Below are 144179 nucleotides of genomic sequence, written 5' to 3'. Positions count from 1 at the left end.
ACTGATTTTACAGTTGCTGACTGGAAATAAACAAATAAAAATTGAGATTTTCCTCACATATCAATAGTCTTAGTTTATGGGATAAGCCATCAGAAAGCCAGAATGTCTCCTGGGCAAAGGCATGGTTCAGGGACAGGTGGTGTCTGGTCTCCTGTTCTGTGGCACATGGGATGTGCCGTCTGTCTCTCCAGTGGCATGGTCATGATTCTTTTGCTGTGCTTCTGATCGAATTCAAAATCAGATATTTGCTATCTGAGAAAATCTTCTTGAAAAAAAAAATTACTTTTATCTCTTGGGCTTCATTTAATCCCAGGCCTCAGGAGGCAAAGGCAGCCCCGGATCTCTGTGAGTTCTAGGCCAGCCTGGTCTCTATAGCAAGTTCTAAGCCAGCCAGGCCTGTTTAGTGAGAGTCAGCCCCTGTCTCAAAACAAGACATACTTTTTGCTTTTACATTGCTGGGTTAAAAAACAAAACAAAACAAAACAAAAACCTTTTTTTATTGCTGAAGAATTATTCACTTAGAAATAGTAAATGAGTATTTTTCATAGACCAGGACCTGTGTTAGGAAACAAAATGAATCCAGCCCAGACTGGTCCTAGAGGAGCTTAAGTAGAGGCCTCCTCCACTCTGTGCAGTAATGGAGGCTCATGGGCCGACCAGGAGCTGGCAGGACTTTCCCTGGGTAGGCCTATGGAGAGGAGTTAGGTCATAGCATGCTCTTGGAAGGGCTGTTGGAGCCCTGGCCTCTTCCTTTTCCCCACCACACGAAGGTAGGGACAGGCATCTTCCACGGAATACTTGTGTCCTGATGTGTGATTGTACTTCAACAGGCTCAGAACAACTGGACCAACCAACCGTGGATTTAAACAAAATAAACCTTTCGTCCCCTGAATTGATTCGTCTCGGGAATTTGTTCCAGTAGCAAAAGATGACTAACACATCTGGCCTACATTGTTCTCCATCGTTATTTTATTATTTATTTACTTACTTATCTACTTACTTCACAGTGCTGGGGGAGTAGGAGTGGGGGGATGGGGGGGTCAGAAACATACCTTACACTTACCAGGCAAGCACTCTAATGTGGATCTATAGCCTTGTTCTTTAATTATCACTATTTTAAAATAAAAGTTTTTTATTCCATTATAGATGCAAGACATGCTTATCCAGAAAATGCAGAGGGAGAGGGACAGATGGCTAAGTGGTTAGAGCACTTGCTGCTCTTGCAGAGGACCAGAGTTCAGTTCCCAGCAGCCATATAGGGTAACTCACAACTGCCTATAACTCCAACTCCAAGGGAGCAACACCTTCCTCTGCCAGGGGGGTGGGGTGTGTGTGTGTGTGTGTGTGTGTGTGTGTGTGTGTGTGTGTCTTCATGTATGTTTGCACACACACGTAGACACACACATACAGATAAACAAAAAATAAAATGTAGACTTAAAAAAAAAGGTCCAAAGGTATTTTAAAACAGGGTGTTTAGGTTTGGTTTGATTTGGTTTGATCTGTCTGTCTGTCTGGTTTTTGTTTGTTTGTTTTTGTTTATTTTAAGACAGGGTCTTACCATGTAGCACTGTCTGGCCTGAAATTCAGTAATTAGACCAGACTGGCCTCAAATTCACTTAGATCTGCCCACCTTTGCTTTTAAAGACCTTTTAAAGTCTAAGGAAAATTCAAAGTTCTCTTTTGTTTTTGTGTAACTATTACATTTTAAATTTCTAAAATAAATAACATTTGCCACCACAAAATTTCAGCTCTCGGCCTGCCATAAAATGAACCTGGTTGCACTAGGATGCATTAATATCACACACCAGACACTGCCCTCCCTCTGTCCGTCCCTCCCTCCCTCCCTCCCTCCCTCCATCCGCAGTCCGTCAACAATGGTTAGGATGCCTGTGAACGTGCTTTGGGACTGCCGGATACTTAGGAAAGAAAACAGTGTTCCACGTTCAAAGGAGAGCCAGCTGCGTTTCCTGCGCCATACCAGCTTTACAACCCCTTCTCATTCTTAGCTGTAATTAATTAACTGGAAAGATTTTTATGAGAGTTAATTGACAATGCAAACACTGTTCTCTGATTTAAAAAGGAAAAAAAAAAGTCTGTCTTGTTATTCCTCCTATTGCTATATTTTTTTAATTACAACTTTTTCAAAGAAGCTATCGGGATTGATCAAATTTACATTATGTGCCGACTGTAAAACGCAGTGATGTAAACATTCTCAAGAGTCATCTTACAGCCTACAAATGAATTCTGAAGAGTCTTTGACGAAATCCAAATGCCAATCCCGCAAGATGGCATCGCTAAAACTTCTTTAGGAGGAGCTGGAGCCGCGAGGAGGAATTGGTGTGGCTGCGCACGCTGCGCACAGAGCGTTTCCTGGCTGCCGTCTCAAGCTCGTCTTTATTAGGCTTTTCATAACGTTATTGTGATGGGGAAAGGGACCCTGGTTAATGATCTCTGTGCCTGTTGTTTTGCCCGTGTCTTTCAGAAAGCCCTTTCAAGGTTGTTCTTTGGAATCTGGCTTCATGCATGCAGTCCAAGCAAAAGGCGGGCCATCAGCTAATCAATCCGAGTCAGTGTCCATTGTCGGCTCCCCAGTAACCCTCTGCGCTCATACTGATAATTTCAGCTCTCAGGAGGCTGAGGCCAGAGGCCAGCCTGGACTACACAGCAAGATCTTGTTGGGACGTGGGGAGGAGTCTCGAGTGCTAATTCTAATTTTGACTCTGTCCCTTTGTATCATCGTGTTTCTTGGCAGTCCACTTACACTAAAAAAGCTATCAATTGCTCATCTGCATAATGAAATAATAACTTCCCTAACTACCCCTCAGTTACTGTGGGGAACAAACAGGACAATACAAGCCACAAGTACTTCGCAAATTCTAAAACCCTATGCAACTATTAACCGTCATTTATTGTGGTAAAACAGAATGTAAAAATCTGTTTTCATGTCTTTAGGAACAGGGGTAGGAAATACTACCAACACTGTAACGCAGCCATCTCCAAGACTCCATCTTCCTAGACTGAAAGTCTCCACCCACTGAGCGATTCCACCGGGTTCCTCCTTCCCTCAGCCCCAACGCACCTCCATCCCACCATCTATAACCATGATTTGACCACTCTAGGTATTTTTGCTTTTTTTTTTTCTACTTCACATAGCATAACAACATCACAGTCCATCCTTGTTGAAGGATGTGTTAACATTTCCTCATTTTTATTTTTAATTTTAGGGGACACCAGGTCTTGCTATGTTGTCCAAAATGGCCTCAAATACAGGACTTAAGCAATTCTCCTGCCTCATCCTCTAGAATATCTAGGACAGCAGGTAGACGTAAAGACTCTCTCTCCAGCACCGTGTCTATCTGCATGCAATGAGATATTTTTCCTTTTTAAGAGTTGCTGTGATCATGGTATCTCTTCACAGCAATAGACCTTAACTAAGACAGAAGTTGGTACCAGGGACTGGGGGGAATTGCTGTGATAGGCCTGACCATGTTTTTGTTTAGAATAATATAGACTTTGGGAGTTTGGGTTAGGAAAGCAGTGGAATACTTTAAGTGCTACTTAATGGGCCCTCCTAGTAAGAATATGGAAGACAGTGGTGCTGAGTGTGATTTGATCTGTGGGGGCCTGGATCAAGATGTTTCAGAGAAGAATGTTAGTACTCGGCCTAGAGACCGATCTTGTGATATTTTGGTGAAAAATATCTTTTTTTTTTTTTTGCCCTTATCCAAAGAGTCTGCCTGAGGCTAAACTGAAAAGTTTTGGATTAATTCCGTTTGTAGAATAAATCTCAAAACAGCCTAGTTTAGACTCTGTTGTATGGTTATTAGTGTTAACTCTAATTAAGATTTATAACGAAAAGGAGCAAGCTGAGCAAGGAAAAATACACAATTTACAGATTGAGAAAAGGGGCACCAGGAAGTGGACTAGAGCTAAATCCTGTGTTCAAGGAGATAAACAGATTAAGAAATGGAATAGAGGGAGAGGTGGCCTCAGGGCAAGATCCCACCCAGCTAAATTTCCAACTTGTGAAAAGGAACTGAAGAAAAGCTTAGAGCCAAGAGTGGTGGTGCACGCCTTTAATTCCAGCACTCAGAAGGCAGAGGCAGGCAGATCTCTGAGTTCGAGGCCAGCCTGGTCTACAGAGCAAGTTCCAGGACTGCTTAGGCAGTGAAGGAAACCATCGAAAACAGAAAGTTGGTGAAGAAGTAATTGAACAAGGAGGCCATGTTCCAGCCCCAGCATACAGCAGAACTTGGCAGCTTTGGCCACATGGTTCTGGCTTTAGAGACAAGAAATGACTAAGGAAAGCCCCTAAGGCCAGGCATGTGTCAGGGGTGTCCCTGAATGGAGGCCCAGAGAGGCCATTGTGTAAAGCTGTGAAGGTGAAGCCTGGATTGCCTTGGAGACCTCAATATGTTGGAGATGCTGAGGAGAGCTGCTAACAGGGAGTGGAAACCAGCCCAAGAAAAAGAAGCTGAAAGGAGGTGGAGATCTGAAGCGTCTCGATGTCAGATGTGGAGATGCAGACGTTGGAGTTTGCCCAGCTGGTTTTCAGTCTCGCTTTGGTCCAATATTGTCCTCACTATGCCCCTTTTTCTACGTTTTGGAATGGTAATGTATATCCTGTGCCATTATATGTTGGAAGTATGTGATCTGCTTTTTTATTTTGATTTTACAAGGAGTAATAGTTAAGAGATTGCATGAATCTCAGAAGAGACTTTTACTTTACACTTTTAAGTTTGAGACTATAATAGACTATGGGAACTTTTGAAGTTGGGCCGAATGCATTTTTGCGTTACGATATGGCTACAAGCCTTTGGGGGCCAGGGAGTAGAATGTGGTAGTTTGAAAGGAATTGACCCCAAAGGGAGTGGCACTATTAGGAGGTGTGGCCTTGTTGGGACAGATGTATTATTGGAGGAAGTCTGTCGTTGTGGGGGTGGGCTTTGAGGTCTCATGTATGCTCAAGCTACATCCAATGAAACAGACCACTTCCTGTTGCCTGCAAGCCAAGATGTAGGACACTCGGCTACTTCTCCAGCACCATGTCTGCCTGCATGCCACCATGTTGCACCATGACAATAATGGACTAAACCTCTGAAAATGTAAGCCAGCTCATTGAAATGTTTTTCCTTTATAAGAGTTGCCATGGTCATGGTTTCTCTTCACAGTGATAGAAACCCTAACTAAGACAGCAGGTGAATGACTGTAAGACTGAAAATTATTTCCCAGAAGCCCACATTTATGTGTCCATTCATCTGTCAATGGACATTTGAGTTGTTTTTACCTCTAAGTGACTGTGAACAACGTGGTGACGACTGATGGGCTCAAATGCTGCTCAGGTAGCTGCCTGGGATTCTTTGGTTGGGTAATTCCATGCTGAGCATTTTGAAGAACTACCATGTTGTTTGCCACAGCAGCCAAACCAGGTTTCTAATTTCTCCCTTTGCTTGCCAACCCTTATTATTTATTATCTTTATTTTTGGTTTTCTCATAGCTATCCTTGCCGGTAAGGTTGTACCTCATCGTGGTTTGACTTGGGTTTCCACGGTGATTGGTGATACGGAGCATCTTTTCACCTGCTTGCGGGACATTTGTCTTCAGAGAAACATCTACTTAGTCATTTGCCCTTTTTAAAATTCGGTTGCTTTTTCCCATTGTTGTTAAAGGTGTTTATACATTCTGGAGAGTCATCCTTTACCACATACATGACTTGCAAGGATTTTTCTCTCATTTCATGAGTTACCAATTTTTTAAAATTTTTATTCATGGAATAGGTCCTATTAAAAAGATATGTTCAAACCTTTACCTTGACTATTTAGGAACTGAGAATCCTTCGACAAACAGACCTTATCTATATAAAAACTATACCACGGTTAAAAAACCCAATGAAGGGCTGGAGAGTTCTTGCTGCTCTAGCAGAGGACCAGGGTTCAGTTCTCAGCACCCACATCAGGTAGTTTACTACTGTCTGCCTGCAACTCCAACTCCAGTCAATTCTATGCTGTGTGCTGGCTACCTCCAGCTCCCCACCAGACACCACACACACACACACACACACACACACACACACACACACACGCACACGCACACGCACACGCACACGCACACGCACACGTGCACACGCGCACACGCGCGCACACACACACACACACACACACACAACCTTTGGAAATCACAAGAATTTTTCACTGGCAACTTTTTGTTTGTTTGTTTATTTTTTATTTATTTATTTATTTACTTTTAAACAGTTTTATTGAGGTAGGATGACATAAAAAATGAGAATATCTTTAAAACAAATAACTTGGCAAATTTTGACACGTCGACACATTTGTGAGACATCATCTTAGCCAATATAGTAGACATTGCTGTGGTAACCTTGTGTCCTTCTCTAGTCCTTCCTCACCCCACTCCATCTTCTGCTGACTCCCACACTCCACTATTGAATTTTGAGGGACTTCTGGATAGAAGTCTCTTTTTTTTTTTTTTTAAATGCCAAATGCTGTTTATTGAAGGAGGGAAGAGGTATTAAATACAGGCTTACAGCAAGCACAATGGGAGAACCCTGGAGGGCAGAAGTTCGCTACCGATGTTTTACAATCTTGCAACTAAGCTGTTAACACCCACTATGCAGGATACACAGACAAGGAACTTCCCTTAAGCATTCAGGAGGGTGGAACCCGGCAGGGAATTAGCATAGGGAGGATATCAAGGTCAAGGTCAGCAAGCAAGGCGACAGTTACTCACTGGCAATTTCTTCTTCTTTAATTTTGATATTAATATTAAATTCAAACTAATGTTAAATATATTTCAAACTTCCTCAATTCACAACTTGTCTCAGTAAGATAGAGTCATGCAATGAGTACTGATTACTTGGTTAATGACAGACTGCCTAGGCAGAGGTGGTCCCTCAAGATCATATCACCCAGTGATGTCATAGCCATTTAAATCTGTGTAAATACATTCAAGGATGTTGACATAATGCTGAAATTGCCTAGCAACACATTTCTCAGAACTTATTCCTGTCATTAAGCAATGCCTAACTACACTTAGTTTATTAGCAAACTGGAAAGTGTATTTTTTGACTTACATAATAATTAGATAGATTAACAGATTTGACAACAGAAAACTAAAGCTGTAGATGCCTGTGGGGAAAATATAATAATGCTTTTTTGGAAATATCATTTCTTGATCATGCTTCACCATTCACAAAGGAAAGCCAACAGGCCATATCATAGCAGAGAAAAAACACCCTCTGCAGAAGCCAACAGCTAAACTTCACGGGAAGAAATGATGTTGAAAATGCATACAGAGTGCCGAGGAGCCTTTCACCGTTCTTCCGTTTTATTGATAGGTTTGACTCTGTGGTGGTATTCTAATTGTACTGAAATGTGATTTTGATTGTATGTTAATAAATAAAGTTACCTGGGGGTCAGAGCTATTAGAGTCATAGCAAGAGTGTGGCGGTGGTGGCATACGCCTTTAATCCCATAGATCTCTGTGTGTTCAGGGATGCAGCCAGCATTGGAGACATATGCCTTTAAGACCTGGGGGGCTGTACATACAGACAGTGACGAGGCAGTCACGTGTTTGGGTTTACAACCAATGAGAAGGCAGAACAAAATACTATAAAAAGACAGACAGACAGGATATAGCTCTCTTTCGGGAAGCTGGGACACCGCAGGAGGAAGGGTAAGATTTTAGCTCTGAGCTCTGACCTCTTGGCTTTCTCTTTTACATTGGTTCTGTGTTTCTTATTTAATAAGACTGTTGGTTACATCTACATGACTCTGTATTAGACACTGGGATCAGGAAGGAGCAAGCCCAGTCTGGCCTTCAAGAAGCTCTCACTCTGCCTGGAGAGATGGTTCAGTGGTTAGAAGCACTAGCTGCTCTTTCAGAGGACCTGGGTTCAATTCCCAGCACCCAATGGCAGCTCAATACTGTCTGTATTCTGGGGGATCCAACACTCTCACACAGACAGACATGCAGGCAAAACACCAATGCATATAGAAAAAAAATACACAAATAAATTTTTAAAAAAGCTCTCACTCTGATGGAAAAAAAAGGATCAAGGAAAGAGGCAATTATAGTACAATAAGACAAAGAACTAGCTCTGAGGAGTGTTTACATCCTGGGTAATTCACAGCTAATTGCTGTGAGGCATACTTCAGGACTACCACGCCAATGGCTGACATGTAACGGCTTGTGAAACCCATTACCAATATAAAACTTTACAAAATGTGCACTGCATTTTACATTCCCGGGGCCCTTTCAGTACTAAGAGACAAGGTGCAGACGCCTGGCATTTTGTGTGTGTGTGTGTGTGTGTGTGTGTGTGTGTGTGTGTGTGTGTGTGTGTGTCAGAGACAGAGAGAGACAGAGAGAGGAGAGAGAGAGATAGAGAGAGGAGAGAGACAGAGACAGGGTTTTTTGTTTTGTTTTGTTTTGGTTTTGTTTTGGTTTTTTGAGACAGGGTTTCTCTGTGTAGCTTTGTGCCTTTCCTAGAACTCACTCTGTAGCCCAGGCTGGCCTCAAACTCACAGAGATCCACCTGGCTCTGCCTCCCGAGTGCTGGGACTAAAGGCGTGTGCTACCACTGCCCAGCCTCAGACAGGGTTTTTTAAATTTGCTTTCATTATAAAAGTAATATATTATTCTTGTTGAAAAAGCACATACAGAACTACTGTTAACAGTCTGTAGTAGTCTATTTCATCTAAGATGCTATTAAGATACATTCTAAATTGAAAGGTACTAAAAAGTCAAGAAAAGAAAAAAAAAAAACTCCTGGATTTCAGTAAGCATTTGAGCTCTCAGGTCTATGTGAATGGAGAACAATGACATCAAAGTACGCCTAGGCAAACTGAACAGAGAAGTCGGCAAGAAACCTGGATTGCATAATTAAAAGGGGATGACATTTGTTTCCACACCCATGTTTTGTACTCCAAGTTAATATCTACATAGAAGAACTAAGGGATGACTACTCCCAAAGACCTGGCCCTTAGAAGATCCTGTCTATCTTCCAAAGTCATGCTTCCTACCTTAGGAATGGGTTAAAGAACGTGATCCTCGCCTTCTCAAAGATTTATTCTGTGTTACTCAAGTGAAACTTGCCCTGAGAGAAGATAAATCTCTGGTTTCTGAAACATCAGTCAATATGAATATACTGGTCCCATGCAGGCTGAACAGACATGAAGGAGAACGTGGCTTCCTTATAGTCATTGCCTTATATTTATTTTCTGTGCTAAAATCCAAAGGGTCTTACAAGATGAAAAATGTTAAGACACAACCTGCCCAACTCTCAGGTCACGTTGTCTCAGGAATATTAAGAATAGCATGATACACAGGAAGACGTGTGTGGAGAACCCTGGGTTCGCCTGTTATGGCTTCTGTTCTCTTGCTAATTAAATGCATAATTTTAAGTAAATCATTTCACCTCTCTACACCTCTGTCTTTTGTCTCTAATTACCCTATTGAACACCAGCTATTAGGAAGATCAAAAGAAAGTGTACAGATGGAAGCGCTTCAAAAATGTGGCAGATTTGTATTATAAGGTATTATTAATACTTACATTTATTATTTGTCTGCAATGTACTCAGGCAAGAGGGATCCTTGCTCCAAGCCTTGAGCTTAAGAAGGACCTTCATATCAAAATACACATGCTCGTAAATTTATTAAGTATCTGTCAACATGTCCCTAGATGTGGCTTCAAGGCTGACAATAGTATTGGCATTCCTTGGAGTGATTAAAAAATTATAACACATTCTGGATCATCTTTATTAAATACACATCAAATACGACTTCAAAATCAGTGTCCACTGGCATAGGCTATTCCATTTAAAATGTCACTTGAGTTGTTACATTTAATTTGAACAAGATAATGAGCATCACCAGGAGTGTTAAATGAACTAGCAGAGAACCCTGGAATAGATAAAGAACTGTGGTCTATAGCAGAAGATGCCCTTTGGCTCTTTGTTTTGTTTTTTGCTTTGGTTTGGGTTTCTTTGTAGACTTGGCTGCCCTGGAACTCGCTCTGTAGACCAGGCTGGCCTTGAACTCAGAGATCTGCCTGCCTCTGCCTCGCAGGGTGGGGTTAAAGGCATGGGCCACCATTGCCCCGCCAAGATGTTTTTCTAAACAGCTATTTTAATTTTTTTCATTTTTATTATTTTTAATTATGTGTATGTGTGTATGTGCACATGAGTGCAGGTACCCTTGTGCAGGAGGCTAGAAACCATGGATTCTCCTGGATCTAGAGTTATTACTATTGTGAGCTGCCTGCCTGGGAACCAAACTCGGGTCCTCTGGAAGAGCACGATACACACCTGACCACTGAGCCGTCCCTCTCTCCCCTAGAAAACACTTTTGCTCTGGTGTCAACCACAGTTACTTGGTATGGTCTTTTGCTTGTTTTTCTAGTAGTGCTAGAAAAGGCTCAGGATCGGCTGGAAGAGCAGCACACGCCCTTGCCCACAGTATTCCGGAGGCTAAAGCAGGGTTGGGAGCCAGCCTGGGCTCAGGGGGAAGCCCTCTCTCAAAAACAAAACAAAGCGACAACAAGCCTTATAGAAGACACAGATATGTTTGGCTAGTTTACTTTTTAAATAATTTGGAGTGTATGTCTGAAATCTTTAAACAATGTTTTTCTTGGAGAAAAAAATACAAATGTGGAATATGCAACAAAAATGAGATTCTAGTGAGAGAAAATTGGAATGAGGAGACAAAACCACAGTATGATTAAAAAGAAATTCATGTGCAAATCTGCGTCTATTTTTAAATATGCCTATTTTCTATACATTCTAGACAGCAGTCTGGCCTCCTTCAAATGAGATTTGAATGAAATGAACCACAGAGTGTTCTTTTGGTTTTTCATTACTATATATTATCATCAAAAAAATTGAAACAAAAAATTCAATACTTCATGGATACACATTGCTTTAGGGGCTGGCAAAAAATATCAATGAAAGTAATAGAATTTATATTATAAATATTCATAAAATTTTCTATGATAATTATCATTATTTTACCTTCTTTAAAATGTGTAAACATTGTATGTGGAATTGATGGCTCACTTTCAAGTGTAAGTATTGATTAGAAATTGTATTGACATTGCCAGGTGCTGCTGCCTTAGCAGAATAAAATTCCTCCAATTTCATTGAAATTCATTTAAAATTAACATCTAATACTAAAGATTATTGTTTGACATGAAAACACCATTAAGGTAGAGATCCTTCTTGTTCAACATGCATATTAATATACTCATGAACAGAATTATATGCTCTCTAGAATGTACTTTAAAATAATCGGAAAGAATTGGGGAATAGAAATTTAAAAAAAGATTGATCAATAGTTTATTGTTATTGAGCTTAAATGAAGGGTACTTGGAAGACCTTTTAAAATATTTGAGTGTGCGTGCGTGTGTGTGTGTGTGTGTGTGTGTGTGTGTGTGTGTGTGTGTGTGTGTGTATGGGTGTGCTTGCCCATGTGTGCTCATGTAGAGCCTTTTGGTCAAGTCACATATCTTCTTCAAGCTCTCTCCACAGACTCTCACTAACTCCGGACTCACTGATTGGCTAGCCTGGCTGGACGGCCTACCCCTAGGACCTGCCAGTCTCGCTAGTCCTACACCACCAGTATTGGGGGTACAGAAGCACGCTGCCGTGCCCAGTTGTTGTTTGGGGGTTTTGGCTTTGGTTTTTTTTTTTTTGACACAGGATCTCTCTATATAGCCTTGGGCAGCTTGGAACTTGCTATGTAGACCCGGATGGCCTTGACCTCACAGAGATCTGCCCGCCTCTGCCTTCCAAAGAGCTGAGAGTAAAGAACAGCTTCCGAGCCCAGCTTTTATCCATGTGCTGAAGATTTGAACTTGGGTCTTCATGCTCACACAGCCAGCACTTACCTGATGAGCCATCCCCCAGTCCAGGAAGATCTTTTTTTTCTTTCTTTTTTTTTTTTTTGGTTTTGGTTTTGGGTTTTTGAGGCAGGGTTTCTCTGTGTAGTTTTGGTGCCTGTCCTGGAACTCACTTTGTAGACCAGGCTGGCCTCGAACTCACGGACATCCGCCTGCCTTTGCCTCCCGAGTGCTGGGATCAAAGACGTGTGCCACCACCGGCCACCTGGCGCTTTTATTCTTATAAGCATGGGAAGTCCCAGGAAATGAAGGCGTCCGGAGGTTAGAACCTGAGACTCATACCCACCATTGAAAAAGGACTGGCAAATTGGAATTCCAGAAGCTGCCAGGTGGCGGTGGCACACGCCTTTAATTGCAGCGATTGGAGGCAGAGGCAGGAGGGAGGATCTCTGTGAGTTCCAGGCTAGCCTGATCTATGGAGCTAGTTCCAGGACAGCCAAGGCCGCACAAAGAAACCCTGTCTCAAAAACGGGAGAGAGAGAGAGAGAGAGAGAGAAAGAGAGAGAGAGAGAGAGAGAGAGAGAGAGAGAGAGAGAGAGAGAGAGAGAGAGAGAATGAATGAGAGAATTCCAGAAGCAGTAAATTATGGGAAATTTGAGGGAAAAACAAATGAAAGAGGAGGGTTATTTAGTGAGGTTATTTATACAGACTCACCTCAGTCCTGGCTTTCTAGGGCCTTAAGAGAGGGAGGAAAAATCCTAAGCATCAGAGGAGCAGGAAGTCGGCTGTGAGACCAAAAAAAAAAAAAAGATGTGTCGTCTAGCTATAACAGGGAAGCTGCACCCCGTGAAACCTCCACAATATGGCCGCCTAAGCAAGAGCGGCACCATGACTCTACCAGCTGACATGCCAGCTTGAACGGGGGGAAATCTCTCTCTCTCTCTTTTTTTTTTTTTGGTTTTTCGAGACAGGGTTTCTCTGCGTAGCTTTGCGCCTTTCCTGGAACTCAGTCTGTAGACCAGGCTGGCCTCGAACTCACAGAGATCCACCTGGCTCTGCCTCCCGAGTGCTGGGATTAAAGGCATGAGACACCACCACCCGGCTAAGAAGGTCCATTAATGATTTCTGGGAGAGGGACAATTGGTCTTTCCCAGAGATGAACTCCCTAATGTAGACAGCCCTAAAAATATCTGCATACGAGCGCCACTAAATGGACCCAGCAGGTTACACACACACACACACACACACACACACACACACACACACACAGCAATAATAAAGAAAAAGAGGCCATAGCTCAAAATAATCCTCGTGCCAAAGCTGCATGTTTTCAGGAGGCGTAGTCTGATCTCCTTCGAGACTGTAAGTATACTGGCTCTCTTTTGTCTGTTTTGCTATTATTATCAACACAGCGCAAATTATGTGAAAATATGGATGGCAATTACATAACCATTTTGTTGAAAAACAGGAAAATGCCATGTTTCGTATAATGAATACAAAGGGTTTTGTTTGGCTTTGAGACAAGGTCTTTCTACACAGCCCTGGCTGTCCTGGGACTCACCATGTAGACCAGGCTAGCCTTGAACTCAGAGATCTGCCTGCCTCTGCCTCCCAAGAGCTGGGATCAAGAGCATGAGCCAGCAAGCCTGGTCTGGTTTCTGTTTGTTTGTTTTGTTTTTGGTTTTGGTTTTTTGAGACTGTGTGTTGCTATGCAGCTCTGGCTAACCAAGAATTCACTCTGTAGACCAGGCTCACTTCAAACCTTTGGTGAGACTCAATGGAGTCAATTCATAGAACCATCACGATGCCTTGAAGTACTTGGTCAACTACACCACAGATGTTCCTGATAGAGAGAGAGAGAGAGAGAGAGAGAGAGAGAGAGAGAGAGAGAGAGAGAGAGAGAGAGAGAGCTCTATGGAAAACCCCAGCATTGGCTAGACAGAGTGATCCCTGCCTATAATTCCAAAACAAAAAACAAAACAAAAAAAAACTACAAAATCTTAAAATTGAAAAAACAGGTTGGTTTTTGTTTGTGTGTGTGTTTGTGTGTGTGTGTGTGTTTGTGTGTGTTTGTGTGTTAAACAACCTTTCTACATGTAGAGGCCAGCCTGGACTATGTAGTCCCTGTCAAAAAGAAAAAAGAAAAAGAAACAGTGTATATTGGGGGTGGCGGCGTGGGGGCAGGTTAGGCATATAGCCAGTGTCACAGAACTTGCCTGGGATGGCTGAGGTCCTGGGTTTTATCCCCAGCACCACAGAAACAATTCTGTAAAGAAGTGAGGGAAAACGTATAAACCTCAGACTTGCAAAAGCATTATATTTTCTAAAAAATGTATTGTCTTTTTAGTGGTGTGTGTGTGTGTGTGTGTGTGTGTGTGTGTGTGTGTGTGTGTGTGTGTGTGTGTATCCATACATGCTCACACATATACCACAGAGCACATGTGGAAATCAGAGAGTCAGGAGTCAGGTTTCTCCTTCCACCAAATGGGTCCCAGGAATCAAACTCAGGTCATCAGTGAAACTGGACAAAGTCTTTTACTGACTGAGTCATCTTGCTGGCCTGAAACTACTCTGTAAAGCTTTCTTTCAAGTTAAGAGAGTGAGTGGGAGGTCTTGGTGAGTGACAGGGACCAGAAAAAGATGTACTTGTGGAACACGAGCAGGGACAGCATCCCATCCCTCAGCTCTGGTCCGAAAGCCCTGACAAGGAAGCAACAAGGACCTGGCTGGGAATGAGCGAGGAGGGGAAGGAGCCTCAGAGCAGCCACGGGTCATGCAGGAAGGAACATAAGATGTTACCTCACTGGCTTGCTTTTTCCTGGCTCAGATTTGAAATAATCCTAAAGAATCAGAAGCCTGGGGGAGAGGTTACAAGGGTGGGCTCTCACTTTGGAAACTTCTTCCCTCGATGTGTTTTCAAAATCTCACCAGTAGACAGAGTGGACCTTTCGGCTAGCCTGCCTGCACTGGGCTGAGTGCTCTCCTTGAACATTTCCAGTAATATTCAACTTCCTTTTGCATGCTGGTAAAACATTTTGAATTTCGGGCAGGGGAGACGGCTCAGTGAGTAAGAGCACTAGCTGCTCTTCTAAGAGGACCAAGATTCAGTGCTCAGCACCCACACGGAGACTCACAGCCATCCTCGATTCCAGTTATCAGACATCTAAAGCCTCTTCTGACTTCTGAGGGCACCAGGCACACAGGCGGTGCACATGCATATTTTCAGGCAAAAAAATTTACATACATCAAATAAATATATAAATCTAAGAATATTTTTAATATTTTGAGTGCTATGTGTGCAGAAATGCAAACCAGGGGGAACAGTCCTTGGGTGTTATTATGTTTACCTAATAATTGAGCCCTTTCCTGGAATGTATAAATCTCTGCTTTAGACTGGAAAAATAAATTAAAGAGAAAGCACATTCCCCAAATGAAGGTCAGATGAACCCTTTGTAACCAGGAGTGAGGTTTCACGGTAAGTGTGCTGGGCACCTGGTATTTAGTCCATAAAGGCCAATAAGGAGCACTTCTAAGCCTGAACTATTGTAACGGACATGTTTATGTAATAATTGTGTCCTTATTCTGTGAGCAGTAAACAGCACAAAAAGTGTGAGCGTCTAGTCTACAAGGCTACCTAAGCAGGAGCTGAACAAGGATGACACCTATAGACAGGCTAAGATCATGGGGGAGATCTCACAGGGCCTCAACCCAGACAAACAAGTAGAAGCCCACATATATATTCCACATATGTGCCTGTGTGCGTGTGTGTACATATGTATTCTATGTATGTATGTGTGTGTGACAATTAAAGAAAGAGAAGCCATGAGTTTGAGAGAGAATAGGGTGGTGGGGTCACATAGGAAGGTTCAGAGGTAAGAAAGGGAAAGGGGGAAACAATGTAATTATATTTTAATTTCAAAAAACAATGTTTTTTTTTTTTGTTTTTGTTTTTTTTTTTTTCTGGGCTGGAGAGATGACTCAGTGGTTAAGAGCACTGTCTGGTCTTCCAGAGGTCCCTAGTTCAATTCCTAGCAACCACATGGTGGCTCACAACCATCTATAATGAGATCTGGTGCCCTCTTCTGGTGTGAAAGTACACATGCAGGCAGAACACTGTATATATAATATGAATGTATTATATACATATATAATATAATATTATAATAAATATAATATAATATATTATATATATGTGTATGTATGTATGTATGTATTTCAAGACAGGGTTTCTCTGGCTGCCCTGGAACTTTCTATGTAGACCAGGCTTAAACTCAGAGCTCTGCCTGCCTCTGCCACCCGAGTGCTGAGATTAAAGGTGTATGCCACCACCACCTGGCAAAAATAGGTATTTTTAGAAAGCATGAGCAATGAGTATCTTTATAGTCTAGGGACAGGAACGGTGTTAGGACACGAAGGGCAGAAATGGTCATAGAGCACACTAAGGTCTTAGCAGTTTTGATTCTGTTCTCACTGCTTTCAAAGTCTCAGCAGATAAAACGGGATACAAAACCTCTTCCCCATCTCTCTGTAGACCTCATTTCTAACTGCCTTCTAGGCGAACACGGAGTTCTCGGGCTGAACAACACTTCCACGTGTGTGTACTACTCTGTCTCTTAGCCCCCATTAAGAAGGCAACAGACACCCAGGAATTTCCCCTTTCCTTTACAGTGTTCCTACCCGGGCTGGGCCCTATGTTCCGCACCACAGAACCAAAGGAACCAGGGGGGAGTCCCTAGACGCTGGAACGTAGTGAGGAGAGGGAAAGGGGAGTCAGCAGAGTAAACGTGTCCTTAAGCCTGACAATAGTCAACTGCCAGGAAGGGCTGACGATCGAACACCCCTAGGGTTGTGTCCTTGGAGTATGACATGGAGTCACCCCTCCAGCAAAGAGAAGCCTAGGCTCTTCCCCCAGATGTCTGCCAGGCTGCTCTGTAATCCCAGAATTAGGGAGGCTGAGGCTGGAGGGTTAGGGATACATATTGAAGCCTTGTTTAAAAATAAATAAATACAATTTTAGTAAATAAAAATAAATAAAAAAGCAAGCAAGCACCCTGGGGGTTTCGCAGGCCTTTAATCCCAGCATTTGGGAGGCAGAGGCAGGGTAATTAATGTCAGAGTTCAAGGCCCACCTGATTCTGGTCTACAGAGCAAGTTCTAAGACAGGGCTATACAGAGAAACCCTGTCTCAAAAAAGCCAAAATAAATAAATAAACAGATAAATAAGTTAAGTGAAAAATAAATATATTAGCCACGACGAATAGGAATTAAGCCCTTGCTGGAAAAAGCCTTCTTGGTAGAGGGCGAAATAAACTTGGCAGAAATTGGTGAGTCATTAGAGGGTCTGAGAAAGAGGAACCTCCTCCAGGAGAAGGGAGAAGCCAAAAGGGGTGAGCAGAGCGGTCACGACCGAGTTTCAGTCAGATCCTCTATTGGCTCTGCTTTGGGGGTCATCCCTTTCATGTTGTAAAAATTTATTTAAAGGCTTATTTATTGTATTGACGTGTGTGTGTGTGTGTGTGTGTGTGTGTGTGTATGTGTGTGTGTGTGCTGATGCCTATATGTATTTATGTGGATCATATGTGTGCCAGAGTCCCTGGAGGCCAGAAGAGGGCATCAGACACCCTGGAACCAGAGGTACAGGTGGTTGTAAACCGCTATCCGGGTGCCGGAAATCCAACCGAGGTCCTTAGCAAGAGCAGTAAGTGCTTTTAACTGTGAGATAGCTCTTCAGCCTGTCCCTTTCCATTCTTGAGTGGTTTCTTTTTCCTGCCACAGCTTCCAACTTGGCTCCAGCAAAGACCAGGCTAATAAAAATAACAGGCCCTTCTGGATTTGGCAAGTCTCCGTCTTCCGAGCCTGCCCCGTTCTCTTCCTAACATTAAACTTAGTTTCAAAGCTGGGCATGGTGACACATGTCTTTAAACCTAGCACATGGGAGGCAGAAACAGACAGATCTCTGGGAGTTCAAGGCCAGCCTATTCTATATTTCAAGTTCCAGGCCAGCCAGAGTTACATGGTAAGACCCTATCTCAAACAAAAACAAACAACAAAACCAAAGAAAAAAAGCAAGCGAACAAATAGCCTTAGTTTTATTTTTACTGATTTTTTTTTGCAGTTTTGTTTGTCTGTTCATTTTGTTTCATATTGATTTTGTTCATATTGATTTACAAAGAAATAACCAAGAGCTACGAAGGTTCAAGAAAGCCACAGACGATAATAGCTACGCTGGGCTGGGGATATTTCTCAGTTGGTGAGCATCCCTGGTTCGGTCCTAAGCACCACACAGACTGGGCACACTGGAACTCACCTGTAATCTTAGCTCTGGGAAGCTGAAGCGGGAAGACCAGCAGCTCATTGTCACTGTCAGTTGCAGAGTGAATTCAAAGGCAGTCTGGGTTACATGGAACCCTGTCTCAAAAAAAAAAAAATTAAATTAAAAAGAAGGTACAGTCCCAGTATTGTGGAACTATCGCCACCATTTTCAATCAGAACCATACTTTGTGATGAATATGAATATCTTCTTTTTACTAAAATGGAAACTTCCTCAGAGAAGTGCCACACGAGGTCGGACGACCAATGAGCGACACCAGCGACAGTGAAAGCCAGGTCTGTCTGACTTCAAGACCCATGTTTTCCTACTTCATTTTACCGTCCAAGTCATCTATATCACAGAATACTCATGCTTCCATGGGCAGCTCAGGGTCCACTCCTATAGGCAGGAGCCAAGTGGGAAGAGACAACACTAAGAAGAAATAAGATGCTCAATAAAAGTGATCCAACGCAAGACATCAAAGAGAAGACGTGAGCGGTTGCAGTCAAGAGATGCCTGTGGGTCCTAGCAGGAGAGCCTGGAAGGGGGCTCTTTAGTCGGGATACCACACACATCCCCCACTCTGCTGTTCAGCCTACTCTGGTTGGTAGACAAGCCACCCTGGCCCTACCCACTTCTCCAGAGGATCCTTGCCTAAACACTAATAACAAGCCATCTTTTAAAACAAAGATAGGCTCAATTTCACGTTAGGCATTCATTACCATAAGTCACATAAGAAAGTTGATCTGTATCAGGAGAGGAACATCCTGGGATGAGGCTTGGCTCTCTAAATGAGGTTTGTAATGACTGGAGAGCTCTGGCTCCCTCTTGTTAGGACAAGATAGTTTCCGGGTAGTATCCTACTCACTCCCAAATCACATGCTTCTGTGCTAAAAGCAGTCCACCTTGATGAGTATCTCTGTTTATGTTCTAGCTAAGGGGTTTTAATGCAGGCTATTAGAACACGGGAGGTGTTTAATCTGTCCATCTGTTTGCTCTCAGAAGTCTGGCTCCCTTCATTTGTGGTCCTAGGTAAGTAGGAGCTTAAAGAGTTTCCCCTATACACAAAAGATCAGTTCCCTAATTGTTGATTTCTATAATTTTTTAGTGTGTGTGTGTGTGTGTGTGTGTGTGTGTGTCTGTGTCTGTGTGTGTGTGTGTGGTCTTGAAATGGGGTTGTGGAAGTTATCAGGATGAACTGAGTTTCCCTGCTGCTTGTAGTATAGGTTGCTGCCTTTTCTCAGTTCTTACCTTCATCTTCTTCTCTGCCCCCACTGCTCCTCTGAATTTTCAGGAGGAGCCTTGAAAGAAAAGAACTGTGTCACACTGAGCGGCCAGTCACACAAAGTAGGCAGCAGTAGCTAGACTGTAGGGTGACAGAAAAGATTGGCTCAAGGCACATGGGAGGGAGCTGTGGCTGAAGGAATACTCAGGCACCCCTTCAACCCAATATCCTTTAAATGGCCGGGGATAGAGAGAAATTCATTTTCTGATGATATAAAGTGTACAGCTCTTTATGGTTAAAATAAAGAATGTATTACACTCACTGAATAGAGTAATATTGCCATTGCTTTGGAATAGTCTCTCATTTCACACTTTTTCTATCATTGGAATAGCAATAGTTACTCACCAAGCAGGGAGGCCATTTACAGTCACAAAATCTTACATGGCTCAGTGGTTAAGAGCACTGGCTGCTCTTGCAGAGGACACAGGTTCAATTCCCAGTACCACATGGCTGCTTGCACCTAGTTGTAACTCTGGGTCCAGGGGATCTGATGCCCTCTTCTGACATCTGCAGGTACCAGGCATTCACATGGTACACACTCACAGGTAAAACACTCATACACATAAAATAATATAGACATACATACATATGTTTTGCTAGTTTTCATATCATAAAAACAGTTCTACGGGGCTGGAGAAATGGCTTAGAGGTTAAGAGCACTGGCTGCCCTTCCAGAGGTCCTGAGTTCAATTCCCAGTAACTACATGGTGGCTCACAACCATCTATAGTGAGATCTGGGACCCTCTTCTGGTGCACAGACATACATTCAGGCAGAACACTATTCAAAATAAAGAAATTAAAAAAAAAAAGTTCTAACTTTTTCAAAGCTCTTATTCTTTCTTGATTTTAGAGAATTTATGAGCTGGACAACCTCTCGCAAGACATTTCCACAGCTTTCAAATGCAGAAAATAACCAGGTGAGGTACACACCTGTAATTCCAGCATTTGGGAGTGGAGGCAGAAGCATTAGGAGCTCCAGGCCAGTCTAGGCTACTTAAGACCCTGTCCCCAAAGACAGAGAGATGGGGCCAGGAAGATGACTCAGCCAGTGTCATGGCCACTGTCCTATTGCTGTGAAGAGACACCATGACCAAGGATACCCTTATGAAAGAAAGCGTGTAATTGGGGCTTGCTCACAGTTTCAGAGGGTTAGTTCATTCTCAGCATGGTGGGGCATGAAGGCAGGCATTGGAGCAGGCTGAGAGCTACATCCCTATTCATAGGCAGAGAGAGAGACTCTGGGTTTGGCATGGGCTTATTTTATCCTCAAAGCCCACCCACAGTGACACACAAAGCCCCCGCGCCCCCCCCCACACACACTTCCTCCAACAAGGCCACACCTCTTAATCCCTTCTAAAGGGAAAATTCCACTCCCTGGTAACTAAGCACTCAATGGTGTGACCCTGTGTGGCCATTCTCTCGAAAACATGAGATCCTGAGTTCAATCTCCAGAACCCAGAGTGGAGGGACAGAGCCAGATTCCCAACATTATCCTCTGACTTCCACATGTTTGCTGACAAGCAAGCACATGCATGCAGTGCATGTACACACAGACACACACACACACAATGCACACATCATACACACACACATATACAATACACACAACACACACATACACCATACTCACACACCCCATACACACACATACCACCACACACACACATACAACATACACACACCATACACATAACTCACACATACACCATACACACAACACACACACACACCACTAATAATAAATTAAATAAATGCAAAAAAAATGGCAGGAAATAACCCACCCACCCCCCAAAAGTATTTGAACTTTGTAGTAACGTTCCCAACCTGGACGCTATCAGGGCCATTTCTCTCACCTGACCTCCCTGAGGAGTGAACACACCTGGTCCATCCCAAGGAGAACCCCGCACCATTTTATTGGTACGAGCTGACAAACACCTGGATTTAAACTGAATCTTGGAGTCAGAGTCTCCAATTCTAAAACAAAATCTTGGGGCTCCTCTCAGGTGAGCCAGAAGAGACTGAAGATAAGGCCAAGACTCAAGTGGAGTGGTCCCAGCAGCCAAGCTGTACGGAAGTCTACCTACCCTTTCTCAGGCCAGAATGACACTGGCTAGCCAGAGCCATAGGACCGGGAGCAGGGAGGGGCAAGAAGAGGAGGCCATCTTGCCTCGCCAGCTCCTGTCTAGATTTGGTGTGTGTGTGTGTGTGTGTGTGTGTGTGTGTGTGTGTGTGTGTGTGTGTGTCTTGTTCCTAAGGGTAGGAAACCAAAGCACAGACAATGAGAGATGCCTTTCGACATTCCACTCCCTCAGTCTAGGAAATTGTCCCCAAAGGCTCTGACCAGATGTGCCATTAGCTTTTGTCAACTGGACACACTCCAGACGTATCTGGGAAAAGGGAACCTTAACTGAGGTTTCTCCATCCAACTGACCGCAAGAAAGTCTGAGACATTTTCTTGTGGGAGTACACAGCCAACAGTAGGTGATGCCACCCGAGGCAGGTGGACCTGGGCTGTGTAAGAAAGCCTGCCATGGGATCAAGCCAGTAATCAGCGTCCCTCCATGACCTCTGCTTCCGCTCCGGCCTCCAGGTTCCTGCCCTGACTTCCTTCAATGGTGGACAGTGACTGGGTTGTGAAAGCCAAATAAAGCCTTTCTTTCCCAAGTTGCTTTTGGTCATGATGTCTTTTTTTGTTTTGTTTTGTTTTTCAAGACAGGGTTTCTCTGTGTAGCTTTGCGCCTTTTCCTGGAACTCACTCTGTAGACCAGGCTGGCCTCGAACTCACAGAGATCCACCTGCCTCTGCCTCCCGAGTGCCAGGATTAAAGGTGTGCACTACCACGGTCATGATGTCTTTATCACAGCAACAGAAAGTGACTAGCATACCAGACTAGCACCTTTTTATTTTTCTAGTAAGAGCGTAGACGAGTGGCTGAGGTTTGGATGAATGTTTTCTGTCTCATGTGCTTTAGCAGAAATGTTGAGAGTCACACCAACCTTCCTAGGCTTCATTATTTTTAACAACTGAATTTGACTAAGTCCTCATCACAGAGGACTGTCCAGCTAAGAGAGATTAACAGCCCCCTCGGTGCTCACCACTGGTTCTCACTGTGTCTTCCCGGGACCAAAGATCTTCGCAGTTAAGCCATCCCTCTGAAGATACTCTACAATGGATCATTATGGCGTCTAACGGGTCATTAATCAACTTAACTTCAAGGCTATCCTACACCCTGGGACACATCCTCACTCTCTGGGTCTGTTTCCCATTTGAAATTACATCTAATCACAGTGTCCAAAATCTGTCAGCAGAGAAAAATACTTTCAAAAGTCCAAATAAAACTACAGCGGGGCCGGGGCCGGGGGTGGGGGGTTGAGGGGGGATGGCTGAGAATTGAACAACATAAAAGCCTTTCCCACTGGTAAATTCCCAGGAAAAGTCAATCCAGAGTGAATTCCTCATCTATTGTAAGCCGAACTCACTTGAAAGGCATACGCCTCTCCTTGTTTGCTTTTCCAGTCCCATCAGATAGCTCACCCTCAAACGTCTGTGGGTGCGCCGTCCTGCAGGGGCCCCTGAGTCTTCTTCCATCCTCACAGCATTCCCGTTACTTTCACAATTAATCTGCCCAGATCTCATGTCTTGTAGAAGCAGAAACAGTCTCTACAATAATAGCGGGATGCTGTTCTAGAACTCATGGAAGAGCCTCGTAACGTTACCCATCAAAGACGATGGCCACCCTTAGCATTCTATGGGGAAAGGGAATATCACATGGGGCAAGGAAGAAAAAGATGTCTCCCTACCTCCTTACAGGGTGCCTGTGTGTCATTTGAAATTCAGTTTGCGTTTCTCACCATGGGGTTAACACGTGATGCTATCTATACATTCAGTAAGGCCCTAGCTGACTTCCTGTATTAGTTATTTTTCTCATTGTGACAAACTACATCACAAAAGCAACTCTAAGGACGGGTTTATTCTGACTTGTGGCTTAAGAAGGGTGTGCTGGCTAGTTCTTTTAGCACTTTGACCACAAACTAGATGCCTCTGAGAGGAGGCAGCCTCAGTGGAAAAAAAAACGCCTCCATTAAGATCAGCGGCAGGCAAGCTTGTAGGGCATTTTCTTAACTAGGGATTGATGGGGGAGGGCCCAGCCCATGGTGGGTGGTGCCACCCCTGGCCTAGTGGTCCTGGGTTCTGTAAGAAAGCAGGTTGAACAAGACTTGAAGAGCAAGCCTGTAAGCAGCACCCCTCCACGGCCTCTGCACTAGCTCCTGACTCAGAGTTCCTGTCCTATTCGAATTCTGCCCTGACTTCCTTCAGTGATTCACCATCAGGAAATGTAAGGGACATAAGCCCTTTCCTCCCCAAGTTGCTTTTGGTCATGGTGTTTTGCCGCAGCAATAGAAACTTGACTAAGACCAAGGGAGACAGCCAAAGAGCCCTCGGAGGAATAGAGAGGTGGGGTCACATTGGTCAGTCACACTGCAGTCCGCAGTCAGGAAAAAGAAAATGGACGGAAAGAGGGGCGGGGTGATAAAACCGCAGAGCCCAATCCCATTCATCCCTTTCCTACAAAGAGGCCCCATCTCCTAAAGTTTCCATAACCTCTCAAAACATCACCACCACTTGAGAACCAAATGTTTAAACACATCATCTGTGGGATATATTTCACTTTTTTTTCCCTGGCCACCACAGGCTTAAGCCATCTCATAATGCAAATACATTCATTTCAATTTTTAAGTTCTTACATAGGCTTTTAAAGAAATTAATTACATTTTATTTATTTATTTACTTTGTGTGTATGTATGTACCTGTGTGTGTGTGTGTGACAGTGCACATGTGGAGGTCAGAGAACTTGTAGGAGTTGGTTTTTTCCTTGTACCATGTGAGTCCTGGGGATTGAATCAGGTCCTCAGCCTGAAGGTCATCTCACTGGTCCCATGCCTTTTAACAGTCCCTACACTTCAAAAATCCAAAGTCCAAGTCTCCTCTGACATTCAAGGTAATCTCTTAGCTGTGTGCCCCTTTAAAAGAAAATGAGCCAGCTGGCGGTGACGCACGACTTTAATCCCAGCACTTGGGAGGCAGAGCCAGGCGGATCTCTGTGAGTTCGAGGCCAGCCTGGTCTACAGAGTAAGATCCAGGACAGGCACCAAAACTACACAGAGAAACACTGTCTGGAAAAAAGAAAAAGAAAGAAAGAAAATGAAAAAAAATTATATTATTCTAATATACAATGACACAGAGTAATCATTTCCATTCCAAAAGGGAGGAACAGGGGCACAGCAAGTTAAGATGAGACCAAAGCAAGATAGAAATCCAGCAAGGAAAACACCAAATCGTATAGCTCTGTGTCTGGTCCAGAGCCTAACACGGAGTCAGTCCCCAGGGCCCCAATGGCCTTGCACATCCCCACCACTCCAGATCCGCTGCCTCCAGCACATGTGAACACTCAAGGCTGCTTGCTCTGCCCCAAGCTTTCCTTGGCAGATGTCCCACAGTCCCAGCACCTCTAATATCCTGGGGCCACTTCTGAAACTTAGATTTCCCATCCCCGTTCTATGTACTGGCCTCTAGGGGAATGCAAGCCCCACCACACATTGCCTGGCCTCGGTGGCTTTCCGGAATGCTGGCAGGAGTCTCCATGATCCCCTCACTTGTGCATACTTAATGCACCGTGTAAACGATGCTGCCAAGTTCTGTTGCTGCAGGCTTGAGATGCAGCTGACCCTCTTGGACCACAGCTGGAGTGGTTTCTCTGTACCTTGGTGGCTGAATCCAAGAAGACACTTCCATAGTTGGCCATTTGGGATCAGCAACTCCTTTCATCGGTATTCTCAGTTCAAGGCCCCTCTTTTCAAGTAGACTTGTATTTTCACAAGCTAGAGCCGTTCTCTGTAGGTAGAGTCTTGCCTTCAGTACATTTAGCCTTCTGTCGCAGTGAAGAGCACTAGCTTTCTCTATGATGGTGTTATCCTTCAATAATGTCTGCTTTTGCATCCACCTTGTCTGAAACTTTATTTACTTTTATTGTTTTTACACATAAACACACATACACAGAGAGAGGGGGGGGGCTTGTTTTTGCCAGCTTGACACAAGCCAAAGGAATCTTAATTGAGAAAATGCATCCATCCACAAGACTGGTCTGTAGACAAGTCTATGAAGTACTTTCTTGATTAAGGATTGATGTGGGAGGGCCCAGCCCATTGTGGGTGGTGCCATCCCTGGGCAGGTGGTCTTTGATGGTCTAAGAAAGCAGGCTGAGCAAGCCATGAGGAGCAAGCCAGTAAGCAGCACTCCTCCATGGCCTCTGCACCAGCTCCTGCCTCCAGGTTCCTGCCTTGAGTTCCCACCCTGACTTCCCTTGATAATGGACAATGATGTGGAAGTTTATGCTAAAATAAACCCTTCCCTCCCGCAAATGGCTTTTGTTCATGGTATTTTATCTCTGCAATAGACATTCCAAGACACACACACAGAGACTTGCATGGGATAGTAGATGTGTGGAGGTCACAGGACGACAACTTGCTGTTGTCATTTTTCTCTTTTATCATGTGGGTTCTGGGGACTGAATTCAGGTCGTGGGCCTTACCCGAAGCACTCCATCATAGGTCTTTGTCTGCAACTTTAAATCTCCTGACTTCTTCCCCAAACTGCAGGATTCTCTTATCTTTCTGCTCTCTGTCTTTCTTCCGTAGACCTGGATAAGAGCAGGAGCAATAACCATGGCACTGCCTGAATGTTATCCTACCTTTAGTTTTTCTCCACCAAACAAACCAGTCCATTGCTTTTTAAATTTTTGTTTGTTTGTTTGTTTTTGTTTTGAGACAGGGCCTCTCTATTTAGCCCTGAAAATCCTGGAACTCACTGTACAGTTGAGGCCGGCCTTGAACTCTCAGAGATCCACATGCCTCTGCCTCCCAAGTGCTCAGATTAAAAGGTTGTGCCACCACACCTGGCTTTAGTCCTTTACTTTTGAATCCAGCCTCACTCAAAATTTCAGAACATGAGCAGAACACTGAAAGATTTTTTGCCAGAATGTAATATGACGTCTTCTAACCCAGTTCCCAACAGAGTCCTTATTGCCTCCCCCCCAAACCTCATGAGCTACATCTCTCCTGTTTCCATTCTTCTAGAGCAGTGGTTCTCAACGCTCCTAACACTACGACCCTTTAATACAGTTCCTCATGTTGTAGTAGCCCCCAACCATAAAATTATTTTCGTTGCTACTTCATAACTCTAATTTTCCTCCTATTATGAATTGTAATGTAAATATCTGTGTTTTCTGAGGGTCTTAGGTGACCCCTGCGAAAGGGTCAGTTGACCCAAAGAGGTCAAGACCCACAGGTTGAGAAACACATTTCTAGGCATTCTGTCTTCCAAATTCCCACCCGAGTGGCCCATTAAGCTCTGCTTGCAGCCTTCCAGGACGTCACTAGCCCACAGCTCCAAACTCTTCTATATTCCTCCCTCAGAACAGTTGCAAAGGCTTAAAATCCATAGTGAGCTTTATCACCGGAACTCCCGCTCCTGGTACTGCTTCTCTATGTTAGTTTCTTTCTTCACAAAGCCAAGACTATCTCTCATGCTTGCCTAGCATGCACAAAGTTCTGTGTTCAAGTCTTCAACACAATTTAAAAAGAAGGAGAAGAAGGAGAAGGAGGAGGAGGAGAAGGAGAAGAAGAAGAAGAAGAAGAAGAAGAAGAAGAAGAAGAAAGAGAGAGAGAGAGAGGGAGGAAGAAAGAAAGAAAGAAAGAAAGAAAGAAAGAAAGAAAGAAAGAAAGAAAGAAAGAAAGAAAGAAAGAAAGAAAGAAAGAAAAAGAAAAGCAACGTGAGGAGGCTGAAGACACAGTTACGGGTGTGCTTGCTTCTCCTTCAGACAACTGGAGTTGGGTTGTTGTCGCCTGTAGCATCAGCCCCTGGGGACCCAACACCCTCTTTTTGCCTTCACAGGCACCTACACTGAACATATCCACATAAATAAAAACATTTTTGAAGAAGAAAAGCAAGCAGGGTGTGGTGGTGCACACCTTTAATCTCAGCACCCAGGAGGCAGAGGCAGGCAGCTATCTGTGAATCAGGCAGGTAGGTATCTGTGAACTCAAGGCCAGCCTGGTCTACATAGTGAATTCTAAGCCAGGTAGAGTTACACAGTGAGACTCTGTTCCATCACCCCCTGCCCCCCCAAAAAAAAATCAAAGTAAGGAAGAGTTATTTGTTTCTTTGTTATATTCTAACCCCAGTTTCCACTCCCTCTTCTGTTCCCAGATCCTCCTACCTGCCTACCCTTGTGATTCCATGCCTTCTCTCTCTCTCTCTCTCTCTCTCTCTCTCTCTCTCTCTCTCTCTCTCTCTTGGAAACAAACAAAAAGCAGAAGCAGAATTAAACAAAACAAATAGAGGGAAAAAAACAAAGAAAAAGCATATGCAGTACACACACACATATACACTCGCGCGCGCGCGCACACACACACACACACACACACACACACACACACACACACACACACACTATAAAAGCACAAAAAAAAAAACCAGAAACCATAGAGTAGAAGCCAATGACCAGTAAAGCAAAAAACACCTAGGCAAAGCATTATGAGACAAAAATTCTCCAAAAATATCACTGAGTTTGTTTCCAGTTGGCTGTCTTCTGTTGGGCATGGGGCCCGACCTTAAGTGTGGTTTGTGTACCCAGTGAGTAAGGAGGTTTGTTTGGCCCATCCATCATGGTGGGGAAGGCATGGTTCTGCCCTCAGAGAGAAGCTAGCAGGCCAGGCTGTAGATCTTCAAGGCCCACACCTACTGACCCACTTCTTCCATCCAGACCCCCATCTTAAAGGCTCTAAAACCTTTCAAAACGGCACTTCCCGCTGGAGACCAAGCGTTTAACCATTTCACATTCAAACCATTGCACTTTTAATACAACATCTTCCTTCTTCTCCTCCCTAGCCCCCAGCTCCAAACGCTTCCATATTCCTCCCTCAAAACAGTGGCAAGCTGGGCGGTGGTAGCACATGCCTTTAATTCCAGCACTTGGGAGGCAGAGGCAGGCGGGTCTTTGTAAGTTCGAGGCCAGCCTGGTCTACAGAGCGAGATCCAGGAAAGGCACAAAGCTACACAGAGAAACCCTGTCTCGAAAAACAAAACAAAAAAAAAAAAAAAAAAAAAGTGGCAAAGGCCCCAGAGCAACAGTCAGTAACCACCCCACTTCTGATACTATTCTATATTAGCTACTTTTCATGGCTCTGACAAAAATACCCGACAAAGACTTTAAAATAGCTTCCGTTCTTCTTCTAAAGGCCTCCATCTCTTTATCCGTTTCATTCCATAGGAAGATCAAGAGCCCGTCTGATTGGTCTGAGGGCAATTCCCTCTCCTTTGCCAGAGATCAAGAACTGTCACGAAGACAGTGGTGGACGTGAGGGTTTCGTCTGGTAGCATTTCAATGTCCAGCTCATTCTCTAGCCTCCCTTTTTCCCCTTGGAATCCTCTTCATATCCTGAATGCTTATTTCCCTTTTCCCTTTCAGCCTGGTGTTTCCGGCCTAGAAACACAATGTTGAACTTATTCTGGTTTCTGCCCAATGACATGACTTCTCCCATATTTGAATCCAGCACTCCACATTTACAGTAGTCAACTCTACAATCTATGCTTACAGTCTGACCGCTGACTTTTCCGGGATGTGCCCATTTCCAGAAAGAACTGGAGACTTTTTCAACTGCAGGGCACAGCTGCTGCCACGGTTTCTTTTTCTAGACGTCTGTGTGAACCCTGCTTCCAAGGCCTCCTTTCCGACAGTGTGTCCTGAATCTGGTTACCATTTCAAAAGGCCATAATCACAGGAACACAGTCCGGGGTGGGGTTAGGGGGTAGGGAGTAGGGGGTAGGGGTGGGGGCTGACATGTCCATGTTCGAGATGAATGTCTTAGCTCACGAAGACACATGCTTATCTCCAAACAGCCTTCTTCTGTTAGTTGTTAGAACCTTGTGTGCATTCGTTTCTGTCTCTTTTCTTCTCCTGTCGCATTTTTTTTCTATCATTTTCTCCTCTCGATGAGGCTGAGTTAGTGTTTTGTTGTGGTGGTATCTTGAAGAGGCAGGATCTTGCTCTGTAGCCTTGGCTTGCCTAGAACTGGATATACAGACCCAGGTGGCTTCCAAATCAAAGATCCTCCTGTCTCTGCCTCCTGAGTGCTGCTGGGCCTAAAGTCATGCGCCCTCTCGCTAGGATGAGTATGCAGGTTTTAGCCTGCTACTTAAGTGGGTCCAATTCTCCCTCTAACACAAATAAACCTCCAACTGCTACCCCCTCCCTCCCCCCCACCCCCCTCTTCCCCCCCCAGCCCTAATTGATTCTTGACCTTGACCTGTCCCCAGCAGTGCATCCTTCATCTCCAGGTCCAGGTATTGCTTGAGTGGAGAGACCCTTTACAGGATTCTCCTCTCGTCAGTTTCAACCTGTGTCAGTCAGTTCACGCCTATAGCCGGACTAAGCTGCCCTGCCTCTTTCTTTTGGGTGTTTCTTGAACCTTAAAAAAAGTTCTCGTAACATTTGTTTTCTAGGCACATTTCCTTACAAGAGGAAATGCCTGTTCCCCTATGCCCCTCCACAGAAATGGACCTTCACATGGGCCAACCATGGACTGGACTTCTACTGTGCATTTAGGCACCGGTTTAAGCATAGACGCTTTGTTTTTATAGACACTGATTTATTTAGTCCTGGTGATGAGCCTACACAATGAGAACCATTATCATAACTCCCCACCCCCATTTTGTAGATGTAGAAACAAACCCAGAGAGGCCAAGGTATTTGCCCAAGGTCATCCAGCCAGTGGCTGCACTTCCTGTGGCCTTCTCCCTCACAGCTCCTTATGCCTCTGTAGCCTCCCAGGCCCTCCACAGGACAACTTCCACACAGTACTTTGGACTAGTCTTCTCAACACTGAGCAATTGGGTTCTCCCTTTTAAAAGCAAAATATAAAGATGTATAAATATGGACCACCATCCACCCTAAATCTTGAATATAGTTCATTTCTTCTACTGGGTTGGCTCCGTTATTCTATGGGGAAGGGGAGTAAAGTTACTCTGCAATTCTTTAACGATGACCTCTAGTGTAAGTATCGCTGGATGGAGGTCACCAGGCTTTTCCATGTAGACATACACTTCAGGCCTTAGTTCATTTTCGCTACCTGATAAAGTATTATCTGAGCATGTGCTAAAGAATGACTTTCTGGAGTCTAGCGAGATAAGTCATTCATACTCCAACACGGGTATCTTAAACAGAGCTGGTTATTCCTGTAGGGGAACTATATTCAAAGCAAACTAATTTCTTAAATGACATAAAAGGAGTGTGAGGCTTTGAGGTGTCTTATGTAACTGACTGAGTGCTGACGGCTTGGGACTAGATGGTAGCTGACAGGGAAGCTGAATCTTAGAAAGGGCAGAAATTATAATCTAAAAATTACAATAAATATCACCTGCCAGGTATTAAAATGATTAAAGGGCTTATTTTTCTACACTCCTATTGTAGTAGGTTTCATAAGCAAATAATTTTAAAAACACTAACCTGTTAAGCACTAGTAATTAGTTGAGAAAAACAAACACAAACGTTCTTGAAGACGGAGTGAACCCTGAGGGAATTCAGTCCTCTGAAATTATACTAAGTGTTACTGAAGTAATTCTTGAAGACTGCTACCCCAGATGAAAACCCCCTTTACAGTTTCTTCTGTTTCCTGTCATCTAACACCAACATCTGGAAAAACAAAATCAAAAACCAACCAACCAACCAACCAACCAACAAACCAACCAACCAAACAACCAAACAAGCATCCCGGGGGACTTGGCTCAGCAGGTAAGAGTGCTGAGGAAAAAAACGAGAAGCAGCACCCATGTAAATAGCTGGGTCCATGTCACTCACCCACATGTAGCCTCAGGGACATGGGAGGCAGGCACAGCCGTCAGAGCACTTGGGCCTGCTGGCCACCAGCCTGGCTCCAGGTGAAGCGAGAGACCCCGCCTCAAAGAAGATGTGATAATGCTCAGGTGATAAAGCAGGAACACCTGGCGTCTTTTCTCAGGCCTTTGCATGTGCACACCGGTGCACAGCATACTGCCTACGCCCCACCCCCACCAAACAGGGTCTTTCTGTAGCCCAGACTCTCCTAGAAATCAGTATGTAGCTCATGATGGTCTTGAACTCACAACAATCCTCCTACATCAGCTTTCTGAGTTGAGATTGCACGTGTGAGCGACCATGCCCAAGCTCATGGACAATTTCTATCAGGATCAGTTGCGAATCTAGGCAGGTCTGGTGATGGATGAAAACCCTCTGGAATGTTTTGGGTTTTCACCAGACGCATTAAATGTTTGTGAATGGAAGGACACTGGACTGACGGACAGTGGCTGTCACTGAGTAGTTGGTGGGGTATGGTTTTGTCATCTCGTGTCTCTGGACTTTGGTTTTACAGTCTGTCAGATACAGAAATGAGATGAAATGGTCTCCAAAGCCCACCCTAAAAACTCTGAGTTCCACAATTTTAAGACGTTTTTGAACACTGTTGCACAAACAAGACTCTAAGGCTTAATTCCATGAAATAAACTAAAAATACGTCTAAACCAGTGACATGGGAATAGGATATTTTAAAAAATATCTCCCCAAAGATCTATTATTGTTAAACTAGTTTCTCTCTCACACTCTGTCACTTCACCCAAGAAACAGAGCAGAGCAAAAGCCATCTCAAGGAGGAAGAGGCACCTGTGTTCTCAGTAATGCAGGAGGGATGTAAGTTCAAGGCCAGCCTGAGTACAACATAGATCATATCTTAAAAAAAAAAAAAAGAATGTAGTACATAAGGGATGTTTCCAAAAGAAAAGAAATCCCTCCTTTGTTGGCCCTGGAGGGAAAGAAGACAGGGGGACAGGGAAGAGCTGATTTGCTTTCCATGCCATCCCATGGTGGAAAGGGAAGCTGGAAGTAGGCAGCTGAAAGACTCACTCACATAGGGAGACATTCAGGGAGCCTGAGACAAAGGGTTGCTTTTCTGGGCATACCTGTGAAAGGCCAAGGCCTCTCTCTGAGTGCGCTTGCAGCCTCAAAGCATGTTCAACGCGACTCAGGGAGAACAGGCAGCATTGGGAGAGAGGTGGCCCCGGAAGTGCAAAGCAAGTCCCCTGCCTCATCAAGGCCTGCATGGGGGATTCCGGAAGTCCGTAAGTGATGGTGTGTTTCAGTGAGATGCACTCTGAGGATGAACCTGGAGACTTGAGTTCCGTACAGACACTGGGGTGTGGGGGAGGGGAGGAAGGAGATAAATACCTCCAAATGAATTACCATGAAAGGAAACCGCATAATATCTCAAAATGATAGACATGACCAGTTTTACCTTTGGGGTTAGCGCTCCTTCTGAAGCACAGTAGGGGCGGCACTAGAGAACAATACAGTGTGGCGTTTGTGGCTCAGATGTCCTTTCCTCCTGCCGTGAAAACCTCCCTATCCCTCAGTCACTGTTATTAGAAAAGGGTGATCCTGGGCGAGCAGTATACGGCACATGGCCTTAGTATTTGGGAGACAGAAGCAGATGGATCTTTGTGAGTTCAAGACCAGCCTGGTTTTACATGGTAAGGTTCCAGGTCATCCCAGACCACATAGTGAGACCCTGTCTGGAAGGAAGGAGGGATGTTTCTTTTCTTAGAACACTTAATTTTTATGTATTGGGAAACTGTCATAAGAAAACAAGAAATGCTATGTTATAAACAAGGCATGTTGCCCTCACTGGCCAGATAACAGTCACAGTTGATTCAGAAATCTAGGATATGCAGAAGACAGCCTCCGTTAACTTTATTCCCAAACATACTTTGGAATAAGCAAATTGTGAAACAAAATCTAAACGATGGTATTTATGTAGAAGATGTAGAGCTGCATGGAGCTGAGGGTAAAATGGACAGGAAACAGGGATGAGTTTGGTCCTCAGAACCCACGACAGCAGAGAACCAACTCTGCCTGTGAGTTGTCCTTTGACGGGGCCATTGCACACATGTGCTCACACACATACACATGTACGCACACAAAATAAGATGAAATAAGCTACCGTTTCTCTCTACATCTGATTAATATGAATAAATCTTCAATTCTACTACAGCAGAATTCAAACTCATCACGGCTAAGGTTTGGTCTTTGGTATTTCCTGTAGTATCTTACGTACTATGCTTACAGCAGAGGAACCCGTGTGTACTTGTTGAGCAGCATATTTTTTTCTTTCTTGAGACATGGTTTCTGTGTAATAGCCCTGGCTGTCCTAGAACTAGCTCTGTAGACCAGGCTGGCCTCAAACTCAGAGAGACTTGCCTGCCTCTGCTTCCTTAATGCTGGGATCAAAGGTGTGTGCCACCACCGCCCGCCTCTCTCCCCTCAATGTTTATTTAAGCTAAACACTAATGCTTATATTTACCTAGTTTAACTGTAACATTTTTAATATTTATTTATGTATTTACTTAGAGATGGGCCATGTTATGCAGTCCAGGATGGCCTAGAACTTGCCATTCTTTTGCTTCAGGCTTCAGAATTCTGAGGTTAGGCATGAGCTTCTCATGAACAACTCAAGCTGTTTTGTTTGCTTGTTTTTTTAATAGAAAACGTTTAAGAGTACAGATGTTTTCCCTGCACGTCTGTGTACCACGTGCATCCTGGTGCTTTCAGAGGCCAGAAGAGGGTAGGTGACAGGTGCCCTGAAACTGGAGTTACAGACAGTTGTGATCTGCCATGTCGGTGTCGTGAACAGAACCTGGGTCCTCCGGAAGGGCAGTCAGTTCTCTTAAGGGATGAGCCATCTTTCTAGCTCCTCAAGACATTTTTCAAACAGCTGTCTTCACATAAGAGGTTTTGAAAGGATTATGTTCAGGAGTCTCCATTTTCCAGACTAACAAGAGAGCATCTCAAAAATCACAGGATCCAAACAAAAAAGAAAAACAACAATGGTATATCATATGGTAAAGTTTTATTTAAATGGCAGGAGAGATGTCTGATATTCAGAAAGGTGATTTGCCTAGAGTCACATAAGAAATCTGGGTCTTGGGCTGGAGAGATGGTTCAGTGGTTAAGAGCACTGACTCCTCTTCCAGAGGACCCAGGTTCAGTTCCCAGCACTCATATGGCAGCTCATAACTGTCGGTAATTCCAATTCTAGGGGAACTGGCAAAACACCAATGCACATAAAAAACTTAAAAAAAAAAAAAAAAGAAATCTGGGTCTCACACTGCACAATATTGACTCCTCTCCTTGAGTTTCTCTCAGGATTCACTTTTCTCGCTCTCGCTCTTATCAAGCTTTGTAATGTCTTATCTATCTTAAGCCTAGAAAGTAATCAATGAAATTCAAGTAGGAAATCTCTGAAAGCTCTGAAAATAAGGGAATCCAGAGGTAAACTACTAGCTATGCCGTAATGAATAAATAGTGAGAAGAGTGCCTTTTCAGCCATCACAACGGCAGCCAGGGAATAGAAACACGATTTCCTTGGGGAGAGATTATGCTAAGGAGACCAGATACAGATACAAAAGATAATTCCTCTCGGGACTTTCTCTTTTTTGAGTGTGTGGGACCTAAAAAAAACAATGAAATAGTCAATCACGAACACAATCTTCACACATTTATTTCTTCCGGAACATTATGTAGATCACTTCCCCCCACCCCCCCAAAAACCCAAAGCCAACTAACTGGCCAAGATCTAAAACATTCGGAATGGGTGACAGAAACTGGAACCTACTCTAAACTTGCAAGCTTTCAGCTCAGTCCCAGCAGATCTCTAAGGTTTCTTTTTTATACCCCCAGCGGGGCTAAAGGGCACAGAGCCTGTGGCGCTCCCTACAGCCCAGAGTCAGAACCTCCGGAGCACAGAAATGCCGAGTTACCGAAGACTGACTCCCTCCCGCCCTCCACTTTCCGTTTAAGAAAACCAGGTGAAGGTTGGGGCGGAGGGGAGGCTGAAACGGCAAAATCCAGGATTAATCACTTCTCCCAATTACATCAGCAGCCCCCGCCCTTTCTCCCGAGCACCTCCTCTCCCAGAATCTTCGCTCCGTCCGGGCGCTCCTCCGCCTCCCCCCCACCCGCCCCAGCTCCATTATATGCCCCGATACCTCCCCATTATCACCCGCCCTGCCTGCCACACTCCCCCTTTCCCCTTTCCTCCTCCTCCTCCGCGGGGGGAAGGAGGAAACCCGAGAGAGGAAGCAGGGCGTTGGAGGAAGGGACTCCGCGATAAGAGAGGAGGCCCCATTGGCCCGGAGACTGGACGGGCGCTCCCCATTGGCCGGCTGCGGCCGGAATCCCCGCCCCTCCGTCCCCGCCCCCCGCCCCTCCCCCGCCGCCCCCCCCCGGCCCTCCCCCGCGCCCCCCGGCCAGCCCCACGGCGGGGAGGGACCGACTGGGCTCCAAGTGGAGGCTCCGGCGGTGTCCATGGCTCCTCCTGCCACGGAGCAGCAGCAGCAGCAGCAGCAGGAGCAGCGGCGGCGGCGGCGGCGGCGCTGGGGCTGAGGAGGAAAGGCTCCTTTAAGGAGGAGGAACGACGCCGCCTCTTTTTGCCCCTATCTCCTCCTCCCTTTACACTCATTTCCCCTTCGCTGAGGCGGGGAGGGAGGGGGGGGCGCGCGGAGGAGAGAGAGAGAGAGAGAGAGAAGAGAGGCCGAAGAAAGAGAGAAAATTCCTCGCCGGGCGCTCTTTCAGGGGGTGTGGGGGGAGGAAGAGGAACGGAGGAGCCGGGCGCCCCCCGCGCGCTCCCGCCCCGCTCGCCCTCTCCGAGATCGCCCGCCCGCCCACTCCCCCCCGCCGCCGCCGCCGCCGGAGACGCCGCTCGGGAGTCGGCGGGCCCGGCTCGGCTGCTCGGCCGCAGACGCCGCCGCCGCCGCCGCCGCCGCGCTTCGCCTCGGGCTCCCCAAGGCGGACGGACGCCCTTTCTTTCTTTCTCTCGCCCGGCCCCGTCTTTCTGTCTGCGTCCCTCGCGGCCGCCCCGCCCGGCGGCCTCGGCCTTGCCCGTGCGCCAGGCCCCGGCCGGCCGGCCTCGCTCGAGCTCCGGCTGTGTCCCCCGGCCCTCCCCGCGGACCCGGGGGGCTCACGCCCGTCCCCGGGACACCCCCCCTCCCCTCTGTGTCCCCTCCTCGTCGTCGCCGTCGTCGTCCCCCCCCTCCCCGCCCCCGGCCGCCCCTGCTCCTTCCCGCTCCCCACCCCCTTCCCCGGCCCCCGGAGCTCGCGGTGCGTGTGCGCGTGAGTGCGTGTGTGTGTGTGTCCCTCCGCCAACGCCGCCACCTCAGCCCGGCAAATGAACTCCGTCCGAGCCGCCAACCGGAGACCCAGGCGAGTGTCGCGGCCGCGCCCGGTGCAGCAACAGCAGCAGCAGCCCCCGCAGCAGCAGCCGCCGCCGCAGCCGCCTCAGCAGCCCCAGCCGCCGCAGCCGCCCCAGCAGCCGCCGCCGCCGCAGCAGCAGCAGCAGCAGCAGCAGGCGCCGCCACCACCGCCGCAGCAGCAGCAGCAGCCCCCGCCGCCGCCACAGCAGCAGCCTCCGCCGCCGCCACCGCCGCCGCCGCCGCCGCCTCAGGAGCGGAACAACGCCGGCGAGAGGGGTAAGGCCGCGCTCGGAGCCGGGCCGGGCGGCAAGCGGGCGAACGGGCGGGCGGGGAGGCCGGGCGGGGGCGGCGGCGGCGGCGGCGGCGCGCCCGGGGTGGGAGACGGAGGCCGAGCGGAGGCGGGTCCCACCGTGCCGCAGTGTTCGCTTGGGGCCCCGGCCTGGCCCGGCCTGGCCCGGCAGGAAAAGCCGCGGCTGCGCGATCCGCCCGGGCTGCGGCTCAGGCCGCGCTTTGTTTGGTTTCGGGGCCGGCACCCTCCGTCCCCACCCCTCCTTGGGGCTTCCCGGCTGGCTCGCCCACCCCACGGGAGTCTGTTGGCGGCCGGGGGCGGGCAGAGGGTGGGATTTCCCCCCCTTTCTGCCGCCTGGCTCGGTCTGGGCTCCCCCCTTTCTCGTGGTAGGTGGGGGGGGACGGCTGGCAGCGTGGGGCGGTGAGGCTGGCTGGGGAACTTGTTTTCCCCTTCTCTGTGGGCTCCCCCTGGCCCTGGAGGAGGGGGGAGAGGGGCACCCGAGTGGTCCGCGGCTCTGGCTAGGGAACTTGTGCTGCTTCCCCCCCCCTCCACCCCCACCCCTAGGTCACGGGGCAGGGGGAGCAGCGGCTCCTCTCCCAACCCCACGATGTTTGCTGCGCAGTTTGCCTTTAGTTACAGAGCCCCTGGGGAAGGACCCGTTAAATCAATACCTTTAAATAAATAAATATAGAAGCCATCGGCCATTTCCAGCCCCCTCCCTCGTGTGCGGGTGCAGTTACCCTTCCGCTGTGTCGTCCCCCTCGCCTCTCCTCCCCACTACGCCGCGGCGCTCCCCTCTATCGCCGGGTGGGTTTGAGCACCCCTGTCGTAGAACCGGCCCCTTGGGATCGTGTGTGTATCTGTATGTAGACTCGCGCGCGCGCGCGCGTGTGTGTTGTGACCAAGGCCTAGTGAAATGTGTCATTTGGACCCAACTGTGCTGCGCTGTCTGGTAACCACCATTGTCTGAGGGCTGAGGCTCCCTGGGGTTGGATTCCTGCTTTAGCAAAAATAATGTTCGCCTTTGCCTGGATGATGTGGTTATTTGGAGAGGTTTGTGAGATGAGAGTGTTGCCCCTTCATCTCCGTAACTAGTCTACTAATGAGCTGCTTGCAGTGGGTGTAAGTCAGCACGGTATTTTTGTGTATGGTTGTTTAAAGGAGGAGACTTGTTAGGAGACATTTTGCGTGTTTTGGTTGGCGGATTAAGGTTAATTTTTCATGCGTTGCGTTGGTTGTCACACCTCCTTTGATCGAGGAGACTGCGTTTAAATGTATTTTTTAGATTGTACATTCTTTCCTTAACTGTTTCATTGTATTTGATCAAAATATTGATTAGGTGTAGGAAATTGTTAGTTTGAAAAACAAGTGTAAGAGGTTTGCATCAGTCACTGTTACAATAGTCTTTGAGAAAGCAGTTTGCTGTATGTTGTTTGAGGGAAGGGGATGTTTCCAGCCAACTAGAGGTCTTTTGCAACATGATTGGTAAAAATGTTTTAGCGATTCTTTGATACGTTTACCAATTTTTGACAAATTAAAAAAAATTGTATCTCATCGTTACCATTCACTTATACATATCAGAGTTGTACCGTGTTCCATTCAGATAATTACTAGGTCTTCTAGAATTGACATTAGGGGAAACAAGCAAAATTGAAACGTTATGTGTTTAATGTTCAGGATTCTGTCGTTACTGTAAGCCTGATGTCCTGATCTGTTAATAGCAGATCACTGAAAGTGTCAGCCACACTCAATTCACTCCCATTGTGTATTTTTAAACGTTATTCTACATTCCCGGCTCACCACTTTTTCTAGTTTCCAATCTAGTTGAGGTAGACCCTGGGCATTGTCTTCATGTATTCTAAATTATTAGTTACCAAAGTCTATTTCTAACTGCATCTTAGTCATTGATGGTCACATGCCAGTGTCAGTTTTCTTTTTATTGTTGTTCAAACACTGACAAAGATGTTCTTGAATCGTGGCTTCATTATGTACTTAACCTAACAGTAATTGAAGTGCGCTGGGGTTGTTGCTGTGTTGTAGGAGTAGGAACTGTTCTTGAGGTTCAGTATTGGTACAGAGGGGATAAGGACTTGCTGGTTAGTCTTGGGGGAGACTGGTGTGAGTCTTTCAGCAGGCAAATATATGGCCTCAAAATGAATAAAACATTAAGATAAATTACGACTAAAATAGTGAAGATTTTGCTAGGCTTGTGCAAAAATAATATTCTTTGAAAGATTAGCATTTTTATTACATTTTTAAATGTACTTAAAAGTTTTAGAGAGTATGCAGATTATTTCTAGTTTAAGAATATATTCACACTCATTTAGGAGTATACTGTAATTAGTAATTTTATAAGGGGGCTAGGAAAATGGTTCAGTGAATAAAGGAGCTTGTCACCAAGCCTTGATGACCTACCTGAGTGTTCCATCCTGAGACCCACATGATGGAAGGAGAGGACCACCTCCCTTAGGTGATTTTCTGACCTTATATACCACCATAGACATACACACATTAAATAAACGAATAATAAAATTATAAATGATTTTATAAGGGAATTAGGGAACTAAAGCAATGTGTTTATGGTTAGTTTTCTGTAAGTCTTGATGAGGATGTAACTTATATTAGTCTTGGTTAGAGTTACATAATAGTGGTGCAGGTAGTAAATCAAAGTGAGAATTAGTTTTTAGACAAATTAGTTAAATCTGTGCATAATTAACTTACAGATGTACTGTAAGCTTCTTAGTTGTAATACAGTTAAAGACATTTTTCAAACAAAAATTCCTTCAGTTTTTTTTTTTAGTTGCTTTTTTATAGTTTAACTAGAATAAAAAATTTTGGCAGTGTTATTAAATATGTATCTACAAATATGTGTGTTTGTCTCTTTTGTACACACACATTTTCTCTTGTGTGTAATGACTAGTATTTGAAGTGCAGTAGAAACCTGGGTGGCATCTTAGCAGGATTCTGTGCCACTTACCTTCTACACTGGGAGAGGGAGCCAGCATGCTTCTTGGGAAGTTACCATGCAATCTGAAATGGTCTACCATTGAGAACTGTACACTAACATAGGCTTTTTGTTTTAGTCTGAAAGTTTTTAGTTTGGGATTTCATATACTACTAAAAACTAGAAGAAAATTTGTGTTCCATGTAGCCACAGTTGGATAATATATTACATGATTTAATGAAATTGGAAGACATTTGGTGTTGGATTTTGTTTGCTTTGTTTGTTCATCTATTTTACTTGTTTACTTAATTTATTTAGAGGTTCTCCTTTGTAGCTCTGACAGGCCTGGAACTCACTATGTAGACCAGGCTGACCACCTACTCACAGAGATCCACTTGCCACTGGCTCCCGAGTTCTGGGATTAAAGGCATGCACCGCCATGCTAGGCTATATCATATACGTATATATAGACATACACACACATACATACATACATACACACACATGTATATATATATATATATGTATACGTGTGTGTATGTGTGTGTGTGTGTATTTAACTTCATTTTATGTGCATTGGTGTGAAGGTGTCAGATCCCCCCAGAACTGGAGTTACAGACGGTTGTGAGCTGCCATGTGAGTGCTTGGAATTGAACCCAGGTCCTCTAGAAGAGCAGTCAGTGCTTTTAACTGCTGAACCATCTCCACCCCTTATATTTTTAATTTACATATTTATGGGATAATCAGTTTTAGTATGTGTATATGTCATGTGTAAAGTTCAGATCAGGATAAGCATCAAATATATCTCTCCTTGAATATTTATAATTTTTCTGATTAAAAACAGACCTTCTAGTTCTTTGAGAGCTGTAGTACATCGCCGTTCTCTGTAGTTACCCTACTATAACAGTAGAGCCCCAGTGCTCGGTTCTCTTCCTGTGTCAGTGTGCTGACCCACCTTCCTCATCATCCTCCCTCCAGCTCTCCTGCTGTCGCTGATTCTGCAGCAGTGAGGTCAACTTTTGAAGTTCCACACATCCGTTTGTCTTTCTGTGCTTGGGTTGTCTCACTTAGCATCATAAAAACAACAGATTTCATCCCCTTTTCTCTCTGAAAAATGTGTACGCGTGTGTATGTACGTACCTGGTGTTCATCAGTTGATAGCTTCTTGAGTTGTTTGCATCTCCTGACTCCTAAGAACAGTGAACCAAGGAAGCAGTGGAGGTTTAGCATACTGAATTCACTTCCTTTGTTTATGCATGCGTGTTTGTTCTAAAATTCTAAAAAGACTTAGCTTTTGCAACCTGTCTCACAAAGTTCATCCTCTTTATTCTTAGAATTTATTTTCTACTTTTTCTAGAAATATAGGGAAAACAAATCTGCAGATTGCTATATAGTCTAACTAGTAGTTTTTTTTAAAAAAAAAATTAAATTTTTGACAATTTAATAACATTTCTCTCTGTGTAGGTGTGTGTCTGTATGTGTGTATATGTCTGTATATGGGTTATGTACATGTATGAGTACAGAAGAGAGTGTCAGATCCCCAGGAGTAGGTACGGGTAGTTATGAGCCACTTAACATGGGTTCTGGGAATAGAACTTGGTTCCTAAAGAGTAGCAAGTACTCTTAACGGCTGAGCCATCTCTCTAGCCCTTATTTTTTTCTTTCAACAGTCTCACTATGTATCCCTGGATGGACTGGGACTTGCAGATACCTGCCTGCCACTAGCTCCCAAGCACTGGGACCCAGGGTGTACCACCATGCTCAGTTTCTTAGTTACTTGTCTGTTGCTATGGTAAGGTACTAGGACCAAGGCAACTTATAAAAGAGTTTATTTGGGGCTTACAGCTTCAGAGGGTTAGAGTCCATGACAGTCATGTCATGGTGGGTAATACTGCAGCAGGCAGGGCACTAGAGCAATAGCTGAGCACTTACATCTTGTTCTAACACCAGGCAGAGAGAGCTAACTGGGAATAGTGTGGGCTTTTGAGACCTCAAAGCTGGGCTCCCATGGCACACTTCCTCCAACAAGGCCACACCTCCTCATCCTTCTCAGACAGTTCCACCAGCTAGGGACTAAGCTTTGAAACGTGAGCCTGTGGGGGGCATTCTAATTCAAACTACCATACCTGGTTAACCAGTACTTTTCTAGATGCTAAAATTATTATTTTTTTAACTGGATATGATTGACTCATTCTTATAATCCCAGCTGTAGGGAGGCAGACACGGGATCATGATTTGTAGACTTGCCTGGGCTACAAAGCAAGACTCAAATAAAAATAGTTAATACATGTGCACAGTTTAAAATTCAATTCCTTTTTTATTAAATGTTTTCATTTATTTGTGTTTATATGTAAATGTCTGTGTATGAGGTCAGAGGGGTGTCAGATCCCCCCGGAGCTGGAGAAACAAGCAGTTGTGAACTGCCTGATGTGGGTGCTGGGAACTGAACTTGGGTTCGCTGAAAGAACAGTATGTGCTCCTAGCTACTGAGCCAGCCAGCCAGCCCTGAAAGTCCCTTTTTATATGTGCCTTCACCTACTAAATTCTACTTGCAGTCAGTCACTCTTCCTAGCTTCTCCATCATGATGATGTTATAAGAGAGTTTGAGTTGTGTAAATATTTTTATATAGAAGTTTCTGAAAATAGTGGTAATATCTAGTATGTGGGAAAGAACATGACCATTTTAGGTGCAGAAATTTTAATTATAAAGTATTATTCAAGAAATGTACTAATTCTGTATATTAGTAGATGTTGCTATTTATCATCTGAAATAAGTTCATAGCACAAAAATATATAGTCTTAGCCTGGTGGTGGTGGTGGTGGTGGTGGTGGTGGTGGCACATGCCTTTAATCCCAGCACTTGGGAGGCAGAGGCAGGTGGTTCTCTGAGTTTGAGGCCAGCCTGGTCTACAGAGTGAGTTCCAGGACAGGCTCCAAAGCTACACAGAGAAACCCTGTCTCGAAAAACCAGAAAAAGAAAGAAAGAAAGAAGGGAGGGAGGGAGGGAGGGAGGGAGGGAGGGAAGGAGGGAAGGAAGGAAGGAAGGAAGGAAGGAAAAAATTATTGTTTATTCTCATACATGCATGATAAAAAATCTCATCTGTGACTGTGGACTCTGGTCATGTGTGCTGGGTGTGTATTCTCTTTGACTGTTTTGGCTTACAGAAGAAGCCTCTGAGACCTATTTTTGGATCCAAAGTATGGTTTTCCTTTTTTGAGGAATTAAGTACCCTGGGACACTATCTAGTGACATAACCCTCACCAAAGCTCCCACGAGAGGAGTGTTGTTCTTGATTCCTTTCTTAAGGGAGACTTTTCCCAAAGCTTAGACGTTGAGGGGTACCAAACGGTAATGTTGAAGTTGTGCCGGTGAGGCCTCGAGGCTGTCACTGCAGTTCTTTTTTCTTTCTTTGACGCTCTTTGAGACTCTAGCAAACCCAAGGAAAGGCCACCTAGCTTGGGAACCGGTTGGGTAGACAAGAGCACCAGCAGCAGGTGCTGTTCAGTAGTGAGGCTGCCTTCCACACCTCACATTTGGCCGAGTTCAAGGTGCATCCTGCAGTCTAGCCTGAGGGAGCGGGGCTAGTTGTAAGACCCTATACCAAAATCTGGGTCCTAAAGTTTTTTCTACAAAATGGCCTAGTACAGACTCTGCATATAAACTTGACATGTCCTTCCACAGACAAGAAGTCGTCTCTGGGTTACTCATAATAATGCCAGTGAGGTGCTGTGCAGACCGCCACACTGTTATCTGGAATAATAATAAGGAAAGGCTTATATACACGACAGTTTTCAGTGTGGATGCAGTTTCCTCTCCATATTGTTTTGTTTTGTTGAAACAGGGTCTTTATTATGTGGCTCTGGCTATCGTGGAACTTGCTATGTAGGTTAGTCATTTGGGGACTTAGTTTTTTCCTTAATGTTGGAAATAGCTTACTTAAGGTCTGGCATGGTAGCTTCGTATGCCTTTAATGTTAGCACTCAGGAGGCAGAGGCAGGCTGATCTCGGGGGTTCCGGACGTCTTTAAAACAAAAGAAGGAAGGAAAATCACCAGCCTGGGGGTTATTCCGGTGTAAGAGTTCTTGGCTTCCTGTCTCTCTGTCACTAATAAGTGACTCTTCCTTTGTATAACTCTGTTGTACCTGTCTCTGAAGAATTCTGATTTTGACTTTCCATTTTACTTGATTAGCTTGAATTACATTCTTCCAAATGAGTAACTCAGATTAGTGACAAGGCGTGGTACTCCTCAAATTGCATTTGTTGTTCATTGGAAACAAAATTAGGGAAACAAAGTAGAAGGGGTGTGACAGATAGCAGCATAGTGTGACACGCTTAGCTGTTGGAGGGCAAGCAGCACACTGCTGTGCCTTGCTTTATAGTCTGGGAGAGGGGAGCACTGGAAGGAACTATACCACAGTGTGAGAATGAAGACACAGAGGACCTATGATATGTACATATGATAATCGCTCAGTAATGACACCTCTTTCAGATAATTTGTAAAAAGAAGAGGTTCTGATCAGTTGTCAAAATTAGATGCAAGAAAATAAGTGCCTGTGAGACATTAAAGACTTTGGTAGATCCAGAAGTTTTGATCTACATGATTTGATTTGGTATAAACTGAGCAACACTGATTTTTTTTTTTTTTAGCTATTCATTTTTTTAATGGATGTATTTATTTTATGACTGTTTGGCATACATGTATGTATGTGTACTATGTGCATGCTTGATGTCCATAAAAGTCAGAAGAGGGCATTGAATCTCCTGAAACTGAAGTGACAGATGGCTGTAAGCTGCTATGTGGGTGCTGATAATCGAACCTGGGTCCTCTGCAAGAGCAGGAAGTGCTCTTAACTGCTAAGCCCGTCTCTTCAGCCCCAGTTACACTATTTTTAATTGTAAATAAGTAATCTTAAATATCGTGAATTGAATTAGTTTTTAGATTTATTTTTTATTACATGTAGATGTGTCTACATGTAGGTGTGTGCACATGAGTGCAGGCACTGAGGCCATGGCACTGGGTTCCTTGGATGTAGAGTTAACAGCTGGCTGTGAACCTCCTGACAAGGGTACTGGGAATTGAACTTGAGTCCTCAGGGAGAGCAGCAAGTGCTCTTAACCAGTGAGTCATCTCTCCAGCCCCTGGTTGTTTTTGTTTGTTGTTTTTAAGTAGGAAACAAGCAATAAGGATTGAACAATAAACATTAACTTTCTGCTGTGCACTAATCTGCAGGCACGTTCATAACTCCGTCTCATTGAACTGTTCATTCAGCAAGTCTGGAAAGTACATTTCATTATTCATTTTCAACAGACAACCAGGAATCACCATTTCCGTGCATAGGAAGTAGAGAAAAGGACTTTCTAGGTTGACTTTTGTCACCGCCTCCATTAAAGGGAAAGGCCAGAACATGTTTGGTTGAATGCCTTCATGTCGAGAGGAGGGTTAACCAAACATGTTCTTTGTTTCATGAGAAGAAAGATTACAGAGTTGTTTTTTTTTTATGTGTATGAAAGTTTTGTCTGTGTGTATGTATGTGCACTTTGTGTGTGTGCCTATGAATGGTTGTGAGCCACAGTGTGGGTGCTGGGAATTGAACTCAGGTCCTCTGCAAGAACGGCCAGTGCTCTTGACTACTAAGCTATCTCTCTAGCCCAGATTCCAGTTTTTTTCAAGTGTAAATTTGAAGGGTAGAACTAGAGTGAGGAACTTGTGCTTTAAATTATTCTTCGATAGTAATGGTAACCTTAGGTTCGCTATTTCCTGATTGAACAACACTGTTTTTCCAGATGGCCGAGTTGGATTGTGGCAGAATCTATGTTGAAGGTTTTTCTTTGATCTGGAATTAACTGGCTACGATGTGGGTTCAACCCTTTACGTTACTTCTTTAGTATCCTGATACACCCATCTGATTTGAATTAGATTAGTCTGCTAGTTCGCCAGCTCCACGTGGGTTTAGATGCTTTCTTGCCTGGTGTTCAGAGTTTATGAAATTCTGTTTTCTGTGCCTAAGCATTGTTTTTATATCTTGTACACATAATATATAATAGTGCATGCATATAGGGTCATGTTGTTTTTAAGAAACTATAATCTGGGGCTGGAGAGATAGCTCAGTGGTTAAGAGCATGTGGTACAGAGACAAAACACCAAAAACACATAAAATGATAATTTTTAAGAAAGGATTTATGTCAAAGAGGAAGTAGCTGGAGAAAGGAAGAACATAAAACCTTTTAATTCACTTTTGTTTATTTTATTTTTTTATGTGTATGAGGGTTTATCTGCTTGTATGTGTGTGTACCATGTGCATATGTGTTGCCCACGGAGACTAGAAGAGTGTGTTCACCTTCAGTGATCACCTGAGCCTGGAGTTGCACATGATTATGACCTGCCATGTGGTGCTGGGAATTCAACCCTGATCCTTTCCTAACCTAACCATCACTTGTTATGTTTTGAGATGGACAGAATTAGTATAAATGTGTCACTAGTAATTATTTCTTCCCAGGTAACTGGTCATACACCATTTTGAAAAGAGAAAGAAAACAAAAGAGAAAACCCACTTTAAAAAGTGAGTTTAAGCCGGGCATAGTGATGCATGCTCTAATTCCAGCTCTCAGGAGGCATAAAGAAAGGCAGGTGGATCTCTGAGTTTGAGGCCAGACAGAACTACATAGTGAAACCCCACCCCCCACCCCTCCCCAAAAAAAGTAAAGGTGAGTTTAATTTAACAAATGAAAACTAGGGGTCTGTACAAACTTGTATCTTCCAGCTAAGAAAGATCAAGGATTTATTTGAATGAGACAGAAAAAAAAGACTTTTGAATCTGTTTTAACAAAGTGGTTTTATAGTATAAGAAATTGTGGAAACATTTATGTTTCTTCTTTTTACATGCTCTACATTACCATGTTAACGCAGCCATTGAATTAACTCACAGTTGTGTGGGAGTGACTGATAACTCTCTGAGGGCATTTACATTTAAGAATCTTGAGTACTGGGTACTTTAGTATTTTACGACCAGGTTGAAGCAAAAAGTGAAATTCAGTGATCAGAGGGAGAGTGGAAAAGTCTTGCAAGCACATTCCACACGGCTTTTCTGGATGCACTCTGACTTTAGTTCTCTTAAGGTTTCCCTCTCTGAAACTAATTTTGGTTGAAGCATTGAAGCACTGGGATAGAGAGAAGTAGATTTATAATAGGTGGTAGTAATAGTACATATGAATGAGTCATCTGAACCAGTAAAGGACATTTGGATAAAGAGTCTTTTCTAAGTAATTTATTTTTATGTTATGTGCATTGGTGTTTTGTTATGTTCCAGGATGTCAGATTCCCTGGAGTTTCAGACAGCTGTGAGTTGCCATGTGGGTGCTGGAAATTGAACCCAGGTCCTCTGGTAGAGTGCTCTTATCCACTGAGCCATCTCCCCAGCCCCATTAGAGTCTATTCTACACACACACACACACACACACACACACACACACACACACACACACAGGGTGGGGGGAGAGAAGAGAAAAGAGAATATACATTACAGAAATGATTTTTGTTAATTAAAAAAAAAAGTCTTGTGCCAGGTTGTAGTGGCACATGCTTTTTATCCCAACATTTGGGAGGCAGAGGCAGGTGGATCTCCATGAGTTCAAGGCCAGCCTGATCTACAGAGCGAGTTTCAGGACAGCTAGGACTACACAGAGTCTTGGAAAACAAATAAACCCCCCAAAAACAAACAAAAAATCGGACTTGTAATCAAAGTCTGTTAAATGCACAAATGTCCAGTTTGACGCCTCCTGACAAGTGTAAGGAGTGATAACACCTACATGAAGAAATAAACATGACTGGCATCCGGGAACTTGCTTTTAAGGTCTCTGTTACTCCTCCCAACTCTTTCTAATTCTTTGGATTACTTGCACGTGTTTTTAACTTTATGTAAATAAAATCATCCTGTGTACACTCTTTGTTCCTTGCTACTTGCCTCTGGTATCTGGGTTTTATCCCTGTACCATTAGCCTGTTCATTCTTATTACATTGTTTAAATATGTTGCAACGTATCCATTCTACAGTTGAACCTAGAGACAAACATAGAAACTGTTTTTGTATTTAGATGTCAGTGAACGTTGTTATGTGTATCATTTAGTACACACACACGTTCACAAACCAGGGCCAACAATATATGTCAACATATATTGTTGCATTTTCCCAAAGAAACTGACAAGAAATGGAAAATAGGACATTTTGAAGACAAGTAAACCTTCTCATGATTGTCACTAAGACCTTATCATTTCAATCTGAGGCTGATAATCCAAAAATACAGTAGAGGAGAATGCTCTGTCCTCTGTTTTCATTTTTGCAGATAGCAAAATTATTTTAAAAATTAATATTAAAGGTATTAAAATAAAATAGCTGAGTTATGCCAGAGACATTACTATAAACATGTTGGTGCTTGTTCCTCACCACCACCACCTTTTTGTTTGGTTTTGTGAGACAGGGTTTCCTCTGTCCAGCTATGGCTGTCCTGTCCTGGAACTCACTCTGAGACCAGGCTGGCCTTGAACTCGAAGATCTTCCTGCTTCTGCCTTCCAAGTGCTGGGATCAAAGGTGTGTGCCACCACCAACCCAAATGGCTTTTTTCCCCTCTCTTACATTACATCCTGACTGCAGTTTCCCTCCCTCCACTCTTCCTTCTCCCTTCCCCCACCTCCACTCTCCCTTAGATCCATTCCTCTTCTGTTTCTCTTCAAAAGAGGAAGAAAAAAAAGGAGCAGGCCTCCCAGGGATATCCACTGAACATGACCTAACAAGTTACACTAAGACTAGGCACATCCCCTCGTATCAAGGTTTGGCAAGGTGACCCAGTAGGTGGAAAAGGGCCCCAAGCACAGGCAGGAGAGTCAAAGACACCCCACCCCCTTAGGAGTCCCACAAGAACATCAAGCTATACAGCCATAAGCTATATACAGAGGACCTAGCTCAAACCCACACAGGGTCCGTATTTGTCGCTTCAGTGTCTGTGAGTCCTGTTTAGTTGATTCTGTGGGCCAGGTTGTGGTGTCCTCAACTCTTCTGGCTCCTACAATCCTTCCTCCCCCTCTTCTTCGGGGTTCCCCTGATTTTGCCTAGTGTTTGGCTGTGGGTCTCTGCATCTGCTCCCATCAGCTGCTAGAGGAAGCCTCTGATAACTGAGCTAGGCTCTGATATGTGAGTATAGCAGAATATCATTAGAAATCATTCCATTGACTTGGGGGGGGGGGACTGTCATGTTTGGTTCTATCCTAGATCCTCCTGGGCTGTCCTGTCTCTGGTCCAGGCAGTGTCAGGTATGGGCTCCCTCTCAGGCCTCCTGGCTTTTTTTTCTCTTAAGGGTTAGGGATCACTGTGAAATCTGGTTTGTCCATGAATCCTTGGGCTCAAGCAGTCCTACTTCAGCCTCTTAAGTAGCTGGGGTTTGACACTGGTGTACTACTGTGCCTACTTGTGTGTGTGTGTGTGTGTGTGTGTGTGTGTGTATGTATGGGTGTGTGTGTGTGTGTATGTGTGTATGTATGGGTGTGTGTGTGGGTGTGTATGGGTGTGTGGGTGTGGGTGTATGTATGGGTGGGTGTGTGTGTGTGTATGGGTGTGTGTGTGTATGTATGGGTGTGTGTGTGTGTATGTGTGTATGTATGGGTGTGTGTGTGTGTGTATGGGTGTGTGGGTGTGTGTGTATGTATGGGTGTGTGTGTGTCTGTGTGTGTGTATGGGTGTGTGTGTGTGTGTGTATGGATGTGTGTGTGTATGTGTGTATGTATGGGTGTGTCTTTTTGTGCTTTTTCCCAGTGGTACACACCACCTAGCTGCAAGCTTCAGAGATTGACTTGTGTCACCCCCATTTTCCTGTAGGAATGCTGGGACTACAGGTGCTCGGGGTACTTGTCGAGCTTTCACCTAGGTTCTGGGAATTGTAACTCAGACTTTTACCCACTACGCTCTTTTCTAGCCCATAAGAACTGCATTGTCACAGAGTTTACCTATCAGTGCCTGAAATTTCATTTACTTGGGAGGCTGAGGCAGGAGGATTATAAATTTAAGGTCAGCTTGTGCAATTTGGGGAGTTTCTATCTGAAAATACAACTTTGTAAAGAGAATTGGAGATGTGTCTCAGTAGTACTGAGTTCAATTCCCAGTACTGTTTTCCCTTCTCCCCAAAAAATTTACCTACAAAAGTAAATAAACTTCATGTTCCACTCATAAATTACAGGTTTAAGTGGTTGCGGGAGAGCGTCTTTTTATCTTTAGAAATTTTAAAATATTGTAGACTTTGATGTGATTTTTAAGTATTCACCCAAGAAGTAATGGCTACTGAAGTGATACTAAGTATTTTTGTTTTCACATTTAAGTTTGAAATGTGTTTCTAGCTGCTTTTAAGCTTATCCTTTTTAATGGCTTTCAAGTACCTTGCAGTGGGCAGGTACCACATGTGGAGGCTGAAGGATTGAGTTCAACACCAGCCTGGGCACAGAATTGAGTTCCAGACCAACTTGGTCTGTATAGTGGGAAACACTCCCCCTACCCAGGATAGTCTTAAGTAGCCCTGGTTGGTCCGGAACTCAGTGCTGGAATTAAAGGCATCACACCCAGCAAAGAAGCACTTTGCTTTTCTCTGGCTTTCTGCTCGTTCTCAATTGCTCTTTATTGTCTTACAGTCAGTGTATCCTAAGAACTGTAAAAGTTGGGGCTGGAGTGTTGGCACAGCAGTCAGGAACACTGGCTGTTCTTCCAGAGGACCTGGGTTTGGTTCTTGGCACTCACGGGATGCTTCTCAACCGTCTGTTCTCCGCCTCTGTGGGTACCAGACATGCACAGTGTGCAAAGACATGTGTGCAAGCAAAAGACTCTACACATCCATAAATCCTAAAATATTTTTTTAAAGAATTGTAAACTTTTTTGGTTTTTCGAGGCAGGGTTTCATTGTAGCCCTGGCTGTCCTGTTTCTATAGACCAGGCTGGCCTTGGACTCAGAGATCTGCCTGCCTCCGCCTCTCGCATGCTGGGATTAAAGGTGTGTACCACCATTGCCTGGCTAAGAATGTTAAACTTTAACCGAAAAACTGAGGCATATTTTGCTATCTGTTTTTCTAGTCCTTGATCTTATCATTCCTGACATACAGGAAAAAAGATGAAAATCAACATCCTTGGTAAGTTCTTAGGCAAAAGCTTAGGTAAAAGTGACTTCTAAGCTTGTGTCCCCTAGGATACAGGTGTCCCTAAGAATGACTACTTGATTGAAATGGACAATATGATAGCCTTAGATAACAAAGGAGAAGGGGTTATAAAAGTCTATTTTTACTTGGGAGGCTGAGGCAGGAGGATTATCTAAAAGCATCTAACAGTCTGACTTATTATTTGCCAGTCTAAGCTGAGGTTATCTTTCCTGCCCACAAAAGCAGGTTAGAAGGATTGCTATCTTCCTTTCCAGGACTTACTTTTTTCCAGACAGGGTCTTACCTTCTTTGTTTCTATTTGTTTGTTTGTTTTACTGAGCTATGTTTTGTAAATGTTGCCTAAAAATTTGGAGATAAGAATCTTCCCCACCCTCCAAGAATAATTTCTTTTTTTACATTTACTCTTTTTCTTTCTTTCTTTTTTTTTGGGGGGGGTGTGTGTGATCTCATTTGTAGACCAGGCTGGTCTCATATTTCTGGCAGTTTCAATCCCTGGAATTCTAGGATTACAGGTATGAATCATCACGTCCTGCTGAGAAGGGTTTCTTAATTAAGGGCTTTTTGAGGAGGAGGATTTCTGAGACCTCTTAAAATTCTTTGTGTAGTTTTTGAGTTACTAATATAAGTCAGTGGGGTTTTAATTTGTTAGTCATTATTATGTATACATAAGTCTTGCCTTATGAAACTTAAGGTTGAGTTAAGAGGGTGACTTTAAAATAAAATACAGGATCAAGATGGATTGTAAATAAAGATATTGCTTTCATTTTTTTAAGATAGACACTTACTGTGTAGCCCTGGCTGGCTATGAACTCAGAGATCTACCTGCCTCTGCTTCCCAAGTGCTGGGATTAAAAGCTTGCACCACCACTGTCCTGCTTTTTACTTGTGTCTTTTTTTTTTCTAACAAGTAGAAATCAATGTTTTCATTGTTTAGAATAATAATTTATTGCTTGTGTCAACCCATATTTTTCTGCTTAAATAGATACATACACATTTTCAAGTATGGTGACTGATGTAGATGGGTGCTAGTCTGTGTGTGTGTGTCTTCAGTTCTGTGTGGGGGTCTGTTGGGACCCCTGCTGTCTAGTAATATTTTTGCCTTTTAATGGCCTTTGTGCCATATTTCAGAAGTTGTTTTAACCTAACAATTAAATTTTTAGGGGTTCTGTGTATGTACATTTTTTTTTTTTAAAGTATACCAGCTAAGGAAATACCTACAGAGTCACTCACTTTATTTTCATGGTATTGTCCTTTTTATTATACTTTCTTTGATCTTATCTAGGAATTAAAGGTAGGAAGATGGGTTTTAATTAAATTGTATGTTGCAAGAGTTCAAATACTCAACTGCAGAGATTAAAAAAACACTTGAGGTTCCTCACATATGAAATAGTAGTTAACCTCCCAGGGCCTTTATGGAGCTTTTGGATTTCACAGGAAACTTATACTTTATTTCATAGTTATTGATTTGGAAGTTTACTCGGAATCGCTAAGAGTTGAAAAACTAAAAACTAAAATGTCAGGAGCTTGAACCAAAGCTGCTATACTAAAACTCTGGGTTTAGGGGGCTAGAATAATTCCACATACCTATTATAGACACGTTTTAGCATAGAAACAGAAACTGAGAAATATGCATTCTTTTTATTTTATTTTATTTTTTGGTTTTTCATAACAGGGTTTCTCTGTGTAGCTTTGGAGCCTGTGAACTCACTCTGTAGCTCACACTAGCCTCAAACTCACAGAGAGCCTCCTGCCTCTGCCTCCGAGTGCTGCGATTAAGAGCGTGCGCCACCACCGCCGCCGCCTCCACCACCACCTGGCAAAGTGTGCATTCTTGAGTTGATAAACTATCTGAAATGTTTTCGTGAGAAACTTGGTAAGAAGCCATGATGGTAGAGGTGGAATACCTGTTACTCTTTTACATTTATTTTTCAGGTAACATATATGTAACCTAAAGAGAAAGGAATCTGTGACACTGGTTTTGGCATCATAGATAAGACAGCAAAAGTGAAAGTAAATGTGTAATACTACATCAGATTAAAAGGCTTCTGCATGCCAGAGACTGAAAAAATAGTCTGTGAAATGGGAAAAAATACTTGCTTAACATTTATCTGATAAGGCAGTTAATTCCCAAAATATATAAAGTATTGCTACAAGTTGATAGCAGAAAACCTAGTAACTCTATTAGAAATGGGCAGAGGACTTAAGAGATGTCTCCAGAGAAGACATCCAAATTAGCAAGCAAGCTGGTGAAAAAAGACGATGTCTCTAGCCCTCGGGGAGATACGAGTCAGAACTGATGTTCTCACCTCTGCCGTTTAAAACAACAGCAGCAAAAATGATGGGGCTAGGAAGGGGGCTCCATGGTGTTAGTAGTGCTTACTGCTCTGCAAAGGACCCGGCCCAACCTTTCCGTCACCCATGTGGCAACTGACAACCTGCCACCCTAGTTCCAGGTTATCGGATGTCTTCTGACCTATGAGGACTCCTGCATGCATGTGGTGCACATAAACTCAGGCAAGCTTGCATGAGTATACATTAGAAAAGAAAAGAGACAAGGCTACAAGGGTAGCTCAGTGGTAGAGTACTTGGCTAGCCTGTGCAAGGCCCTGTATTCAATCCTTAGCACCTCATTCCCTAAAAGACAAGTATTGGGGAGTGGGGGCGTGCAGAGGACTGGAGCCTTATTAATCACTGTTCTTAGAATGTAAAATAGTGCAGTCTTGTAGAAAACAACAGGCCAGTGGTTTCCAAAATGTAGAACTAGTGTGTTACCCAGAAATTCTACTTCTAGTTATTGACTCAGAAGAGGGTTGAAACCAATACCTCCCCTCCTCTCTCATACTGGGAGTTACACCCAGAGTCTCTTGCCCAGCAGGCAAGCACTTTCCAGATGAACTCTTTCTCAGCCACAGACAGCCTCAGTATCTTGAAGAGATGCTGACTCTCTTGTGTTCATAGCAGTAATTATCCATAGTAAGTAAGGTATGAAAACAATCCACCTTTTTTATTGACAAGTGAATGGAGAAACAATGTATACACACACAGAGGAATGTTATTCAACCTTAAAAAAAGATACTGTGCAATATGCAATGACATTGATAAACTGTGAGAATATTAACCAGCCACAGAAAGATAAGCACTGCCTAATTTCATTTTATATATATTTATATGAAGTATCTAAAATAGTTTCCTAGAATCAGCGAGTCCTGGAATGGGCTTGCCAGAAAATAAGGGAGGGTTAGTGGAGAGTTGGTATCAACAGACATAAAGTTTCAGTTAAACAATACAAGTAAGTGCTAGAAATCTGTGTGTCCTCAGCATAGGTTAAAACAACAACAAAACTCACCTCAAGTGATCTTGACTAAATAAAAGGAACTATACAGGAAGTTGTGATTTAATAGGTTTTGTTTTGTTTTTGAGACAGGCTCTATGTAGCTGAGTCTGTTCTGGAACCCCCAGTGTGGACCAGGCTGACCTAGAACTCATAAACAGCCTCCTGCCTCTATGCCTCCTGAGTGCTGAGATTAAAGGCATGCACTACCACACCTGGCCAGTGTTTTTGATTATGATATGAAGTCACACTACTTGGTTAGTTGTGTAATCCTCAATATGATTCTTTTTAAATTAGAAAAGCTTTATATTTTTCAGCACAGTTTTAAATACTTACTAATTTATGAACAACTTTGGTATTTCTAACCACAGTAACTTTACAGTGGCAATTGGCTAAAGTTATTGTGATTAGGAACTGAGTAGAACTAATACCAGAAACCTAGTTGAGAATTTAAAGATTAAATATTTGGGACTTTGAGCAGGCAACTCTTGTACAGAGTAAACTTGGAGAGTGTAGCATAAAAATCTTTTTTGTATCAATTAGATTATGATAGCAAATACAAAGAAATTTAGTTTCTAGTTAAACTGAATGGTTTGAAAGGAAAATGTATTTTTGTTACAATAATTGGCTTTCTTTCCCTAGGTACCAGTGGTGTAGATGGTGCTTTTCCTAAAACTGGGTTTGACTCTAGAGAAACTCATGACTATCGGTTCATGATGTTTTGAAACAGACTGATAAAAGACATTGTTTTGTCATCAATTTAAACACACACGCACGCGCGCATGTACCCTTTTTTGTGCGTGTGTATGTTGTATGTGCATACTAGAGCATGTATGAGGTGGTCAGAGAACAAACAACCTTGGGTGTTGGTTCTTGCAGCCTTCTGCCTCATTTGAGAGAGGGTTTTTTTGTTCACTCTGTATACCGGGCCTGCTGGTTCCACAAATTTCTACAGGTTGTTCTGTGTCTGTCTCTCGTCTCCCTTAGAGTACTGGTGGACAGATTAGAGCTACAGCACCTGGGTTTATGTGGATTCTGGGAGTACAACCAGAGAGGCTCATTCTTGTTAACCTGCTGAGCTGTCTCTGCAGCATACCTACCCCTTACTTCTGCTTGGTGAGACCTAGCATGGTTGAGAAGAAGTAACCCTTTCAAAAAAATAAGGGCCTGCCTTTGAAATAGAACTAGTCACTAGAGTTTTGTTTTTTTTTTTAATCTTTTACTTATTTTTATTATATCATGTGCATTGCTGTTTTGCCTGCATGTATGTTTGTGTGTGTTAGGTCCCTTGGAACTGGAGTTACAGACAGTTGTGAGCTGCCACATGGGTGCTGGGAATTGAACCTGGGTCCTCTGGAAGAGAAGCTGGTGCTTTTAACCACTGAGCCATCTCTCCAGCCACTCACTAGATTTTTTAAAATTGATTCATATATTCAGTTAATTATCTGTAGGATTAATTATCTCTAGGATTCTTTTGTTTGTTTGTTTTGTTTTGTTTTTCAAGACAGGATTTCTCCATGTAGTTTTGTGCTCTGTAGACCAGGCTGGCCTCGAACTCACAGAGATCTGCCTGCCTCCGCCCCGAGTGCTGGGATTAAAGGCGTGCGCCACCACCGCCCGGCATACTTACCTGTTTTAAATACACTAGATACCTACCAAAAGTAGTGAAAGATGTTTGTCTTAAAATAAAGGTTAATGACACAGGAATGTAGCTTAGTGATAGACTACTTTTATAGCATGCTCAGTGCTAGGTTTAATAATTAGTACCACTAAAAACTTAAGTGGCTAGACATTGTGGAGCACACGTGCAGATCTCTGTGAGTTCCAGACTAGCCAGATCTACATGATACCCTGTCTGAAGGAAAAAAATTAGAGGCCACTGATTGAGTTAGGAAAAATCATTAAGAGTAGATTCTAGGTAATAATTTATATGGGTATATACTTGATGTGTTTCTCTGAAACTTTTTTTTGCCAAAAAATTAGTAAGAGAAACAAATTCAAATAAGGTTTTTATGAAACAGTTATATTTGTGGGTTTGTTTGTTTTGTTTTGTTTTGTTTTTTTTCAGTTGCAGGAAACTTCTAAAAGTGTTTTTAGGAAAGCTGTAACTTACAAAGTGATGCCAGCATTTGCAGCAGATACTTACTGGTTTCCTTTCACTTCCGTCTCTGGATAATTACTGATTTACACTACTGAACATTTTGAGTATATACTAGACAACAAATTTGAAATTATGTTCTTGAAGAAAACAAGAAATCAAAGTATTTGTTATTTTTAAGACATATACTTTTGATGTGTACAAGCAAAAAAGTAGACTCAGTTTTAAAAACTATCTGGAGAGAACTAAGTATCGCAGATATGGCTGTAGGTAAAGCTAGAGAGCGAGTATGCGCTCAAGCATAGACATGACATTACCGCAGTAAGTTTGCAGATTTTTTCATGTCCTGGCTGGGTATGGAGCTCTGTTATAGTGTATGCCAGCACCCACACAGCCCTGGGTTTGATATCCAGCATCCTGTAAAGTAGGCATGGTGGTAGATCCCTTGACACTAGTACTGCAGCCTTGGGAAGGTAGGAGGACCCAAGTTCACAGTCATCCTCAGCTGTACATGGAGTTCAAGGACACCCTGGAATATATAAGATCCTGTCTCAGAAAACAAAAGTTGGATGCAGAGATGAATGCCTCTGCTCTCAGCACTCAAGAAGTTAATGAAGGATTCCAAGTTTTCTGTTTGAATGTTTATGATTGCTTTTCTTTTTTAATTAAAAAGAAGCCACAAGTTACACAGGAATTAGTTGGTGATTTAAGTTTTGCTTTTTAGTTAAGATACCCAGAGTATTCATTCCTCCATATCTATTACTCATGCTTTTTTAAAGGTGCTGAGTAGTCTATATAAATACACTGTATTTATATTAGAATATTTTTCTACTAATAGATACTTAAGTTTTTAATTTTTGCCTTTATTATTGAACTGTAGCAATTAACCTTATGCCAGTATCTTTGCATGTTTTATGTCACAGTCTCAGGAAACAGATTCATAAAATTGGGTCAAAGGACCTGGGAGGCAGAGGCAGGCAGATCTCAGTGAGTTTGAGGCCAGCTTGGACTACAAAGTGAGGTCCAGGACAGCCAGGGCTACACAGAGAAACCTTGCCTCAAAAAACCAAAAAAGGGGGGTGGGGTGGGTGTACAATTTATAATTCCCATTAATGTAAAAGATTAAATACAATTGAATGAATGAATACATCAGATACTTAGGTAGCAGTTAGGCCTGGGGTTGAAATGATTTTTAAGTTGCTCAGAGAAAGTGGATAAAGTAGATTTGCTTGTTTGGGATTGGTTCAGTTTGGCTGGATACTAGGTTTAGGGTGGTCCTTCTGTCCTCACTTCCCAAATCCTGGAATTATAGGCCACCCCTTTTGGCAAGTGAATTTTGAAGAATGAGTATATACCACAGATAGAGGAAAGAGAAAAAGAAGTTTAAGGAAAACAATCAAGCCAAAAGATCTCTGTTAGTGAGAGGATATGGGTAAAATGTAGAGATTAGGAGGAGAGTTACCAATACAGTCTTTTCACTTTGTTATGCTCTGTTCATTTCTCAGTTCACTTTTATTGGTACTTTCTTGTCTTCATGGTTTTTGCTAACATGGAACATCTAAATACTTCAAACCAGAACTCAAAGTCTTCCATTGCTTTCATGGGATTCTTCCCTAAGTAGACCATTCATTTATACATTGTTCTTAAGTGAACCACAAAGATGGCAACTGGCATCTTTATGTACTGCTGGGAGATTTTTAACTCAGTCGTCATCTTCTCATAGGTGCTCATACCACAACCTCAGGTGCTTACTGTCCCATAGAAGGATCGTTTTGTTCACCGTCTTGAGTACGCCCTTTTACATAATCATGAAGTCCAGAGAGCTCCGAACTCAAAACTTTGTGTTAGCTTGTGTTGTTACTCAAAAATTTAAGATTTCTGACCCTTTGGAATTCTGGGTTTTTGGAATAGCAGTGTTGAGTTGGTAATGCCGGCAGGTAGAAGTCAGAAATTCGTGGTGACTGTAGTGAGTGGTGCATGCTTATGATCCCAGAACCTGGTAGGTAGGGGCAAGAGGAGCTGGCATGCAGAATCATGCAGCCTCTACCTCTAGTGAATATTCCAGATAGTTTGAGACCTTCTCTCAAAAAGAACTTGAGGGTTGGAGGAGCCAAACTTTTATCCCAAGCATTTCAGATAAAGATTTCTGCCAGGCCGTGGTAGCATGCCTTTTATCGCAACAGAGGCAGGTAGATCTCTGAGTTTAAGGTCAGCCTGGTCTATATAGAGAGTTTAAGGACTACATAGAGAGATCCTGTCTTGAAAAAACAACAACAAAAGATTTCTAAGCAGTAATGCTGTTTGATAATTAAGTTGATAAATATTTAACTGGAGTATATTTTCCTTGTTTAAAAGTGTATAATATCGGGCTGGAGAGATGGCTCAGAGGTTAAGAGAACTGACTGCTCTTTCAGAGGTCCTGAGTTCAATTCCCAGCAACCACATGGTGGCTCACAACCATCCATAATGAGATCTGGTGCCCTCTTCTGGCCTGCAGACATACATGCAGGCAGAACACTGTATACATAATAAATAAATCTTAAAAAAAAAAAAAAAGTGTATGATACCAATGCCTGGACTTGTAATATGCAATAGAAACTGTATAATTTCTGTTAAGTGTGATAAGATTTTTTGGAAGTATTTTTGTGTGTTCCAGTTATTTAACTTGACACATGGGAAAACAATGTAGAAATTTTCTAATAATGGTAACAAACACTACTTATAGCAGTAATGATGACCATTACTTATTGGTCATTGTTCTATGGAAGCACTAAATGCGTCTTGTAACAGCCCTCATTAGACAGATAATATTTTATACAGTTTACATTTAACAGACAGAAGTTTAGGAAATGTAAAGGGATTAAAAACTGTGTCTGTCTTTCTGATTAAGCAGTCTGGGTAAACCTTCAGTTGCTATAATATACTGTACCAGTAATGATTATCTCATCTAAAAGATATAAAAGTATTTCTAAGAAATGTAGTCCTTTTTGTTACATAAGATTTATCACTAATTATGCTGCAGTTATTTGCCTTTTTCTGAAAGGCAGAGAAATTATCGCAGCACTTGGAAGGCAGAGGCAGGAGAGGCAGAGGCAGGCGATCTCCTAGTTCAAGGCCAACCTGGTCAACAGATTGAGTTCCAGGATTGCCAAGACTACACAGAGAAACCCTGTCTCAAAAAACCGGGGGGGGGGGGGGGGGGAGGCGGGGGGAGCGGTGTTTAATAAATTAGATGCTTACAATTTTTTTTTAATTCAGGATGTTTAAAAATTGAAAAATTCCAGCAATTTAACAAACTAGAAGGAAGCTGTACTCCTTTCATTTGGTAAAAGTAAATATCTGAAACATGGAAATATGTAAAAATTTTGTCTACTAGAGTCATATAATGTTTACTTTCATATTACTATTTATTTTCCCACTATAAATGTACATGCATATGTATTCTTTCAAAATGTTTTTGTGGCCGGGCGGTGGTGGTGCACGCCTTTAATCCCAGCACTCGGGAGGCAGAGCCAGGCAGATCTCTGTGAGTTCGAGGCCAGCCTGGTCTCCAAAGTGAGTTCCAGGAAAGGCACAAAGCTACACAGAGAAACCCTGTCTCGAAAAACCAAAAAAAAAAAAAGAAAAAAAGTTTTGGTTTTGGTGTTTTTCAGGACAGGCTGTCCTGGAACTCCCTTTGTAGCCCAGGCTGGCCTGAGACTCACAGAGGATCCACCTGGCTCTGCCTCCCAGGTACTGGGATTGAAGGCGTGTGCCACCACTCCCTGGTTGGAAATAATTCTTACTGGGCTCTTCATAATCCTTTACACGTATACTGACGCTCATGTTGTCACTAGACCCGTGAGTGACCATTGCTTCTGCATTTGAAGTTGTGCTGTAGCTAGAAGGAGACCAAAAGAACAGTGCTGTGGATTCAGCTCGGAGAGTCTGTCTCTCTCCAAACAGAGCGTTGACAAATGAAGCTTTCACGGCTAACAGTCTTCTGGAACAAATAACAGCTGCCTTTGCTGTGTCTTTTTTCTCTAGAAATTCTAAAAAGGAAAGAATGAGAAAAACCTTAACCTTCATTCTCTGTGAAACTAAAGATTATGATTATTAAAGGCTATCAGAAATGTCTGCGAAGGGCAGAAGCTGTAAGCCTAAGTATATTTGCTTAGGGAGGCTTCACCTTGAAGTTATTTGTAATGAGAGAGTTGGTGGCAGAAATCTCTGGTTTGGATTAAGAAGGGAGAGAAAATAGAGCAATGCAGAAGCATACACAGCCCCAGGTTCACAAACAGCCGTTCTCTGGTTTGCACTGGGACAGACATCTGCCTCCTTCCCACCCCGCTGCCTGCCCTGCCCAGCCACTAGGAACCAGTGTATTCCGTATCAAAGACAACAGAATGCATGTATGTGCATGCATGTGCACATGTGGATTCGAGGATCTTTCTTTTTACCACTCTGTCTGGCTCCTTACCCTCACCCCAAATCCATTTTGATTTTTGAGACAAAGTCCTCACTGTATACTCTGAATGTCTTGGAATTCACTGTGCAAACCAGACAGTCCTCAAATTTGGAGTGGTCCTCTTGGCCTTTGCCTCACAAGAGCTAGGATTATAGGTGTACACAGCTGTGCCTGGTTTGTTTTTGAGTTGGAAACGCTGTAAAAAGTTCTACCAAAGATGACCAAAGATCAAGAATACCGGAACACAGGGGAAAAATGGTAAACTAACAAAGAGATGGAATATGAATTGAGAAACCTTAGAAAAGAATTTGAAAAGGCAAAAATCCAGAAATTCACTTGGAATTAGAAAGGAGATAGCCTTGAAAAGCAGTAAAGAGATAAGCAGATAAAAATAAGAGAAGCTGGGCTTGGCGGCATGTTCTACCATTTGGGAGGTGGAAGCAGAAGATCTGAGCTCAGCATCATCCTTAGTTCCGTGGTGAGTTTAGGCCAGCTTGAGCTCCACCAGACCACGTCTCAGAAGGGCTAGGAGGAGGCTAATGGAAGGAAGGGTAAATGACGTCCTTGCCTATAACCCCAGTAACCTCCATAAGGTGATAAAGAAGGATGGTTGTAAATGTGAGTTCCAAGACAGCCTTAGCTGTGAGACAAAGTAGTATGAAAAAGAGATGTTAACAGTGGTAAAAGATGATCAGAAACTCTGCATATACTGTATACCCAGCACTGAGAAGCAGGATTTGAGGCCATCTTGGGCAGCATACAAACATGTCTCAAAAAGCAAAACAAAACAGATAGAAAATAAAAGTGATAGAAACTGCTGTAGATCCAATACTTAGAATTGGAACCTCTGTTGGGAACCAAGAAGATCCAACAAGATGGCTGGTGAGAGATACGGCTGAAGAGAAGCTAACTGACTGAAATGTATACATTGAAGACTGTCTGTGCCGAGAAAAACTGATCTTATAGCAGGTAGATAGCCACGTCTCCACAAATCTGCCCAAGTAATATATAAGCTGTTGAAATCAGGCTGGCCTTCTGTAACACTGAATAAATAGTAAAGCTACATTTCTAACATACAGAAGGAGTAGGATAGAAACTAAAGATTCCTCATGTCCAATCACATTGCTCTTGAAGTAACACACGGAGCTCAAAGAACACTGTTTTTGGTTTTTTTAGAGACAGGGTTTCTCTGTGTAGTTTTGGTGCCTGTCCTCTGTAGATCAGGCTGGCCTCAAACTCACAGAGATTCTCCTGGCTCTGCCTCCCAAGTACTGGGATTAAAGGCCTGAGCCACCACTGCTGGGCAAGAACAGTTTTTTGTTGCTTGTTTGGTTGAGTTTTTGGAGACAGGATTTCTCTGTGTAGCCCTGGCTGTCCTGGAACTCACTCTGTAGACCAGGCTGGTCTCAAATTTAGAGATCTGCTTGCCTCTGCCTCCTGAGTTCTGGGATTAAAGGCATGCACCACTACGTCCAGCCAAGAATACTGTATGAACTCTTCTGCAGAAGCACAAGACAAACTTGAACTAACAGACATCTGGAAGAAACTTTGGTGGTAAGTATTGAATACACTCCTAAGGACTCAGAAATACAGAGGCCGCAATGGCAGAACAGCCATATAATCCTGAAGGTGACTAGTCTTGTCAGAACATGATGTTGTGGAACTCAGTAAGACAGAAATGATAGAAATAGTAAAACACAGGCCTGTAATCCCAGCTACTCTGGAGTCTGGGGCAAGAGGATCACAAAGTCAAGGCTGCCTAGACAGACCACACAGAAAGAAGGCAGAATTTTCTCCTTGCCTTATCAGAATAACTGATAACCAAAAAGATAAAGATCACAAAATCAAGTAATAAATTCAGTCAGTGGAAGTATAAACATACAAAAGAAGCATTAAAGATACCACAATTAAATGTTATTAAACCAGTGGATAGATGGGGGAACATCCTAGTTTTAACTTTGTCCTTAGGATGTAACTGTTGAATTGAGAAATATAGGTGAATTATAGAAACTAGTTAATCATGCACCATATAAGATTATAACCTGGTGGTACTGCACATGACTAACTGTTATTTCCCTAATCCATGGGCAGAACTAGTTTTGTCTGGAAAACGTAACCTCAGAATACTTCTCTGTTAAGACTAAGTCCACTGCCTGTTCTATTTGAGTTTCCAGTGAGGGGATTGAATCCAGGCCTTCCGCGTGCTGGGCAAATGGGACAGTGAGCTGACCTCACTCAGTCAAGCCCTTTGTGTTCAGTGTCTTATTAATAAGGCAGCATGCAGGGATCATAAGACTCCATGTTTTGCTCCATGTACAGTTGCATGTAAATTTTCTTTCACTAGATTTTAATGGATTTTTGGTTCTTTCAATATTAAAGAAAATTTATATTTTTCTTCTGAAAGTTTCATTTAACAGTTCTGAGTCACCCACCTAACTAGGATATTTCCTAAGAAATGTGTTATTAGGCAATTTTGGTGCATGGACATCATGTGTCCTTCCATGTCCTTACAAAACAAGCCTTGAACAAATGAGAGAACATACTGTTTTTTGGAATGGCAAAGTGACATCAAAGATAGCAGTTCTCATTGAGGAACTTTGTATAAATTAATTTTAAATAATAGACATGCTGTTTTCCAAAGTATAAGAGGAAAATGAATTGAACGTTGTTTTTCATAGGATCCACATGGATCATTGTACGCCTTTAATCCCAGCACTCAGGAGGCAGGGGCAGATGAATCTCTGTGAGTTCGAGGCCAGCCTGGTCTACAGACTTAAGTTCCAGGACAGCTAGGACTACATAGAGAAACCCTGTCTTGAAAAACAAACAACAACAAAAGATCCACACACCAAAAAAAAAAAAAAAAAAAAAAAAAAAGCCAAAAAACATGGAATCATGTAGAATAAATACTCATGCATAAAATAAATTTAAAAATACATGGAAGTGTCTTTTTATAATCTTAGTAAGGGAAAGCATTTAAGTGATCTGAGCTAGGTATAGGTTAGTGGCAGAGTGCCTCTTTAGCCTGCACAAGATTCTGGTGCTATCCCAGAACCAACAAACCACCCAACTCAATTAAGAAGTAATAAATTGACAAATGTGTACAGAAAGTAAATACATTTTAAAAAATAAATAAAAGAGGACTGCTCTTCCGGAAGATCTGGCTTCAATTCCCAGCACCTACATGATGCCTCACAACCCTCTGTAACTCCCACCCCAGGGAATCTGATGCCCCCTTCTGGAGATGCCTCTGTGGGCAATGCATGCATGTGGTGGTCAGACACACATGCTGGCAAAACTCATAAAATGACAAGTACTAAAGCAATTAATGTGGTTTGCTACATTAAAAGTGCTCTTGCAGCTGGTGAGATGGTTCAGCATGTGAAGGTGCTTGCTGTGCAGATCTTGTGACCTGAGTTTGATTCCCAGGTCCCAGGTAAGGGTGAAAGGAGAGAATGGATTCCACAGTTGTCACTCCTTCACATACTCCCCACCTTATCATTTGTATATACACACAATAATAATACATTTTAAAACACACACTATTTTTTTTTTAAAGCAATTGTTGCAATCCCAGCACTTGGGAGGCAGAGGCAGGAGAAACTGCAAGGCTAGGGTGCATAGGAATCTTACTTCCAAAGAATAAAAACTAAAGGCAAACAGATGCTTGTCTGAATGGATAAGGAAGATGTGGTTTGTGTATTGTGTAATACTCAGCCTTCCAACCTTTAAGAAGCATGGAACACACAAGGAATAAAGCTTGAAGATGCTGTGCTGACGAAGCCAGCCACCCATCAATTGGCAAATACTGCTGAGCATCTTGGTATAGTGAGAGGCCACAATGAAGGAGTGCTGTGAGTTTCAGGCCAGCCTGGGTTGCATAGCAAGGCACAGTCTCCAAATTAAAAAAAAAAAAAAGACAAGTCTAATGTGTTCAATTGGTTTATGATTGCATTTGTACCAGGTATCTCTATTAGAATTAGTTACTCATAGAAAGCAGAATGGTTATTGTTGGGTTGTTCAGTATATATGGATTTTTAGCAAAAATATATTTGCATCCTAAATCTTAAAATTAAAAGTGAATGGACTGGGTGGTGATGGTGCATACCTTTAATTCCAGCACCCAGGAGTCAGAGGCAGGTGAGGCTGTGAGAGTTCAGGGCTAGCCTGGTCTACAGAGCTAGTTTCCAGGATGACCAGGACTACACAGAGAAACCCTGTTTCGAAAAAACAACAAAAAGTAAATAAATCATATAGTCATATATATATATATATATATATATATATATATATATATATATATATATATATATCATAGTCATCTCCAGACAGTGGGTAATAATTCAAATAGGTAGTTCTTAGGAGATTAGGTTGTTTTTAAGTATATGAGAAGTTGCCAGCCTCATTCACAGAAAGAAAAATGAAATTTACAATGTTAGAGTTTACTTAGGCCTAAACATAAAGGTTGGGTGACATGTTCTGCTGGTTGTGGTGGAAATGGTGTGTAAGTGTGATGTATGCATTACAGAATATTCAGCCTTTAGAAGGTTGGCTTCAAACCCAGAGATCAACCTTGTCTTTGCCTCCAGAGTGCTGAGATTTAAGACATGCACCACTATGCCCAGCTTATGAGTCTTAATATTATATCCTATATGCATTTTCTCAAGAGAACTCATTAGCGGGCAAGATTTTTCTGATGAATGAATTTTCTTTTTGAGACAGAGTCTCACTATGTGAAAAAGATTGGCCTTAGACTCAGAGAAATATGGAATTATATTCTGGAATTACAGACTTGTACCACCATACCCGTACCACACAATATGTCTCTAAGGATAAAAATAAAATAATCTACTTAGTCATTCAGAAATATTTGCAACATAAATCCCAGCCATCTCTGAAAAGAAAAGATGTCATGAGATTGCCCTTCCACTTTATATGATGTTGTGTGCAAAACTTTACTTGGTACCAGAGACTTGTTATGCTTAAATCCTTCCTACTAACAGTTACAGCCAAGTATAGTGCCATATGCCTAGAATCTCAGTCATCAGGGAGCCTGAGACAGCTAGACTGAGTTTGAGGCTAGTTTAGGCTTCAGAGTTGAGATTTTTATCTCAGAAAAGATAAAGGAGAAAAATCAAAGATAATTTTTTACTTTCCCTTTATTTTTCTTTATAAAATGATAGGAAACCTTTCCTGAGGAGGATCATAGTAAACGATATGCTGAGGCATAAAGTATGAGGAACGATGGAAGAAAGGCAGTGGGAAGTTTAAAAGGACAGTTGTAACAAGGTAGTAGAGATACACTCCGTCACAGTTAATGGACTAGCAATGTGTAGTTAAGAGTTCTAGTAAGGGTCCTTTAAAGAATACAAGTGGCATGTTGGAGCTGGAGAGCTTGTGAGTACCTGGGTTCGGATGGCAGCGCCACATATTTCATAACCCTCTATAATTCAGGTTTCAGGGGACCCAGTGTGGCTTCCTGACCTACGTAGACACCAGGCGAGTGTGTGGTGCATAGATACACATGTAGGCAAAACACCCATACACATAAGATGAATCTTAAAAAAAAAAAGTTGAAGGCTGATTCTCATAAAACAAAGGAACATGGATTGTAAAGAAATAAAAATGTAATGGACACATATATAACTTTGTTTCCTCCTGCAATACCTTAAATACTGAAACAATTTTGTAACTGCCTGAATTCAAAAACAGAAAGGAAAAGATACCCCCCCCCCCAAAAAAAATCATTTTGGAAACCAAAAATTGAGCTGGTAACTGATTTAGTGTGTCCAGTAAAGTTGAAAGTGAGCTTGTAGGAAGCTACAAAGAGCAAGCCAAATCATGTCAAAGAATCCCAGAAAGATGATTGAGAGGCACAAGTCCTTTGAAGTCTGGGTCTGTAGCAGGAGTAAGACCTAGAGGAATGATAGTGAAGACTGTCATAAAACCAGCTGGACATCCAACTCCCTTCCTGTGTCCTGTTGGGTTAGGCATACACCTGTTTCTACTATGAAGGCAGAAAAGCAGGGGCCTGTTATGGAAAAGATACAGATGAGGGTCTTCACACCTAAGATGGTGACTGAAATGGGAAGTGTGTATATGAAAAGGTGAAAATCCTAGTGCCTTAATGGTCACCCAGTTAAATACTAAGTTTCTAGATTTGTCTCTTTCTCTCCCCCTCACCCTCAAAGGGTTTCTCTGTGTAACTTTGGTTCCTCTCCTGGAACTCACTCTGTAGCCCAGGCTGACCTCGACCTCACAGAGTTCACAGGCCTGCCTCTGCCTCCTGAGTGCTGGGATTAAAGGTGTGAGCCACCACTGCCTGGCTTTAGATTTGTCTTTCAAAGATGACATGTCTTCATACCATGACATTGAAAGAGGTAAGTTGAGGGGTTGGGGATTTAGCTCAGTGGTAGAGCGCTTGCTGGCCCTGGGTTCGGTCCTCAGCTCCAGGAAAAAAAAACGAAAGAGATAAATTGAGCTGTCTAGAAACAAAGTGAGAGCTGTGGATGTAGCTCATGTTGCTGGAGGGCTTCTCTCCAGGTTCCACCAAGCCCCACAGTCCCACAATCCACGTACAAAATAATCACTCAGACGCTTATATTACTTATAAACTGTATGGCTGTGGCAGGCTTCTTGCTAGCTGTTCTTATATCTTAAATTAACCCATTTCTATAAATCTATACCTTGCCACGTGGCTGGTGGCTTACCGGCGTCTTTACATGCTGCTCGTCCTGGCGGTGGCCTCAGTGTCTCTCCCTCCTTCCTGTTTCCCCAATTCTCCTCTCTCCTTGTCCCGCCTATACTTCCTGTCTGGTCACTGGCCATCAGTGTTTTATTTATATAGAGCGATATCCACAGCAAGCTCAGTATTAAAGCATTTGCCTACCATACACACAGCCCTGGAGTCAGTCTGTAGCACCCTACAACATCCTCCCCTAAACCCTAGGAAGGTGATAAACTTGCCAGTGTTTGTCCTGAAACTTCATTATGACCCTGTTTTATTACTCTGCAGTAGCACTATCAAGCTTTTCTATGTCAAGACTGATAATTATCTCAAAAAGGTACCCCTAGTAAAATTCAAGTGTTAATACAACAGCTGTGGCATAAAACAAGGGCAAGCAGGGTGGCTCAGTGGCTAGTGGCACCTGTCACCAAGCTCATCAGGTTAGATCCCCAGGTCCCACATGGTAGAAGGAGGGGATGGACGACTTGCAGATTGTCCTCTGAGCTTCACACACATGTTGTAGAATGAAGCACACAAATCCCAAAACAGAAACGTACAAACAAAAGAACACTATTTTTTTTTTTTAGAAACTATAGCAATAAACTTAGGTGTCAACATGGCATACTTTCTGTGAAAAGTAATGCTTGGAATCTAAAATTTCTCCTACAGGATTGTGTACTCACTGAAGGCTCCGTTCTCAGCCTGTGGCACTGTTTTGGAATTCCGTGGAGCTTTCTGGAAGTGGGACTGGGCTGTCTGAAGGTATAGCCCAGCCCTAGTTTCCATCGGGCTTCTCTCAAAGACGTGACATGAGCAAGCATCTGCCACACGTTCTTTCTGCCACAGAGAGAGTTGACCCTAGCTTCCCTACCGTTAAAAGCTGTGTACCCTTTGAAGTCACAGCCCAAACAAATCTTTCCCCATAAGTTTTGTATGTTAGGTTTTTTTCATTATGGTAATGAGAAAATAAGTAATACACTAACTTCTCCACAAACACATTTATAGTAACATTGTTTAGTAGTCTTGTGAATCACTATCCAACTTAACAAATTTAATACCTGCTTCTGTATTTTTGTTTCTCTTATTATCAAGTATGTGTGTATTTATACATGTATTTATCATTAAGGAACTGGCTCATGTAGTTATGTGGTCTGTGGCATTTAAAATCTGTGTATGGTCTAGCAGGCTTCGGACTCATGAAAGGTGGTGGTACAGATAAAGGCTGGAGGCTGGAGATCTTTTTGTTCCATTCAAATCTTTAGCTCCTGGGATGAGACCCACTCAGCACTTAGGGAGAGCTATTTATTTACTCAAGAGTTTGCTGGTTTCAGTTTTCGTCTTACCCCAAGACACTCTCCAAATTAATACATTGGCACCCAGATTTATTTTCTTAAGACATACATAATGTCCGACTGTCCTGGAACTCACAGAAATCCACCTGCCTCTGCCTCCTGAGTGCTGGGATCAAAGGAATGTGCCACCACACCCAGCCATAATCTCATTAAAGATAACCCTCACATAAATCAGTAGCGTGATTTATTTATTTGTTTGTTTGTTTATTTTTAAGTCAAGACATGTAGGCAGGGTGGTGCACACTTTTAATCGTAGCACTAGGGGGACAGGGGCAGCTGGATCTCTGAGGTCCAGGCCATACTGGTTCCAGGACAACCAGAGCTGCATAGAAGACCTTATCTCAGAACAAACAAAAACAGGGAATGAGTTATAGCTCAGTGGTAGTGTGTTTATCTTGCATGTCTTGAGTTCAGTCTACTCAACACCCTCCCCAAAGGACCATATTATGTTACACACACACACACACACACACACACACACACACACACACACACACACACAAATACAAATGAGAAAGAAATACTTCATTTCTGTAACTACTTAGATGATTATAGCTGCTGATTATACCAATTTCCTTTTTGCTACTTATTCTGTATTCTCTTGGCTTTTAACAAGCGCTAGGTGTAATTCTTTCTGATTTCTGAAGGATCTGGGCTATTTGTAGTCCTGATTAATTGGGTCATAGTTTTCTGTTGACTTTGATTACATGAACAGTGATACTGTGATATAACCTGGGGAATCTCTTACATGCCAGACATGCTCTTTCTTTTTCCCTTGTGAGTGAGTAGTAACAGACCAATTTCCTCTCAGTAGTCCAGATAAAATACTCAGGCAGCCTAATAACTCCATTGCTTTTTGATTCAGATACATGAGTGTTTGAAATGGCCAGGTGGCAATGGTAACTTGCATTTCAGTGGAATTATTTCATCTCCTGATGGAAGCCTTCCTTCCTTTGGAGCTAAGATCTCCAGGCTGGAAGGTATGTGAGATACTCACAGTGACACAAAGCAAAAATGTTGTCAGTGTGTCACTAACAGAGAAGAGATACCACTCTCGTTTCTCTCTTGATCCGTAGGCCTGTCAATTCTGACTACTGAAGAAACAGTACCATGTGTGAAACACTGATGCAGGGAATACATGGTTGCTTGTAGATCATCATCCCGTCCCTACAAAGTATTAACCTAACAACCTTCAAAAGACTATTATTCTATGAAGCCAAGCTGTCTTAGGATGGTATATTTAGTGAATTTCACAAGCATTTGCTGGGTTGTGTCTAAGGCAGATAAGATGCTGCTCTTCCATTATGAAAGTGCTCCAGTGATACTCAGACTTGAGGACCTTAACCTTCTACTGTAGGGAACTGCCACGTCAAGTCTAAGTGTCATCTCCACTGTTGACAGACTGGGCACTCAGCAGTAGCCTTCCTTCTCCCCTCTAAGCCCAAGTATAACCTCCATCCTTGCTACTTGCCTAATGGACACTGTATTCATGAGTCCATGATCACTAACAGGGAAAGCCACCACTTGAATATTTATTAAAATCCTTCTCTCTTGATGCCACTTTTGGTGGCATTTATCTACATGTTAACACAAATATCTTGGGGTTTGCCCACTCGGGTTTAGCTGCATACCCGTCCCCCAGGTTTCTTCATCCCCAACTTTGAGTCACATATCTCCAAGTTGCTGATCATCCAGCCATTGACCACAGCCCATGGATTGGTTGGTATATAATTATGTATCTGGCTATATCCTTCATGTCTGTCCACCCAGAACTGATTTCTGTATGTTATACAGGAAACATCCTTCAAAGTGAGCCCTCTCTTCCTCTGTCAGCTGATGAAGAGACTTCCCCCTGGGGTCACATGTGCAGGTGATGGCAGTGGCGGGGGTGATGGCGGGAGTAAGAATCATCATGAGACATTTCATCTAAGTTGTTTGCACCTTAGGGCCTTGTTGGGCACAATCCTAACAGTGTCACTTCCATTTGATGACAGAACCTTGCTGCTCTTGCCCTTTCATCTGCCACTCTCTGGGCCACTGTCATTGGCCCATATAAGCAGTTCTGGCCAAAGATCTGTGAATGGACATGTTTGTCAGTTCCAGTCTAATCAATTAGTTTCAATGTGAGACTTTGAGAGCTCTCTTCTTGTTTTGCTCCTTCAGCTAGCAATTAGCAGTGCTAAGGAGTATGTGCTTGCACATGTGTGTATGTGCATCACCCACAGGCTGAAGAGAGTGTCAGCTCCCTTGCAAGTGGACTTACAGATGATTGTGCCCTGCCCCCCTGGGGACTGGGGACTGAACTTGGGTGTCTGTAAGAGTGGCAAGTTTTCTTAACCACTGGCCCATCTCTCCAGGTCCTGTTTTTAGCTTTTAAAATGACTTAGTTTTTTGAGACAGGGTTTCTCTTTGTAGCCCTAGCTGCCTGGAACTCACTCTGTAGACCAGGCTGACTGACCTTGAACTCACAGAGATCCACCTGCCTCTGCTGGGATTAAAGGCGTGTACCGCCGCCGTTGCCGCCACCACCACCACCGTCCAGCCAACAAGTCTACTTCTTATTGAGCTAATTTAACAAGAACTTGGTTTGGATTTTAATTCCTAGATTGAAACAAACTTCAGTGCAGCACAAATCCTTGTATTTGAAACTGTTAAGTCTTTGGACCAGTTGTTTTTAGATTTGTCATAGTTACTAATTAGGAGTCGTAGGTCTGGTACTATGATAATTGATGTTAAAGGAGAATCCAAAAGAAAGAATTATACATTGTGCATGTATTGAGATTTGGACTTGAATTGTTATTCTTTGCCCTGTAGATTAGGTTTTGATTTTCACTATTCCTTTTTAGTTACTCCACATTACTCCACTTTGCTTAATTCCTCTAATAACGAGGGGTTTCATGTTATTACTCCTTGTTTTATATCATGAATGGTGGAACACTTAAAATTCAAGGTGCTTTTGGTTGTAAATTAAATTAAACTCAGTGTTTTAAAAATAAGAAATATTTCATACAGCAAGTTTTATTTCTGATTTTCCACAGTTGTATCTTTGCCCTTGTCAGTTTGTCAACCTGACATTCTGGTTGGGTTTCCTCAAAGAGCCAGGATGATTACCTACTGTAGACAGTACAGCACTCACCTGTTCTGTTTTGTTTTTCCCTGAGACAGGGTTTCTCTGTGTAGCTTTGGTGCCTGTCCTGGATCTCGCTCTGTAGACCAGGCTGGCCTCAAACTCACAGAGATCCACCTGGCTCTACCTCCGAGTGCTGGGATTAAAGGCTTGCACCACCACCGCCCGGCACTCAATCTGTTTTTGATTCTGCTAGCAGGAATAAAAAGAACACTGCTATCTTACAACCTTCCTCTTCCCTTCCAAAAAATAAACAAATGCTGCATAGGATCAGCTTGGGCTTGCCTACCCTGAAATAGATGTACATCTGCCATGGGAGGTGGGTGTGTAAAATCAGTTCTAGTGGCTAGTCATGTTTTTACAGAGTCTGCAGGTGACTCAGGCTTAAAAATGCGGTGCGGACCCCTCATTTTCCAGTGGAGCAAAGTGACTCTGTGTGACTGGTGTATCATATCTTTTTGAAGTCTTTTCTGACATGTCTTGGCTTTTTCATGGCCGAGGGGAGGGGGGGAGGGGAGAAGGGGGGGGACAGGACCACAGGTGGAGGTCAACAACTTCCTGCAGCTGCGGCTCTCATGCCACCTTTATGTGGATCCCAGCGTCAAAGTTCCCATCTCCAGGCTTGTTTAGCTACTGAGGACCCCAAGGCCCAATTTTTAGATTAGTGTTGGTTAGAGTCCAGGGTAAAATGTTTAATTAAGGATAAGGATTGAAATCTTACATTCACAATTGCCATTTACATTTACTAGCCATCAATATGAAATAGTTTATTTTTAATGCCCTGGTTGTGATTTCTGGCAAGAACTAACCAGTTGGAACAGTGGTGGGAGTTTTCTAAATTGTGTGTGTGTGTGTGTGTGTGTGTGTGTGTGTGTGTGTGTGTGTGTGTGTGTGTGTGTGTGCGCGCGCGCGCACGCACAAGTGCACATGGGCCATGTGCTTGTGGAGGTCAGTTCTCCACCTCTTCATGGGTCTCAGGGAATCAAATTGAGATCTGAGTTTGCCAGGCTTGCACAGCAAGTGCCTTTAGCTGCCTAGCCCTCTTGCTGCCCCAGAAAATACTGTAATTATTTGAAATGTAGTACTCAAATTCCATAACACTAAGAAACAGAAGTAATAAGACTTCTGTGCAACCTAACATAGTTTTAAACGCTGTGTACTTGATTATTGGGAGTGGGGAGCACAAAGTTTCCCATTATGTGTCTGTTTACTTTAAAAATAGATATAGATGTTTTGTTTTGTTGGTTCATTAGAAACAAGATACTCTGTAATGTTGGTGGACAACTAGAAAAATTGATGGCATGACATCAAGAAAGGAGAATCCCAGCACTTAGGAGATGGGGAGTAACTAATGAGGCCCTCTCTTAAAACAACAGTACCACATGAAAACTTCCATGTTTTATTATTCTAACTTACATTCTTCAGTTTTACTAGGATGGGTCCTGGCTCCCACCTCCTGCCTTTGGCTTCAGTTAATCATGAACTCATTTGTAGTGACCCAAAAGCAGGATTTTAATGACATTTTGGCGCCATCTGCTGTTCTTTAATGGATACTCCATTGACTTTGGTAAAACGTGTAAGTAGGAAGTTAAAACATGTTGGATTTGCTCATATAAACACAAAATTGGATTTAAGAAGAGGACATGCTTTATCTGCCTTGATTTCTATATCCTGTCTGGCATGACTGTGGATTTAATAAAAATATTTTTGTACTCCCCCCGATGTTGGTTTTGCATGTTCAACCAGTGCCTTTTAAGTTCCCCTTTTTTGTTGTTTTGTTTTGTTTTTTGCTTTTTGAGACAGAGTTTCTCAGTGTATCCCTAGCTGTCCTGGAACTTGATCTATATGGATGAGGCTGGCCTTGAACTCAGATTCACTGCCTCTGTCTCCCAAGTGCTGGATTACAGGCGTGTGCCGCCACCACCTGCTTACATTTACTTCTTAACACCTTTCCCCAACCCCCAAACAGGGTTTTCTTTTTTGCTTAATCTTTTTATTGATTTAATTATTTTTGTTTTATGTGTGTGTGTTGCTTACAAGTATATATGTGTACCACGTGCATGCTTGGTGCCCACAAAGATCAGAAGAGATCCCCTGGAACTGGAGTAACATGGTTGTGAACCACCCTGTAGGTTCTGGGAATTGAACCCAGTAGTCTGCAAGAGCAGCAGGTCTCTTAACTTAGCTGAGTCAGCTCTCCAGACCTTTGAAACAGGGTTTTCATTTAGCTCAGGCTAGCTTCCAATCTAACTATGTAGCTGAGACTAGCCTTAACTCCTAATCATCCTTCCTTCTCTTCTGTGATAGCATGTGCCTGTGTATAGCTTCTTTTATATAAATCATTTCTACTCCAAATGCAGCATCTTATTTTATATTCATAGTCTTTTAACTGTCTTACATGATCTGGTTCCTTGTCTAGTGTAGCGATTTGTATATGTGGGAATATGAATGACTACTGCAGGTATGTCTTTTCTTTCTCAACAGATGTCTCCGTGTCTATATGAGTATAGGTGCCTTCAGAGACTAGAGGAGTCTGATCCTCCTCCAGCTAGAAATACAGAGGCTGTGAGTAACTAGATGTGGATGTTAGGAATGAACTAGAACCTCTGCAGAAGCAGTACACACCCTTAACTCTGGGCAGTTTCTGTGCCTCCCTAGCTTTGTAATCTCTACAGAGTAAATCTGCATGTACTATTAGGTATGCAGGTTTGTGCATAAAGACAGATGGCTACAAGTGGTAGCTTTTGAGTAACGTAGATCATTTGGCCATTCAGAGCTCATCCAGTCAGTTCTATGTTACTTTTAGATGTTGTCTACTGAGTTCTGCTTGTGGTGATCAACTTAATTCCCATAAACCTTTTGGTTGATAGCTATAGATCCTGTCTTTAGTATAATGATGACATTCTCAGTTCTTGCTTTTCATTGAAACACTGTCCTAGATAAGTTCTGCATTTGCATTGTACTGGCTGGTTTTGTGTCCACTTGACACAAGCTAGAGTCATCAGAGAGGAAGGAACCTGGGTTGAGGAAATGCCTCCATGAGATCCAACTGTAAAGCATTGTCTCAATTAGTGATCAGTTGGGGAGGGCCCAGCCTATTGTGGTGGTGCCATCCCTGGGCTGGTGGTCCTGGGTTCTGTAAGAAAGTAGACTGAGCAAGCCATGGGAAGCACCTCCATGACCTCTAGGTTCTGACCCTGCTTGAGTTCCTGTTCTCACTTCCTCCAATGATGGACTATGATCTGGAAGTGTAAGCTAAATAAGCCTTTTCCTCCTCGACTTGCTTTTTGGTTATGCTATTTCATTGCAGCAATAGAAACCCTAAGACGTGTATTTTGAAGGTTAAGAATGTCTATATTGGGGACTGGAGAGATGACTCAGAGGTTAAGAGCACCAGCTGCTCTTCCAAAAGACCTGGGTTCATTTCCCAGCACCCACATAGTAGCTCATAAATGTTTATAACCTTGGTCCCAGGGGATCTGGCACCCTCACATAGATGGATGGATGGATGGATGGATGGATGGATGGATGGATGGATGGATACAAATACATGCAGGTAAAACCCCAATGTACATTAAAAAGTAAATAAGTAAATTTAAAAAGAGAGTGTCTATATTGGTAATATGTACAAACTTTAAGTTTTTCAGTAATTTGTGTGTGCATTGAGTGTAAAAGCTAAAAAATACACTTGTGATCACCTTATTATGAATATGGATGTATGTAATACTTCTGTAACACTAAATATGTACCAGAAGTGTATTTTCTTTTCCAGTACATAGCATTACCTATCTCTGGGCCACTCCAAAGGGATTCTTCCCAGTGATGTTGATGGGCTGTTGTTTTCTGTATATGAGTGTTTTGTCTGTGTGTGTGCATTTACACCTACACCACTTTACATGCCTGATGCCCTCAGAGGCCAGTAGAATGTGTCAGATCTCCTGGGGCCAGAGTTACAAACATTTATGAGTACTCTGTGGCTACTGAGAATTGAACCCGAGTCCTTTGGAAGGAACAGCAGCTCGTGCTTTAACAAACTCTGAGCCATTGCTTCAGCTCCAATGGACTGTCTTTAAGTACCGTGTGTTGCTTTTATCACTTTTATCTAACACTCCGGGAAAAACATGGTTTGAGTCTCCTTCGAAGATAGAGTGGCTACTGTTTATCTTGGAGCTTTTTTCCTCTCTGGTTTCTTCAGTAACTACCTTACCTCCTGGATGCTGTGTCATCGTCTTACTGCTGTATTTACTCTTTAGTTTGGCTGAAATGGGTCTGCATGTCTGGAATATTTTTATTCTACCTTCCCTGTGTTTGATAGTTCAGTGAAGAGTCACTACTTCCTTGTGACCTACAATGAAGGCCATTGTTTTGACATTCACTGTGACAGTTGTCCTTTGTTGTATTTGTGCTTTTATAATAAAAAAAAAAATAATTACACTAACTGGCAACATTGTTGACCTTTTTACAGCTTTACCAAATGCCTTAAGTTGTTGACTATTCTACAACCTTACAAAATGCCTGCTGGAGTTAAAGGAGACAGTGTTTGTTTTTACCTGTAGTCAGCCCTTGGCCTTTATGAATTTAACTATAAATTTTGCTCTTTGAGACCTATCATGAGATGTATTTTGTAATCATTACTTCTGCCCCATAGAATTTTCCAAATATTAGATGGAGTACTTTTTTTTAAAATTTTTATACCTGGGATTTGAAATAATTTTGTAACTTTGTGTCTCATCTCAGTTATGCTAATAGCTGATAATGAGATGTTGTCTTCCTCAGGTGCTAACTGTTGTCTGTCATCGAAGTAAATCCTAAGGTGGACAACCATGACATGTCTCCATTTTTTAAAATTTCAGATGATTTGTGGTGTGTGATGTATGTGAGTGAGTAGGTGTGTGCAAGTGGTCAGGGCATCTTTCAGTAGTTCTTCCATCCTGGGCTCTGGCATTCAACTCGGCTTGTCAGCCTTGTACAGTGAGTCCCGTCACTAATGAGCTGTCTTGCTGGCCTGCTCACTTATCTCCATTTTGTAGATGAACTGAAAGTCAGTAAAGGAAGTTGAAGTTTAAAAGAGAGAAACTGAGGCCAGGGAGGCGCCTTGGTTGGTTAAAGTACTTTACCATGTAAACATGAAGACCAAGTTCAGATCTTCAGTGGCCATACCAATCAACTAGGCCCAGCAGCATGTGTCTGTAAGCCCAGTATTGGAGAGGCAGAGATGGGGACCCCAGGCTTACTGGCCAGCCGGGGAGCTTCAAGGTCAGTGAGAGACAGGTCACACATTTTTAAAAAATAATTTAAAAAAAGAGTAGAGAAGCCATTCTGTCTATCATATATGTGTGTGCGCGCGCGCGCGCGCGCGCGCGCGCGCACACACACACACACACACACACACACACACACACACACACGGCACTTTGTGAACAGAACAGGGCTGATACTGAATGCTAACCAGAAGCCAGTCTTCTGGGACTCTTGTCTCTTTACATCGTACTGTACTGTCCCCACTTAGTGTTGATACTCTTACTGAATGGAAATATCTAAGGAACAACTCCCTCTCTAGAGAATGATGAAAAGGTGTGTGTCCCACTGCATTGTATTTTCTACAAGCCTCTAAAATACTGGTAACAAGTATACTTAATTATACTAGTACAAACAATTTGTATTTAGATAGTGCCTTAGTTAGCAATATAAGCTGTAAAACCTCAGCTGGTCACGAACTGGTTATCTTCCTGCCTTAGCCATCTGAGTGCTGAAGAGTGTGGCCTTGTGCTCCCATGACTGGCTTGCTAGGGGTAACTGGTGTTTTGGGTTTTGTTTTGTGTCATTTGTAGAAACATTACTAGACATTGTTCTATAGTTAACGGTTTACTATAATACTATGGAAAGAAGAACTAATCATGCCTCTTCCCATTCGCTTTCCTTCTTCCAAATAAAGTAGATGTCTTAGTGACATTTACAAAGCAGAGGTGATAGATTTCTTTGTACCACTTGTGTGTGTGCCTGGTCTCAAGGAGGCCAAAAGGAGGATCTGGAGTTACAGATGCTTGTGAGCTGCGGTGTGGGTGCTGGGAATCAAACCTGGGTCCTCTGGAAGAACAGCAAGTGCTGCTAACCGCCAAGCCCTCTCCCCAGCCTGGGGTAAATAGTTAATGCTTGTAAGAGTAAAATAGGACCCAGACAGATGGCTCAGTGCTCAAGAGCATCTGCTGTTCACGAAGAGGATCTGAGTTCTGTTCCTAGCAACCACATCCTTCATAACCATGTGTACCTCCAATTTCAGGGGCTCCCCAACCTTTTCTGATCTCTATAGGTAGCGTACATACCAAACACCCACACATACACTTAATAAATCTTAAAAACAATAAAAGAAACGGCCTTAGTCTCATCTTCTTGCTCTTCCTACTTTGCTGCTCTTGGTTATTCTTTCTCCAGTAAATACAAACCAATAAAAGATCATTTCTAGAAATTTCTTTTTTTTTTTTTTTTTTTTTTTGGTTTTTCGAGACAGGGTTTCTATGTGTAGCTTTGCGCCTTTCCTGGAGCTCACTTGGTAGCCCAGGCTGGCCTCGAACTCACAGAGATCCGCCTGGCTCTGCCTCCCGAGTGCTGGGATTAAAGGCGTGCGCCACCAACGCCCGGCCATTTCTAGAAATTTCTAAACTTAATGTGGAAATAAAATTAGGGACAGGCTAACTGTTTTTCCCTTAATCTGTATGCTAAGATTGAGCTCATTGTTAATTTGGAGCAACGGTCAATAATGATAAATTTGATACTTAGTCACATCAGCTTCCACACAGCTATAACACTGCTTTTAATTACCTTGTTAACTAGTTAGTATTGAACTTGGAGATAATTAAAATGTACACAATTAAAATGTACACAAGTTGCCGGACATGGTGGTTTGCACCTTTAATCTCAGCACTAAGGAAGCAGAGACAGGAGGAATTCTGTGAGTTCCAGTCCAGCCTAGGCTACATAATGAGACATTGTCTCAAAACAACCTTAGAAAAGTCACTAACTTTAAAAATGCTTTCTTGTTCAATAGAATAGGAATATATTTATGAATGTTGACAGTTGGGGATGATGAAGATTCAAAACTGATTGAACAGTATGAAAGGAGAAGAAACCTCTTTTGAAAGAAAGAATTTTAGGCTTGCAAGAAGGCTTGGCAGGTTAAAATACTTACCACGGAAGGAAGCCTGATAGTTTGAGTTCAGTCCCTGGAACCCACATTAGAAGGAGGGAACCAGTTCTCAAAAAAGTTTTCCTCTGACCTCCACACCTGGTATGCATTCATACCTGCATTTACATAGACACACACACTAAGAAATAAAAATAAATCCAAGAATTTTTATGATGTTCATTTTACAAAGAGAAAGGGCTGTTTTACACTCTTCTCCCTCAAAACCTAAGAAAAATGTCTTGAGAACACAGGTTGTGGTATGTAACAGGGAAGAGCTAAGTTGTTCCCAAGGAAATGTAAACTTGGATTAGTAGTTGTCAAAAATTGAGAGATTTTATTTTTCAATTTAAAGCTATAAAATTTAATCAGTTCTGGAACAGAGATTTTCTTTATAGACACTATCAGTAATTTTGACAAAAATAATAAGACTAGTCCATTGAGCAAAATACTCTTTATCACTTATGGTACAGTTTTCTCATGAAGTGGATGGCACATCATATGTGAAACATCAATGTTGTGCTTTCTGACTGCAGGCATGCTGCAGTGCATCTTCAGGTTGACAAAATGCAGCCGCAGCTGCAGCTTCTTTGGTAGCACACACTTGTCACGCCGTAGGTCTGGCTGCTGTCTCACTATAGCTAGCACCAGGCATGGCACATCCGTTCCTTCTTCCACTCGTTCAGCAAAGATTTGTTAGTTAACTATGCTTTGTGCTGTGCACTTCACCACAGAAAGTTGTAAACGTCTGCAGGAGAAATGAATCCTCACTGGGTTTCTGATAGTCATAACAGCAAAGATTGGGTGGCTCTAAGTTGATAGAAAGTAGCCAGTGATTTATCTTTTTGAGTAGCCAAAGTGTGTGTGTTTTTATCTTTTTTTTTTTTTTTTAAAGAAGGGTTAAGCTAATCCCTACAGCTACATGATGGTGAAATTTAATAGACATATGCACCCGTTTATATAAATAAATATATTACTGCAGGGTGTCATGTAGCATTGTATCAAATGGTTAAATGTTGAGAATTTGTAGCCTAAGTATAACCAGGATCTGATTACATTGTACGGCAGGTCAAACTTTTTAAAACAGACTTAACATACTTATTTTTGGATTCTCTATCTTAAAATACCTCTGCTTTAGGTAAAAATATTTAAATTAAAGAATATTTAAAATAAGTGTTCTCTTGATTTCAATGTATTCATGGATAGTTTTAAAAGCAGTAGTGTTTCCCAACTGTGTTAGAAACAGTTGTCAGGTGGTAGTGCTTTGCACTGTGAGACTCAGAGCTGTTCTAAACACACGGTTGTTAGCAGCACAGCCCTCACTGCTGCCGTCCAGTCTGGGTCTCTGTAAGTAGTCTGTGTGTGTGTGTGTGTGTGTGTGTATGTGTGTGTGTGTGTGTGTGTGTGCGCGCGCGCACGCACGCAGGGGATGATTCCTGTATATTAATCTCCATAAACTACACTCTGCAGACCTTTGAGATGGTCACAAATATATATAAAAACCAACATGTTCTAGCCTCAGGCTGGGTAGACACCAGATTGTTACTTGCATCCTAATACATTTTCATTGCTACTTGATTATAAAGTTGTTAAAATATTTACTTTTAAATTAAGAAACCTCTTTATTTTCTGAGAGCCTTCCTTATCCTAGTGGTTCCAATTCATAGTGAAAATTCTAGAACATATATATATATATATAAGATTTGAAGAAAAGTCTAGAAATGTAAAAATAAATTTTGATTACGTGTGTGTATATATATATATATATATATTATATATGTATATGTAGCTTTCTGTTGAATTGCATATTAACCTTTTGTTGCTATTCTTACTTTTGAGATTACATGTATATCTAAGTGGAGGGTTACATAGCAAAGCCCTAACTCGGTATTTGGACCATAATCATTGGCTTTATATATTGTTTTGCTTATTTATATAATAAATCATTTTATCTATTCTTGTATGCCAGATCTGTCTTGGGGAATGCTTCTCTATCATTTTAGGAAAGAACAAAAAATAATGTTAAAAAAAATTGTAAATCTGGAAAAACAAAAAGTTAAGTCAGTTCCTATCTGTTCATTCTTCAGTAAAGATCATTATAGTTCTCATTAGTTGTGGAAATTAAGTATTCTCTATGGAGAGGAATCAACAATTACTGAGTCTTTATAGGTACCAAGCTGAAACAGTGCAGGTATAACCCTCAGAGGTTATAATTTTGTTAAAATATGATATAGCAAAGGTAAAAATAATTAAGGCAACTGTCTTAGTCACTGTTCTATTGCTGTGAAGAAAAACATCATCAAGGCAACTTCTTTGTTTTTGGTTGTTTTGTTTTGTTTTGTTTTGTTTTGTTTTCAAGACAGAGTTTCTCTGTGGATCCCTAGCTGTTCTGGAACTCAACTCTGTAGACCAGGCTGGCCTCAGGCTCAAAGATCTGCCTGCCTCTGCCTCCCAAGTGCTGGGATCAAAGACTCACCACCACACCTGGTTCCAAGGCAATTCGTAGGAAAGAAAGCATTTAATTGGGCATTTGCTTATGGTTTCAGAGGGTTAGCCAGTTATCATCATGGTGGGGAGCATGGTGTCATGCAGATGTGATACTGGAGAAGCAGCTGAGAACTGCATCCTGATCTGCAAGCCGAGTGAGAGATGCACTGGGCCTGGCTTTTGAACTCTCAAAGCCCACTCCCAGTGACGCACTTCCTCCAAGAAGGCCACACCTCCTAATCCTTCTAATCTTATCAAAGAGTTCCTCTCCCTGGTGACTAAGCAGTCAAATATATGAGCCTCTGGTGGTAATCTTATTCACACCACCACAGCACCTATACTATAGTAAGGAAGATGTACATGATCCTTCAAAGACAAAATAGAGAGGCATTGATGACTAGCAAACAAAGTTGGTACTGTAGCTGGAAGTTTTCCTGTGTCCCTCCCAGTCCTGCAGCTGCTCAGACCAAGTAAACACACAGAGGCTTCCATCAGTTACAACTGGATGGCCTAGGGCTCAAGCTTCTTGCTAGCCAGCACTTATAACTTAAATTAACCCATTTCTATTCATCTATAAGTTGCCAGGCAGCCGTGGCTTAATGATATTTTCCCATCTCGTTTCTCCTGCCAGTGGCTGGCAGTGTCTCCTTCCTCTCCTTTCTCCTCCCACTGTCTCTCTAGGATTTTCCCACCTGGCTCCATCCTGCCCCCCCCCCCCCCCATAGGCCAATGCAAGCTTTTTTTATCAACCAATCAGAGCATCACATATTCACAGCATACAGAAAGATATCCCACAGCATGATACTGTATTTTGAGTGTTCAGAACATTACTCTGAAGCATGACTAAACTAGGCTGATAGAAATACTAGTCCAGTGTGTGCATAGACTGCAAACGTAGCAGAGTGACATCACAGAACTGTAGCTGAACCCCAAGGAAGGATGAGGGGAGTCATGGGTGCTGGAAATGAGAGGACCGACCCCAAGGCAATGAGTAGGAGAGAGTGCTACGGTACGATAGCACAGGGTCTTGTGTGGTCCTGGCTGTCCATGCTATGGGACTCAGGTAGAACTCTAGTACACACATGGGGTTAAGCCGACTTGCTGCTCTTGAAGAGAGCCTGGGTTCAATTCCAAGCTCACAGCCGTATCCAGTTCCATGGTATCCAAAGCCGCCTTCTGACTTCCATAGGCACCAGACATGCACGTGGTGCACATACGTTCATGCAAGTAAAACATTTCATACACATAAAGTATTTTTAAGTGTGACATTGGGACTTTTTAAAACAGCTTGCTTAGACCCAGATATTTGGCTTAGAAATTGAAAACATCCCTAATTGCTGATAGTGACTAGAAAAAGAACCTACTAGGCCAACACTCAAGAACAAACTCAGTGACAGAGAGAACTTAAAGCCAATAGAAAGCATTTATGAAGTGATCAGGAGAGTGAGATGGCGCAGGACTAGGTGCACAAGCCTGACATGGGCGCAGGGACTCATGGGGGACGGGACAACTCCTCCTGAAAGTTGGCCTGTGAATTCACATACAATAAGAAACAAAATCAAACAAAAAATAAGTATTCTAAGAGGTTAAAGTAAATAAAGCACGATGAAAGTTTTAACAGACCAGCGTGGAAAGTAAGCCAAATCAACTTTCAAAAATTTAGGTTGATAGTGTATGCCTTTAACCACAAGGAGGAATGGGTGGGAGGGTCATCCCAAGTTTGAGGCCAACCTGGTCTACATCACTAGTTCCCAGGATATGTGGCTATAGAACACAACCCTGTCTCAGAAAGGGTGGTGGTGTTGCCTAAGACAATCCTTATATGAGGATGCTTGTCTATATTTTTATGAAAAGAATAAAGAGAGCTATCACATAATAATAAGTTGAATAATTCACCAGGAATTAGTAACCCTGCTCTGTATCCAGTTAACATCTTGGAGTATATAAAATAAAGGTTTATAGGTTAAATAGATTACCTAGTGATGCAATGGGAGATTTTAGCATATTTCTTTCTGAAGCCAGTAGATAACCATATTAGTTCTACTCACAAGAAAGGACAGATTTATTTATTTATTTATTTATTTATTTATTTAAACAACATATTAAAAACCTGCTTTTTAGAGATTTTAAAATTGTATTGTAAAATGTAACTATATTGTACTCTAAACTGTAGGCTCTAGGGGTTGGAGAGTTCCTGCCTGATATGTATCAAAGCTTGTTTAAAAGACAAAAGACTATACATGTTCCTTTTAGACACAGATAAACTAACCACACTAAAGCACAAAAGAATAGCTCCACACATACCTAGTAAGTCACATGCTGTATTTTCTGACTCCAATGCAAAACTTGGTTTTCAGAGTTTTATTTGAAAATAGTGTTAAAAGAACACTTTGCTGGGCAGTGGTGGCACACACCTTTAATCCCAGCACTTGGGAAGCAGAGGCAGGCGATCTCTGTGTTCAAGGTCAGCCTCATCTACAAAGTGAGTTCCAGGACAGCTAGGACCACACAGAGAACCCTGTCTCAAAAAACAGAAACAAAAACAACAGAAACCACATCTGTATCCCAGAGAAGCCTCAAACTCTTGATCTTCTAGCTTTAGCCTCCTGCATGCTGAGGTAATAAGCATGTGCCTGATACCCAGCTAAAAAACAATGTTTAAGTGAAATAATAACAGCTAAGCTTTCAGCTCATTTTGGTGCTCTTTCCCAGGCTTCTATTCTTTCTGGAGGAAATATAAAATCTAGTTTCTCTTTCAGTTATACTAGGGATGATTGATGTTCAATGTCTAAGTCTGTTAAGATTAAGAAATTGCAAAGTAGTGATTCTGCAGTTTTATTATTTTCTTCTGGAGTGTGTGTCTGTAGGGGAGCTATTTTTTGTCTGTTGGTCAAATGGTTCAGGTTAAGCCAGGAAGAACGAGTGTTTTATTTTATAAATGTATTTTGTCTGCATATATGTCTATGCACCACATGCATGCCTAGTGCCTGAAAAAGCCAGAAGGTGCCAGATCACCTGAAACTGGAGTTGTGAACCCTGTGTAGGTGCTGGGAATTGAACCTGGGTCCTCTGGAAGAGCAGCCAGTGCTTTTAACCACTGAGCCATCATCGCTCCAGTCACATCTTTTCTTTAGCCAGTAAGAGCCTCTTCAAGTTGACTCCTTGTCCCATGGAGAGTATGTGTGTTCCCTGAACAAGTTCCACATGTGCATAGATGTACAGGGTTTATGTTTGTTTGTTTGTTTTTTTAATTGTTTAGTCTGTGTTTTGCAGTTTGGGCCTTGTACACAGTAGACACTCTTACTAAGCTACAATCCCCAGCTCTGATTTGTTTGTTTTTTGCTTTGAGTTTTTTGTTTGTTTGTTTGTTTGTTTTCAAACAGGGTTTCTCTGTGTAGCCCTAGCTGTCCTGGAATTCACTCTTTTATACCAGGCTGGCCTTGAACTCATATCTGCCTGCCTCTGTTCCCTCTCCCTGATTTGTATGCCAACTTGTACATTAGGGGTAGTGCTTCATCACACTGTATAGAATCTCTTTATGTTTGTAGCAGCCACACATTAGTCCATCGTGAGCTGGCCTACAGTAGGACAGCTACTGTGGTGACTGTCTTGGTACATGCTCCTGCTTTGCTGGGCATGACGACAGCTGCAGGGTCAGCTGTCAGAAATGGACAGCTAAGTTACAGCGTGCCACACTGCCTTCAGAAAGCAGTGAAGAGTCTTTCCTCTTAGCCTTGATGGCTCTAGTATGCAAATTGTCTTTTGTGGTTTTGGTAATGTGGTAGATAAACAAAAATTATCAGCTGGGTGGTGGCAGAAGCACATCTTTAGGCAGAGGCAGGTAGATCTCTGAGTTCAAGGCCAGCCTGGTCTACAGAGTGAGTTCCAGGACAGCCTGGACTACACAGAGAAACCCTGTCTTGAAATTCTGTATGTGTGTGTGTGCATGTGTTATATTTATTCATTTATCTTACTTTTTTTTTTGTTGTTGTTGTTGTTGTTTTTGGTTTTTTTGAGGCAGGGTTTCTCTGTGTAGCTTTGGAGCCTGTCCTGGCTCTCCCTCTGTAGCCCAGGCTGGCCTCGAACTCACAGAGATCCGCCTGGCTCTGCCTCCCGAGTGCTGGGATTAAAGGCATGCGCCACCACCGCCCATCTCTTACTGTTGTTTTTATTTGTATTTCCTTAGTTTAGAACTGTCTGTCTACATCTTATGTACCACCACGTGATTGTGGACCATTATAAATCATGTATTGATTTGTGAACAAATTGCCCCTTTGTAATGTATTGCAGTCATTTTTTCCTGTCTATCTTGTTTTGACTTGTTTGGATTGAAATTTTTAAGATTTTTTTTTTTTAATCCAAACTTAGAGAATGAGCTGTAGAGAGGTCCCCAGTCCTTTCAACGTTAAATCACCTTTTTCTATCCTACCTAGTGAGTATCTGTGTCCTACAAACAAGACTCTCCTAAAGAAGTATGGAGTTAACACAAACGCATCCTGCTTTCCAGTCTCTAGGTTTCCAGGTTTCAGTAGTTGGTGGGGGTGGGAAGGTTGTGTTCTTCGCACAAGAGCCACGGGTTGCGTTGAGTTGTCCTTTCTCTTCGAATCCTACGGAACAACCTTTTCGTTCTGTTTTAACAGAAACCATTTTACTTCGTAGAGCAAATTTGGGCTTGTTTGATTCTTCATAATTCAATTCATGTTATGCATCTTTGTAAGGGATATCATAGAAATTCTGTTAGATGCTATTGGGTGGGGCAGTTTCAGTTTGTCTTCTTAATGACGTTAACTTGGAGCTCTCAACACAGTTGGCATCCTGTTTCCCTCCTTAATCTCTAGGGATAACTTGAAGTACTTGTCATCATACTCTTCAGTGTATTTATATCAGTGTCAATTTGTGGAGTATGCCTTTGCTTTGGTTACTACTTTCCATGCTCCAGCATAATTTTGCCTTTTCAAACTCACTTCTACCTTACTTTATATGACCTCGTCATTCTTGAGTACTTTCGTTCTGCCACGAGATATTCTAGGCTTATTTTGTACTTTTCCTGCCCGAGCCCTGGGATCTATCATTTTTCCACTGAGTATGAAAACTTCCTTTTATTAAAAATGTTATTCAGAAGCAAGATCCAAATATTAGTCATGCTCATTACTTTGAGAAGCTTCGTATTCTCAGATGTGGAGAGAGCTAAGGATGATAAGCACTTTTTCCACGAACATCTAAATATTTACATCTGTATTTCTATGTCTGTGGTTGAAAATCATGAGTTCACACTTTGTACCTTTAACTCCAGTCTTAGCCTTATCAAAGGGCTTACCCGTGCTTTCTGATTTTGTATTTATAGCTGTTTCGTTGAACAGAAATATGGCTTCCATTATCCTATATTTGGCCATCATGTCACTCTGTTGTTACATGTAATCCGTCTCTGCCATCACCTCCGCTGTGTGAGACTCAGCCTCTCCCTTCCCCCTCCTGGCAGATTTCATGTTCTTTTTTTTTTTTTTGGTTTTTCGAGACAGGGTTTCTCTGTGTAGCTTTGCGCCTTTCCTGGGACTCACTTGGTAGCCCAGGCTGGCCTCGAACTCACAGAGATCCGCCTGCCTCTGCCTCCCGAGTGCTGGGATTAAAGGCGTGCGCCACCACCGCCCGGCAGATTTCATGTTCTTAATCTCTGGCACCAGATCTCGGACCACCCTCTGGGGTATCCTTCCCACCCTAGTTGTGTCTCGTACACACTACTGGCCTACCTCCTTTCAGAGGTGACGCCTCCCCGTCTCTGCTTTGTGATGGCACCCCTGCCAGTCTGCTGACCTCACCTCACTGTTCGATCCTGCTCCTCTCCTTGACTTGGTGTCTCTTCACTTTCTTTCCCTTTCTTTTTTAGTGTGTTCCAAGCTTTATAAGACGTCTAACATCTGTCAGATAGTCATCCAGTTGGCTGGAATTCCACAAAAATTGGGTTGCTCTTTTCTCTTGCCAAATTTGAATTTTTTTTAAATTTATTCAACTTTTATTTTATTTTACAGCTGTCTTGTAAGCTGTCATGTAGGTACTGGGAATTGAACCTGGGTCCTCTGGAAGAGCAGCCAGTGCTCCTGACCACTGAGCCATTTCCCCAGCCCCTGAAATTTTTATTAAAAAGATGGGTATCATTTTTCTTTTATCTTTTACAGATGATGTTCCTGCAGATATGGTTGCAGAAGAATCAGGTCCTGGTGCACAAAATAGTCCATACCAACTTCGTAGAAAAACTCTTTTGCCAAAAAGAACAGCGTGTCCTACAAAGAACAGTATGGAGGTCAGTTCATTGTAATGGTTTTTGTAATGAGAGAATTGGGGGGGAGGGGAGCACAGTTTTTGAGAGGTAATTATATAGTATAGAAATATTTGATTGATGAATTTTCTCTCTGGTTTTGAAGGGTGCCTCAACTTCAACTACAGAAAACTTTGGTCATCGAGCAAAGCGTGCAAGAGTGTCTGGGAAGTCACAAGATCTGTCAGGTATTTTGAATGGAAAGCTAAGGAGTAAGAAACAGTGAGTTTTAAAAACTTACATTTGAGCCCACAAATAGTGGCACATGCCCTTAATTCCAGCACTCAAGAGGCAGAAGCAGGTGGATCACTGTGAGTTCAAAGCCATCCTGGTCTACATAGAGGTTTCCAGGACAGCCAAGGCTACATAAGAGACATACATGAATGAATGAATGAATGAATGAATGAATGAATGAATGAATGAATGGGTGAATGGGTGAATGAATGAATAAATTTGATGCCAAAAATTTAAATTAAATATTATCTGAATATGTTAAGAGTAGCTACTATTAAAAATATACTAGGACCCTAGCCTTTCCCTCTTTGACTTTTTTTTAAGGTTTATTTTATTTTATTTTTTTAATTATGGGTGTGTGTGTTTCTGTGGGGAGGGTATTAAAATTGCCTGAAGAGGCTAGAAGAAGGCATCAGATTTCCTGGAGCTGGATTTCCAGGAGTTGTGAGCTTCTGGTTATGGGTGCTGAGAACCAAACATGGGTCCTCTGCAAGAGCAGTACCAACTCTTAAATGCTAAGCCATCTCTCCAGCCCCTGTCTTATTTGTATTTAAAAGTACTTTTTTTTTTTTTAAATAGCCAGGCCAAGTGGTATAGCCATAAACCCAAGCTACTTCGGAGGCTGATAAGGGCATGTGTGGTGTTAGAGGGTTGGAAAATTAAGTGCCTGCCTAAGTTAGTGAGTTCAAGGCCAGCCTAGGAAATTTTTCAAGACTGCCTTTAACATAAAACAAACAAAAACCATTGTGTGTGTGTGTGTGTGTGTGTGTGTGTGTGTGTGTGTGTGTGTGTGTGTGTGTACGTGTACACATATATGTAAGATAAAAGGAAAATATAACTCATCAAAAAATACAAGCTATTTGTTAGATTAAAATATTCTTTAATGAGGAAGTCACTGCTTGATAATGAATTGTTTACATTTTGTTTGTTAATCTCTTTTTAGCAGCACCTGCTGAACAATATCTTCAGGAGAAACTGCCAGATGAAGTAGTTTTAAAAATCTTCTCTTATTTGCTGGAACAGGATCTTTGTAGAGCCGCTTGTGTGTGTAAACGCTTCAGTGAACTTGCTAATGATCCAATTTTGTGGTAAGTGAACACCTTGTTATCTTGAAATATAGTATGTGATACCTAAAATGACAAGTATAAGTGTAAATTTCTAGTTACAGCTAAGTAGTTAAAATTAAAATGTTTGTAAATTCTGTTACCTGAATATCGTAAATGTGACTTGTCAATCCAAGAAATATTTATAGAGCAGTAAATGAAGTTGTTTCTGCTATTTACAAGTTGATAACAGTTGAGTGATTTGAGAGGAAACGTTTTATTTGTGGAGTCTGGTGGGGTGTTGAAGACAGAATCTTGTGTAGCTGAGGCTGCCCTTGCACTCCTGGTCCTCCTCTTCCAGCCTGGGATGCAGGTATATGCCACCACACCTAACTCATTTCATTTTACCTTTTTCCCCCTTTAATGAAGCAGTTAGGATTTAACAAAGATATTTTGGTATAGATTTAAGTACCAGGGTCAGGAAAGATGCTCACAGAGATCTGCCTGCCTCTGCCTCCTGAGTGCTGGGATTAAAGGCATGAGCTACTACTGCCTGGCCAGCCTGGTCTACAGAGAGAGTTCCAGGACAGCCAAGGCTACATGGGAAAACTGTGTCAAAAGCTGAAAAAGGGGGGGAAGGAATCCAAGTGTAATTTAAAATAATTCCTTAAATCTCATAGTTCAGTGAGAGAGAGAGAGAGAGAGAGAGAGAGAGAGAGAGAGAGAGAGAGAGAGAGACCGACCGAGACCTGAAAAATAATTATATTTATAAACTTTAAATACACATTCCCTTTGGCCCAGTCATTCATTCTATCTATCAAAATTTTTCACTTTTGCACACTTTTTCCTAACAACATGTAGTTAATGAGTAGGGAACTGGAGGTCATTTCCTTCCAGCAGTAAGGAAATGAGGGAAGGGCTACAATGCTCACTCCCCTCTCAGAGGACCTTGTTGGGTTCCAGCACCACTCTGGTGTACATACAAAACTCATGCTAGTCAGTCACACCAGCACATCTTCTGCAAGAAGAAAGAAATGAGTGAACTGTGTAATGTCTGGTGGAAGATTGAGATCAATCGCTAACAGTGACTCTGACTTTAGAAAAAGCCAGGTGTTGTGCACCCCTGTAATTTTAGCACTTGGGTGGTAGAAGCAAGAGACTCAGTTCCCCAGCTACCTAGGAAAAGTGAGGTTACATGTGACTCTGTCCAAAAGAAAGAAGTAAAAACCAAAGGAAAGGATACGAAACAAAAAGTGAACTGAGCAGGGTAAGGTGCAGACGGGAAGGCGCTTACCACCAAGCTGCACCGCTGCATTTGATCTCCAGAACCACGTGGTGGAAGGAGGGAGCTGGCTCCCACAAATTGTCTTTGACCTCCACATGTACATGGCATGTGCACACTCCCTCCAACCCACACAACAATAAATCAAATTTGTAAACCCTTTTAAAAAATGCTTTATGCTGATTAATCAAAGTAAACGAATGATCTATAGATAAAACGACTGGAAGGAAAATACATCAAACCATCAATAACGAATGCATTGAAGCTATATACTATCTTTTATGCTGTGTTTTATGGTGCGGGGGAGGAGAGAGTGTAAGCAGGATCTTCTTTTGGTGTTTTGAGACTGAATTTCCCTGTGTAGCAGCAGCATTGGCTGTCCTGGAGCTCACTCTGTAGACCAGGCTGGCCTCGCACTCACACAGATCTGCCTGCCTCTGCCTCCTGAGTACTGGAATTAAAGGCATGTGTCACCACTGCCGGCTTTTTTAAATTAATAATTTTTAAATTACACTTTGTCAGCTAGGTGTAGTGGCACATGTTTTAAATCCCAGCACTTGGGAGGCAGAGGCAGGTAGATCTTTCGTTCAGGCCAGCCTGGTCTACAGAGTGAGTTCCAGGACATCCAGGGCTACACTGTAGACCCTGTCTTGAAAGGAAAAAAAGGAAGGTATTTTGTCTGCACAGTGGTCCCAGCTACTCAGAAGGGTAAGAAGGCAGGAGGTTCCCTTGAGCCCAGGAGTTTGGAGCCAGCCTGGACAACACAGAAGCCCTGTGCCACCAGTACCATCTCAGGAATTGATTTCTATATTTTGATATTTAAGTCATCTGTCCTTATTGAAATTTTGGTCATTCATATAACATTTAATATTTTATTAATCTAGAGAGTATTTTTATAAGAAAATCTTTTAATTCCCTTTTTCCCTTCAGGAAACGATTATATATGGAAGTATTTGAATATACCCGCCCTATGATGCATCCTGAACCTGGTAAATTCTACCAGATTAATCCAGAAGAATACGAACATCCAAATCCATGGAAAGAGAGTTTTCAGCAGTTGGTATGAAATACAGAAAATACAGATTTATGTTATGTATCTGTAAATACACTTCTTTATAAAAGTTAAATAAATCCAGAACTAGAGAGATGGTTCAGGAGTTAGAGTATGTACTACTTTTCTAAAGGACCTGAGTTTGAATCCTAGTACCCACTTAGGCAGCTCACAGCTTCCTGTAACTCCAGCTCCAGGGGATCTGGTGCCCTCTTCTGGACTACTGAGCCAACTGCACTCACATACACATACCCACACACAATTATACATTAGAGCTTTTAATTAAATAAATAAATGTATTCAAGAATAGATTGTGAACTGGACACAGTGGTGCATGCACACACCTGAAATCCCAATGCTCAGGACGCTGAGGCAGAAGGATCCTAAATCGAAGGGCAGCCTCTGTCACATAGTAAGACTGTCTCAAAGGGAAGAAAATGTAAACAGCAGAAAGCATCAGTAGCATAAACAGTTATGATTCCAATGTATCTGCTTACATTTGTACATAGATTAGTAGGTTTCAGTCATTTTAAAATTCCATATAAGACCTTACTTTCCTTGTTTTTTTAACTGGGGTCTTGCTGTGTCATCCTGGCTGACCTAGAACTCTCAAAGATCCACCTGTCTCTACCTCCACTTGTGCTGGGATTTAAAGGCATACGCCACACCACACCCTTCATATTTCAATTTTCTTATAGTCCATTCTGAGTGGTTCCCAGCTAGGGGTGATTGTTTTCTCAGATGTCAGGGAACATGTGGCCGTCTTGAGACGCTTTGTCAGAGCAGAAGAGGGCACTTACCTTTGGTATCAAGTGTGGTAGAGGTTTCAGATGTTACTGAACAGCCTTTGCTTCAGGGGACAGCTCCCATCTCAAAGAATTCTGTAGCCCCAAATAATAGTAGTGGCAAAATTGAAAGTCGGCCCATCTTACTAGGTAGTAATGAATAGCTTCATTCTACTGTATGACTGAAAATTAGTTGGGATAGTTGAGAATTGTTTTATATTTAGTAAATGTTACACTGGTCCATTGACTTAAAATGCTCTGTTTCTATGACAGTAGACAATGTTTGTCTTGTTTTTGACATCTCAGTATAAAGGTGCACATGTAAAGCCGGGATTTGCGGAACATTTCTATAGTAACCCTGCAAGATACAAAGGAAGAGAAAATATGTTGGTATGTTTGTTTTTATCTTTTAATTGGCATGTGGGGTTTTGTTGCAGTGTTTTCAAATAGAATGTGTTTCTGTTGACCTCCCCCCTTGTCGCCCGTTCCATTGTAAGTGACATCTGTTCTGCGCTACTGCGAACAGGCCTAGTCCTATCTCGTTTGTATTTTTATGACTTTAGATGGTAGCTTTCTGTTCTGTATGCTAGCAACTGTTCTGTACTGATACTTTTATTTATTTTTTTCTAGTATTATGATACTATTGAAGATGCCCTTGGTGGAGTACAGGAAGCACATTTTGATGGGCTTATCTTTGTTCATTCTGGAATCTATACTGATGAATGGATATATATTGAATCTCCAATCACTATGATTGGTGCAGGTATTTTGTTCATATTCTTTAATTTACGTATTGGGGTTTTAGTGCTAGTGACTTAAAGTCCACTTTACCTTTGTTAACATATCTTAATGGTAGGAAAGCACAGCAGTGAAGATACTTTGAATACTCTATATGCCAGGGAAGCGAAGGCAAGAAAGGTTAGCGTTACAGATGTGTGTGTTTTGATGTCACTGGTTCTTCCAGTTGCTGTCAGTTACTCAGTGAAAGAGAAAACATAGTTACGTGATTTTTCCTTTGAAAACAAGGATGCTGGGTTGTTTGGGTTTTTTTGTTTTTTGTTTTTGTTTTCTGCTGGGGCTCAAACTCCAGACCTTGCGTATACTCATTCTGCAAGTGTCTACCACTGAGTTACCTCCCTAACACCAAAGCTTATGTTTTTATTGCTGTGCTATTTCATATTTAGATTTATTTATTTTATTTTGTATGTTCCTGTATGTGTGTATATGTGTGCACCACGCACATACCTGGTGCCTGCAGAGGTCAGAAGAGGCCATCCGATCCTCTGAAGCTAGTTAGAAATGGGTGTGAGCCTCCATGTGAGTGCTGGGACCTGGACCCAAGTCACCTGCGAGGGCTTTTAACCACTGAGCCATCTCCCTATCTCTAGCACCCATTGCTGGATTTTTAAAGAAACAAATTATAGATTTTAAATGTTTTGTGTACTGGTCAAGTTTCTAACACTAAATGCAATAAGGGTTTTATTTAAAATACTAACGAGTTATTTCAAGATTTGACTCCATCTTTGATTTTCTTTTTTGGGGAATGCAATTGGTAGAGCACGTTAACCCCTCTGCTTCCTTCCATCTCCATCATAAAGAAGAGGGGGGTGGAGAGTATAGTGTTTGTCTAGCATGTATGAGGACCTGTTCAAGCCCTAACAACAGCACTACCACCCTCCAAAAAGGGAGAAGCTTTGCTTCTTTTAGCTTTAAACTTAGAACTTTAAAAGCTGAGGTCCCCATTGAAAATTAATTGAAAGAAGAGATCTTTTCTCCCCCCTGGGCTGCTGCTTCTGCCGCTGCTGCTGGTGGTGACTTTTTATTTCTTAGTACGCACTGCATTTGCTAGTTACACTGTTTATAGTTGAATCTTACCAGAAGGATTACTATACATGAGTTTGGGTGTAGTGTTAATCAAACAGTATCTCAAATAGATATGATTATTTGTCATAAATACTAATGAAGCATATAACTAAAAGATCACTATTAGTCTTGCTGCTTAATATTGATATTTTTTTAATTCATGAATTCATATGTGTGTGTTTGAGTAAAGAGCATGTGTGTATGGAGTACAGAAGGGAGGGCCAGATCCCTGGAGCTGGAGTCACAGGCAGTTGTGAGCCACCTGGTGTGGGAACTGGGAATTGAACTTAGGTCCTCTAGAAGAGCATGAAGTACTCTTAACCACTGAGCTATTTCTCCAGTCCAATACTAACTAATGTTTTTTTAAAGTCCCCTCTCAGCTGGACATGGTGATGTAGGCGTGTCCTGAGCACTTGGGAAAAGGAATTGGGAGGACCTTGAATTTGAGGCTGTCCTGAGCCAGACACTGAGGGCTTGCCTTGGGGGGTATTCTCTGCACAAACACCTCACTGGTTGAATAGAATAAAGCTGTGTGCTTCAAATGTCTTCTACAGCGCCTGGGAAAGTTGCAGACAAAGTTATCATTGAAAACACTAGAGATTCAACTTTTGTTTTTATGGAAGGTTCTGAAGATGCTTATGTTGGATATATGACAATAAGAGTAAGACATTTTTCGTCTTGAAATATTTTTTGAATTAGGTAATGCAGTAGCTGTTATTTCAATTACAATTTCTACTTTTCAGTTCAACCCTGATGACAAATCTGCTCAGCACCACAATGCACACCACTGCTTAGAGATCACAGTTAACTGTAGCCCTATTATTGATCACTGTATCATCCGAAGTACATGTACAGGTTTGTGCTTCTTTATGTTTTGTATAAAATGGAGCCATTGTCTTGTCCCTCAGTAGGTTTTTAATGAATAAATAATTTTTCTTATAGTTGGTTCTGCAGTATGTGTTAGTGGTCAAGGAGCATGTCCCACTATCAAGCATTGTAACATCAGTGACTGTGAAAATGTTGGACTTTATATTACAGATCATGCACAGGTATTTTTGTAGTTTGGACTTTTTTTTTTTTAATTAATTTTTTTGAAACTGCACTAATGTTTGTTTCTCATTGTTGTAGGGAATATATGAAGATAATGAAATTTCTAATAATGCATTAGCTGGGATTTGGGTTAAAAATCATGGAAATCCAATTATTAGACGGAATCACATTCATCATGGACGTGATGTTGGTGTGTTCACATTCGATCATGGCATGGTAAGGTTTATTTTTAAGATAAAAAGCTGGCTCTGCCAATTAACATTTTATACATCAGCATTATTTTTCATCAGATTATTTGAGTTGAAGAGTATCATTATCTTCTTAAAGTCATACAGTATTCATTCTATAAATTCATGTGCCCAGAAAATATGTTTGTGATAGAGTGCATCAAGGATTGATGTGCTCTTTGAAGTTTAGTCCAGTGATTAGTTCTCAAGTCTGAATGCAGGTAAAAAGCAAATGGGAACCTATGGGTTTTTTTGTTGTTGAGGGTGTGTGTGTGTGTGTGTCTGTGAATGTGAATTTCTGTGCCCACATCAAGTACAATAAGGATTTCCAAAAATGAGGCCAAAGAAAAGCAGTTTTGATCAGCAGCAGAGTGAGTCTACTACAGCTTGTCTGTGATGTGTTGACTTTGGAAACAGTCTCAGTTGTGTAGGTTTGTTTGTAGGAGCGGTGTTGGGGTCAAACCTGGGGCATGGGTAGTAATAGTAGGCAAGGGTTCTACCCAGCCTCTCACCGCTAATTTGGTTTCCATTTTATTTCTAAAAAAAAATTGTTAGGCAGGGTATACCGTCGACCAACATCCCATCATCCCAGCCTTCCAAGGCAGAAGCAGGGGTTCTGGAGTGAAGGCCAACCTTGGATACATGAGAAGAGAGCTAGGGAAGAAGAAAAACCCACAGAACCATCTCTCAACTTTCATAAATTCACAGCCAATATAAATAACAGGATATCAGTTCTAAAACAGGCAGAAATTGCTGAGCATCTAAATTTGGCTCTTTATTTTACATAATTTTCTAGACTTGACTTTTGAGTTCTCTAAGGTCATTATTCCAAAATAGTGTTAACAGCAGACTGATGTAATGGCACATGCCTGTAATCCCAACACTGTGGAAGCAGGAGGACCACCACGAGTTTGAAGAGCAGCCTGGGCCATATAGCAAGTTCCAAGCAGGTCAAGGCTGTGTGTTCAGTAGACAACAACAGCGGCAGATACTTACAGAGACACTCATTGAGATGTGCTTTTGATTAGTGTCTGGTTTTTTTGAGGTAAGGTTCAGGTTCTCAGGCAGCATTGCCAACATTTTGTATTATTGTAGGCAGCAGAGAAATTGGAGAAAAGTGGTGACTATGTTGAGATTTGATTACTGTTATGTATTAATTAAACTACCTAAGAACATTGGGTTCATAGATACATATTGTCTATGGCAAAGAAAAATTGTCTTTGCTTATACCTGAAACCCTAATACAGATCCCAGATGAATTAAGCCATGATGAGTGACATTTTTCAAATGCTGATTAGTCCTAAAGAGTTTAGGTCAGAAGCTAAATTCCTAGATCAGTTTACCCATTTTACCACTATAGTCTGAGAAAACTGATCCACTTATAATTCAGGCTGTGGCTGGAGTCTGTATATAAGAAATAAAAGTAGAGGCCACTCGGGAGGCAGAGGCAGGCTGATCTCTGTGAGTTCAAGGACAGCCTGGTCTACAGAGCAAGTTCCAGGACAACCAGGGTTACACAGAGAAACCCTGTCTTGGGAAGAAAAGAAAGAAAAGTAGAACGGGGAGGGTAGAGTGGGGCACACTGTGTCAGTACTCAGGAGGAAGAACAGGAGGGTCACGTCGTTGAGGCCAGCCTGCGCCTCATAGCAGCTCCCTAACTAGAAAAAGAGATAAAAGTTTTACTGAATAATGTAGCTCTTTTACTGACAGATGAGAGAGGGGTTTGGATAATTATACCAAGGACATTGAAACAAGACTATTAGGAAGTTGTTCTCCCTTGGAGAGACATATTGGTAATAAGTCCAATATGTCTCTCCAAGGGAGAACAACTTCCTAAGTCCTAAATAGACTTCTTCATTTTGTAATGGAACTGTATGCTGATAGTTTTGCCTGTATTTTCTTCAGGCTGTGTCCAGAAGGTATATACAATTCAAGTATCATATTTATGAATACTTGTGTCTCATTCACAAATGATTAGAGGTACAAAGGTAATTTAGCCTGAGTACAAGCTCCTCATTTATAAAGTATCTATGGTGATAGTTACTAAAGCTCACTTTAGTTAGGCAGGGTTTTGAGGTGTTTACATATTTGGGTTTACAAGTATTATAACAGCATTTTAAATTGATTGATAGTTCCATTAGGGTTAATGAGAGGTTTTCTAAATAATCAAATTTGTGAGGGAAAAGCAGTGTATCTTTGCCATCATATCTTTGGGTTTGTTTGAATACAGTGACACAATCTAAAATCCTTTGGAGCTGTGCTCCTCCAGTCTAGTTCTGTTGTCTTGTTGGCAGCTCATAATTGTTGGTCACATCCTATTCCAGGTAACTTGTCTATAGCGCTCTGAAGAACATCACAATAAACATGTAAACCACCTCCTGGGCTGTCACTTACCTTTAAATACATTCATATTTAGTGTTCCTTTTTGAAGCCATCCTTTTCTGTGTCTATTGCATTCCTAGAATTCAAATCCCTACTTTCCTAAAAAGAGTCACAAGAGATGTTACGGGCTGGGGCGACGGTTCAGTGTGTAAAGTGCATGCTGCACAAGCCTGAGTTTGGACCCCTGAAGCCCATCTAAAACCGTGCCCTGCATTACTGCCTGTAATCCCAGTCCTGGGGAGGCAGAGGCTCACTGGGCAGCCAGTCTGTCCGAATCTGGGAGCTCTGAGTTAGGTGAGTGTATTCTGCTCTCACAGCTGGCTTCCCAGCCCCAGAGAGACCCAATGCCGGCTTCCAAGAGCACCTGCGCTCAAGTGTACATGCCCCACACTGATACACATAATCAAAACACATCTTTTTTCTGTAAAAACGTGACATAAATTGAGGAAAAACCCATAGTGACTCTAGCCTACACATTTGTACGCAAACATGTGCTTACTACCACTGCACATGTGTGTGCTTAATTTACCTGACACATACAAAAGCCCTAAAGATTTTCTATTTTTTACTTTAAAAAAAATGTTTGTCTAAACTTTGGCTTAAAAGAAAATAGAAAGATTAATGAAAAGTTTTGCTACAACTTCGGAGTTTGTCATTGTTAGTTGCATGTTTGAGCTCCCCTATTTTGAAAAAAAAAAATAAACTTTTCAACTATAGCTTCATCCTATCATCTTTTTGGGAATTTTGTTTGGTTTGGTTTTTTGAGACGGCCTCACTAGCCCTGGCCGGCTCGAAACTCACTCTGTAGACCAGGCTGGCCCTTAAACTCATAGAAATCCGCCTGCCTCTGCCTCCTGAGCACTGTGATTAAAGTGGTACACCAACATGCCTAGCCCCCCCCCCCCCCCACTTTTTAATGTATATAGGTGTTTTGTCCTTGTGTATCACATGTGCAATGCTCACAGAAGAGGGCATCCTCCTCTGGAATTGGAGTTACAGACAGCTGTGAGCCACCACGTGGGTGCTGGGAATTGAACTCGTGTCCTCTGCAGGAACAGCCGGTGCTCTTAATGGATGAGCTGTCTCTCCAACCTTATAAATTCTTTTGTAAATGCTGAAAACATTGGTGTTCTTACAGTTGCTGCTTTGTATTTACTTGTATTTGTTTATCATATTCTCCCCATGTCCCATGACTCCCCATTCCTGAATTTTACATTCTGGTTCATTCTTGATATGTGTCTGGGTTTGTCAGCTAGCCTTTTTTCCCCCCTTCCTTCATTCTTAGAAGAACCTAAAGGTTTGGAGTTTGGATTTCTGCCCCTTGAAAATACCTGTTGGTTACTTTTGAACTTAGCTGAGTCTGCAAAGTGGTGTGACTTTCTGGAATCTGCAGTCCCTTCATTGTTTTGTAGGATTCTGGTTCTTTATTTTGTGGTTTTTATTTTTTAAATGAAACAATTGTAAAATACTCAGAGTTAGGGAAAATAATGTAACATCCTGATGTGCCCACCGAGCTCTCGGACCAGTTTTGGTTCTCACCGCCTCCGTGTTTACACTGTTCCTTTCCTTACATTCTGGATTGTTTGGAAACAGAACTGAGCATTACTGGGATTAATAAAATCCAGACCGCATTATTGTGTAAATACTTTAGCATTTATCTTTCAAAAGCTAGGGTTCTGGGGCTGGGATTTAAGTGGTAGAACACGTGAAACCCTGGGGTTTTCCCCAGCATCAGAAAGTGGGGGCCTTTGTTCCTCTCCCAGAGCCGCCCCGGTCAGCGCTCCTCTTCAGGCCGTGAGGTGGCTCAGATGGTGGTGAGCAGCACTTGCTGGGCAGGCCTGAGGAGTGAGCATGATCCCAGTGACTTTGTTTTAATTTTTAAATAAAGCAGGTGTAGTGGTGATCTGGTGACCCATGCTAGGTAATCTCAGTCCTGAGGAAGAAGAGGCAGAGGACCCTGGGGGCTCTGACCAGCCAGACTAGACACGGGTCCCAGTGAGAGACCCTGCCTCAAAAAAGGAGATGGTTGTTTGTGCAGCACAGGCATACAAACAGACTTTTAAAAAAGAATAAAGAAGAATAATTCCTTCATGCCTTCAAATCAGTGATGATGTTCACAATTTGAGGGTGTTTTCCCTTTTGCCCTATATTCAGTGCATTGAAGAATGTTAACTTATTGTTTGTCTAGAATCTCCATAGAGACCAGGTTGGCCTTGAACATGCAAAATCTGCACAATGGAATTAGAATGAAAAGTGTGCATCTCCATGCCCAGTTTGAAGACTGTTCCTTTTTGTAAGATAATGGTTAAGGAGAGGTGTCAAATCGTTAATAGAATTCCAAAACATTTCTTCCAAATTCTGAACTTAACCCGTGATAGATTGAGTCTGTATTGCCTAAATTTGGCTTTCACCCTTTTATTTCTCACCACTTTAAATAGGAAGCCTAAATTTATTTATTATTGTGTTTGTGCACAGTATAGATGCGCTACAGAGAGTGTGTGTATGTGCGCGAGCATGTGTAAGTCAGAGGACAGTTTGTTTGTTTGAAATAATTCTCATGTATCCCAAACTGGCCTCGAACTCACTATATAGCCAAGGATGACCTAAGATGCCTGAATTTTTTTTTTTTTTCCGACTTTCCAAGTGCTGGAGTTTTACATTTGGGTGTTGGTGGTCTGGGGTACGAACTCGAGGCCTCAGACATGCTGAATGGCTGCACTGCTGCTGAGCTGTGCTCAAACCCCTGGAAGTATAAGGTTATTTTGGTTTGGGGTTTGTTTGTTTGTTTGTTTTTTGGGAGACAGGGCTTTTCTGTATAATAATCCTGGCTGTCCTGGAACTCAACTTTGTAAACCAGGCTAGCCTCAAACAGAGTGTTGGGATTAAAGGCGTGCACTACTACTACCCAGAAAGAATCACTTCTTAGTTTCCTACTTCAGATTTACATTTTAAGCATAAATTGTTTCTGTTAACTATCACTGTAGGTTGTGGGAATGGTGATGCATACCTTTAACCCGAGCTCTCAGGCGACTGGGGTACATACCCGTCTCAAGTTCAAGGGCCAGCCATGCCCCTAAAAACATAAATAAATAAAAAAGCTAAAACAACAAAATAATACTTGGATAAAAGTATTACTCATCTTCCTCTCCTATTTGTCCATTTATCCTGCTTATAGTAGCCTGCTTTATGTTGCTGGGAACATAATTACACAGTCTGTTATAGCAGAAGCTTGTTTCTCACTCAGGGTTCTGACCCGGGATAAAGTTGCTACATTTGGTGTCAGCCTTCTTGGGAGCAGAAATCCAAAATGACCCAGAGTATAATGTGGCCCCAAACCATGAATGTTTCTACCCTCCTCTTTGCCTTTTCTTATCAAGCAGCCTGTGTTCGGTTGTAGACGCTCCGCTTGGTGGGCCTGGCTAGTGCAGTCACTTTCCAGAGACTGTGCCTCTAAACACAGCTGCCTGAAGGTCCCACATATCTGGAGGGCTTGGTCTTGGGAAGAGAAGTGTTGTTTGGTTTTGATATTTTTGGGTTGGGTTGGTTTTTGTGCACACACGAGAGAGGAGCACTCTACCTGTGAACAGGATCAGCAGCTCATTTCCCTAAACACTCCCCTTCATTTCAGTTACATGTATGTCTGTACCACATGTGTGCGGTGCCCATGGAGCCCAGAAGAGGGTGTTAGATCCCCTTACAGCTGTAAGCCACCATGTTGGTGCTGAGAATCAAACATGAAGCCTTTAGAGGAGCAGCCAGTGCTCTTAGCTGCCCAGCCATTTCTCCAGCCCAACCTTAAGGTCTTACTACCGGCCAGTGGGAGTTTGAGAAAGACAAACTGTCTTCAGATTGGAGTACCATTAGATTTTATAAGTTCAATAGCTATCTACTCAGTTCAGGAACATTCATTACTTTGAGGAGAACTGTATTCCAAGAACATTCCGAGGTAGCATTAGTTTAGTGTTTCTTTATTCAGAGTATGCAACATTTGGCCGATGTTTTATAAATTATAATTTGGGTTATGGATGGTGATTTCAATGAAAACAGCCTTTTTTGTTTTCTCTTTCCTCCAGTTTTACTTATTTACTTAAAGGCAGTATTTCACTATGTAGCATAGGCTGGCTTTGAACTCAAGATCCTCCTGCCTTATTCTTCTGAGGTCTGGAATTAAAAGCGTGCACCACTGTACTTTGGGTTTTTTTTTTTTTTTTTAATTTGGAGAGGCCTCATGTGAGTCTCTTGTACTTTTTTCTTTGTGGTAATAAAGATGATTTTTACATCAAAAACTATAATTAGGGCTTTTGTGGTTTTATGTTACAAAACAGTGTTCTGTACAAATTCATTTTACAGTTTGGCTTTCCTGAAGCACTTTATGTTTATACTGGAGTTGTATCTAAAAACAGATGCATTTCTTTTTTTCTTTTTTTGGTTTTTCGAGACAGGGTTTCTCTGTATAGTATTGGTGCCTGTCTTGGATTTCACTCTGTAGTCCAGGCCGGCCTCGAACTCACAGAGATCCTCCTGGCTCTGCCTCCCGAGTGCTGGGATTAAAGGCATGCGCCACCACCGCCCGGCTGTAGATTTTTTTTTTTAAGACAATCATCATATATTTTCTTTAATGACTTTAGCCTTTTGTTAAAGGACATTAACAATTAAGTAATTCTTTTCTACCATTGAATGTATTTACAATAATTAAGACAGTTCATATTGTTGCTGTATTGCCATTTGAACTCTCATGTGTATTTTTCATTTCCATTTAGAAAGTAGCCTTTACATATAGATTTTAACTCTTTTTTTTCCAGGGTTACTTTGAAAGCTGCAACATACACAGAAACAGGATAGCGGGCTTCGAAGTGAAAGCCTATGCTAACCCCACGGTGGTCCGCTGTGAGATCCACCACGGGCAGACCGGAGGAATATATGTCCATGAAAAAGGAAGAGGACAATTTATCGAGAATAAAATCTATGCAAACAACTTCGCAGGTGTATGGATTACCTCAAATAGTGACCCAACAATAAGGTATTTGTATAATTATAGATACAGGATTTTTTTTTTTTTTTTCTGAGAAAAGAGGCTGAACTTCAACTCTTAAACATTATTTTTCATTTTATTGTTTGGTGTGGGGATTGGGGGATGTAGGAGGGTTTGGGGGCAGGACTTCTCTGTGTCCTGGCTGTCCTGGAACTCACTCTGTAGACCAGGCTGGCCTCGAACTCACAGAGATCTGCCTGCCTCTGCCTCCTGAGTGCTGAGATTAAAGGTGTGAGCCACTGCCACCTAGCTTAAAATATTTTTTTGTGTGTGTGGTGCTGTGTAGATGTAACCAATCGTCTTTTTAAAATAAGAAACACAGAGCCAATGTAAAAGAGAAAGCCCGAGAGGTCAGAGCTCAGAGATAATATCTTACCTCCTGCAGTGCTCCTAGCTTCCGAGAGAGAGAGAGAGAGAGAGAGAGAGAGAGAGAGAGAGAGAGAGAGAGAGAGAGAGAGAGCTACTTCCTGTTTGTCTGTGTTTAAATAGTCTTTCTGTTCTGCCTTCTCATTGGTTCTAAACCCAACCACATGACTGCCTCATCACTGCCTGTAAGTACCGCCCTCCAGGTCTTAAAGGCATATGTCTCCAATACTGGCTGTATCCCTGAACACACAGAAATCTACCTAGCTCTTCTAACCATCACGCTCTTGCTATGGCTCTAATAGCTCTGACCCCAGGGCAACTTTATTTATTAACATAAAATTAAAATCACATTTCAGTACAAATAAAATATCACCATAGTGCTGGAGAGATGGCTCAGTGGTTATAGCATTGGCTGTTCTCCTAGAAGACCCAGATTCAAGTTCCAACACCTACATGGCAGCTCACAACAGACACACATGTAGGCAAAACACATACTTACAGGGTGTTAACACAGGTTATTCATGACCCATGTTATAGGTAATTAAATAGGTCTGTAACCTTCTTAGAACATGCCTTTGTCCGTTTTCTCTCTCTCTCAATGAAAGACAGCAAATAGTGTAACTGAGGAAGGTGATTCTCTGAAAGATCCTAGGACAAAGAGACTAAGAATATCTAAGTCTTTTGCCCACTCTGGTCACAGTAAGAAAGCAAGCAAATGTAAAGCAAGTCTGTTGTTGTTGTTTCTCTGTGTAGTTTTGGAGCCTGTCCTGGATCTCACTCTGTAGCATCATTGGTCAGTCCTATAGTACAGAGCTATTATAATTTAATCAGAGCATAAAGGTTATTTGTTTGGTTTATTAAATGGGGTCTCTGGTCTCCTTGTATATTTGGCTGACCTCAAATTTTATGTAGACCAGGCTGGCCTTATAGAGTCCACCTGCTTTTGCCTCCTGGTATTGGGATTCAAGGCTTGTACTAGCATGCCTAGCTGATTTAGTTTTAATTAAAGTTGTTTGTTGGCTTTATGAAAAAAATATTTCTAATATTCATCACGTTTCTCAGCCAGCTAAAGGAAATGTTTAAAAAAACTATTTTGGAGTTGGGTCTGGTGGCAAACACCTATATTACCATCACTTGGGATTCAGAGAGTGGAAAAGCTCCACAAGTTTAGGGCCAACCTATCTGCATAGTGAGACTATTTGAAAAACTAAAACCAATCAAAACAGCAAAAAGAACATTATTTGGGATCTGCTGATAGAGCTCAGAGCTTACCCAGCAATATAGAAGGTCCTAGATTAGCTTAGCACTGCAAAATAAACATAAATAAATAAATGCTTTTTCATCTTAAATAATACAAGAATTTAGAAATACCCAATCAGGCAGCATTGTTTTGCAAATTAACAAACTTTAGGCCCATAGAAGCTAGAGATGATTTTTTTAAATTGCCATGAATGATCTTATGATATAGTTGTCTAAAACCAGCTTTGTTAAGTATATGATTTTTTAAAAATCAATTCACATTATAGGGGGAATTCTATATTTAATGGAAATCAAGGAGGAGTTTACATCTTTGGTGATGGAAGAGGCCTTATTGAAGGAAATGACATTTATGGTAAGCATATGATTTGTTGTATAAAACTTACACGTTAGCTTGTCGTGTGTGTGTGTGTGTGTGTGTGTGTGTGTGTGTGTGTGTGTGTGTACACGTGTACACTGGACACATACAGATTTATTGAATGAGGAGGGGACAGGTGAGGCAGGCTCGGTTTTTGGCCTCTACTCTCCTCATGGCTACCTGTACATTGCTCAACTCCTGTTTCCTCTGGATGTGTGTCCCACCTTCTTGATGGACTTGAGTGAGTACCTGCTTGTCCTTGGAGATCTTGAGCAATTCCATAGTGCACTAGGGTATGAAGTCACATACTTCCCAGATCATGTCCTATATAAACTTGGTGTGTTTGGTGAGGTACCATGGAGCCAGATGTGCTTCAACTTGCTGTACACACTATCACTTTGTGGCCTTGTGGAGGCCACAGCCATGGTGTAGTGCTGATCTATGGCTCTTGCTCTTTTGCAGGGGCCATGACAGTAAGACTAGCCTGACTTCTTCATGTTAGTAATAGATGATTCTGAAATTATCTAGGTGAGAGGACTGATCTAGTTCCTTTAAAGTCTCAATAAAGGGGCTAGAGAGATGGCTCAGTGGTTAAGAGCACTTGTTCTTGAGAGGACCCAGGTTCAAGTCCCAGCACCTACAGCCATCTGTAACTCCATATTTAGAGTGTATATGATATACAAATATTCATGAGAACAAAATACTCACACACACCAAAAAAAACCCAGTCATTTTAAAAAGATTATTCTCAAAGATTATTCTCCGGTACTTAAACATTCAGTGCTCTATATGCAAGGCACTGTGCCAAATACCACAGGAAAAGAGAAATAAGACCCTTGTCTTAAGGAGTAGGTATGATTTTTTTTTTTTTTACATTCACTAAATGTCTAATAATAAGCTATGTTGGTTGAAGTTCAATTTACTTTGAGCTCAGTAGAGAAGGGAAGTACTCCTCACTAAAGCTTTAATTCAGCAAACCGATTAAATACCTGTGTGCCAGACACATGCTATTCACATCAGTTCTGTGTGGCACGTATTATTAAATATCTCTAGTTGTTAATCAGAAAACAGGCGTGAAGAGTCTAAAATACCAGTACAGAGTCACATTGGAAATGAATCCTTGGCGACCAGCTTGACCTAACTGCAACATTCTTACATCTACTTACACTCTAGTCTTCTTGGTGCTGTCTTGTAATGCTCACTAAAATCCTGGTACATGAATCGTTACTATTGCTTGATGTAAAATCCTTACTGTGTACCAGGCTCTAAACATTGATATTGTAAATTTTATTTTTAAATAGGCAATGCTTTAGCAGGAATTCAGATTCGGACAAACAGTTGTCCTATTGTTCGACATAACAAAATTCATGATGGACAACATGGTGGGATTTATGTGGTAAGTTAATGAATATAGTTATGTAAATGTATGCATGAAATCAAGGCCCATGGCTAGATGCCTCATTGGTAGAGTGCTTAGCTGGAGTAGGTTCAGTTCCCACTACCACTTAAACCTGGCCTAGTGGCCCAAGTCTATAATCCCAGGATTTGGAAGAGGCGGGAGGACCAGAAAGAAGTTCAAGATGTAATTGTCAGCTGAATAAGCAAATTCAGGGTTAGCCTAGACAACATGAGACCTGCCTCATGGGGTCATAGGGAAATAAGGAGAACTACAAAGCCTACAGGCATGCTCTTAGGTGCATTTTCCTAAGCACCTCTCAACTCTTGTGTTCAAGCCTTATATGAAAATACTATTAAAGTCCCAACCCTTTCATTTAAAAAACAGAAAGAAAAAGTGGGGCAGCTTGGATATGTTGGCCTGTAATTCCAGCACAGAGCTAGGGCGGGAGAATCACAGGCCGAGACAGGGCTGCACGGTGGCCGGGGTGGCTGTGGTGGCTGCACAGTGGGGACAGTACACTTGCCATTCAAGCGTGAGGATGTGAGTTCAACTCCAGAACCCACTGAAAAAACAAAAAGGTGTGATGACTTGTGGTTGTAATCCCACCGCTGGGGAGTCAGACAGGAATAATCCCTAGAGCAAGTAGGGGATCCATACCTGAAGTGGAAAAATAAACTTGAGGCTAGCCTTGCTCCATACTAAAACTGACTGAAATGAAAACAGAAAAACCCCCGGGAGGGGTTCCGGCAGGGTTGAGAAGATTACATTCAACTTCTGGATTATGAATTTGTACCTTTAGTATGTAGACAATAAATACTAGTCTTGTTCTTTTTTTGTATATATGAATAACTTCTAGATGTGATATTTAGTAACACAGGAGATAGAACCTTCTTTAATTTATTTGGGCGGGGGGTGCATACCACTCCTCAAATGGGAGGTCAAAAACAGGTAAAGGAGGTGCTTCTTTCTGTCTGCCATGTGGGTCTCAGGCATCACATTCAAATCAAGCTTCAGAACCAAGTGCCTGTACTGGCTTAGCCATCTCACCTACCTTTAAAGGCAGAATTACTGGGAGTAGTGAGTAGTGTGTTCTAAAATTGTAGCAACTAATTGGCAGTCTGTTTTGTTAACCTGGAATTTTGTTAGTGTGACTACTTGGTGAATCTGAAATTCTATACAAGCAATATTTCTGCCACCCCAGAATGAGAGCCTTAAAATGAAATGGCCACCTGGGTCTTCAATTTTTTTCTAACAGTGGTAAAATTTCTGATAACATTGAAACCTTAACATTTTGGAGAAATTTCACAGCAGAAGTTGGTAGTAATTTTGCTAAATGAGACATTTTTAGTATGTTACACATCTTAGAAATGTTCCTTTCTTAAAAAAACACTTTTCCTCTTACTGTGATAGATTTTAAAGTACAAATCTATATAAAGAATGTTTTTAAAACTTTGGAAGATTAAACACAAGTAGAATCTACATTTTTAAAAAATGTTATGGTGGTGTATGAACCCAATTTAGGAAGAGTGAGGTAGGAAAATTGAAAGTTGGAGGACAGTCTGTCTTTAAAAAGGGGGTTAAGAGCACTGACTGTTCTTCTAGAGGACTTGGGTTCAATTCCCAGCAATCACATGGTAGCTAGCAACTTGGGGTTACAGCTCCAAGATCGGATACCCTCACACAGACATACAGGCAAAACACCAATGCATATAAAATAAAATTTAAAAACAAATATTAAAAGGAGCTAAAAATACTGTTTAAAAAGCAATGTTGGGCCAGGCATGGCTGTTCACACCTTTAATCCCAGCACTCAGAAGGCAGAGGCAGGTAGATCTCTGAGATCAGCCTGGTTTACTTTTGGAACTGGACTATATATTGAGGTCGTGTAAGCAGGAAGGGCAGTTTGGGACACAGTGAGATGGTGCGGCAGGGGAAAGCCTGTGGCGTAGCTGAGCACGTGACCCAGACACCTGACTTTGCTTCCTAGAGCCATGCAAAGGGAGAAGGGGAAAACTGACTCCACTGAGTTGTTTTCTGATCACCCCGCTGCTCCATGACATGTGCAAACCCTCACACGTCATGCACACACACAATAAAGAATGATAGAAGAGATTCCTAACACTCGGGAGTCCTGGGTTCCGTTACCAGCTCTAGAAAAGGAAAAGGTGTCTTCATTTCCTTACCTAGCTGAAAAGGACAAAGCCTGCAGCTGTTGGCAGAACTGTTTCGGGGAGGGTCACACTTAGGGCTTTTGCTATAGACAGTATATACTGTAACCAGTTTAACTTCTGTTCAGCATGAAAAGGGACAAGGTGTAATAGAAGAGAATGAAGTTTACAGCAACACTCTGGCTGGAGTCTGGGTGACAACTGGCAGCACACCAGTACTGAGAAGAAACCGGATACACAGTGGCAAGCAGGCAAGATCACTTCCTTGGTCTTCTTTGGGTCATTAATGTTTGTTTTGCTTTGTTTTGTCTAAAAAGTTATCATGTGAAAAAGAGTTGTTTTTTTCTTTCCCTTCAAATTTAGGTTGGTGTTTATTTTTATGACAATGGACATGGTGTGCTAGAAGATAACGACATCTACAATCATATGTATTCAGGGGTTCAGATAAGGTAAATGTTTTCTTGGCTTTTTTTGCAAAGGACGTAGAAATATGTAGACTGAAAAATTGCTTATTTACTCCCCAGTCCTTATTCTGTTCTGTATATTCATACTCTCTTTGCACTTGTAGCTTTTCTTGGTCAGGGGTTAATAACGTATACCAGAAGAGCTAGCTGATTTCACTGCTCTGCCATCTAGAGTAGCTCAGCTACTACCAGTAGCTGCTACCTGCTCTTAACTGTGCCTGGCATGTCATTAGCATTCTGTATAACAGAAACTTCTGCTTTTATGCTGTGTATATTAAACAACCCTTATGACTCGGTATGTAGACCAGTTTGGTCTAGAACTAACAGAGATCTGCTTACCTCTGCGACTTCACAGTGCTAGTGCTGGGATTCAGTACATGCACCATCATGTCCAGCATGAATAACTTTTTACATCTCATTTTCTAATATTTTAAGTCTTCCGGAGTAGTTGACTTTGGTTTTTGTGACAGTGTCTCTGTAGATCATGCTGGTTTCAAACCCACAAAGATCTGCCTCCCAAATTCTGAGATTAAAGGTATATACCACTTACCACGCCTAGCCCAAGAATCCTAGGAGTCTTAAAGATTATAAATTCAACCTTTAACTTCATTCATGTATGAAATGTAAAGTCATGTAACTTCAGTTTAGCTTAGTTGTAGAGCTCTATATTGAAAATCTATAGCAAAATAATACAAGGTGTGGTTCTCTGGGAAAACAGGATTAATCATTTATTTACAAAGATTTTTATTTTGTGTGTGCATGTGAGCAGGTATGTGTGCAAAGGCACAGATGTGGAATTCAGAGAACAACTTGCAACCTGGTTCTCCTTCCAAAATGTGGTTTCTGGCCATCAGCCATGTTTGTTGGGTGCTAAGCCATGTCACTGGCCCTATGTAGTTAATTCTTGTCATGATTAGTGTTGCTTGTAGTTATAAAAGAAGAATTATTGAACAAAAATGAGTGATTGAAATGGGATTACTTTCTTTCTTACCCACAGGACTGGAAGCAACCCTAAAATTAGACGAAACAAAATTTGGGGAGGACAGAATGGTGGAATTCTAGTTTATAATTCTGGTATGTTTAATCCATCATCTTTTTCTGTGTTAATAAACTTTAGCAATATGACTTCTAAATAATGTTCCTAAATTTTACATTTATAGGACTAGGCTGTATAGAAGACAATGAAATATTTGACAATGCAATGGCTGGAGTCTGGATTAAGACAGATAGTAATCCTACACTAAGAAGAAATAAAATCCATGATGGAAGAGATGGTGGCATCTGTATATTTAATGGGGGTCGAGGTATTGTTGTTAAGTTTGCATTAGTAAAAAACCCAGTTTTCTGTTGTTCTTCTATATCTTTAATGATCAGTGACACTGCCAACTAAAATGTTACAAATGGATGAATTTTTCCTTACCACATCCTCCGATGGTTTAGGAAATTAGTGCCTAGAATTAAACACATGAACAAGTATTTCCATCTTTTGTAACTACCTTGGTTCTGCCAGTTGTCAGTAAAGCATTTTGAAGGTAGAGTTGCACATCCTCACTCTGGTCCTTTTATTATTCTAATAAACGTTTACAGTCAAGTTACAGAAGTAGATGTGGCAAATAAATGAGCGTGTGAAATTCATGCAACTCTTCGTAGCAAACAAGTGTTGACTTTGTAACTGGTGAAGAACTAAATTAACAAAGCCAGCCGGGTTGGTCTTGAGGCGTAAGTCCTACAGTGATTGACTGTCCTTTACAGATAAACTGTTGATAAGATTGTGAGACAGTGCTGAGAGCACCCAACACCCAGATTCTGGGTTACCCCACATGAAAGAAATGCACCAGTGCTTACGGTCATTTACTGGAGCAGGCAGTGATGATAGAGACTCTCAACGTTTACGTAGCTGACAGGTCAAGCCAACTGTGGCAGCTCCCACCTCTAGTCTCAGCACTTGGAAGTCTGAATTAGAAACGCCCCAAACCTAAATCCAGCTTTGGCTCTGTGTGAGACTGTCTCCAAAAAATAAAGACAAGGACAGAGGGGTTGGTTGTTAATTGCAGGGTGTTGAGCAAAGGTTCCTACAGTAAAATAACTTGAGCTATTCAACTTTTGGAGGGCTTTCCAAGTACAATTGTTTGCCTTTGACTTATTTTGTAGTGCCTGATTGAACATCTATGTACCAACCACTGGTAGAGATAGCTAAAGAGCATAAATAAAAAAAAATCTACAATTATAAATGGAGTGGCACATTGTTAACAAAATCTGAGGGAAACGGAAAATGGTTTAGAAGGAGCAAGAAGTGAAGGAAGCTGAAGCTGGCTAAGGGGTTTTCTATGTGCAGTGAGGGGTTTTAACCGTCTTGATAGCATCAGAGGGCCCTGAGATGGCTCAGTATATAGAGGTGCTTGTGCACAGGCTGAGGACCTGAATTCAGTTCCCACAAGACAATCAGAGACCTCCACGCGCACACCCGTGTTCATGTTCATATTCAGTAAATGAGAGTGAGAAAGACAAGCCAGATGGTCAGAAGTAGGGGCTTGGTGTAATGTGGGCAAGAAGTTATGAAAATCCATCAACAAAAGTTACAAGGGCTGCATGTCTAAAAGGGTAGGAATGGGACAGGAGAGATGTTTCAGTGATTTATACTACCTGTTCCTGCAGAAGACCTGGGTTCAAGTCCCAGCATCTACATGGTGGCTCGCAGTCTCTGTTAACTCCAGTCACAGGGAATCTTAATGTCCCCTTTAGGACTCTGTGAGCACCAGGCTTGAACATGGTACACAGACAACCATGCAGGCAAACTAGAATAGGTGGGAATATGCTGGGGCTGACGTTCAATTGTAGATGGGGTCCTTAACATTGCAGGGGAAGATGAGAGAACATTGCAATGAGATACAATGCAATGCCTAGAAATACTCGAGGTCAAATGTCTGCTTTCTGGAAACACAGAAACACCAGTGTATATTATTTACTGCATCAAAAAACAGACAGTGGGGTTGGGGATTTAGCTCAGTGGTAGAGCGCTTGCCTAGCAAGCACAAGGCCCTGGGTTCGGTCCTCAGCTCCAGAAAATTAAAAAACAAAAACAAAAACCTCGCCCCCCCCCCACCCAAAACAAAAAGACAGTTTTTCTTTTTTTATTGTTAAGTATGTAAGTCTGCACACCACTTGCAAGCCTGATAATCTATAGAGGCCAGAAGAGGCCTTTGGATCCCCTGAAACCGGAGTTACAAGTGGTTATAAGCCACCACGTGGTGCTGGGGATCAAACCCAAGTCCTCTGGAAAAGCAGCTAGCGTTCTTAACCAGAGCCATCTCTTCAACTAAAAACAGGTTGTCTGTGTAATAGCTGTTACCTACTAGTAGACTTTACCATGAAAGTAATTCACCCACTCATAGCTAGTGATAGAAGTACTTGAAGGATTGAAGTCTTGATTCCTTGGCACACTTTCACAGCTGGTGTAAGGTGTGAAAACCTCACAGAGGAAGTGACAATATGGAGGAGTGCAAGGCATTCCAGGAATAACATGAAGCCAGAGTTCACAAATGCTCAGTAGTCAGAGAGGAGTACTCTTAAGACTGCAAATGCAAGGTCATTTCAAACCACTCCAAAACGAGTTTTATGAGCAGAAAATGATAAAAATGATCAGAACTCTACAAATTACTTTCTTTGGAGCTGAAAGGGGGCTAATTTATAATGTAGTTATTAAGAAACAGGAGACAGCCAGATACCACGAGGTGCTAGCTGAGCTGGCCCATGTGTGCTCCGGGTGTGGTGGAACTCAGGAGGCCAGCCGTGGGCCACATAGTGAGAGCCTGCTTCAACAGTGTCCGCTGTATGCATTAGCTTTAATCTAAGTGTTTTAATTATAGGTCTCCTTGAGGAAAATGATATTTTCAGGAATGCTCAAGCAGGTGTTCTTATCAGCACTAACAGTCACCCGGTCTTAAGGAAAAACAGGATATTTGACGGATTTGCTGCAGGTTTGTGTTTTCTATCACCTGTGACTTGTTTACAGCCTGTAACCATGAGGTTCTCTTGGAGAGTGTTTTGTTTGACTGGGGGAGAACCTATTCAAGTTCTGGCTCCCTCTACTCGAGGCCAACCTTTCTCTGCAACCCTGGCTGTCATGGAACTCTGTAGACTATGCTGCCCTCAAATTCAAGAGATCTGCACCCATTAAAGACATGTGCCACCACCTCCTGGTTTCAAGGAACTACTCTGTAATGTTTGAACATTAACTGGAATAAATTTGTAGGCAGATTGGGAATTTACAGATAAACTTTTAGAAGTCTTTTGACTCCTAAGTGTTTACAAGGGGAAAAATGGTTACTTTACTTAAAATAACCATTTAGTGTGGCTGCGGCAGCAGCACTCGCCTTTAATCCCAGCACTTGGCAGAGCCAGGTGGATCTCTGTAAGTTCAAGGCCAGCCTGGGCTACAGAGTGAGTTTCAGGAAAGGCGCAAAGCTACACAGAGAAACCCTGTCTTGGAAAAAAGAAAGAAAGAAAAGAAACCACTTAACAGCTTTCTTTTTCAATGTGAAAACTATTTCGGCATACTTCTGGGTACTCTCCCCTTTATTAGCTCCATCCTTTATTCCACTTTCTGGTAAGTTTTTACAAGCTCTTAAGCCCTTTCTCTTGTAACAGTATTCCCCCAGTTTACTTTTCCTGTCTGACTAGATCATTTGCAATTTGTTCTTTAGATAGTAAGCAAACTAATTTAAAAGTACCAGCTTACTTCCTTTCCAATTTGGAGATTCTTTTAAGAACAGTATAAAGTAGCTGGGCAGTGGTGGCACACGCCTTTAATTCCAGCACTCAGGAGGCAGAGGCAGGCGGATCTCTGTGAATTTGAAGTCAGCATGGGCTACAAAGCGAGTTCCAAGACAGCCAAGGGTACACAGAGAAGCCCTGTCTCAAACAACAAAACAAGCAAACAACAGCCTAAAGTGATGCTGCATCTACTTGTTTGTGAATTTTGCTTCAGGTATTGAAATTACGAATCATGCAACTGCAACGCTAGAAGGCAATCAGATTTTTAACAACCGATTTGGAGGCTTATTTTTAGCATCTGGTGTTAATGTGACAATGAAAGGTATGTTGAAATGTTTTTTTAAGTACTCTAAAATTTGCAGTCGGAAGTCACTTTCAAGTTAGCAAGTTTGGCTTATTCTAAGGAAAACCTATTTCTGTTCTTAGTTTCTTATATATAATTGTATCCTTGGCTAGCTGTTGAAAATACCTTTTGTTTTTACAGATAACAAAATAATGAACAATCAAGATGCCATAGAAAAGGCTGTTAGTAGAGGACAATGTTTATATAAAATATCAAGTTATACCAGCTACCCCATGCATGACTTCTACAGGTACATGTCTAAATTGCTTGAGTACAGAAAAGTGGAAGTCAACGATACTGCCTGATATCTTTGGTTCTGTTGTAGAATCAGACTATAAGTACTGGGGGAGGGGGGATGCACTACTATATTAACTGATACATTTAAAATTGTACGTTATAGACCAGGCTGGCCTTGAAGTTATAGACATCCACCTGCCTCTGCTTCTCATGTACTGGGACTAAAGGCATGGCCTGGCCTATTTTGTTTTGAAAAAAAAGTAACATTGCCACTGTGTTATCTACAACACAGGTGGTTCCATTTTCCTAAGAAGACACACAATACTCTAGTTTCCTTTCTGTCTAGACTTAGCCAGCCACAAAATTTCAGTTAAAGGCCATAGAGTACTATAATGCACTGTTTTAAATTCCTGACAGGTTCAATAACACAATGTTTTGATTTTTAGATGTCATACTTGTAACACCACAGATCGAAATGCCATATGTGTGAACTGCATTAAGAAGTGCCATCAGGGACATGATGTAGAATTTATTAGACATGATAGGTATGTAGTATACTTGTTGTTATATTGCCCAGTTACTTCCCTTCACTTGCTAATTTTTGGATTTTCATTTGCTTTAGGTTTTTCTGTGACTGTGGTGCTGGAACACTGTCCAATCCTTGTACCTTAGCTGGTGAGCCTACACATGATACAGACACATTATATGACTCTGCTCCCCCTATAGAATCGAACACGTTGCAGCACAACTGAATTCTTTCCCTAAAGAGAAAAGTCCTGCCATTCTAACATCTTAAAACATTTTTTGGAAGAGTTAAAATACTTGCCCATGCTACAGAAAGAGACTGTAATGAAAATGGATACACAAGGTCAGTTGACACTATGAAGCTCAAGCTACCAAAAAGACAGTGGCAATATATTGACTCAGGATCTCAAAGCTGGGTGTTTTAGCATTACTGTGTAAAGACTTTTGAAGGGACAGAAGTGAAGACAATAAGCTGCAATTTTGTACAGATACCAACTTGTGAAAAAGCTGGTGTTTTTACAACTAGCATTGAATGCAGTCCGATTTGCAGTAGTCATCTTCACTAGACAAGCAGCTTTGTTGCTGCCTTTATGGACATGGGTACCAATTGCTTTTGTAATATGGTAAAAATGTGAGCTAGCACTTCTGCATTGATTTTTTTTAACATGTATTCAGACTGAGAATATGATTTTAATGCTTTAATCTCATGTAGTTTGTTTTTAATTTCAAGCAAAATCTTATTGTACTTGAATGTGCCCTGTTTTGTTAGCACACCTAGACTTGCTGTAACTGTACTCATGTCCCAGTATGTACGTTCTTTCTATGAAAGAGAAAACACTAATCTTAAATTATATCCAGCAATGTTTCTGGTATCCTTTAAGAAAAGTTAAGACTATTATTTCCTTCCCTCTCCTGTGCAGCATTCAAAAAGAAAAAAGAAAAAAACCACCCCTAGAAAAAAGTGAGTGTTTTAATGAGACTTCCTAGGAAGGGATGCACTGTAAAGCAAAAGTATTCTTGTATCTCAGTTTTGTGAAAGGTAAAAACTACTATGTTTTAAAGTTCACTTTAGAAAGTCTCTTCAAAACAGGCCTGTATTTGAATTCTGTTCATAGTTTTTATTTGAACAGTTTAGACAAAATGGCTGGAAATTAAAGCGATTTCCTGCCTAAGCTGAGACCAGTATATATACAGCCCTATACAGTTTCATAGCTCCCTCCCCCCATTTATGTGTATTGGTGACAGTGGGTATAAACAGCCTGAAAGTGTATGCATGTACCATAACATCTAGACTTAATATATTGTGGAGTATTCAATAACCATTATGTAGAAGGTAGATGAGAATTAAAAGGGTTTAATTTCCTAGAAAGAAAATGGAAAAATGGTCATTTTTAAAAAATAAAGTTTATTAGATCATAATGTTGTCTGAATCTACCACCTTTGTCAAAGTCCAATGTAGTCTACAATTCCTCAATCAAAGCCAGCAGCCTATGGATGGCTTCAGCATCTACAGTCGGCCTTTCACTAGCCATACAAACTTCCCTTCAAAAAGAAAAAAAAGAATTATTTGTCTCTGTTACCGGCCCACCAACTCTATTTAAATAGAGTCAGCTATTTAGGAATAGGAAAATGATACTCCAAATACTTACCGAAATAGTCTTAATGACTGATTCATCTTCTCAAATTCTCTTGCTTTTCTGTGTCCCTTTTGAATAACTTCCTCCGGAAGATTTGCAAGCCTTGCTGCGTTAAAGCCGTAACTCTTGGGACAAGCTCCCTCAATGAACTTATAGAGGAAGGTAATAGTCTCCTGGCTGGGATCCTCACATTCATTTTCTACCATGCAAGCCTTTAAGAAAGAGAAACTCTTTTATTACAGCTCTACTATTTACTTACTGCCAATAGGAGAAGGCCTGACTGATTCCACATACCATGTGTCCTAGGCGCACAGAAACATTTTTAGAATAGTCTTCTACTAATGAATGATAGTGTGTGGAGAACAATGTTCGACACTTGATCGTTTCAGCCAGTTCTTTAACAACTGCATTGGCTATCGCTGTCCCATCAAAAGTTGCAGTACCTCTTCCTGTGAAAGTGAAATGTGCTACATTAAGAGATATCACAGTGATAAACACGGAGGGAATGCAGACGTTTAACCTGTGTGGTATAGAAAAAGGGAACACCATCTCAAATGAGTAAAATCAGTAACTCAGTGGTCCCATGCAGCAAGTCCCTAGTACAGGGAGAGAGCTGACTGATACAAGCCACAAAATTTCCCGAGTTATAATAAACAGGTAATTTCATTTTAGCAAGGTTAAAAAATTTAAAGGTCTCACACAGACAGGCTTGACCCAGCTATCTCAGGAGTCCGAGGCCAACGTGGACAACTTAGTGAGGCAGTCAAATTACCAGTAGGCATTTGCCACTAAGCCTCATGACCTCTGGGTACCACTTGTATGTAGAACAGGACAACTTACTCGGTTGTCTTCTGATCTCCACATGTATGGCCATAGAACACGTCTCCCCCCCTTACCCCCCCACACGCAAATGATGTAACAAGTTTTAAGATGCTCGGCATTTAAGAGGACCACTCTAGTGTAGTGGCACACACCTTTAATCCCAGCACTTGGGAGGCAGAGGCAGGTAAATCTGTGAGTTCAAGGCCAGCCTGATCTACAGAGTGAGTTCCAGGACAGCCAGGGCTACACAGAGAAACCCTGTCTTGAAAATCTATACACGGTTCTGGGATATCCTTTATGGGCACTTGCATGCACACATGAACTCAGACTTAATTATTTTAACCAGGAACTGGAATAAGCATGCAATTGTGAGCTGCCTGATATGGGTGAATTCCTGCCCGATGTAAGAGCAATACATGTTCTTAACTGATGCACACATATGCAAAGAAGGGCGGTGGGGAATGTACCTTGGCGTACAGCTCCTGCCCAGGAGACCCAGGTTCAGTCCCAGTACAGCCAGAAGGGACAAAAAATGTCACAGTAGCTGATGGGAAATGGATCTTCCATTCTAAGGGCATTCTTTACATAGCCTTCAGTAGTTCTGGAAAGAACTACTTCTAGTGTTTTTAAGATGGCATTCCAACAAAAACTACTTCTTACCTAATTCATCCACAAGCACCAAAGAATGTGCTGTTGCGTGCCTAAGTATGCTAGCGGTTTCGCTCAACTCAACAAAAAACGTACTTTCACCTAAAAAAAGGAAACAGGATTGTGTTAACAGCAGATTGACAAGCGAGAGGTGAAACTACAAAATTTGTAACAAGTTTTGAGTTTTATATAATGCCAAGTTGGGAGGCAGATGTCTTTATCCCTGCCAGCTGAACTGTAAAAGCCTTAGGGGTGGAGGAGAAAGAGCGACTCACCTGACATTATCCGATCTGAGGCCCCAAGTCTAGTAAACACTCTGTCTACTGGTGTGAGCCGACACACTTCAGCAGGTACATAACAACCCATCTGGGCCATCACAGCCAACAGACCAGCCTATGAGTGTGGGAGGAAAGCGATGTTAGGACTGGTATTCAAAGAACCTGTCCACATGCGACTCAAGAACCCTTACATAGGATCTGGAACTCCATCTAAGTAACACCTAATGAACATACTGCATCTAAAGGGCAGGATCAACAGGAAGCTCCTTAGCGCTAAAACTACGAATGCCTAGAACCAACCCTGGATACATAACCCCCATACTTAAGCCTTCCTCCCTGCCTTTACCAGTCACGAAAATCAAAGCCAGGGTCTTCTCACATGTGTAATCATGTTTTCTACCACAGAGCAATACTAGCTCAACATTAGCTAAGAGGACAACTAATTAATTATACAAGGAGTTTTTATTATGTGGCTTTGTGCTATCTGGAAAATGGACTAGGGTATACCTGCCCCTCCCTTACAATTACTGTCCAATCAGTAGAGCGTGAAGGATAAATTACCTGTCTTATGAGTGTAGATTTGCCCCCCATATTTGGTCCGGTAACAAGCACACAATAGGCTTTGCCATTTTCTTCCACTTCTTCCTCACAGCCTATTAGAATGTCATTAGGAATAAAATCATCTCCAAAAAAGGTCTTTGTAATGCAGGGATGCCTTGACCCTTTAAGCTCTAGGAAAGGGTGTGTGTCTTCTCTTGGTAACACAATTACTGGTCGACACATAGGACCATCACCTCCTTGACTATAGTTAGCCAGGCACAGTAAGACATCTGTCAAAAGAATACAAAAGTAAAGCATCATTTTGTTAATTTCTTGCTGGGTATACTGTCATACCCACTACATAGTTAGTACTTGTTTCAGCTTTTATAAAATGTCTTTTTAAAAATAGGCAGCAAGATGGCCCAGCAGCCCAAAGGTGGAAAGAGAGAGCTAATTCTCACTAAGCTGTCCTCTTATCTCCACAGAACCGTTACATGTCCAACCCCCAACACACATACAAAAGTATTGTACTAAGTAAAGGCAGCATGTTCTATTTTGTTCTAAAATGCTCTTAGTGCCAGGCATGGTAGTGAAAACCTTTAATCCCGGCAACTGGAAAGCCAAGGCAGGTATCTCGGTGAGCTCCAGGCCAGCCAAGGCCACACAATGAGAGCCTGTCTCAGAACAAATGCTGTTTCTGAAGACACGTTATTGGCGTGGGTGTTTTCCATGTCTTCATTATAACATGTCAGTAACAGGAGAAATAGGTCTCCATTTCAGCAGTTCTCTCCTCCACGTCTCCATGGGTGTCGAGTGCTTATATACTACAGAAATACATGATGTACCTGAGGTGATAGGAACAGCCAGAGAGCCAGACAAATGGACCAACTTAGAAAAGTACCTCTGCTGAGAAAGGATTTTACTGTTCCAGTCCATTTGATAACTGTGTTCAGGAGGGTTCTGTGTTACAATCTCAGTTGAGTAGCTAGGTTCAATCCCCCACACACCAGCAAAACTAAGGTGGGGAGGAACCTACAACAAATTTTGGTTTCCGTATTTTACAAAAACTGATGGTCAAATGGTTCCAGATACCCTAGCCCTGATATTTAAAGATTACCAAACTATAAGCATACAAATCAAGGCAGAGATATTGTGGAAGAGCTAGAGGTAACAGATCACAAAGCCTAGACTCAGTACTCTGCCCCCCAAATGATTTCCATTCAAATTTGATTCAAGGAAATGCATTAGGAAGAACCGCGAAGAATAAAACCAAATTTACACTCTCTCTGCTTTTTAAAAAAACAACAAAAATAAAACCTCAATTACAACAGCGATTTGGGCTCAAGAATTGGCCCTGGGCAGTGTTTGCCCAGCATGCACAAGGCTCTAGGTTTGATCCCTAGCATAGCAAATTAAATTATAAAAGCTAGGGAATAGTGGCTTACTCCTCTAAGTAATTAATCCTAGCAGTTGGGGAGCTGAGACAGGAGGATTGTCAGGAGTTCAAGGAAAGCTTGGGCTAGAGATTCTGTCTCAAACAAAAAAAGAAATGACATACTACCAATTTTTAAAAATCTGGAAAAAAAAAATCAACAATACAATTCAACTATTCCAAGAATGGAGAAAAAAAAATGTCATATGGCTAAAAGCCAAGTTTCAGTTATTTAAATTACCTTGTGCAATATATATAGCAGTTTGATCCAAAACATGTCAATACACACACCCATGTTTAGAGATGTATAGCTGACACAAAGATTTACCACTGGGGAACAGGGTTGTTTAAAGCCTTACCCAACACTGCAATGCACTCTACAGCAGACTGCCAGTCCTTGTAATTTTTATCAAAGTTATAGAATAGCCGCCTCATGCAGTCCTTCAAAGATGTGTCCCTACGTTCTTCAGCATTTATAAGATTAGCTAATTTCTTCTCAATTGTTTTGGTCCAGTATCGTTTACAGCCCTTTCTAGTAGATTTCAGCTCATATTCTTCTGGTAAGTTACGGGTAGTAAAACTGTCTGGAATCTCCAACTGGTAACGGTTCCTACCAATTCCCCAGTAGACTATGGTCCTGCAGCCAATCCGACTACGCTGTTTTTCTAAGTACTCCAGGAGGCCCTGTTCATTCTCTCGTATGTCAGCAAGCGCTTGGTCATAATCAGAGTCAAACCCTGCCTTTGGAGTAATGAGTCCAGTCTTTCGAGCCTTCTCGTGGTCAAAAGCAGTATACCATCGGTCCAGTTCTTCAGTCAGATCAGGAAAGCGGCCTTCTGGGCTCTTTGTCTGTGGAGTAACAACCTGCTTAAGGGTTTTGGACTTAAAATCATCAGCGACATCCTCCATAAGCCCTATAATCTTACTTATTACTTTGAATCCTTCTAGAGCAGAAAGAAAATCAATGATCTTTTTTTTGCTGTATGTGGTTTCTTCATACATTATAGCCCTGCTGTCTGGGTGGTTTTGGTTCCTTAGGGGAGAGCCAATATTATGGATCTTACTCAGGAGCCTCTCAAGATCTGGTAGCTTCTTTAGGAGGTCTGCAACTTCAGTGATTTTGTCAGGCAGAGCCATCAGGTCTTCCACAGCATCTAAGCGATCACTGATGGCACCAGGGCTGCAGAGGGGGGCACAAAGCCATTGTTTTAGGAGCCGCTTGCCAAAGGGAGTATGGCAAGTGTCAAGCCTCTCGAGCAAAGTCCCTTCAGTAGAACCATTGGTCCCATTCAGGAAAATCTCCAAGTTGTTCAACGTCACTGCATCTAGCACCATTCGCTGATTGGCACTAGTAAAGAGAGCACCAGGTCTTACCGTGGTGACCATGTCAGAATCCAAGGGAAAATAGTTTTCAAAATTGGCCATTGACAGAAGCTCCTGATCTATCAGGCATTTTTTGAGGTAAAAAACACAGCCACCTAGAGCAGAGAGGGCCAATTCACTCTTCTCTCCTGGGGTCAGCCCGAGGGAGTCCGACTCGGAGGTCATACTCTTAAGTACCGGGGGCAGTACTGCCCCTGCACTGTGGTCTTCGCCTACCTTCCCAGTGAAATAGCCATCTTCAAGGAGTGTTCTCAGTGTCTTAGTGGCATCCCAAAATTGGGAACCTGGTATCAGACCTTCCTGAAGACAAGAGGACAATGAACCCTTCAGGACTGTTTTGGTTTCTGTTGAGAGATTTCCTTTTTCAAACAAAATCTGTACTGGAGGATAGTGTGCCACAAGAGTCCTAAATCTCGAACAATGGCGATCATCCGAAAACTGACCCAGGAAAAACTTGCCCAGGGAAGTGTCCACGAAGCACACACCATATACACGGGTGTGACCGGAAGAATCCTCCTCTTTCTCTTTAAGGCTAAGAAGATACCTACTGTGGTTCTCGGAGGGCTCACCTTCCAGCACGCCATACGTCTGTGTGCCCTTGGTGATGATCCTACACACCTCCCTCTTCACCACTCTGTCAAACTTGGACACGTGTGCCATCTTCCGGCACCGTGCCTCCATCATCTCTGGAGTCTCAGTCTGTTCCACTCGGGCTACTTTATAACCCTTCTGCACCAGGGAGTCTGAAAACCGGCCGAAGGCAATCTCTGGAAAACCAGAATGGGCCCAGTTGCCCTTCATGAAGACCAGCCCCAGCTCGTTGACTCCAACGACAGCATCCATGTGATACAATTCGTAAAACTTGCCCACCTTATAAAAGATGACAAGATCAAAGTTCTGAGACTTAATCTGCCACCACTTCCTCATCCCTGGAGTACAAGTATTAAGGAAATCTTCAGGCACATACAGTGTACAAGGATTAAAATCGGGGTGATCCGGCCGTCTCCTGTGCTCATCTCTTCTCTTTTCTGGCTTAAGCCACTCTAAAGTCTCATGGTACCAGACAGTGGGTCCACTACTGTCATCTCCCCCAATGACGTGGGTTTGGGATTCAGAATTTGGAGAGGCAGAGAAAGCACTCAAGGTACTCTTGGTTTCTGACAAAATTCGAGTTGCTCGTTTGGTAGCTGAGGGAGGTTCCTTCTTTGAACTCTTCCTTTTCAATGCACTATGACCAGCCACTGTCCTCTTCCGCTTTGGAGCACCTTTGGGAGTGGTGCCCAGGCCTTCGCTATCGCTGTCTCCAGCCCCACTGCTCATTTCGTCGCTGCTTCCATCCTGCTTAGTGTCTGGCTTGAATTCCACGTCAGAGCCCCCGATGTCACTCTCGGAATCCGATATGACCCTGCGCTTTTTCACTTGCCGGCTGCTTCGCCTAGGCCCCTGCCCCTTAGGCTGTACTTCTTCTTCGCTTTCATTTGGATGGTTATCCTCTTCACTCTTATCAGATACAGAAGCTGTGTACACCTGCCAGACAAAGAGAAAAAATTTAAATAAAACAAGGCCCTAAGTTCAATCTCTGGCACCACAAATAAATAAAAAATTTAAAAACAAAAAATCTGGAAAATACTTGAGTAGAACCCAGATGCTGTGACTCAGGCTCATAACCCCAGCACTTGGGAGGCTGAGGCACAGATTACTGGAGTAGTGAGGCCAGCCTGGGGTGTGGGAGCCCATTCTTGGGTTCCTCGTGGCTTTACCCAGCAGGTCCGCATAGATGATCAGGACCTGATCAGCCTGAGTGCAGGTGTCTGAGATGGTCTGCACTTGGCTGTGCTGGGGGAGGAGGTCTTTTGCTCCACCCCTTGGCGTCTCTATAAAAACCCTGGGGCCGAGACAGTCGGGGCCTGTTGGAATGGGTTCCAGGCCCTCTCGAGGCTATCCTTTATTTTCTATCTGTTTATCTCCGCAAGATTCTCCGCTATAAATCCTTCTATCTAATATTTCCTGCTGATTGCACTCAAGAAAACTCTGGGGAACTGTGGGGGTGGTGGGTAAACGCCCCACACTGGGGCAGGATGTAGCTCAGTCCACTAACATGCAGACTCCCGGGTTTGACCAACAATCCATACACCAGGAATGTTGGCGTACATTGTAATTCCAGCACTTGGGAGGTGGAAGCAGGAGAACCACGAAAGTCATGCCCCGCTACATATGAGTTCAAAGCCAGCCTAGAATACACAAGAGCCTGTCTCAAAGAACCCAAAGCAATACTGCTGTGCGTATGCTGCAATGCCACACACCCTGAGCAAGTGTTCTTTCTTAAAGCTATCTCAGTTTAGCCTAACTTTAAACATAAACTGAACCTGATACCACAGGTCTGTAATCCAATTTCTTGTGAGGTTGAACCAGGAGTTCTAGGCCAGCCTGTCTCAAATACAAATAGCTTTTTTCTCTGAAGGAGGTGGGTGGGCTAAGTGGAAGAGCACAGGGTAGGAGGCCCTGGGGTCAATCCCCAGGACTGGGAGACAACACATATAACAGCCTGTAATCCCAATATTTGGAAGGCAGGAAGTCAGAAGATTCTGAGTTTGAGGCTAGTTTCAGCTACAAAGACTGTATCAAAAAAAGAGGAAGAAACTGTTGAAATTCTAAATAAGCTAACATAACTTCCAATCTAGGGAAGTACAGATGTATGCATGCATAAGCACTGGACATACACATAAAATTTCTTTTTCTTTTCTTTTTGAGACGGGGTTTCTCGGTGTAGCCCTGTCTGTCCTGGAACTCACTCTGTAGACCAGGCCAGCCTGGAGATCCACCTGCCTCTGCCTCCCAAGTGCTGGGATTAAAGGCGTGCACCACCACCACCACCCGGCTTAATATTTTTTGTTATCTTTCATCACATATCATTTTCCCAATTACCCCTTAAAGAGAACTGAAGCCTGACCTCTGTCTCTTCCTCCTCTTCTGGCTCTGAAGGCTCATCACACACTGCCAACTCAAGCCTCTTAATCTTGTCTTTACTTAAGGCTTCATCTGCACGCTGCATTGCTCTGAGTATTTCAGACTTTGAACTGTAGAAATGACCTCCCTTTTGGGCTTCCTTGGACTTTGAACCTAGAAATATATTTACAATAAGAACATGGTAGATGGAGAGTTGGCCAAATTACAACATGAACAAGAATGGTTGCAATCAGCTATAATTTTTAATGCCCCATTTTTTCATATACATGGATCAAAAGCTTATAGGAAGGAATTTTCAGGGAAAGGTAGCAATGAAACTGGAATCACCAATTTTACTTCTTTGAATTTGCCCTGTCCAATCATCCAGGCCACTCTCCTAATGTCTCAGAATCATGGGCCAAGGTATGACAAACCTCAAAGTGAAGCAGATACAAATGTGATTTCAGATTTACTTCAATAAGTAACTTGATAACCGGGCTGAATCAACTCAACTGTTAGAGTGCTTGCCTAGCATGTATGAGGCCAGCACCATGTAAACCAGAAGCGGCAATACTAAATGTAATCTCTAGCACTTGGGAGACAGACGGCAGTCAGGAGCTCAATCCATGTTCAGCTACAGAGCTGGTGCCCAGCCTAGGCTTTAGGAAAATAGACCCACACTGCATTTCTTTAACAAGGGGCCTACCAGTTAAATGGTTAACATTCAAAGACCTCTGCTTTAAAATAAAACTCTTCATTTAAAATCTATTTCCTGGAAATGGAATGCAATGATTGGATACGGGCCTATCATGAACCCTGGGTTCAATCCCTAGAACTTGTTTTTCATCATTATCTTAAGTGAGAACACTTCTATCCAACAAAAACTTAGCATCACAAATGTAATGTTAAAATTACTTTTCTAAGACAGTCACTTCTAGAAACAGAAGTGTGTCTGAACTGTTCTGCTGAAATATAACCATGATTGGAAAAGAAAGCCAAATGTCTAAGTGAAACAGATCCGAAGCATTCTCTTACCTTCTGTCTGCACATTGAAATAGGACTACCTAAACTTCAGTGGAACTAACCACTTTTATGGACGTCTAAGACAAACTGAAGGCACACCTTTCCCCTTTCCCTAAAGAGCAAGCTATAACCTGCAACAAGAGTTATCAGATGTGTGTGGGGGGGGAGGGTCTAAACTTAAAAGTGCCAGTGTAGCTTAACTACACACCATACCTCACAACACTTGATCCAGTAACTAACTACAATACAGAATTTCAACAAAAGAGGCCTCTCCCTCCATGCTCTTGGCTAGAGTATTAAAACAAGCATTTCGCCAGGCGGTGGTGGTGCACGCCTTTAATCCCAGCACTCGAGTGGAGAGCCAGGCTGATCTCTGAGTTCGAGGCCAGCCTGGTCTACAGAGCGAGATCCAGGACAGGCACCAAAAACTACACGGAGAAACCCTGTCTCAAAAAAACCAAAAACAAGCATTTCGACATTTTTTTTTTTTTTATTAAGGAAACTAGGTGCTTGCTGGAACCTAACTTAGTGGTAGGATTGTAATCCCAACTCAAAGAGAAAATGAAGGGGGAGGAATCCAAATTCAAAGCAACCAGACTGTGGTGGCACACACCTTTAATCTTAGCACAGGGAAGAGAGACAGGCAGATCCCAGTCCAGACTGGTCTACATACTAAGTTCCAGAATAGCCAGGGCTACATAAAAACACCTTGTCTCAAAACCAAAAAAAAAATTAAAAGCCACCCTAGGCTACAAAGGGAGCTGAAGGTAGCCTGTACAATTTAGTCTCGGAACTAAAAAAGGCCCTACCTACTACTCCCTTAATCTCAGTGTGAGTCTGTCTGAGAAAATGCTAAAGAGCCCAGACTCACATGGTGTGCAAGAACAGAGTGTTTAGTATTCCAGCATGCGAGGGTCGACACCTGCACAAAATGGCGACCACCGAGAGCTAAGGCGAGTTTCCGGGTCATACATAACTGGTTAAGCAGGCAGCAGTTACACTAGTCTACTGTTAACTGGCCGAGGTTTAGTCCTATCATTTCTGACACATCTGCACAAGCTTGGCCGTGACTCGGAAGGGACTGCTGGGTTTGTCCTTGAGATGCCGTGACGCTGACTTAGACCCTCGATGTTTGTTCTCTCCCTCAACCCTGAATGTGAGGGACTTGGAGATAAATGGCCCTTTCTTGGGAGAGACACCTGTTTGTCCTTCTCAGAGAGCTGGAACCTAAATTCAGTTGTCAAAGTGAGAAGAGCTGAACCCCTTCTTTATCAGTACTATGAAATGGAAGCAGAGGCAAGCGGATCTCTTGTGAGTTGAGGCCAGCCTTGTCAGCGTAACAATATCCAGGACAGCCAGGGCTAGTTTCCCCAACACTGGAGGAAAAACCTGTGCACATTCTGGGCAAGAGCTCCAAACACCAAATACACCCTTAGCCCAACAAATGGGAATTAAAAGAACAAAGGATAAAATGTTAAAGACCAAGACACAGCATTTCATTTACACAATGACAACATTTCCTGATCTCTTATTTTGCCCAGGCAGTTTTAAAAGATAAAAATCCTGAAGAACAAACAGGGCTGTGGTGGTGCACACCTTTAATCCCAGCACTCAGGAGGCAGAGGCAGGAGGATCTCTGTGAGTTAGAGGCCAGCCTCGTCTACAGAGTGAGTTCCAGGACAGGGCTGTTACATCAGAGAAACCCTATCTCAAAAAGCCAATAATAATAATAATAATAATAATAATCCTAAAGAACTCATTTATCATCTGCTGCCACGAGAAGTCATTTTATATATGAGTAACAGTATCATTCACCAAGATTATGCAGCAGGTAAGCAGAAGAGTAGGATCAACTTCCTGGTTCTTTCCATTCTGACCGTGTGTTTTTCAGTAAAGCTACCTTTTGCAGGACAAGCACACTAGCCAAAAGGTTTAGTTCTTCACAAGAGTTGTGGGAAGCTGGCTGGCCCTGTTGTATCGCAATCCAAAGAGTTCAATGTGCTGGCCTGGGGCGGGTGCCTGAGAATACAGAATGTGGACTTGCTCGCAGGCCATATACAGTGTACTGCACCCCGCAATTACACCGTGTGCAGAACTGCTGGCGTCTGCACACATGAAGCTGGGTTTGTGAAGAGTTCTGGTGTGAAACACAACTCAAATGCACTCGCAGACTGTCGTCCCGGAGGCCAGGTGGTGTGCATCTCTGTCGCTGAGAATGTCACCGATCCATGCTATCATCCTGCTTACATCACCTACTTATTCCTTCAAAATAGAACTAACTAATGTAACTTTCTAACCTTCTCATGTCTATTCCATAGTTCCATTAACTAACTCCCATCAAGAGACACATTTTCGCCGGCGGTGGTGGCGCACGCCTTTAATCCCAGCACTCGGGAGGCAGAGGCAGGCGGATCTCTGTGAGTTCGAGGCCAGCCTGGGCTACCAAGCGAGTCCCAGGAGAGGTGCAAAGCTACACAGAGAAACCCTGTCTCAAAAAATCAAAAAAAAAAAAAAAAAAAAAGGAGAGAGACAAATTTTCCTTGAAGGGCTTTAATTACTGTAAGCAGTCAAAAGACAAAAATAAAAATCTAAGACCAGCTGCATCCTGTCTCTATCATGTCAGAAACCTTACAATTGCTATTTCTGCAATTTGCTGAGGAGAGGCATGTGCTCACGCTCTCTCGCTCTCTCTCACTCTCTCTCTCTCTCTCTCTCACACGCAGGCACGCAGGCACGCAGGCACGCACTCCCTGTGGAACGGAGAATCAGTCTCTCCTTTCCCACTCACCCTGTATCTCTTACCTGTATATGGCTTCAACAGCCTTTTGCTAACCCAGCCCCTTGTTGGGCTGTCATCAAAAAACTGTACATGAACACGGACCGTTTTCCCTTTCTTCCGGATGAATGTTCCATCAAAGGGGTGATCATAAACCAGGCAAGGCCACCAGGGGTAACCTTCCATCTTAGCCCAAACCAAATCACCTGGTGAGAAGTCACAAGAACTGTTGCCAAAAAGAAATATAAAATTCGGTTAATATTTGGCTATCTTACTTCAAAGACAATTACCCACAAATAAACAATTTTAAGGAAGCTCCCATTAAGACTCCTTTAGAGCCTGGCAGTGGTGGTGCACGCCTTTAATCCCAGCACTCGGGAGGCAGAGGCAGGCGGATCTCTGTGAGTTCCAGGCCAGCCTGGGCTACCAAGTGAGTTCCAGGACAGGAACCAAAGCTACACAGAGAAACCCTGTCTTGAAAGAAAGAAAAAAAAAAAAAAAGAAAGAAAAAGACTCCTTTAGAAACTTCTGTCGAAGTCAGAAGGACCAAGTAACTTTTATAAAGTAAGCAAGCTAATACAATGTTTATTTAAGAAGATAATAATAAACTAGTACTAGATAAGCAACTCTTTCTCAGGTTTTAAAATAATAGCAAAATTCAGACAGTATCCTGTCAGTCATAAAAGTCATACCTATACTGCAATTCAGTGCACCAGATAGACGTAATCCACAAGACCTGAAGACATAATGATTATCAGCTTGCAAATTATAATATTATCATCTAATTCATTAAATTTAGCCTGGAATTGTTCCAGCTAGGATCCTATGTACTCTCAAAATTCCAAAAGCTGTTTCACCTTATCAAACTAGTCTTGTCAACATGGGCCTATGGCCATCTGTGGTGGCCCACACCTTTAATCCCAGCACTCGGGAGGCAGAGAGAGGCAGGCTCTCTCTGAGTTTGAGGCCAGCCTGGTCTTTAGCACTAGTTCCAGGACAGCAAGGCTGTCTCAAAAGCACCCTATCTCAAAAGACTAGAGAGAGAGAGAATACACATGCTTATAGGATTTTTTTTTTTCCAAAGGTTCATCCTTCACAAAACTTGACTAGGCCAAAATGACCCTGAGATACCACCTTATACCTGTCAGAATGGCTATGATCAAAACCACTAATGACTATATATACCACTATACTGGAGAGGATGTGGAGCAAAGGGAACACTCCTCCACTGTTGGTGGGAGTGCAAACTTGTACAACCACTGTGGAAATCAGTGTGGTGGTTTCTCAGAAAATTGGGAGTGCATTAAACAGCAATATTCTCTAGGCCCTTGTAAAAGTTCTCAGCACCTACAATATTTAAATAAGCATACTACTACACTAAGAATACTTTAGACATTCCCAGAGTATTCAGTAGAAGTCAACTGACTTAGACCCAATCATGAAGCACTGTTTCTTAAAAAACATTAATATCCCCAACCAGGCATGACAGCACATGCCTGTAATCCCAGCATATAAGGCTGATATCTCTCTACCTTTAAGAACTGGCTCTCAATTTGTTTGTTTGTTTTCAAACAGGGTTTCTCTGTGTAGCTCTAGCTGTTCTAGAACTCACTCTGTAGACCAGACTGGCCTTGAACTCAAGAGATCCGCCTGCCTCTGCCTTCTGAGTGCTGGGATTAAAGGTGTGTGCCACCATTACAGTGACCAGTACAAGTTTATGTATATCACCTCAGGCTCACTACATGGTCATCATTAAGAAGAAGCTGTACCTGTATAATTCAAACAGTTAAATAACTGTTTTCTAACCTGACCTGGCCCAGCAAGTCTTTCTTCAGTGACACATTTCCAAAAGGAAGAACCAGGGGATCAAGAAATAAAGATAGGAAAATTGGGGTCAGGAGGTCTTGCATAAGCTATGCCTTATGGCAAACAAATGTATTAAGTATAGCATCTAATCTACAGCTTGGAGGGGGAATGGGACAAAGTCAGCAGGAAGCTGATCACACAATGTTGTAAGAAGGAATACAGGATATCTCTCTGTGCACCCAGCTGCTTGGGGACTGAACACCAAAGTCCTTGGTGGCCAGGGTGGGGGTGGGGTGTTCCCAGGAGCCTGCAACTTCCCCCAAAGCCCTATCCCCAGGCTATTACTGACCTTGCCAAGCAGGTACCAGGTTCTAAACAAGGAACTAGTAAGTTCCCTCTCCATATATCAGGGCCTCAGGGGGAAGCCTAGCCCTCAACACTAAGCCATCTACAGGAACAAGTAGGGGCTGGCTTTCAATCCTAGCACACCTTCCCTTCACTCAGGCATTTGACCATTAAACCACAAAGCCTATCATATCACATCTGGAAAGCCAAGTTCTATATAATCTTCTTTTTTTTTAAAAAAAAACTTTGTTTTCCAGTTAGTTAAAAGGACATTAAGTACTATTCTCAGCACCCACACTGGGCAGCTCACAACCACCTTTTCACTCCAGCTTCGGGTTATCTAATTAATGCCTCTGGCTTCCATGGGCACCTGCATTCGTGTGCACATACCAACACACACTGAAGGGTCCAGGGATATAGAAATATTGTAAACCTAAAAAAAAGCTCAACAGCCAGGGATTAACTTTTAACCCCCTTACCCCTTATAGCCAACAACTGCCTGGACCAAAGTTAACTTTTAATAGATGTTTCTACGTGACTCCTAGCGTGCACCCAATGCTTGATGCTTTCCCCTCTTAACTATCCCCTCTTAACTATAAAAAGGGGGCCAGAACCTGCCTCCATTGCCACAGCCTCAGAATCCCAAACACTGGCTGTGGTCTCAGCTAACTGATAAGCTTTTGTGCCCCATGGTGATCCACCCCCCCCCCTTTGGTTTTTTTCTGGAATAAAGTTTGCTTCTGGTTTAACAGACTTTGGTGGTCTGTCCCCCATTATTTCATGACCCCAGACCCAACAACATATACATGATTAAAAATGTTTTCAAGTTAAATTATAATTTAAAAATTGGGATTGGAGGGAGCAAAGAGGGGAAATGCTACATTTTCAATTAAGATAACTAAAAACTAAAAAAAAAATTTAAAGTGAAACATGGAAAAAAGATAGGCAAAGTTGGCATTATACCCTGAGCCAAGCATGGCAAATGCCTTTAATCCCAGCACTCAGGATGCTGAGGCAAGCGGATCTCTGAGTTCAACACCAGCCTGGTCTACATAGGTAGGTAGTTTAGTTCCTGGACAGACAAGGCTACTCTGTGAACAGAGTGTCTCAAGACAAAAAAGAGGGCCAGAGCTGAAAGGACATCACAGAAAGGAAGAACCCACTGCATCACACACAGCTGACAGAGAACCAGCAAACAAGCTTCAGCACAAACGGAGATCTTCACAGCCAACAGCTCAGTTACTTTCAGCTCCCATCCCACACTCCCAAGCCCAAATGTCTTTGGACCTATCAGCCCAGTGACTGGACCGTTACATTCTCCTGCAAGTTGTCCTCTGACTCCCTTCCATTTTTCCAGTTTGCAGGTTCTCTTCCAGAACCAGAAACCACTCAAATCTGGCTAGCTCTGAGTCCTTTTAGTCTGTTTACAGAGCTGAAAAAGCCTAGCTTGAACCACAGCCTCTGCTTCCTCCAAAGCACAAAAAACAACCATATTCTACTTTGGGATCAGTTTTTTACTCAGGATACATTAAAATAACTTACAGTAACTTACAGTAAAGTAAATGCAACCCTTTATTTTGGATGCCACAAAATCAATTCACAACCAAGTAAATATGCATTCCTCACCAGATGCTAGCTTGTTTTGTTTTGTTTTCGAGACAGGGTGTCTCTGTGTCGCTTTGGAGCCTGTCCTGGAACTCACTCTGTAGACCAGGCTGGCCTCCATCCTCCTGCCTCTGCCTCCCAAGTGCTGGGATTAAAGTTAAGTCATGCGCCACCACCGCCCGGCAGATGTTTCTTTAGCAGGCTTTGAGATCTGACCTAGGACCTTAAACACACTACAGCAAGCTCTCTGAGTTATATATGACCTCCAATCCTAGACTACTCAAGTGGCCTTTTCTGATAATTTGAACACACAACTGCGGCTTGCCGTGGTTCATACACCTCAAGCTCATTGGTACATACAGCATGCAAAGTCCTACGCTCCAGACCCAGTACCACAAAACACCACCACGTATCAAAGAGACTGCCTCTACAATTAAACTTTGAAAAATTCAACAATTCCTGTAGACACCTTGAGCACAGAGCATCAGAAATCGCTGCAAAGAACCACTGGCTAGCGACTTGATCTGATTTTTTTTTTTTTTTGAGTCTCCATGTCATCACTGGCTTAAACAAGCCACCATTTACACTGTGCGTTTAAAACAGTAAAAGTGAGCTTTCCAAAAAATGTCTCTAATTGCCCCTACAAAAGACAGCCAGCCAGGCCCCAGCACTTGGGAGGCAGAGGCAGGCGGATCTCTGTGAGTTCGAGGCCAGCCTGGTCTACAGAGCGAGTTCCAGGACAGGCTCCAGAGCGACACAGAGAAACCCTGTCTCGAAAAACCAAAAAGACAAAAAAAAAAAAAAAAAAGACAAGGCAAATTCAGAAAGAGCAACGACATCCCCCAGGCAGACTTCCCCAGCCAATGTTCTTGCCCAGGGCGCTACTCTCCACTACTTCCAAGGCCCACGAACTCCGAAAACCCTTCCGCACCCTCCCCTCGGGTGGAAACGTGCGTTTAAAAGCTGCGTCGTCCCGAGCGGGGACACCTCGGCCAGCTGAGACAAACTTCCACCTGCCACCCCAAGTTTCCCGGCAAGGTTCTTCCCGGGTAGGTCCACTCCTCCGGGGATGTGCTCCCCGCCCCGCCCCCTCAGACACACCTCCGCCCGCGGGGCTCCCCACCCCGGCCAATGCGGGGGGATGGGGGGAGGGAGGGAGGGAGGGCGACTCGGGACGCCGGAGCCTCCGGACCCACCCCACCCCCAAGGTGGGAACGCGCCTCCGGCGTCCCCCGAAAGTCCCGGGCACCAGCCGCGCTCCTCCCGGGCCAGCCGCCCCTCCTCCGGCCGCCGGCCTGGCCCTGGCTGCACCGCCTCCCCCCTCCTTCCGGCCGCTGCTCCGCGCGTGCCGCCTCAGCCCCCAAGCCGGCTACCTGGCGGGGACGGCCGGCGAGACCGACCTCCGCGGCCGTCCGTTGAGGTTCTTGGCCTCGGGCGACGGGGTGGACACCGCCGCGGGCCGGGACTCAGCTGCAGCCTCGCTCCAGGCCGCATCCCCGCCGCGGGAAGCGCAGGCCCCGGAGGAGGCGGCGGCGGCGGCGGCGGGGGCGCCGCCTTCGCATGAGGCCCCGGCCGCGGCCTTCTTGGCGTCGCCGAGCGCCGGGGACTTAGAGAAGAAGCTGTACAGGGTGCTTTGTCGCGACATGGTGGAGGAGGGCGAGCGCGGCCGTTCCGCCACTCGGAGCGCCCACGGGTCCAGCCTCCGCCGCGCGGCAGCTGCTGGCGGGAAAGCCGGGGGGAGGGGCGTCCGGCCCGAGCACCCGGAGCCCGCCAGCCAATCCGCAGGCACCTCGGCCGGCGCGCTGGGCGGGGCCCCACCTCGGACGTGCCCCGACGTCGGTGGGCGGAGTCCCACCGCCCCGCCAGCCCCGCCCTCAAGCCCCGGGGGCTGGCGGGCCTTGCAAGGCTGGCCCGGGAAGTTGGGGTTGCGGTGGCCGCCTTGGGAAGTCCACCCGCTGGGACGGAAGTGGCGAGCGCGGTGACCTGGGCCTGCGCTGGAGCGGCGGGACTCACCCTGCGGGAGGCCGCATACACCCTACCCCGGAAACACCTGGCGCTGCGGGCGGTGCTGCGGTTGGACGGATCGGAGCCCAGGGATTGACTGTTAACCGTTTCCCCTGGACGGTGCATGCCTGCGCAGAGCATGCGGAGTGCAGAGTGGCAGTCGTGAATGCCAAGTGCAAAGCCCTTGTATTTCAAACCAGCTATCCACAAAACTTTGCTTCATTGCTTCAACTAGTTTATGCCTCATAATCTATGAAGTAGACTGCTAAGGTTCACACAGCCTTATATCAGAGCCATTTGGCAAAGGTGTGCAGAATTTTTTGGATTTTAGAAACTGAGAATGTTAAGGTAATGCTTAGAGTCGAAATCTGGGCCCTAGCAACCCTAACATGCTCACCCATCCTCAATAATTGAATAAAAGAGACAATAACAAAAATCAGAGAAAGATTTATTCAGTGGGACCACATTAGGAAGAAAAGTTCAGAGACCCCCTCCAAATTCATCTTTGCGGTACTGACATGAGGTTTAGGTTTAAACAAGGCAACAGGTACCAGAACGGTCCTTGGCAAGGGGTAGTCTGGCCCAGCCTGGTCTCTGTTCCAGTCTGTCCTGCAAGGTGATTCAACAAGGTTCAAAAACGTGAAATCTCCTTTCAGGAAACAAGTTCTTACTCCGGCTAACACCAGGCTTCCGGTCCCCACTCCCCACCTGGAAATTCCAGTTCCTTGGGATCCATTGTTTCAATTGCCTGATAGACAAAGGGAAGGTGTTTAAGTTTCTCTCCTCAGAAGGTCTTCCTTCCTGCCAGGTTGGTTACAAGACTTTCAGGAAACAAAAGCTCCTATTCAAAGTCAAGAAAGATACTGGAACTGGGTGTAATCCCAACAAGCCAGGAGGTAGAGGCAGGTGGATCTCTGTGAGTTCAATCAAGGCCAGCCTGGTCTACTAAGTGAGTTTAAGGACAGCCAGGACTCTGTTACACAGAGAAACCTTGTCTCAAAAAAATAAACCAAAAATGAAAGAAAGAGAGACAGAGACAGAGATAGAGATAGATAGATAGATAGAGAGAGAGAGAGAGAGAGAGAGAGAGAGAGAGAGAGAAAGAAAGAAAGAAAGGGAAGGAAAGAAGAAAGAAAGGGAAGGAAAGAAAAAGAAATTGGGAGACTAATGACCCTGTGATCCCTTAATCCAGCTCTAATAAGTATGGAATCAGCCCCAACTAGCAATAGCTTCATGTTGGCAAAGGGGTAATAATGAGATTTGCTCTGAGCCAGTCTACCTGGAACTTGCTCTGTAGACCAGGCTGCCTGCCTCTGCCTTCCGAGTACAGGAATCAAAGGCATGTGCCACTACTGCCCAGCAAAGCACACGGTTTTTAAAAGCAGAAGTCACATTCTGGCATCTTGCTCAGCAGCTGTCACTCTTCGGTGACAGTTCCTGAGGATCCTGTTCCTGATCCGGGAGATCAGAAATAAGACAGGAGCGTTGGGATCAGGTCTGCACGAACTGGCAACGTGTGCCAGCAAGTTTATTAAGTACAGCATCGTATATATTGTGTTTGAGGGAAACATTGGACAGTCAGCAGGAAACCGTCACACAGTGGGACGAGGTCCACAGGAAGCTAATAAGGGATGCCCACAGAAGGGACACAGGGTTTATCCAGTGCATTACACACCCAGCTCACATCGTACTTGGGACTAATAACATAACCTGTAGCTGGAAAGACTTGAGCTCCAGAATCAGAGCTCTCCCAATGTCCCGACCCCAGATCATTAGTGTTCCTGGAAGAAACATATTCCTTCTCCAAACACCCCAGCCTCAGGGAAGGGCTTGGCTTGGCCTGACACCCAACAGCTTGACAACAGCTCCCCTCCCTTCACACACAGATGCCCTGTCCTACAGAGACACTGTGAGTCCCTCGCTGACCGACTTCTCAGGGCTGTGACATCTCACTTGGGAAATGAGTTTACATCCAAGGGGCACAACTTCCTGTGTGTACCCCCTCCCCTGCCTCCTGTCTAGTTCTAGCTCTTGCTGTGAAATCATCCCCCGAGAGGCAGCTTTAAGAGGCTCCCTTCGCCGGGCGGTGGTAGCACACGCCTTTAATCCCAGCACTCGGGAGGCAGAGCCAGGCGGATCTCTGTGAGTTCGAGGCCAGCCTGGGCTACCGAGTGAGTTCCAGGAAAGGCACAAAGCTACACAGAGAAACCCTGTCTCGAAAAACAAGAAAAAAAAAAAAAAGAGGGTCCCTTCTTTGACAAAGATGTCCCTTCTTTGACAAAATTCTTTGGTTCTCTTAAGAGATGCCCCCACCATGCTGTCTGTCTCTGGTCCTGGGGCCTGAACTCTCCTCAGAGACCTTGCCATTGTCCCTCATTCTGTCTGTCTACATCATTAACTCTGTCTCACTTTCCTCTTAAATAAACCCTATCCAAAACCTAACACATCCTGTTAATCCCAAAGATGGGAAGAGAAAGACCTCCAACCCAAATCATCATGGCCAAATAAATTAAACCAAAGCTTTTTTATTTGTGCTGCCTCCCCCTGAGGTGGGCTTTAAGAGGTCAGCCTTGAGCAGACTGGGCGCACACGCCTTTGATCAATCCCAGCACTCGGGAGGCAGAGGCAGGCAGATCTGGATCTCTGAGTTCGAGGCCAGCCTGGTCTACAGAGTGAGTTCCAGGACAGCCACGACTACACAGAGAAACCCTGTCCTGAAATCAAAACAAAACAGACGAACAAAAAGAGGTCAGCCTTGGATGTGAGAAGACAAGCTCAGCGCTAAGGGGTTTCCAAATGGGGAAGTTGGCCGGCAAAACAGGCGGCTTACAGGAGCCGATGTTACAAGATACTTGATCACACTGTGAGACTGCGTTATTGACCGAAAAACCCGTTTCTAGTGTGGTGTGGCTCAGCCCTAGCACACACCTTGTCTATTGTAAATGGGATTGAATCAAGTCAACCACAGGTCAAGATGGGAGCAGCAACCAGGTGACAGGAAATGAACATAGAAATCAACCATGGAGAGTAAGAGGGAGTCAGGGAAAAGGATAGAGAGACTAAACTAGAGGAAGTAGAAGGGAGGGACTTTTGAGCTGGAGAGGTTTGTTTGAGATGGTGCGGGTGGAGGATTCTGAGACTTTGGCTGGAAAAGGAAGGTCAGCTGGGTGCTGTCTCTGCCTCTCTGAGCTAGCAGGCTTTGACCCCAGCATCTGGGTGAAATCTACCGATTGGGATTTTGTTAAAAACAACAGCAGAACATAAGCAGGACAAGTTAGTCCCTCCTAAAACAAAGACATGGTTGCAGAAAGGGGCATACCAAGGCTGTCACAGGTGGTCATGTAAGCTTTTGAACCAAAGGGAGGGTTGCAAGACGTTCTAAACAACCCTGTGGAACAAAGACATGGTCGCCATTCCTGGAACCCGGAGTACAAAACCATTTGTAGTTACGGTTGCAGTTTGGGGCACAGCCCACTCCTTGAAATCAGAGGTTTAATCTTAACAGGAATGAACCTAGTTTGTCCTACTATAAGATGGCTTTTAAGCCTAAAATAGAGGCAAGCTAGTTCTTCCATCCAAGGTTGTCCTCCATTCTTCAAACACACACACACACACACACACACAGTGTGTGTGTATCCACATTTCATACACAAAATGTACCAACTATACATGTATGTAATCCCTCATTGTTTCTGGGATAATCCACTTTATCATAAAGTAAGGATTGTGGTTCCACACTAGTTACACAAGTTTTACACCATTATAAGAGATTTATTTATGGGCGACAGAGCGTACAAGAAAAGATTTTTATATGATTAATCAGGCTTCAACCCAAAAGATATTTATAGAGTTTTTCTAAGGTCAAGAAATGATGTGAGCTGGGCGGTGGTGGCCCACGCCTTTAATCCCAGCACTCAGGAGGCAGGGGCAGGTGGATCTCTGTGAGTTCGAGGCCAGCCTGGTCTCCAAAGCGAGTTCCAGGAAAGGCGCAAAGCTACACAGAGAAACCCTGTCTCGAAAAACCAAAAAAAAAAAACAAAGAAATGATGTGCATTGCTGCACACAGGACAGACAGACAGACAGGGAATGGCAGGAGGCTATGAAGAGGGAAAGAAGCCCCTCACCCTGGAGCCTGAATGAAGCCTCCACCAACTGAGAAACAAGAAGCCGTGCAGAACTAGCATTTGCTATCAAGGCTGCCGACATCGAGTCTAACGCTGCTTTCATATACAGAACGGCCGTCCTCCTTTTCCAGAGAGATCACAACAAAAATACAGAACTGCTAATGAGCGATGATTATGCTAAAAGCTGAAGATTCTTTTTTTTTTTCCAAGACAGGGTTCCTCTATGTAGCTCTGGCTGTCCTGGAACTCACTCTGTAGACCAGGCTGGGCGTGAACTCACAGAGATCCGCCTGTCTCTGCCTCCCAAGTGCTGGGATTAAAGGTGTGCACCACCACCACCCAAACTGAAGGTTCTTAAATACTGCCCCACCCTTCTTCACCTGTAAGGCACCACAATGCACCACACCAACCACCCTGCAACTTTGCTCACCAAAGGGAATTCTTTAAGAGAAAAACAAGTTTATGTTTTTCACTTAAAATGTTTACTTAATTTAATTTTTACTTACTTGTTTGTTTATTTATGCTTGAGACAGGGTCTGTGTATCCTCGCCTAGCTTGGAACTCGATCTGTAGACCAGGCTGTGTTCAACTCACAGAGATCCACCTACCTCCTTCCCAAGTGCTGAAATCAAAGGCGTGCGCCACCCAGCCTGGCCTTTACTTATTTGTTTGTGTCTGTTTTAAGGCAAGTTCTTGTCAGCCCAGTTGGCATCACCCTGGATACGTAGCAGAGGATGACCTTGAACTCCCATTCCTCAAGTGCTGACGTCATATGAGTACATTGCTGCGCCTGAAAAGGCCTGACTTAGCGTTAGTGCAGCCATGACAGACTGCAGACTGACAATACTGGGACTGGGCCTCACTCTTACAACAACCAGGGAAAGCCACAAACTGCGCCCTGCAGAGAACCAGTCAGAACTGAGACAAACAAGCACTAGAACATTAAGGATAGCTTACGTCACCTGTATGGAAGTTGCCAACTTTCTTGCAGCAATGCCAGTACCAGTGCCTGTTTGACAAGACTTCTGTGCCCCACTCCTGCCCAGTCAGGAGTTCAGCCCCATCTGAATCCAGAATTCCCCTACCCCCCATCCTTTACTGCTTAAAAAACCTGCCATAACAGAGCTCAGGGTCTCCCTGATCCCACCACTGAAATGGACGGAGCCCAAGCTTGAGCTTGCAATAAAGGCTCTTTGCTTTTGCAAATAAACTCGGACTCCCTGTGGTCTCTGGGGGGCCCATGACTCAGGCATAACTTCTATGGTTCTATAGATCAGAGGGCTTGGTGCATCCTGGCAACGGAGCCAAATCCCGAGTGTACGTTTCTTTTCTTTCTCCCCCCTCACACCCTCTCTCTTCAGTCAGGGTCTCACTGTGTATCCCTGACTGTTCTGGAACTTGCTCTCTAGACCAGGCTAGCCTGGGACCCACAGAAATGCCTACCTCTTGAGTGTTGGGACTAAAGGCATTTGCCAACACTTCTAGTTCCAGGGCCTGTATTTCTAAACTTTTTTTGTTGCCTAATTGGGACAAAAAGGGTGTGTGTGTGTGTGTGTGTGTGTGTGTGTGTGTGTGTGTGTGTATGAATGAATGAATTTTTAGCTGGGTATGGTGATGTACACCTTTAATGCCAGCCCTCAGGAGACAGAGGCAAGTGGCTCTCTGTGACTTCCAGGACATCCTGGTCTACATGTGGAGTTCTAGGATGGCCAGAGTTATTTAATAGAGAGACCTTGTCTTAAAAAAAAAAAAAAGTGGAATAGTTTGTATATGAGTCCTCCTGAAAAAGTATGAAGGACAGAGAGAAGTTATAGTCACCTATCCTTTCAGGGAGTGAGGTATTTGATATCTTTTCAATGTAGGTCCCACTTGCCTCCCGTCGATGGTATTTCTTTCAGGCACAAAGCATTTGGCTTTCTCTCTCTCTCTCTCTCTCTCTCTCTCTCTCTCTCTCTCTCTCTCTCTCTTTTGGACATGGTCTTTCAAGCAGGCAGTAGTGGCGCACACCTTTGATCCCAGCACTCAGGAGGCAGAGCCAGGCAGATCTCTGTGAGTTTGAGGCCAGCCTGGTCTACAGAGCAAGATCCAGGACAGGCACCAAAACTACACAGAGAAACCCTGTCTCAAAAAACCAAAAAAAAAAAAAAAAAAAAAAGATGTAGACCAGTTTGGCCTCAACCTCTCAGAAGTTCATCCTCTCAGAAGTTCTTCTACCTCTGCCTCCCGAGGGCTGAGATTAAAGACATGTAGTATCACAGCTGGCCTTTGGCTCCTTCTGATGCACCTGGCTCTGATATGCTTGAGGGGATCTATGTAATGTTGTAGGTGGGCTGCTCTCACCCAAGACATGTGACCAGCCAGAAGAATAATCTATGGATCTGAAGTGGGTTGTTTTTTTTTTTTATTAAGATTTTATTTATTACGTATACAGTGTTCCGGCTACACACATGCATGACTGAAGAGGGCATCAGGTCTCATTACAGATGATTGTGAGCCACCATGTGGTTGCCGGGATTTGAACTCAGGACCTCTGGAAGAGCAGCCAGTGTTCTTAACCGTTGAGCCATCTCTCCAGGCCTGAATCTGAAGTTTTTATTGAGCTACACAGCCCCAGCTGGGGGCTTGTACTCTTGTGACCCCAAGTCTAAGGATGCAGCCCCACGCTGAGTGAGCAGGGGGTTGGTTCTAAAGGGGAAGAAGGCACAGGTTTGGCTCCTTCCGTTGACGTAGGTGCCGTTAGCAAGCATGACAGCATATGAACTTTTAATGAGAGTAGGGCACAGGTGTGTCACCCTGTTTGACCAGGGAGCAGAAAGCCTTGTGGTTAGAAAAGGAGAACAGGGCAGGTTAGCAGAAGTTCCTTTAAGTACCGTCCGCGCCTGAGGGTCAGGCTGACTTCAGCGTTAGCCCGAGGTCGGGTCAGCACTTGGTAAATGTGTTTTTCTCTCTTCAGTACCAAGTCAAGCACTAGACAGCCAAACCAATGACAGTGGCCAAGTCCCTCAAGGTTGAGGGACGGAGGAGAAAAGGAAGAGTGTAGCTGGGCTTACATCCCTCCTATGAAAATGGAATGATGGGGGCCAGCAAGATGGCTCAGCATGTAAGGTGCCTGCTGCCAAGCCTGACATTCCGAGTTCAGTGCCTGGGACCCCCATGGTGGAAGGTGAGAACTGACTCCTCAAGGTTGTCTTCTGACTCTGGAGATGTTAAATAGCCAGGTTTGAAACCTAACAACCTCCACGTGCACGTAGTAGCGTGCACGTGTGAACATACACACACACACACACACACACACACACACACACACACACTCACACACATGTAGCAGGAATCTTAAAGGTTCTTATTAATAAAATCAAACCCGAGGCCAGTTATTGGGGTGAACACTGGAAGATCAAAGAGACAGAACAAGCCACAGCTATCTCACCTCACCAGTTCCTCAGCTGGTCCTGTTTCCACAGACTGGAAGCCTCTGAGTCCTCATCCAGAATGAATCCCAGCTGAACTGTGCTGCTTCAAAGCCTGAAAGCTTAACCAGCTGAATGCTTAACCAGCCACATACTTAACCAGCCAAATGCTTAACCAGCCAAATGCTTCTAGTTTCTGGTCTTCATGCCTTATATATCTTTCTGCTTTCTACCACCACTCTCTGGGATTAATGGCTGGCTTCCTGGGATTAAAGGCGCGAGTCACCATGCCTCCTGGCTGTTTCCAATGTGGCCTTGAACTCACAGAGATCCAGAGGGATTTCTGTCTCTGGAATGCTAGGATTAAAGGCGTGTGCTATCACTGCCTAACTAGTGGCTTTTCTGTTCTCTGACCCCAGATAAGTTTATTAAGGTACACAATATTTTGGGGAACACAATACCACCACACACACACACACACACACACACACACACACACACACACACCATATAGATAGCCTTGGCAGTTTGGAATAGACTTCACCTTTTCCTCCCACGAGCGGCCATTTCAGAGGTCTCTTGCTTACCCTGACCTACCGAACTCCACTGTTTCTGACTCTACCTTACTTCTTTCCTTTTGAGTTCTGAATTCTCCTGAGTCTTTGCCCCCATAGTTTACCTTAGATCCCAGACACTAGTCCACCCACTGAACAAAACAAAGACATTACTTCCTAAGCAACAGAGACCTTCTTGGCGACCACATAGCTCTACATGGCTGATCCTTAGACAATGGCCCAAGATAATGATCAGCCAGACCACAGCCAGACCAGAGAGCCTGGCCTGCTATGTGGAAACCCCCAAGCCTTGTTTCTCTTTCCAGGATCATGCCGACTCAGCTAAAAGCACTTTGAAGATGGAACTAACCGGCAGACACTCTCCCCTCAGGGTTCAGGGCTCCCGACTGAAGAGGAGGCAGAAAGAGTGTAAGAGCCAGAGGGGCTGGGGGACACCAAGGAAACAAGGCCCTCTAAACAACATGATCAAAGCTCGTATGAACTCACAGAGACTGAGGCAGCATGCGCAGGGTCTGCCCAGTCTGCACTGTCCTCTGAATATATATTATGGCTTCTAGTTTAGTGGAATTTTGTTTGTTTGTTTGTTTTGTTTTGTTTTGTTTTTGAGACAGGGTTTCTCTGTGTAGCTTTGTGCCTTTCCTGGATCTCGCTCTGTAGACCAGGCTGGCCTCGAACTCACAGAGATCCACCTGGCTCTGCCTCCTGAGTGCTGGGATTAAAGGTGTGCACCACCACCGCCCAGCTTAGTTTATTGTTTTTATGAGATTTGTAAGTGTGAGAAGAAGTGGGTCCTGTGCCTTCTCTTGGGCTCTTCCCCTTCTGTTTCATGGTTTTGTCTAATTCCGATACATTAGTTTTTGTTTCATTTACTATATTTTATTTTAGTATTATCCCCTAGAAGCCTGTTTGTTTTCTAATGAGAGACAGAAAGGAACTGGATCCGGATGGGAGGCAGGTGGGGAGGAACTGAGATGAATAGAGGGAGAGGATACCTTAATCAGGATATATTATGTGAGGGGGGAAAAAGAGAGAAAAGAAAGAATATGCAAAACTGAGTGGTGGAACAGTTCTAGAATCCCAGGGCTTGGGAGGCAGGGGCAGGAAAACAGGACATTCAAGTTCAGCTAGTCTAGGCCATGAGACTATCCCCAAAACTGAAAAAGGTCAATTAATGAAATAAAAATCCCATTTGCCAGTTTCCTACAGACTCATTAAATACTAGTTGTTTCTTATTTGTTTTTGTCTCATATGATAATTAAATACTATTTTAATTTAATAATAAATTAAACAATAATAATAACAGGTATGAGTTGGAACTTTTGTTTTGCTTTGTTTTTCGAGACAGGGTTTCTCTGTGTAGCCCTGGCTGTCCTGGAACTCACTCTGTAGACCAGGCTGGCCTTGAACTCAGAGGTCCGCCTGTCTCTGCCTCCTAAACGCTGGGATTAAAGGTGTGCGCCCACCACCTGGCTTGGAACCACATTGTTATAAGAGTGTTTAGAGGAAATGTGTGGAGCTGGCAGCCCCAGCAAACTGGATCTGACCAACCATTCCTAACACCCCAGTTAGAGACAAATACCACTTAAGGGCAGAGAAAGGAGACTTCTCCAACCAGTGAGCCCAGATCCATCTGACAGTCTGACGAGTATGAGCAGTTTTGATTTGTGTTTCTCTGATGGCTAGGGATGTTGAACATTTCTTTAAGCGTTTCTCAGCCATTTGAAT

At 43.0% G+C, this 144179-nt stretch overlaps 2 protein-coding genes across 5 annotated transcripts; one reads left to right on the top strand and one right to left on the bottom strand.

The window, feature by feature from the left end:
• Positions 1 to 36752: 36752 nt before the first annotated feature.
• On the top strand, positions 36753 to 116522 carry Fbxo11 (F-box protein 11). Of its 3 annotated transcripts, none has more exons than XM_076559224.1 (23): positions 36753 to 37056; positions 88125 to 88249; positions 88371 to 88452; positions 89445 to 89586; positions 91754 to 91883; positions 92966 to 93049; positions 93290 to 93422; positions 95077 to 95183; positions 95266 to 95377; positions 95465 to 95571; positions 95651 to 95788; positions 102984 to 103201; positions 105106 to 105191; positions 106496 to 106590; positions 108890 to 109012; positions 109125 to 109210; positions 110223 to 110299; positions 110386 to 110529; positions 113092 to 113202; positions 114213 to 114320; positions 114483 to 114591; positions 115025 to 115123; positions 115201 to 116522. In XM_076559224.1, the coding sequence occupies exons 1-23, from the start codon at positions 36756 to 36758 to the stop codon at positions 115328 to 115330; spliced, it is 2847 nt and encodes a 948-aa protein (XP_076415339.1). In that variant the 5' UTR covers positions 36753 to 36755; the 3' UTR covers positions 115331 to 116522. The 3 variants fall into 3 exon arrangements, with proteins under 3 accessions (XP_076415339.1, XP_076415338.1, XP_006986545.1); XM_076559223.1 differs by having other exon boundaries at positions 89442 to 89586; XM_006986483.4 differs by lacking the exon at positions 36753 to 37056 and adding an exon at positions 37232 to 37455 and having other exon boundaries at positions 89442 to 89586.
• On the bottom strand, positions 116442 to 134165 carry Msh6 (mutS homolog 6). Of its 2 annotated transcripts, none has more exons than XM_076559221.1 (10): positions 133718 to 134165; positions 128615 to 128814; positions 124794 to 124963; positions 120820 to 123370; positions 119050 to 119318; positions 118486 to 118603; positions 118223 to 118312; positions 117035 to 117189; positions 116753 to 116952; positions 116442 to 116645 (listed from the first exon to the last, which is right to left on the bottom strand). In XM_076559221.1, the coding sequence occupies exons 1-10, from the start codon at positions 133987 to 133989 to the stop codon at positions 116564 to 116566; spliced, it is 4107 nt and encodes a 1368-aa protein (XP_076415336.1). In that variant the 5' UTR covers positions 133990 to 134165; the 3' UTR covers positions 116442 to 116563. The 2 variants fall into 2 exon arrangements, with proteins under 2 accessions (XP_076415336.1, XP_076415337.1); XM_076559222.1 differs by lacking the exon at positions 133718 to 134165 and adding an exon at positions 133446 to 133652.
• Between the last annotated feature and the right edge of the window lie 10014 nt (positions 134166 to 144179).

The sequence above is a fragment of the Peromyscus maniculatus genome, chromosome 22, assembly GCF_049852395.1.
Source record: "Peromyscus maniculatus bairdii isolate BWxNUB_F1_BW_parent chromosome 22, HU_Pman_BW_mat_3.1, whole genome shotgun sequence".
NCBI lineage: Eukaryota > Metazoa > Chordata > Mammalia > Rodentia > Cricetidae > Peromyscus > Peromyscus maniculatus.
This window is presented reverse-complemented; position numbering and strand designations above follow the sequence as displayed.

Coding starts and splice junctions, on each gene's coding strand:
- Fbxo11 (XM_076559223.1), top strand. CDS start 36,756: ATGAACTCCGTCCGAGCCGCCAACCGGAGACCCAGGCGAGTGTCGCGG. Junction 103,202..105,105: donor AATAGTGACCCAACAATAAG/GTATTTGTATAA, acceptor TTCACATTATAG/GGGGAATTCTATATTTAATG. Junction 114,321..114,482: donor TGTTAATGTGACAATGAAAG/GTATGTTGAAAT, acceptor TTGTTTTTACAG/ATAACAAAATAATGAACAAT.
- Msh6 (XM_076559221.1), bottom strand. CDS start 133,989: ATGTCGCGACAAAGCACCCTGTACAGCTTCTTCTCTAAGTCCCCGGCG. Junction 124,964..128,614: donor GCTGTTGAAGCCATATACAG/GTAAGAGATACA, acceptor ATATATTTCTAG/GTTCAAAGTCCAAGGAAGCC. Junction 117,190..118,222: donor GGTGCTTGTGGATGAATTAG/GTAAGAAGTAGT, acceptor TCACTTTCACAG/GAAGAGGTACTGCAACTTTT.